Source organism: Mercenaria mercenaria, chromosome 5 (assembly GCF_021730395.1).
Source record: "Mercenaria mercenaria strain notata chromosome 5, MADL_Memer_1, whole genome shotgun sequence".
Classification (NCBI taxonomy): Eukaryota; Metazoa; Mollusca; class Bivalvia; order Venerida; family Veneridae; genus Mercenaria; species Mercenaria mercenaria.
The window spans coordinates 13560070-13675388 of NC_069365.1; the positions used below are offsets into that span (position 1 = coordinate 13560070).

General features: G+C 33.6%; 3 protein-coding genes across 3 annotated transcripts; 2 read left to right on the forward strand and 1 right to left on the reverse strand.

Annotated features, from left to right (window-relative positions):
* Positions 1-504: 504 nt before the first annotated feature.
* On the reverse strand, positions 505-107130 carry LOC123556484 (WD repeat-containing protein 49-like). Its single transcript, XM_053542709.1, has 22 exons — positions 107126-107130; positions 21932-22050; positions 21278-21347; positions 20266-20560; positions 19744-19849; positions 19186-19337; positions 17484-17516; positions 14692-14794; positions 13187-13293; positions 12696-12775; positions 12106-12132; positions 11698-11721; positions 10970-11065; positions 10592-10639; positions 9075-9241; positions 8335-8497; positions 7863-8014; positions 7045-7189; positions 6092-6220; positions 5199-5380; positions 3114-3229; positions 505-2769 (listed from the first exon to the last, which is right to left on the reverse strand). The coding sequence occupies exons 2-22, from the start codon at positions 22034-22036 to the stop codon at positions 2616-2618; spliced, it is 2454 nt and encodes an 817-aa protein (XP_053398684.1). The 5' UTR covers positions 22037-22050; positions 107126-107130; the 3' UTR covers positions 505-2615.
* Positions 41473-50082, forward strand: LOC123556486 (uncharacterized). Its single transcript, XM_053542710.1, has 4 exons — positions 41473-42788; positions 45433-45609; positions 45952-46371; positions 47199-50082. The coding sequence occupies exons 1-4, from the start codon at positions 42731-42733 to the stop codon at positions 48731-48733; spliced, it is 2190 nt and encodes a 729-aa protein (XP_053398685.1). The 5' UTR covers positions 41473-42730; the 3' UTR covers positions 48734-50082.
* Positions 58548-68059, forward strand: LOC128556878 (uncharacterized). The gene is made up of 2 exons (XM_053542720.1): positions 58548-58707; positions 67462-68059. The coding sequence occupies exons 1-2, from the start codon at positions 58661-58663 to the stop codon at positions 68042-68044; spliced, it is 630 nt and encodes a 209-aa protein (XP_053398695.1). The 5' UTR covers positions 58548-58660; the 3' UTR covers positions 68045-68059.
* Positions 107131-115319: the final 8189 nt, after the last annotated feature.

Sequence of the window (115319 nt, forward strand, 5' to 3'; positions counted from 1 at the left end):
GCTAAATGCGGACAGAGACAGAAGGACGACAAAGTCAAAAACAAAATAATTCCCATGCAACAGGTAGACAAATAGCATAGGTTTGATGAAGTCGTGTATAGAAGACCATAAAGAAAACAGCTGTGAATCTACTAAATCCTAACCAGCAAACTGACTGATAGCTTCACAATAATATCTGAAAGAGAGCAAAACTTGGGTCTTAGACAAAAGCAGCAAAGCAAGCGAAAACAAGAACTTCTAGAAAGCTTCTCAGTGTCCCTGAAACGTTGTTCAAGAGACAACACAACTTTGCCCACTAATTGTTGATTGTTGTGATGACAGTTATCAAAACAAGATGAACTGCTTTTCTTGGTATACCTGCCATTTATACATTTACCATTAATCTGTTAATCCTTAAACCTGAAAAAATGGCAATTATTCCCAAACAAAACACATCCATCAAAATGTTCCATACTTTTGCATTAAGTGCAACAAATACTCAAAATAGTGAAACAACAACAGTAAGACAGTCAGTGAATTTTTATTTCAACATGATTGTTTCAGCATCGGACAATACTGAAGGTCAAACAATGATCATAGACATAAACAGTGACTCTTTACCACACATAATCTGTAGTCTAAACTTCTTTGAACATAGTAATTATAATCACAGGGGGAAATACTACTCGGAATTGCAAAGTATCTCTATCTGCAAACCCGAGTAGCGGTATATACATTATAATTTAAATTGAATGTATAGATAACTTAAATAAGCTGTGTAAACACATTTGCATTAGTGAAAAGCTAGGTTGCAAATACATATTCATATTTGTAGACAACTCTGAACAAACTTTCATAGAAAAAAAATCATACAAAAGTATAACTTGTCAAAAATAGAAGATGCTATAGTCACATTCTCAGTCAATCATTCATATTATCATAATTAATGAATCAAGAAACTATATAATAGTGCTTAAACAAAAAGTGCAGAACATTCATTGAATATTTGCCCTAAAAACATACAGCACATTAAAGAAGAAAACGCGATTGTTAAACAAGCACATGTGCCAATTTCATTAAGATCTACATGTTCACTCTTTCAGTCTAACATATTTACCATATATCATTTAAATCAACAAAATGGCTTGCAATACTGTCTTTAAGGTACTGCATGATTAAATATTCCAGTTGTTAAAGAACTATATTATATAATATGTAAATTATCACAGTCAATGCTTGTTAAAACATGGAATGGTAAAAATGGACGGTTTTGTTATATAAAAATAGGCCTGTATTCAAAATCATTTAAATATGAAGAAAATTTGAAACATATGAAAAGATCACTGTTGTAGTTTTTCAATGAGATATAGAATCATACAGTTTCTTATTTACACATATAATCGGATATGTATATGTTTTGAATACAGGCACCTTAACAATGATATAAAGACACTTGACTGCTGGCAGTGAAGAAAAAGGAGGTAATAAATTAGAAACAGGATGTGAGTCAATCTAAATGACAAATAGAAGAAATGATGGTTTTAAATAAACACAGTGGAATTAATGAATTATACAACAAGAAGACTGAAAAATATTCAGAAACATTAGGAATGTTTTCATAAAAAAGTTAATCTATTTCAGCAGTGTGAAAAAATGCACCTCTCTAAGGTGTATCAAGTGTCAAAGAGTAGAAAATGATGAAACAAAACCAACCACACAGTGAAAAATAAACCCTAATTCATTATGAAAATTACTATAGCCATCAGTTCAGTGAACATAATTCAAATTAGAAATTCAACAAATATAATAAATTTTATCCAAACAGTGACTTACCCTAAAGAAATATTGAATACAGTAAAACATAATTTTTTTTGCAATGGGTTTATTTTGGTTACATTTGATAAATGATAAGTATACATCTCTGAAAACTAGCACTAACTTTAATAATAGCCAACTTTTGGCTTTGCAAAAAAGATAGATTCTGCAGTATCGACTATTTTAACCTTTACCCAGCTAAATTTCTAAACTGGACTGGTCCATAATTCAAATTGGGCAGTACCACCTCTTTTTCTAAGGTGTGTTCACTGAAAATTTACTGACTGAACAGCGACAGTGCAGACCATGATCAGAATGCACTGGTCGCAAAGAAAAAATCACTTGCTGCCAGCAGGCTAAAGGTTAAGGAACTGTAAAAACTGCAAAACACAGCATGCAATCAACTAGAACGTAATTGAATTTATACATGTAGAATCAGAGTACATCACAAATACTACGTCTTTTCAACTTTTCTGGACGTTTACCCTTAATCAATTGATAATCTTCAGAAAAATAAAGTTACCCAAAACTTTTACACTATATGTATAGTAAACAAAAATACTGTCTGAATGAAATGCAAGTATTGGTGACATTTAACAACTCATTCCTGTGTTTAAATAGAAACTGAAAATCAACATCAGCAGTGTCCTCAACATATCTAGTCTAATAACAGACAGCCATAATGTAAAAATAATCTCATGTTAAACTGTAACAAAATAAATGTATAGTCCTTTGACATCAGAATAATGCATATTGTGACTTGCGAGCTCCAAAATTGTAAAAATGCAGATTCTAAAAATAGATTTAGTCCATAATCTATATCAGTCATAGAAACCAAATGGATCATCTTTGTTCAGTTTCAGGGTTGGTGTTTTTGGCCTGGGAGTTTCGTCAAGATCCTCACATCGCAGCATTTGGTACTCACTGGGGCCTCCACGATCCACACGTACAGGGCGTAACTTCTCATGTCTCTGCCTATAATAAAAAATGTAAATAATATGTACAAGTTGAAAAAAATGTTCCTTACAAATATGTATATTCTGTTCTACAACTTTCCGCAATAGTCAATATACTTACAGTTTTTTTGGACTTGTTCTTGGGCAATGGTTTTAGTGTGAAAATGTTATATCATTACTCTTAACTGTTAATTCTACAGAACCTGAGTTACACCAGCAGATTGAGCTAAAAGCAAACGTAAACATATTCAATTCAGTTATTAATGAAATATGCAACCACAGAAAAGAGCAAACCATACGTTTGATTTCAATGAATGAATTCAACTGGCACCTTTTAATAAATGTTTGAAATAAAAATGTTACCTTTTTCCTGTACCCTTTTTGAATGTTTTTTCTCTGATGAGTGAAGCAATTTCCTCATCATTTATATGGTACTGTTGTTTGTTATATATTACAGGTGGGGTCGGTGTTCTTGCTCCCTGCAACAAACAAATTCCATTTATTATATAAAGTTGTATATTGTGAAACTAATTATGCAATATATGTTATATGCATTTATACTTTTGGTGTAACAAAAAACACTATGTTACATTTTACTTCTTTACTTTTTTGTTGTTTGGGAAAGGGGGTTTCCATTTTTACATGTACTTCAGTTTTGTAGCATTTTTTGTGCCATTTGTACCAATATTTCAGTTTTGCAGAGATTTTCTATCTGTATTGCAGTTCGCAGATTTTTCTACCTGTAATGCGGTTCGCAGATTTTTCTACCTATATTTCAGTTTTGCAGATTTTTCTACCTGTATTTCAATTTTGCAGATTTTCTATCTGTATTGCAGTTTTTTCTACCTATATTTCAGTTTTGCAGATTTTTCTAGCTGTATTGCAGAGTTTTTTCCTAGCTGTACTGCAGTTTTGCAGATTTTTTTCTAGCTTTATTGCAGTTTGCAGATTTTTTTACCTGTATTGCAGTTTGCAGATATTTCTACCTGTATTGCAGTTTTGCAGATTTTTTTCTAGCTGTATTGCAGTTTGCAGATTTTTCTACCTGTATTGCAGTTTTGCTGATTTTTCTACCTGCATTTCAGTTTTGCAGTTTTATTCTAGCTGTATTGCAGTTTGCAGATTTTTCTAGCTGTATTGCAGTTTGCAGATTTTTCTACCTGTTTTGCAGTTTTGCAGAGTTTTATTCTAGCTGTATTGCAGGTTGAAGATTTTTCTACCTGCATTTCAGTTTTGCAGAGTTTTATTCTAGCTGTATTGCAGTTTGCAGATTTTTCTACCTGTTTTGCAGTTTTGCAGAGTTTTATTCTAGCTGTATTGCAGTTTGCAGATGTTTCTACCTGTATTGCAGTTTGCAGATATTTCTACCTGTATTGCAGTTCTGCAGATTTTTCTACCTGCGTTTCAGTTCTGCAGTGTTTTTTCTAGCTGTATTGCAGATTTTTTCTACCTTTATTGCAGCTTGCATATGTTTCTACCTGTATTGCAGATTTTTCTACCTATATTTCAGTTTTGCAGATTTTTCTATCTGTATTGCAGTTTGCAGATTTTTCTACCTTTATTGCAGTTTGCAGTTGTTTCTACCTGTATTGCAGATTTTTCAACCTATATTTTAGTTTTGCAGATTTTTCTATCTGCATTGCAGTTTGCAGTTTTTTTTTCAATCTTTATTGCAGTTTTGCAGATTTTTCTACCTGTATTTCAGTTTTGCAGATTTTTTAACCTGTATTGCAGCTTTGCAGATTTTTTAACCTGTATTGCAGTTTTTCAGATTTTTTAACCTGTATTGCAGTTTTTCAGATTTTTTAACCTGTATTGCAGTTTTGCAGATTTTTTAACCTGTATTGCAGTTTTTCAGATTTTTCTACCTGTATTACATGTTGCAGAGTTCTTCTACCTGTATTGCAGCTTTGCAAAAGCAGCAACTTATGTTGCTCCATCTACATAAAACAGCAACAGAGAATGACACAATATTCCACCCTGATGTCTCAAAGATAGTCCCCATTTCCCCTTACAAGTTAACTACATAGAGGATATTACATGAGTGTCTTTTTATATTGAATTTATCAAACAAGTTGAATAAAATAATAAATGCCAGGCTCTGCCAAGCATTTTATCAATTTTATTCAACTTGAATAACAAATTCAAAGTGTCATATTCTTTTTATCACGTCTGAAACATTAAAAATATCTTCTTTTTTTACCTATAATAGACCAAGTAAAGTTATGCCTCTCCTATACTACAAACAATGTCAATGTCAAAGCTTAACTACACTAGTATAGCGTAATACCAAATTTATGTATTGGCTTTATTTCACCCCCATGACATCATGCATGTGATAAATAGAATTTGTTATGTCTCGAAGCAAAATAAGAAAATGAATTTTGAATGAACATGAATCTCTATCAAAACTGTATCTTTAGTAATAATTGCTTTATTTTTAGGCACCTTTTCTGTTTCTGCTTTTTTAGCTGAGTCCTCATGTATAATCTGATGCATGTTTTGTTTCTCTGCCACAACTGGATGATCTGGTAAACTCATGGGGTCAATCAGTACATCATAGGGAACCATTGGATGTTGCCATAGTGACTGGTTGTAAATGTCCCAGGCATCTGGCTGACCAAATGTACCTAGATAAATAGAACATATTTACTTTACACATGTATAAGTATGTAGGGATAATGCATGTTTTTCATGTTATAATATCTGCAGAATCTCAAGAGATTGGTTGGTGCCTGAGCCTAGCAAACATGCCTTAATGCTATTGTGAAACATGTAAAAACATAAAAAAATGTAATTATTGTCTATCAACATCTATAAATGGGAATGTATAATAATATTTATAAATATGCTGTGTTTCACTGTTTGATACCATTATGTATATATTTTATCATATTTTTTTTTATTTAATGTACAACGCCAGTGAATATATTATGTGTAAAATTAGGCATTTAATCAAATAAAGCAGTTTCAGTTTCAGTCAGGGTTTGATCATGCTGACTTCATTTCCTTCCAACAGTGTATGAGCACAAAAATCTCTGTTAACACAAGTTTACTCTCCTGTTAAACAGCCCTGAAAACAGCAGTTTTATCCTAGAGTAACAAATCAAATCTAAAACTTCAACAGACTGTGTTCAAGACATGCCTGTAATGAACCTATTACATTTTTATTACAGTGCAAATATGTTTCCTTTCACAGAAAAGTTCAAACACAGCTGACATACAAAATTCACATGATTCTTTCCACCCTAAAGGCTGAGTTTTCCGCAGGTTAAAACATTCAAGTGGCTATAATTGTTCACATGTCACAATGTATTAAATAGCATAATGGAGTCACTCACCAACATAATGTCCTTCCATATTCCACATTCTGACAGTACAATCAACTGAGGCACTTATCAACAACTTGTGTTCCTCCACCAAGGCAACTGATGTTACACTCTTCACATGGCCTCTCCATGTCACTAACACTGAAAACATAACATTCATAAATATAGTGGATATTTGTTTGTTTCAGTGCAAGATTGAATTACCTTTTATCAAGTGAACATCAGATGCAGTATTTTATCAAATGGCTGGCTAGTCCAATTGGGAAAATTTTTAAAGTCTGGTGCCAACAAGTGAGATACTTTTATCTTGTATGTGAAACAAAAGCATTTTCTTTTTATGTTTCTTTTATATGACTATGCCAATTTCACCAACAGTTGGCAAACTCACAAAGTCATGCTTATCACAATACTAATATTGCAAAAAAAGTAAACTAATTCTTTGATATATTTAGAATTCTTTAACATTTTAATTCAGTTGGTGCCATCTTTATGTTTTTGTAGGCATTTGCAAACTTCAATATCTTTACTGACGAATATCTTTTAACTAATTTCCAATTACTTATAACTTCTAAATTTTTGCTTTCAAGCTTTAATAGTTCTGTAAAAGTGAAAAATTATAAAATGATAATACCACTGTTTGAAACAGTGAAAGTTTCAAATATAATTCACCATTATATTGGAATAAACCTCTGAAAAACATTTAATAACAAGCACTATCTCATCAGAAGGAACAATTTGAAGATATTCTAAAAAAGCCTATTTTAGATGGATATATTACAATGTAGTAGGCATGAGACAATATGTATGCATCCTAGCATAATTTGTGCAACCTTTTTACAGATGGTGTAAGCGAGGTGGTTGATGCTAGCTATTTCCACTGTGCTGATGCAAGTCCTTGTCTTGACATAAACTTAAATATTTTATCTTCTAACTATAATTGTTTCTACAGTGAACTATAACCATACCTTCAGGGCTTTCGTGTTCACAGTGTTTTAAGCAGTACCCATCAATATTCCACAGATAGATAAATCCACAGCTGTCCCCAGAGATCAGTACAGTGTTTGCCTTGTTCACCTCCAACACACTCACCATTGCACCTTTAGAATTTGACTGCAAAACAAAATTGATTAAATGTAAATATCTTATTTATTACCAAGCCCAAGAAATATTTCATTCCCTTGAAGTAAGTTTACATCACATTAAATGACTGGTTATTAATCACACAGCATTTACAGGTAGTTTGATCATAGTCCAGTGTGTTACTCCACACAACTAAATATACAAGTTTAAACTATCTAATTAATGTATCTTAAAATAACAACATACGCCCTCATGATGATCTGCTAGAAGTTGTACAAGTATATTACTTTTAGTCTCACTTTTTCTCAACCTCTTAAAAGAATAAGAGTTTGTCTACTGACCATAAGATACCATCTTGTACAGTAGGAGTTTAAGCGCCATTGGCCCAAGTGTTCTACAGTTATTGATAGCATCAAGAGTACCTTGACCTTTGACCTAATAACTCTAATATCAAAAGCTGTCACCCACTGATCACAGGCAATCATCCTATTATCCCGTCTTAAACTATTACTGTATTACCACACAATAGGACCAACTATATTAAAAGACAACAATTTACTACAAACCCCTGGATACTGAGCCATGAGTTTTCCCCCTTGAAAGACATTCCAGGAGTGTATATGTGCACGCGGACCACTGGAAATTAAAGTAGCAGCATCTTTCTTGTAAGCACTATATTAAATGACAACAATTTACTACAAACCCCTGGATACTGAGCCATGAGTTTTCCCCCTTGAAAGACATTCCAGAAGTGTATATGTGCACGCGGACCACTGGAAATTAAAGTAGCGGCATCTTTCTTGTAAGCACGACTCTGTAAGAACACAAGCTTGTTGATGCTTAAATCTCCATCCACTGAAAATGTAATAATTATTTGAAAATATAGTAATTATTTCAGTGTACAAAAAGCATATAATAATAATTGGTTTTTTTGTTTATTTATTCAAAGACTGCTTGTACTTTGCTTGAATTTGTTAAGGATTAAAAAATATTCAAACAGAGCCTGTTTTTCACATTAATGCAGCTTCATAAAAATTATGACAATTTCTCATATGGCAGAGGTACATGAGCGTCAAACTTAAAACACTATTATATCATTCCGCTTGGTTCTCATACTCTTAACCTTGACAAAAATTTTAATGAATAAAAACTGCAACACAGTCAAATGGACTTACATGATTGATCCTCATACTCTTCAGGTTTGGGAGATTTTAAATGGGCAAAGATATGTCCTGAGACCATATTCCAGACAATAACCTGTCCATCATAGCTAGCTGTGGCAAGCAGATTTGGTGGACATTGTGCAACTGACAAAATATCTTCCTTATGTCCTCGGTTCTGAAATTTCAAGACAGAAGTTATTGTCAGTATCTGTATGTTCTGTTTTACTGGCAACAGTTTGATAGCTTTGGATTTTATTACAAGAAAATTGAAGCTGGCCAGCAAACAGCAAATCTCAATGCATCCACAGGCAGTTTTCTTAAATTTTTCTACATTAGAAGTCACTTTTTTTCTGACCTTTTTAATCAGTCATGCAGACATATGAGGAACTGCAATGAAATGTTTTTCCCTACAATTCATTTCTCCATAATTGTCAATACAATGAAACACTGGATGTTCAAACATTGGTGGCTCAAGCACGAGTGCTGACTCCGGAAATTCAAGTGGTCTGTGACCATTTTTCTAATATTTTTTATATGTTTGGATTCCCTGGATAATCTGAGCATTTTGTTCCTCCCCTTGTGACTTAGAACCATTGGTGTCTTAATATATTTTCTTTATTCCTCCACTGAGTTTATAACACTAGCAAATTACATTATGACTAAGTCTGTGAATGAATAGACCTCTTCTACAAGATCTGGTGATTTTTATCAAGTTGCGGTTCTAACTAATAAAAAAAAAACAAGTTTCTTACAATATCATCATGCCAGTTTGGTAGCGGGTGTTGTATATGGTGTATATTGCTGTCCGCTAGGTCATCACTGTAGATGTTGATACGGCGATCCCAGCCTACGCCCACAATGTATCGGTTACGGTTCATCTCAACATACGCCAGATCACAAATCTCTTCATTTTCCTCCTCTGTAAACAACATAAAGTAAACTGTCAAGTCACAACAACTTCAAGAAATCAATACCATCCTGTATAGGTTATTTCTTTGAACCTGTCAGCCTGGAGCAATTATCCTGGTACAAAAAGCAAACTCGTAATTTCCGTCTAGTTTGAAAAGTTTGTTAGAAGTCGGAATTTTCCAGAAGTTCTATATGTTTAGCAAACAATATAATGAACCAATGTTAGGCAAACCAGCTCACTGCTGAATGTAAAATGAAGCTAACCCATAGAAAATATTCAAGATATTACCGGTATGCCCCTTTGGTGTTTATGCTCAACATGTCTGAGAAGCGTTATATTTCCTTGATCACAAAATTTTCTTTTATATGAAAATATTAAATGCTCATTACTAAGCACTTTTGGCTAAAATATCAAAAATATAGCTATTTTTGAGAAATATAATATGGATGCTTGCATGTATTTCAAAAATGTTAGCTTCATATCCTATGTTTTGAAAAAATAGGTACTGCCTCAGTAAGAAGCACTTACCCAGTTTTTGCTCTGACATGACACATATTAAAAAATCTACATATATTATACAGTCAGTGACTCTTATTGACAACTACTGTCAATGATTGGCCTGCTTAGGTAAAGTATTGTCATCCCCCATTTTAACATCATGATGATTACAAGATGATTTCAAACTGTCTACATTTGATTATACCTATATCACAGCTTTGCTCTCAATTCAACAACAATGGCTGCATAACCAACACCAGTGTACACAGATACACACTTTTTCAACTATTAACATCTTATACAATCACAATATACAAAACTTTCCCCAACTTTAGAACATATTTGTGACACACAGCCCAACATCTTGTACAATGTGCAAGCAAGCCTGATGTATGTGTATCTACCCTATGTACCAGGAAATAAACGACTCAGCTTTAAGACAGAAAGATGTGTTTTACATTAACCCTTAGCCTGCTGGCGGCAGATGATTCTGCCTTTGCGACCAGTGCAGACCAAGATCAGCCTGCACATCCGTGCAGTCTGATCATGGTCTGCACTGTTCGCTATTCAGTCAGTAAATTTTCAGTGAAAACCCCTTTGAGTAATAAGTGGTACTGTCCAAATTGAAAGATGGACCAGTCCATTATAGAAATATAGCAGGGTAAGGGTTAAAGAAGGCAAGCTATAACAGGAACAGTACTGGTGCAATTATTTCATTTGAGGCATAAATGGCTTTTACAGATTTTATAAAAAAGATTGGGAAAAATTTAAATTGCCAATAAGCCTGTATTTGGAACATGGCAGACATATCTTGATTTTGCAATACTACTCACAACTGTTACACAAGGTGCCTTTGTTTACCTACAACTGGCTGCATTTCTCTTTTTGGTATTTTTACTTCATTTTCTACTAAAATACAAATTACTTTCATACAGACGCTGCTCTCAATATGGTTTGCACAATCATTTAACTATTTTCAATTTGCTAACTCAGAATGTTAAATTATCAGCATATTTTTACTCTTTGATAAATTAAAACAATTTGGTTTAACAATTACATGTACATGATCACAACACAGAGTTTTAAATGTTAAATAAATCAAAGATTTCCTTTTAACAATCCATTCCTTTTTTAAATAAAAATAAAAATTTAAGTAACTTTTACCATCATGTTAATTAAAATGATATAATATTTTGAGTGGTGAATTTATTATTTTATTTGTAGAGTGCACTAGTATACCTTCTGGAACACTGGTTAGGAAGAAATTAGCGAATGATTTACTTCGCCCTTGAGTTCGTATTCTACGTATTGCCCTGATTTCCTCAACTGTTTTTTCTATTGTATTTAAAGAAATATAGTTTAAACTTCTGTATTTCAATTTATCTTTCTACAATGTTAACCATGTTAAATTCTGTCAAATAAAAATATATGAGCCGCGCCATGAGAAAACCAACATAGTGGCTTTGCGACCAGCATGGATCCAGACCAGCCTGCGCATCCGCGCAGTCTGGTCAGGCTCCATGCTGTTGGCTTTTAAAGCCTACTGGAATAGAAGAAACTGTTAGCGAACAGCATGGATCCTGACTAGACTGCGCGGATGCGCAGGCTGGTCTGGATCCTTGCTGGTCGCAAAGCCACTATGTTGGTTTTCTCATGGCACAGCTCAATTATAAATTTAGTAGTTATAACACTGATCAATTAGTAAAGATATTTAAGAATTAACATGCACTTTCCATTCAAAATTGACATGCACTGATAATATTTCTATTATAAAAAGACAGATCTAGACTGGTTAATTACAAATCAAAACCAACAATAAATATATTTACAGTGAAGAACAATAGTATAATATCTCTAACTATCTGGTTATATTTGTAGAGCTTGAATGCGGCAAACAATCACATGCTGTTGTGATTTAAACATGATCATGTTATTTTCATGTTATTATCAATTTATCACCATGTTACCTTCTTCAGTGTCCTTCTCTTTCTCTAAAAATAACACAGACAAAATCCTTAATATGAGAAATTTTAAGAAATTACAATCATTATCATTTAAGTTTCTGTTAGCTGCATAGAACTTATATTTAATTTCATCTCTCTTGATAAAGCGCAATTCCTTTTCAGATGAAAACCTTTAACTGACATTATACTTAAATACACAGATTTTCTTTTAGCCAGAACAAAACTTATATAAATCTTTAAAACTGAATGTGAAATAATAAAGTAGCTATCAATGACAAAAAAACCATTTACTGAGTTTATACTATCTAATACACTGCCTCACAACTGCTTAGAAATGAAACTATCAAGTATCTTTATGAAAAAAACACACAGACAAAAATATATTCACTGTAGCCAGTGGTGCAAATTTACCTTCATTGTTGTTTTTATCCTTAACAGCTGAATATAAGAAATCAGAAGATCATTCAACAGCTTTCTCTGCCATTAGGATACAACATAAAAAATTTACCAGTGCAAGAGTCACATGGTTTACAACAGTCACGGCAGTGTCAGTGAACTTCGTATAATTTCAGCAAAAGCCTTCCTTTTTTTTTAATTAAAAGCTATCACCTTCTTGTGCTTGACTCGTGAACTAAATCTGATATTTTATGCAATTATAATAATTCTATGTAATTCTTCACCCTTGCCTAAAAATTAATCACTCAAGATTCATATATTCAAATCAAGACTGTTTTCTCTGATGTTACAATTAGAAATACAATGTATTACTTATAACAAGCCCATTATATCAATGAACAGTATGATTTTGCAAGCTTTATCAAACTCTAACAATTTTAGAGTTGATCCTTTGTTTTTCTATCAGGAGACTTATGTTTTTTTCCAGCAATAACAGATGAATCAAGATATTACTGGCAATGATGCACAAGCTTACAGAAAACAATTCCCAGCAGCCGAGTGCCTGAAAGTCCTTTAAGTTAAATTCCACACCTATATAGACATACCTTTCTGTAGCACCTTGAGACAATGACCATTGTTATAATTCCATATTCTGATCAGACCATCTCTTCCACCAGTAATCAATCTACAACAAAAACACATCATTAACAACTTCACACTTCAACATAGCTTTCTTCATTTTATATACATTGTATTTCATATTTTCAATATACAGTTTTAAGGTATGCCATAAGTTTACTTTAGAATTTCAGAAATTATAACTTTATTAACTTCCTAGTTTAAAGCTACCTATTTCACAGACTTCAAAGCTAATTATGTAACTACTTGCTGTTTTTCTGACCAGTACTTTAGCATTGGCAAATACCCTGCTCTAACTCTGAAATGTTTTCATTTAGACACCCACACTGAAGATATGCACTTCAAGCAATAAGCAATAGCAACAAGTTACATATCTCTTGTATATCTAAATGATCTAGGTGCTCTGTTCATGTGTACAATCTGTGCTGATTTATGTCAAATAAAGCCAAAGTTTTACCTCCTCCCACATTTATCAAAGGTCATGCATGTGATGGCAGAGTCCCCGTGTGCTTCTCCATACTCAAATATAGGTGTGCCAGTCTCAAAGTCCCAGATCTTAATTACCTATAAAATATCAACTAGAAACTATATTGCATGTAAATACAGAAATAATCATATCACATATAAATTTATCACAATTCTGCGAAAGCAATGTAATATTTAACTTACTGGTTAGGATCAGTTTTGGACAGATGCACTTCAGTATGATAAGAGCACATGTACTCTTACAATTCATACAAACCTAAAAGCTGATTGTAAAACACATATGCCCCAAATGATGGCCTGTCAACATATAACAAATGTGTAATTTTGACAGCTGAAATCCCAAGCAGAAACTGTTTTCAGTCTCACAGTCACTGTGACATTGACCTTTGACCTACTAATAGTGGCTGTCTACAATCATCCTATGAAGTTTGACCATTATACAGACTCAAGCCTTATCCAGTTATTGAGCAGGCACTGTTTCAGCTTGAGGTTAATTTGAGCTGGACCTTTTGTTTAATGACTTCCAAAATCCTAGGGGTCATCTACCGACCAAAGGCAATCATCATAAATATTGCAGAGCCAAGCCTTCTTCAGTTATTGAGTGAAAGCTATTTATAGTATGAACGTCACTGTGACATTGACCTTTCACCTACAGACCCCTAACAGGCAAACATACCAACCAATAGAATGACAGACAAAACAATATATTCCTCTTATTTGAGGTAGGGTTTCAGAAGTCACAAATTCTTGGATAAAATGCAAAATGATCTTCAATCCAATGTATGTCAGAAACACATTTTTCTTGACTGACTTGTTTAGGTCAGAGAATATTGTTTCTATGTCATATCTGTATTCCAAACACAGGTCAATTGAGAAAATATTAAAAACTTCTTTAATTAAAACCGTTATCCTATATAAATATTTTAATACCAATCTTTGAATCATTAGAAATTCGTGTTAGGGGTGATAACAGTCACCTAAAAAAATAAAAATATTTTGGGCCAGTGTAAGGGGTCTGATAGAGGTAAAGACATAGCAAAGGACTTCCAGTCAGAGAATTTGTTTGTTTTGGTTTTAACACCGTTTTTCAACAATTTTTCAGTTATGTAATGGTGGGCAGTAAACCTAACCAGTGTTCCTGGATTCTATACCAATACAAACATGTTCTCTCCAAGTAACTGCCAACTTCCCCACATGAATCAGAGGTGGAAGACGAATGATTTCAGACACAATGTCTTTTATCAAATCGTCATGGCCCCGCGATCCAAAGATCTGTGCTCTCCCTATTGAGCTAAGCCGGTGCATCAAAAGAAATTGCAGAAATATTATTATTTCCATACTAATTATCAGAGCTCAACCCTAAGTTTCAAAATGAATTTGAATTTATCTCAATAAAAGCTTTTCGATTTCTTTCAGAATTTTATCACAGTTGTTATATGGAAGACATCAAACAGTGGAAAGTTACAACAGACTTACAGAACTTTCTGAGCAAGTGATGACCTGTTTAAAGCTGGGGTTGTACATACACCCTGTCACTGGTTCTTTATGACTGATCACAACATCTGCATTGAGGCCAGGTCTGCAAACATCATCACAACATATCACAACAATAGACACAATTCTTACAACATAATCATACTTCAAACCATTACAAACCATACCTGTACATTTTTAATTAGACATATCATATAACAAAGGGTAACTTACAAACATTTTCTGGGCATACAGAGGCAAAGTTGTTGCAACAATACTTCAAACAATTACAAACTATCAGTGTACACATTTTATACAGAAATATCATACAATACAATGTAACTTATAAACATTTACTGGACATACCTAGACAATATTTTTGCAATATAGAACATAACTTCAAAACATTTTATACAAACCATCAGTGTTCTTTTTTCTGTTGTAAACTGATTTATCACACAATAACTTTATACAAACATTTACTGGGCATATTTTGACAAAATTGTTGCAATATCTATGCACTTACCAAGCCTGTCAGTTTCTAATTAGCAGAAATAAACCAAACCAATAATTTTTCACAGAATACCATAAATTAAAACATCATTATAAAAATATATTTTATAGTAACTGTTCATTATACTGTCTTGAAGCATGAATAACAAGTGCTTGCAGAAAAAAATGTCAAATACAACATTTACAACATTTTCTTTACCTTTTTTCTTGATTCATTTATATTATTCAATAAGCATGTTTAAGTCTTTTACATTATAACAAAAATTATAAAAAGCTCTTTATAACAACAGAACAGTTGTATTTTCTGACTAATTCCTTAGCAGATAAGCATACTCTTTTTAAAAGTTTTGTTCCCATGCATCACACATAAAACGCTTGATACAAATGTATATAGTTTATAATGCAATGCAAAGTGCATAAGCCGTGTGCACAATGAGAAATGTCAAGTGTCTTTAAGCTTGAAATTAATCAGAATTATGCAAAGAAATATTTCACTGTTTAAAAACACGCAATACAAGAAAATATGTAACACAAAATCTTTATAAAACTGAAGTAACTGTAAAATTCTTCAGGCATAAAATCTTTTCTTCTGATGCCAATGGTGCATAATGCAAAGTTCCTGAGAAATTAACTTACATGACTGTAAAACATTCACCAAAATTCTTTTTAAAAAGGGGCATAATTTTAACAAAATTATAGTTGAGCAAGGTCATTAAAATTTTGTTAGGTGAGGTGACTTCAATGACATGATGCCAAAGATATGTGTTTAGTTTGAAAGCAATTGGTTTGGTAGTTGTTTAGAAACCCAGTAAAAAAGCTTGTCCTATGAAGTTGCCTCATGATGCCAAAGATGAAATGAGGTTTGAAAACATTTGGTCTAGTAGTTGTTATTTAGACACCTGATTTAACATGCCAACTTTTGTAACATTGAAATAGAAAATTTCAAACAATCAAGCTAAAAAAACAGAATAAAATGAAACCAAGAAAATGAGACAATAAAGGTATTAGTTTTTAAATAATTAAATATGTAAGACCACCCTTAAAATTCTTACAGTTTGCCAAAATCGGATCATTTCTGTTTTAACAAGATTTCTATCCATATTGTCCAAATCACAAATACAAGTTTACCTCCAGATTCTTAGTGTTCACACTGAAATTGTAACTGTCCTAGCTCTTATAGCATATGTGAAAGTTACTGACAATTTCCCACAAGAATGAGAGCGAGAAAAAAAGACTCTGAACATACTGCCTTTCGTCAAATTGTTATGTAAAAGTGTCAAGACTTGGGCCCTCTATTTTGTTTTTAAGTCTTAAATTTTGCCTTATGAAATAGCTGCTGGACTTTCTAACAGTCCAATACATTTGATTTTCTAAATTTCTTTTTTTACAGAGCTTTTTACATAAAAACTTAACATCCAGGAGTGGGCACTTATTTATTGTACAATATTTCTAGTTTTTGATTACAATGTACATTATCACAGAAAAATACTAAGTGGGTAATCTGGAAGACATAAAGTTATAAGAGTGGTCTGATCCTTGTTTCTCCTTACAAAAATTTTACTTTATCTGCAATTAATCCTAAACCATTTTCAATATCCATCCCCTCCCCCACAAAAAAAAAGAGAAAAAAAGAATAGACTGTCAAAAACATATCATACAGAATACATTGTTACAAAGGTTAGTGTGGAGACCATGGCAGTCTAAAACATAGCATCTCATTGGTTACCTTGATCCCATTCTAAAACTGACCAATGTAGACTGGTCAACCAATTTAGTTATATAGCACTGAGAATCATAAGAGCTTACAAAAAAGATATAGAGAATGTTCCATAGGCACATGGGGTCACAATATAAACTAAAATCAATATAGCTAAACATCCTAAAACATTTGTTACAATGTGACCCCTGTGAACCTATGAATGGGATGCAGATTAAATTATCTTGGCTCATAATCACCTACATTCTAAGTTAAAACTTTAGATTAAAAGTCAGGAATACAAAAATCTCTACTTTGCTACCATATTCTAGGATTAAAAACATTCTTTTAAACAAAGCAGAAAAAAAAACAATATTTTTTTTCATGTATTGGTGCCTTCTATACATCATAACACAGCAAGTAAATTTAGCATTCTGAGTTCTTGGTCTAAACATCTAATTTAGAATGTATACATGAATATGAGCCTCTAAGAAGAAAGCTAAAAGAAGAAAGATGACAGGTATAGTCTGTGTCAGAAACTCATTTCTACCTGTGCATTGACAATAGTTTATATTGAAAATTTTACCTTCCGCCTACATGCACTATGTCTTTTTCAACTCTATACCCAATACAAAGCAATTTTAGAGAAAGCTTAAATCACTAAACATACACCAAGACTAAAGGAAATATAAGCAGACTTATATCATACTAATTTTAGTTCATACTAAATGTAGCAAGACTTAGTTTATTCTGGGTTTTATTCTGCATGTAGTATAATCAAACCGAAATCTTACTATATGTAGTGTGATCAGATTAAATCATTCTAGGGTTTTTATATTGAATGTAGTGTAATGAGAGTTCATTCTGGTTTTTTTCTTCTCAATACTAAATGTAATTTAATACGTCTTAGTTCATACTAAATGTACTGTACTCAAGACAGTTAGTTAGTACTTTTTATACTGAATGCAGTGTTATCAAACTTAATTGTAATTTATTAAGACATAGTTTATACAAAATGCAGTGTAATCAGACTAAGTTCAAACTAAATGTAGTGTAATCAGACTTTTATTATATTTATTTGTTACTGAATGTAGTTACAGTATTTCTATACTAGAATAAAGTAGTCTTTCATATCTGCCAAGTACATATCTTGATACTGATAACTGATCATTACATAGTAACCTGTGCGTTAAATGTACTAACAATTTCTCCACATTGATTGCAGGCAGATAGATGATTCTGCTTGCAGTATCTTCAGTCAAATCACCTAAAAACTATTTTGCCTTGACAACAGATTAAAAGAATCAATGACTGGAACTTGTGAATCTCATAACTACAAAATGGTCTGTTAAAACTTAATATTAACATATGCGTCTTCTATTAGCAACTTTAACAACACATTCCAAGATTTTCAAGATTTTATTTACATTCTGCACAAGTCCCACAATAATGGGAAACATCAGCATAGCACACAATATAACGTCATGATAAAACATCACGTGTAACAATGGAAAACAGCTACTTAATTTAATTTTATTTAAGCCTACTGGTTGATAGAATTATTACAAATATATTATGAATGTTATATTATAACTGTTCATCCTCCATCATTAAACATTACTATTTGTTGTATAATTATTTTATTATTCATAATTATCATATGTTTGAAAGATCATGTTAATGTAACATTGTATTATCATAATATGTTGTTTATTATGCATGATAATGTACCATGTACAAGTCTTAAATAAAAAAAAAATCTGTTAAAAAAAAAAATCTGTTAAACTTAACAATAATTAAACTGGTTAGTCTGTCACTTATGTCTAGGGCTAACTGTTAAATCCAATTAAATATGTGCAATATTAATCAATGGAAGAATTTTTTTATGAAAATGATAAAGGTAAAAATCTGGTTTCTGCTGAAATATTAAACAAAACTTACTCTGTAAGAGTTCTACAAAATAATGCCAAGATTATTTGAAATTTTTCTGTTGAAGAGTATTTCATGGACTGATTCTGACAAAAGTATGTTTGTAAAAGCATAGAAACTACTATTTAACATGATCATAATGATGGTACTGTTCTACAACATTTCTCTAGCAAGCACACATGACTACCTACAATAACTGTAATACATGGTTAAATATCGTAAGACGAATCTATATTTGAATAGCAGAGACCATGTGTATCCCTAGTTCTTAAACAAGATTGTTTATGTTTACTACTTATATATTAAAGCGATATAGGGGTTACTTCAATTATACAACTCAGAGACAAAACAGAACTTACTTGAGGCGCAAGTTGAGGCCAGCCATCTGGTCTGTTGCCACAGCAACAGTTTTTGAAATATTTGAATAATGAACAGCTTGTAGGTCCCCTCTGATCTTGTGACTTTTGGGTCTGATAGTTAGAAGACAAGTATGATCTTGAATATCCCACACCTACAACATGGATAATATATATGGTGTAAAAAACAAGATAACATGTAATTGTTCATTTCTGCATGCATAAAAGTTTGTTTTTCACAAAAATACAGTGAGATAAGGAATTTGTAGAAAAATCAACAGGAAGTTAAATATGTGGAATGGCACAAACAAGAAACCCACAAATGAAAGATTGTAAATTTTGCAATACATGCACCACATACTTTACAGTTAAATAACAATTTTTATCCTGAGATATTGTAGTACAATACAACTTCATGGTACAAATACAGTACAAATCTATTTCATATTTTCCTTTCAATGATTATCTGATTTTCCTATTTCAATATACAATCCAGAAATTATCAGAACACCTATTAAATGAAAACTTTTAACTGAATCAAGAAACTTGACTAGACTGTACCTTAATACATTTATCTGTAGAAATACTGAAGATTCGGTTTTCTTCTTCTGCGACGAACAAGAAAAATATAGGGGCACTATGTCCTCGCAACATTGCAGTGGGTTTCCTAAGATAAAGAAAATACAAACTACACTAAAACCCATACAAAACAACTTTTAACAAATTTAATAAAAATATCTTTCAGGAATTTTACGTGTATCCAATAGTCTGGTTACTGACTAGATTATTATTTTTTTTTTTTGAAAAAAAAAAAAAAATAAATTCTTTAATATATTCTGGCTTCATCATTCTTGGCTCTGATTATCCATGTATGTATGTTTTGAATAGAAAAGGGACATATGTATACAAAATTTGAATAGCCTCAGGAGTTATCTCCTGTGAACAAAACATAGGGTCTAAACACAGACATGTATCCAAAGGCAAAAGGCAAGAAAGATCTTAAACTTTCGCCTTCCTTTTAATCTGAATAGAAGCAACATTTCATTCAGACGAGTTCAAACACAAAAAATAACAATATCTTACCCTGAAACATATGGGTTCCACAGCCGTACAATTCTATCCATTCCCCCTGTCACTATAATGTTTTTATCTTTTGAGAAATCAAAGCACTTAACACCTTTATAAACTTTGAACACTGACTGGTCAGTCTCTAGCCTGTTTTTCATTTGTCCGTATGTGTATTTGTTTGTCTGTTTCTTTTCCTGATTGGACGATATAATATTTGTATCACGGTTATCTTTCTGTTCCTTATTTTCCTTCCCCGCATCTTTTAATTCTTTCAACTGTTGTTCCACATGTGTACTTCCTGTTGTGCAACCTGCAAAAAATAATATATTCATCAACATTTTTTTTTATGTTTATAGAAATATGAGCATACAAGACTCATACAAAATGCTAGTCAAAACTTCAGCATCATTCAATTAACAGAAATATTAATTTTTGGCAAAAATGCCAATATACAATCTTATCACATGACTCCTTGTATAAACTGCAAGCAAATAGTTTGTGATCTACTGGTCTATACTCAATGCATGTTTACTGAGCTAACAAGTCAAAAATTTAGAAATAAATTTTTGACGCTAAGTAATAAAGCACTTACTGAATGGCTTGTCAGTCAATAGTCAAAATTTGACTACTGACCGGCAAGCCTTTCAGTAAGTGAACACTAAGAAATCAATGATATCTGAACGGGACTACATTTTGTGGATTTGCTTGGTTATGTTAGTCTAGAAAATCAATTCCCAACAAAAAAAAAGATTGCACTAATTTTCCCTTTAAACTTTTAAAATCTTAAATATTTAAGCCATTTTGACCAAAACCACACATTATGCAAACATTTTCGAAAACTTCTCTGCATTTAAACAGCATGTCCTCTGTCAAATCATAGCAGAACAAATAACAACCAGAGAATGAACCCAGCTATATGTCCTAAAAATGTCTTGTTATCAGAAGCTACCAGAAAAAGACACTTTCAGCCTGATACATGGTAACCGTTGTCAACATCTAAAAACAAATGCTTAAAGGAAGTACTTACCTATAACAAGTGCAGTGTTGGCATGATTTGAACATGAAATCACCTGTTCTATTTCATGATAATACTTCAACTGGAAATAAAATTATATTGTCTATAATAATATAGTACATGTATCTATTTCTAATTTAAGACCTTAACCCTTATCATGCTGGACAAGACTGCTTCTTGTGACCAGTGTAAATCTTGAGTAGATCTGCACTGTTTGCCATTCAGTTATTATCTTTTTGGTAAGAACCACTTTTAACAGTCAATGGTACTGTCAAAACGGAAAGATGAACAACTTTAGAAATTTAGCAGGGTAAAGGTTAAATAATCTCTAACAAAACTATACTTCATAATACCTAAAATTATATCCTGTAAAGGCAGAGTTCATTTGGAAAAAATGTCATTGACAAAGCTTTAATATCATATTAACAGAACCCATATTCACTTTTTTTAGTCTAGTCAATTTGGATTTAAATGATCAAGGAGTATTTATTTTATACCCCAGTCACACATATGGTGCGGATAGCTACATTTAGCCACAGATAGAAACGTAGTAATCCGTATCGATCCGTACCTGAACCATACCTTAAAGCAGTAATCCGTATCAGTATGTACCAATCTATATCAATCCGTATCCGAGATACTTTATATAAATCCATTAAAAGATACCTGTTGTACCCAGTCCCCATGGACAGCCCAGCGTATAAAGTTAACATTAGGTCCTACAGCATCATTCAGTGATATACTTGCTATAAATCCATCATTTTTAGGCATCTTTTTCCAAGTTCTACAAAAAAGGAAATATGTTCTGCATTAAATGACTGTGCTATACAATGTATTTTCTTATTTTCAAATCCTGAACAACTAAGAATTGTAATAGATAAAAAGTTTCATAAAGAAATAATATCAATGAAAACTATATTATAACATTTTAAATCTATAAATTTTGGTATCAAACTACTTTGGAGGTGTCTTAAATGGCAACTTGTTTTAAAAGCTTTTAAAAAGCTGTAATTTCTGTTATATACAATTCTGCATACTACGAATACAGACATAGACTCCATTTGATCTGCTCAAGAATATTGAGTAATATTAAGTGAGCCTCATTCTCCTCCAGTCTACCCAGTAGTTATATATACTGGTAAGCAAAACATTCCCAGTAGAAAACTAAACCATAGGAAAAGACCCAATAAAACTAGGTCCTTCCACAGCCCAATAAGGTGACATAGCATCCAAGCCCCATCACTATAAAAAGGCATTTCCACAGCACCTCCATGAACTGGTGGAGCTTTTACACCCACCTATTCGTATGCACCCATGAGCATCTACTTCCTGATCTGTAAAGTATTTTGTATTTAACCTTTACCCTGCTAAATTTCTAAAATGGACTGGTCCATCTTTCATTTCGGGCAATACCATTTATCATATGAAGGAGTTTTAACTGAAAATTTACTGACTGAATAGCGAACAGTGCAGACCATGACGGACGTGCAGGCTGATCTTGGTCTGCACTGGTCGCAAAGGCAGAATCACTTGCCGCCAGCAGGCTAAGGGTTATATATAAAGCTGGTATCTTTGTAACCACTGTTGCATTTTTACACACTTGTTCACTCTGATGATTTGACCTGCAGTGCTTGGGTTTCATAACTCTGCTCTGCATCATTACAAAGATAATGCCCCAGTTTTTACTTTTAGTATTTTCGTTAAGTTTTTGGATATAAGCTGGTAATTCTTAATAACCACTTGTGGGATCACACATCTTTTCACTGCAATGAAGTGACATGCAATGATCAAGTTCCATAGCTCTGTTCATCTTCTCACAAAGTTATGCCCCTTTTTAGCTTGATTATTCAAATAATAGTTTGAACTATTTTATCTCAACCATTTTGTTGGTCTCTGCACTCTGATTTGGTTAAGTTTTGTAACTATGTTAGCTGGAATGTCAGGAAGCACTTTGTGGAAGGACTCACTGGGTCGTTCACTGTGATGATCTCACATGCAGTACATGGTTCCATAACTCTGTTTTGCATTTTTACAAAGTCATAGCTTAGCAATTTTTTGTTTTGTATGTAGGCTGGTAATTCTCATTATCCACTAATAGGAGTGGATTGAAACTTCACGCATCTGTTCATTATGATGATATCTGTATTGAAATGCACAGGTCCTATAACTCTTTTTTTTGTTGCTTTTTCACAAAGTTATGCCCCTTTTTCAACAATATTTTTGATTTAATCTGTTGTCTCACCAAGCATCATAAGAGGAGATAGTTCTTTGACTCAAAACTGTTGCCCATTTTGTATGTCTATGTAGAGATAGTACCTAAGTTTTTCAAATCATAGGTCTGAAGTTAAAAAGCTTTGAAATGAAGACAAATGTCCATATATTTCTCAAAAACAGAAATATAGACAATATTTTAACCAGAAGTGTGGAGTTATGAGCATTTAATATTTTCATGTTAACGAAAATTTTGTGATCAAGGAAATGTAACTCTTCTTTAACATGGAGAGCATAAACATCAAAGGGACATAATATAGTCAATATTTTCTAATTGGGAGCATTTGATTTACATTCAACTTTGATCTGGATTGCTAAATACTGATCCATGATACTGTGTGCTAAAAATTTAGAACATCTGGAACAGTCTATTAACAGCAAAACTATGCTTTAGCAGAATCTAAATATTGAAGCTCTAACTTGGACTCGAACCCAGGACCTCTCACACCTAAGGCAGACACTCTACCACTTCCCTATAACAGCAGTAGCTAATAGCTATGCAGTTTAATTGCTGAATTACATTGCGTGAACTGAAACAATAATCGGTGAACTCCGGATTATCGGCGTATTCGCTTTGTTACCTAACGGCAATTTTTGTGTAAAGAAAAAATATAATCTAATGCTGACAACGTCATAATCGGTCAAATCTGCCCAAATTTCTCTGACGTGTTGTTCAGAGTATGAACTTACTAACTGGTAGTACCAGTGAAATATTTCTTACACTGAATCTTTTAAATTTGCCCTTTTTGCAGCTGTCGAACGGCAAAGACGGTGAGTTTTGTCCAAATATAAGTAATTATTTTACCAGTTTTGAGAGGATTTCAATTGATGGGAAATTACAGTTACAAACTAAATACCTTTCTGCAACACATGGATTCATTAGCATTCACTGTCAATCAGTATTATGACTAAGATCGACTGTCATTCATTCATTTCAAAGTTTCATAGACAGAGTCCGTTGTTTACATTTTTGTCGTAACCGGTGCACTTGTAAAAATCACTTTAGTTTGAAAAATCAAAGTATGCGAAGAGCTATGGTACGGTCTCTAGTCTATGTTTGCATTATTGTAACTCTCAATTTGAGTGACATGGCTTTTGAATAGTCAAGCATTGCAGTTGTTGTCCTCCAACAGCTCTTTGTTATATAACCATTTCAAGGTTTGATCTTGTCCTAATTTACTATCCACCCAACTCACTCTAAATTCAGTTGCTTTTGTACTTATATTCAGGAAGTCTGAAAAGCTAGGTGAAGTTCTGCTTGCAACTAGCTATAAATAAAAGAAATTGCAAATTATTCTGGCTTTCATGTTGTTACTTTTTATGCTCTCAAAAGAGTTCATTTGCATGATGTATATTTTGATCATGTTTTCAGAAAAGATTATATACTGATTTAGTAACTGTGTATGGGAGTTTTTCACAATGAATGATGTTATAACATTCTCTGAACAAACACCCAAGACTCTACTTTTTTATCCAAGACTTTTGGTATATGAGTCTTTGAGAAAATGGAGGGGTGTCAATTTACCATACACACGTATATAGGGGGGTTAACTGAAAATGTTTTAAGCATGTATTTGAATAACTAATGATATGCCTCTGTAAATCTAGATGTCTTTGAAAAGTTACTTGTTCCATTTTGTATGTTCAGTTATATATTTATCTAAATGTTTTTTGTCATAGCAATAAAATTATTGAGCTTTCATGGGGATTGCAGCAATACCAAGTTTGTATTCCCTCGAAAATAGTTTTTGAGCTCTTATTTTATTGTTTCTCTAAAACAGATTTGAGAAGGCAACTAGCTGTCACTGTGGGCCTCTGCGTACTTTGGATTTATAAACTTTTGATAGAAAAATACAATACTGACTTACAGTTTGACAACTGATTTATATATATTTAGAAAATGTCATATTGGAGATAAAAGCTCTTAATACAAACCTTTCCATAATATCTTAGTTTTTCTTCTCTGTCTATCAAAATATAAAATGTTCTTTATTAATTCTAGTTCAGCTGACATGCACACTTGATCCACACTAATCCTTTAAGGCTTGTGAAGTTGTTCCTTATTCAGTATTGTTTAGAGAAAATTCTTTTTAATTTTAGCAACTATGCACTTGCGGATTAAATTGTACCGTCTAACACTTTTAAATTTGATTTCAATTTAGACCTTATATTAGTCCAAAAGGAGTTAAATTGGAATTCAGATATGTGAATTAATATGAAAGTTTTATTTATTTGTGTTAATTGGTAGAAACAGTGGCAGTATGAAATGAAATAAGAGCAATTTGTTAGATATGAATGATATTATTTGTCACAAATCATTATTTTCTCGTATTTCTTGTGTTATATTTAAGAGATAGCATCCCGCTAATCAATTCATTTTGCAGGTAATTTAAAGGAAATGTCTTCTGGCAAATCAATAGCTTTCACTGGAGTTTTCTATTTTGAGAATGACAATTTATTATCGTTTTGACACTTGTATTTGTTACTGTTTTCTAACTTTTCTAAATAATGTGTGATGTATAGAAATGATACACATTCAAATCAAAGGTTTTTAAGATGTTTGAATTGTAATGAAATTAGTATTAAAATTAAAAGACATTTATCTTATATTGACAACAAAAATGTATTTCAATATATGGTGTGTATAGTGGATGGAGTGTACCTTATAAACATTGTATACAGAAGAAAATATATAATTGATCTGTTTCGATATGGAGTTTAAGGACCTGCTGATGTGGAGATGATATCCATTATTTTAAGCATTGATTGACTTTGGGACAAAAAAGTTTGTCAAAGTATATGTTATACTTGAAAATTTGAAAAATTGAGGACTTAATGTTATCAGATTGACTGATGTTGGTTTGACAGATACTAGTGTTCCTTAAAGTGCTTATAAATAATGTTTTTAAAAACACCCCATTACGGGTCCCCGAGAAGGGATGTGACACGGAGGATATGCTGGGAAGATGATAGTACTGTTAATGTAACAGACGTCCCACTTGTAAGAGAAGTATGTACATTTTCTTCCATGTCAAAAGGATTTTCAAATTACCGTAAAATAAAAATGAAAAACATATAATGACAGAGCAATATTCACTACATTTGCCTACTGGCTAAATAAGCTAAAAAATTCACAAAAGTTCTGCTCTTACTAGTATGAAATATATCACAAGTTGACCATTTTTATACGCCTTAAGGGACGTATTATGTTTTAACCCCAGTGTCCGTCTGTCAGTCCGTCTGTCCGTCTGTTAGCAATATTGTGTCCGCTCTGTTACTCTTGAACCCCGTGAAGGATTTTGAAGAAACGACACAAATGTTCACCACACCGAGACGACATGCAGGGCGCATTTTTTGGATGGCTTGCTTCAAGGTCAAGGTCACACTTAGGAGTCAAGGGTCATATGACTTTGTTTCATGTCCGCTCTGTATCTTTTGAACTGCTTGAAGAATTTTAAAGAAACTTGGCACAAATGTTCAGAATACCGAGAGGACGTGCAGAGTGCATGTTTCATATGGCTGGCTTCAAGGTCAAGGTCATACTTAGGGGTCTAAGGTCATACCTTTGGGCATATATTGCTCTGCATTGCGGTGCAAGCCTTTTTAAAATATTCGTACTCATACCTTATTTCCTATTTTAACCTTGTGAAAAATATCTGTTTTACAGTAAGTCACATATTAAAAGGTGTTTGGGAATGATTTTGATAATACTTACATCTTAAATATGTTCACAGTGTGGGATTAGTTTTTTTTGTTCTTATCCCCTCCATGTTGGTGATTTCTTAAGGGGAAAACAATTTCAAACTAATGATAATCAATTTTGTAATGGTATGCATACTTGATTTTATACTGCATGGCTACCTTTAGAATTAGCAGACGGCAATTTGAATATCTTTGTGACATGTAATCACTATGCAAGAACTTATCTTTTATGCTATGAGTTATATTAAAATGATAAATGTAACAATACTATCAAAGGGTCGGTGAGGGATAAATTTGAAATATTGAAAATCAAATCAAAACTTCGAACAACTAAAGGATTTGCATCAGACGGACATTAAATCTGAGGAGAAGTATTGCTTGTCAGTTTTGAATTATTTGTAAATCTGAAGGATCTGTATACTGTAGAGATTGTTTTTTAAAAACACATCTAAAATGGTGAGTGAATCAAACTTACAAAATATAAATTATGGGATTTCATTTATTTTACAATCTGTGTATAAAATATTTAAACAAGAGTGATATTAAACATGGTCGGAATATTCTATGATATTTTCAACTTTTCATATATTTCTGTTAGAGATTTATATAAGGCACAAGATGTTTTAAGGACGTACATATATGAGCCGCGCCATGAGAAAACCAACATAGTGGCTTTGCGACCAGCATGGATCCAGACCAGCCTGCGCATCCGCGCAGTCTGGTCAGGATCCATACTGTTCGCTTTCAACGTCTATTGCAATTAGAGAAACTGTTAGTGAACAGCATGGATCCTGACCGGACTGCGCAGATGCGCAGGCTGGTCTGGATCCATGCTGGTCGCAAAGCCATTATGTTGGTTTTCTCATGGCGTGGCTCATATATTATTGCAATTACAAATGTACGTAGATTTAGATCCGTAATAAGAAATATGTTATTTTATTACCTTTTATAAAATGTAATTTAGTATATTTTAATAATGTGAACCAAAAGGCATTTTTGAAAGTGAATGTAATCTCTGAATTTATTTAATATACTGTGCAGCCAAGATAGACAAAAGGGAGGTAATTATAATAAACACAAATTTCATAAATGTAATTCAATTGTTCTTATAATTTGTTCATAATTTTTTGTACCATTCCTTAGTATATTTGTCATACATGTAGTGAATTTCCCTTTTTGGGAATGTGTGTGAAGAATGGTGTAGTTTAGTTTAAAGGTGGTTAAATAGATTATGGTCAACAAATGGATTTTTTTAAAACTTTACCAACTGATCATTTACGCTTTTTTTGTGTTCATCGAGTTCTTAAAACACTCCTGATTTTTACTGGAAGTATTTTTAAACTTTGATTTTCCTATCCTGGTTGCCAACCAAGATAGCATTATTTTAGCATAAGTGTAAATTTAATAAACACATTTTGCCAAAGGAATGTTTTGAATTTAAGCACTACTGTATTAAAGTTGTCAAAGATTTGTATTGACAAGAACATATTTTCATTAGAAATTTATGCAAGTTTATAAAATTATTATTACCTCCCTTTATCTATCTTGGTTGCACAACCAAGGTAGATTTAAGATAAATTAATTCCGAAGCTACAAGTTGTTTCAAAACTTGCCTTTTGTATCAGGTAGTTGAAATGTTCCAATATATATAAAATGCAAATGTAAAACTAGAAATTATATTGAACTTAAAAGAAATAATTCACTTTTTTAAACACTTTTGTATTAAAGGGAGATAATTACAAAATTTCATAAAAAGTAATAAATTATACATTTCCAATAGGGATTTAACTCTATGTAATGGGTCTTTTTGTTCCTTAAATAAATTTCTAACAGAATATATGAAAACTATAAAAATGTCAGAAAATGTTGCTCAAATGTGATTGACCACCTTTAAACAAATATTACCGGTACTCAGTTTATTATATTGGAACTTATGTTCAAACGATACATAAAAATGAATTCCGCTGCAAGTCTTGGGCAGTTGACAGGTGACATTGTATCATTGAAATCTTTACATTGTTTTTGCATTAATTGAAGTATGTTTTCTTGATGTCATTGTGGTGGTAAAAGCTATTTTTTAATGATACTCCCATGAGCTTCCAAGTGGATTTCCTTCAGATTTAAACTTTATTTCTGTCTATATCACTACATTTATTTCTATGATATAAAATGCAGTGTGTGTTTGTTTGTCTAGGCGTAAAAAAAAATGTTTGTTCCCGGTATCCCGACCTACCCTAAATTTTTGGCCCGACCCTGAATGTTTTTATGGCAGAGAATTTCTTTTTCAACTTTTTAACAAAAAGTTGCAAAACTGCACTTTTTATGCTTTAAACATGGCCAGTGATGTTAGAAATCAACTTATTGATGCTCTAAAGGCATAACCCCCTTATTTGTATTCATTTTTTGACACAAAAATTACCGTAGATACCCATGTATAATGCGCTGTTTTTTTACCCCTGGGACCACCCCCGAATCGTGGGTGCGCATAATACACAGGTATAGACAATTTTCCAACTTCGAAACAAGTTTGTTACCGATGTTCGCCATTTTGGTAAAGGGAAACTACTCCCCGCGCTTACTGTCACCGCTAAAGTCTAAGATTGCCGTTACGTTCCGTAAAAGATCGAATGGTTTACTTTTCTTTCAAACAAAATTAATTTCATATAAATTTAAAAGTATTTTGATGAAGGAAATGTTAATAAATCACAAAAATTATGATACTAATTAAAGATCGAGAATTATCGTCAACCGAGATCAAACTGTGAACAACATAATTGAAACGAGGTGACGCGCTAATTGCCGATAATTACTGGCTATTTGATCGTGACAAAAAGACTATCACACCTTTTGTTATCGGTTTGAATTGAGAAGCTCATGTCATTTTGAAAGATACCATTCTGAAATATTGAATCAGCTGCTATTTATTTATTCAAAATAGTTAATTAAAAAAGGTAAAACAACAAATACAACAATATTTTACTGGTTTTATTTTCGAGAAAACAAAAATCGATAGTACCGCGAGACCAAGCGGCTCTCCGCCGTGGAGATAAAATTTATTACCGGTGTCGATGTAAACTCTACTTTCGTTTTCCATCCATCTCAAAATTGACCAAAAATGTTTTTTTTTCCCAGGATTTTGGGTTAAAATCGGGGGTGCGCATTATACACGGGTGCGCATTATACATGGGTATCTACGGTATTTCAGAAAAGTCTCCCTTAATAAAAAAAAAATTCCAAAAAAAAATTCTTCCAATCTACCTACCCTAATTTTTTTGAGCATGTTACCAGAAACAAAGAATTTTTTTTTAGGCCCTATCCATCACACTTATAACCTTAGCCAGGATGATATCTTTTAAACCATGGAAGAAAATTTAAAAGAAACTTAGGCAGTGAGAGGGAGTGCAGGGAGCAGGAAGCAATTAAAGCTTTATCTAGAAAAAGTTCCAAATTATCTTTGTTTTTTGTAATTTTAATCAGCGTAACTTTGCAACTGCTATTAATGAATTATCTCCCTTTTTTACATACTCTTTTATCTGGATACTTGATTCCCTGGATATTCCCCTCTTTTTTTTTGTGCGCAGAAATTTTAATTTACAACTATCGAATAAATGCATTGAGTCGATGTGCAGAACTTCCGCTTTTCATCAATTACTGTTTAATCTAGACCTTTTCATCATAGGGCGGAGGTTGGGGAAATAAATCATGTCTCTGATGTAAGCAGCTCAGAACCTACCTGTTTTTCTTGTTATATTAATGTCAGCATGAACATCACATAAAAATGCAATAATTGTCTAATATTTTTATCAATATTAATAAGCACTGTAACAATATGAAAATTACAATATTCCTGAATATATGGTACAGCTCAATTAATTTAACTTCCGTTCCAGGCACCAAACCATTTTTAACAAATCAGCATGTGGTAATGTCAGCAATAATTGGCTTAATAATTTTCAGGCCAAGCTTTATAAAAAAATTTTTCTGATCATTAGTGTGGAGGTTTTAATATATGATATTACTGGGTATGCTTTATATTCTTTTCAATATTCTAAAAAATATTGAGATCTGATAATAGTAGAATCTTATTAAATCAAGTATATTTATATGACCAAATTGTCTTTCTTTTCTGGAATCGTACTAATAAAGAACGTCTACTTGAATCAATTAAAGTATTAACAATTCTAAATATTTCAGCTAACGTTAGAGTAAAAGTACTAAATTCTTGCACCAGTCTACTTCCATAGTAAAACAGAAGAAAAAAATGAGTTTAAGAAACAACATCGGTAAAAAGAGGTACAAAGCATAAATTAGTAATTGTTTTGGCCTATGTATTATTCCTAGAGTATATATTGATTTCCAGTGTTTATTACAAGACATTACCATATGCATATACAACAACTCAAAATAAAAGATGTAAAGGCAGCAAGCTTTCAAATGAAACTAAAATTCATTTTCTTTTACCTCTAGTGTGCTTTTTTGCATTTTCTTACCGAATGATTAAGTTGTGTTAGGTATTAATCTGTGTATTTATTTTCAGCTGTGTATTTAAAGTGTTATAAGTGACGATTACGTATTTTAGTTATCTTAATTAACTCTTTCAAGTTTTTTTAAGTGAAATCCTACCCGACAATTTACAAAGGTAATAGCTTCTTGGTCGTCGCATTGACTCCATTTAACAGCCATAAAATACAGAAAGTATGTCAAAAAAGAATTGACAAAATAAGGGAGAACCGACAAACGCAGTATTAAAAGAAATTATTTTCTTTTGATTCTTTCAGGCTGTTATAAAACTTACCATGTACAATTAACAAATAATTAATATTTCTTTTTAGAACAATAATTTGTGCAACCTTCTTCCGTTGATATGGTTAATATAAGCGATGTATTTTATTCAAAGAATACGTTTTTATACTATAAATTTGGTAAAATATAAAAATAAGATTCGTGTATCATGTAACAAAATTTCTGTAGACAATAGTGTGAAGTTTGTTTACTCTAAATTTGAGACTGATAAATTAACCTTTAGCCTGCTGGCGGCAAGCGGCTCTGCCTTTGCGACCAGTGCAGACAAAGATCAGCCTGCACGTTGAATGTCTGCAGTGGATACATGTACATGGACAAAAGTGTGAAATGTTACATGATGTGACGTGAAAAATTGTTTCTTGCTGACAGTGACGGTAAACAGTGAAGTCAATTGTTCTGTTTACATTAACAAATTTTATACAAAATGAATATGTAATAATATAGTATTCATTCAAACTCTTGTTTCATATTTATAATATGATATACAATTGAAAATATAAAAAAAAATGTAGCTAAAGTGTTTCAAACAAACTTGAAAAACGGCGTTAAACCCAAAACAAACAAACAAAACAAACAAACTTGAATGAAACACTCGAACTACCAGAAACGAACAATAGAGCTGATGCTCTGAACAATCGATTTCTTTATTTGATAGGTAGTATAACGTCTTTGTAACAGTATTAAAATATTATTTTCTCTTTCAGTAATTCCGTATGAGCTGACAGTCCCAACAGAATACATAGCATTTTCCGGCGATCTCGATGTTCTCTATAGGATTCCAGACGGTGTTTCTCTCTCAGATGCCTTTATTCGCGTGGCCTTAATAACAGACGACGGCGAGGAAGAAATCACAACTCTTGGAATCGATCCTAAATATCAAAGCGGAAGTAAAAAAGTTACGTGTGGAGTAATTGAAGTGGCAGGAAAATATGAATTTCAAATGTATATGTATTATGGTGGTTCCCTTTTAAAACGGGCGATTGTTATTGTACGATGGCCAGATATTGTGCTTCAGTTACCAAAGACCCATTTTGCTCAAAGTGATTCCGTCCAACTGAAACTAGACTCCCCAGCTGTGTGCAATCCAAGACTAAAAAGATATGGTTTTGAAATGCAGCTTGAATATGCAGACAACACCTCAGCGATCTCAATAGCAGGAAATCATGAAATCTTATATTCACAACCATTTTCAAATTTATCTGCTACAAATTTATTTGTTGAGTTTCCATGCTCGTTGTTCGACTTACCAGGAATTTACCGTGCCTCTCTCATATCATCATTCAGTGCAATATCTGTAGTGTCTAGAAGTAATTCAATGTTGACTACAAAAAATCCGTCTTACAAAATAAATATTTGGTCGGATACTATATTTCCGTGCAATGATAATAATTTGATGATAAACTATCAGTTGCCTCCGTGTCCTGGCACCAAAGAGAGTAATAAAATTCGGATATACATGCTTCGCCGGAAGTCTTCTGGGTCATTAGCCGCGCCTTTAGAACAAGTGTATGTGGAAGAGCGTCCAGCAGATCCGGACATCACATTCATCAAACCGTCGTGTGATATCTTCGAGACGGTGGCCGCTGGGTATTGCTTCCAGATTGTGACTATTGCTAGACGTGGCGTCATTATCAACCAGACAGAGCTTTGCTTATCGGCACATCCAGATTCAGGTAAGGAAAAGTATTGACTAATTAAAAAGAAAAGTAGTTCGGTAAAGGGTTGTATAGTTAAAAGGGAGCGTTGAATTGTGAAAACAGGGGATCGAATCTACTTTTAGTCACGTCTTTGTTGTTTAAACGATTTCTTGCAAAACTGGGCTTGGTTTACATTGATAATCAATGTATTAAATAACATCGATACACGTACTATGCCCCAACGATAACTTGATATTTACAAACATGACTATAAATAGATTAAAATGGAACATAGGGAATTCATCATTTTTCTAACATGTTAAAACCTAATATTTCTAGTTTCGTTACCAAGTACAATTTAGCTCAGGGGTAAAGCATACTATCCATCACAAACAGACATTTTGCCGTGTGGGTTCGAAACTCGGCATCGATATTTGATTTTTATTTCTTTTTTGCATGAAAAAATATAGATTCCTTCATGTGTTCTGTGACATCACGACAAAGAAATATCTAAAGCCGATATTGCAGATAAGAAAGGTTTAGCATTATATCAAAGATGATATTAATAAATTATATGCACTTAAGCGAATAATGAACATAATATTATGTTATATAAAGACATATGTGCAATGCAATTACAAACCATCAAAGAAAGAAATGAAAATATGGGAAAAAATCTGAAAAATTTCCTCATGAGGATTCGAACTGACAAGACGATTTGCTTTTATTCGATGGTTATCTGCATTTTACCCAACTGAGCTATGTTGCCGTTTACACAGTGTATAGTTAAAATGAAACAAATACTAATATTTACTTGTCAAGTAATGTGCAAGCATTATGAATTGTTATTTTATCAGTTATCATAAAATGGACTCGTCCTCGCGTTTTGGCGGGAATCACGTTATCATTGGGGATTAGTACGCTATGTTGTATACATTATCATGCGAGTGGTTACTAATAAACTTTGATAATGTGGCAGGTGAGTCCAATATGTCCAGGGGTGTTCAAAGATAATCCTTCATAAATCTACTGTGCAGCAAATATTGGATTTACCTGTATTGGAAAATAAACAGTGTCGACTGTATTGAGGTCAACTGCCACATTCTCAAAGTTTATTAGTACAACATTATTATAAATCAAAACAAGGGCCTTGTATAACAAACATTGGTTAAATAATAACACAAATATAGTAAATAAGAGAAGGATCGCTCGCTGAATGATCTTAAAACATAGGCTTGTCGCTAAGATCTTGATTTATTCTCCTATATTTGTGGAATAAAGAGTTGTGTTTACTTGGATGGGCATAGTCTACTTGTATTACACTTTAGATTTTTTGCTTATTGGTAAGTAAATTACGTAGTGATTACGTGAACGACTACAGTCTTAACAGACATTGACAGACTCAATAATAACATGAACACCGGTCCATATCATTTTGTCTGATAGTATGAATAAATCTTTTATTGAAGTGTTCATAAACTTTTCAAGAAAGGACTGCTAAAAATATAGTCAAAGCAAATAAACGATGATATACCCACATCATCTTGCCACTTATGCCGCCGGCGATGACGTCTTATAGCATGAATATGATATGCCTTGTTTTGAATTTGTTAATAATTGTACAACAATGGACAATGCCGCACTATATGAACGTACAACAAACTTGATATATTATATGGAACTTTGGCTTGAATTAATTCAAGAGATTGGTTATAAGCACCGCATACGTTCTATTGTACAATTTCAAAAGCATTCAGATTTAAAGACAGTTCTAATCAAAGAAGTATGTCTAAAATATACCACAATTTAAATCAGATCATGGCGTATCTTAAACGCCAGTGTGGTTAGTAAAACATTTCAAGAAACTCCAGTCCAGTACTGTAAAAATACATGTATGTATTTTATTATTGTGTATAGCACTGAAAATCTATAGTTTGTACGGATACCAGGGAGTAATCAATCTAATTTAATCTGATGGAATGTTCTTATATTCCCTATTGATCTGTCCGCGAAGCACGCGCGCGTTCTGTCGTTACCTGTCGTCTGATTCTGTGAGACTGTCTCTAACAGACGACATCATAAAGCAGAGCGTTTACCTGACATTGATGAGCTTCCTGTAGGTTAATTGATGAAATTTGATCCAACACGTTATCTGGTGGCGGCAGTATGCAGGCGATAGTGCTAGTCCTTTGTCAATGAAGGTTGAAGCTCAAAATAAAGCAAAGTCTACTGTCAGCACAGAAGTATACCTTTGTAAACATTGTGTTTTATTCTTATATTCCCTGACATTTTACAGAACTATGACTTACATATTTATGTTTGAATGTTTCAACTGGAACAGTAAAATCAATTTTCTGAACAAAACTACGACAGTAAACATAACGCTGCGATGAACCTTAATCCGACATGACGTTTTAGGTGAAGCTTGTCTCAGAATTTATCAACACATCTGTCTTGTTCTGAGATTTCAGTATTTGCCTCATTTAGTTCTGGAATTAGACTTATCGATGCTCTTTGCAAGAACCTTGGTCGTTACTCCTCTACTGATAAAACTGTTTCCATATACTAGTAGTTTTATAAATGACATTAACTTTTTATACATTTTCTTTGAAAAAAAGAAGCTCTAAATAAGCGACAGAATTCACGGTCAAAGTTAAGCTGTTTTAAGTTGTATGCAGAAACAGACAATATCAAAAGATTTTGTTTGATATTCTGGAAGAAGTCATCTTACACAGGATTTCAGTCTGTATTAAAACAGACTTTTCTAACTAGAAACGGAACCATTGATGTATACAGTAGAATTTATTCTCTCAAAAAGTAGCGGCAATTTTACATCGGATAACAAGATAAAAGTACAACATTGCTTAATGTCTTTGGCACTGAAAGTCTTTGCACATGAAAAATTAGAAATACTGACTGTAATATACGCCTGGATAAAACAGTTAATACCAATGAATGCAACAAGCGGTCTGTAAGAATTGCAATAATGTTTCTGCTTGTTTCAATCAGACCATCCAATATAGCTTCTGATACAACAGATAGACAATGGAAATAAATAAATGATGAAGAAAAAAAGCATGTGATGGCTCGCGTTATTGATTCGCACATGTCAGCTCAATGAAGGTTGTTTAATAAATGAAGCGGTAGTGAAAGAAGTAATTGAATGTTTGGCTTAATGTAGAATCAGCATGAATTTGTGATGAATAGTTCCGAAGTACTATATCATAAATCTCTCTAATATAATGGTTGGCAGATTCCATCTAAATGGCTTCAGAATCTGCGTTAAACAAAGAAATGAGTGCACACTTTTAATTAATAATGAAACCGCCAATTATTTGACGTATTTTCAGTTCAATTACATTTAAAGCATTTCAGTTTTGTAAAGTTTATTTGCTTGCAAAATATACGTTGTAACTGCACGTAGCTTTGAAGCATGAAGTATTGCTATACAAAAACTTCTTGCAACAATGCAAGATTTAGATATGTGTAGGTCTAGTAAGTCCGCATAAATGATTTTATATGTTTGAATCATTTCGTCTCAAGTAGTAACTACTTTATTGGGTTTTAGATTGGATAATGAAAAAAAGTAAACATTCAGTCGCAGTTTCCTTGCTACACTTGTTCGAAGTTCTTCTCTATCTCGACCACGGCTAGCGTGTCTCCGTTATACACTTGTTCGAAGTTCTTCTCTATCTCGACCACTTCTCTATCTCGACCACGGCTAGCGTGTCTCCGTTATACACTTGTTCGAAGTTCTTCTCTATCTCGACCACGGCTAGCGTGTCTCCGTTATAGATGCGTTGTAGGTTCGTCATCTAGCATCACATACACACTTTAACTGTGTTCACTTTTCAACCTCTTTTAGTCCTTCTAATACAGTTTTCAAGATGAAGTGATTTTATTTTAACTTAAATTCTCAGGTAATACCATTTAGCAGATGGCAGAGGTAATGACACTTGTCAAAACAAATACACAAAACGTTGCGGCTGTGATTGTCGGGAATTCTGATTGTGAGATATCTTGTCCAGTAATGATTGACTATGGAGCAAAACAAATGACACATGCGGAGATAAGAGGACCCTGATGAAACACAGATAATTTGTTAGAATGTCAATGTTGACATTGGATAATATTCACCCCCAGGGTTCATAGGGTCCTGGGTTACAGCAAATGACGATGTTGACCACTAGGTACATTACACTGATCGTATATCGATCTGGTCCGAAATATTATTTCCGTCTCTAATTTGACTAATTTCTGAAATATTGCAAAAAGGCATGTGATAAGTTTGTACATCTCTTTCCCCTCAATTTAGAGATTTTTAAGAAGGTTGTGTCGGTTCAAACTTTATTTGCGGCTTAAATTACAGGGTACACGGTCACCCAGACTTTAGTGTACTATACTAATAAATCCAGTCTGATGTTATGGTCAATAAAAAGTATAAAATGAACTTTGACTGTAAGCCGCCGCTTTGTATTTTAATGTCAAAATGATCAATTAGTGTCAGAAGTTATACAGGACCTCCCTGTGACACAAGTAGACTGAGAATAAATTGATGTACTCTCATATAGTCAAACATTTTGTTCTCGACTGTATTTATAATCTCGGTGGTCATTCAGAGCGGTCAGTGGTTATTAATGGTCATTTACCTGACCAATGACCTTTGACTCCCGTATAATTAATTTGTTCAAGGGATTTTAAAATCTGTCACGGCCTGCACATTATGGCTTCCCTGTCTCTATCGGAGAATGGATCTAGAGTGGAAAGCGTGTGAATAGCCAAACGAAACCTTAGTAACGCATTAAATTGATGAGTCGTATAAAAGTGGATTGATCAGTTTGGTTTTTCTAGCCCTGCTTGGTTCCTTTTGTCAGCACTTCAAAACTATTAAACTTCGTTACCTTAACTGGTAATGAAAGCCAGGCTTAACATGTTTAAATGTCTGGATTCGATTAACTTTTCGATTAAGTATTAAACAAAAGAGAAAATTGCAGTTGGGAAGGATTCTATCTACACTTTCCGGTTGAAAATCATTCTTGCTCGTGTACCTGTACCCATTCGCCTTAAATTTAATACGATAGATTTTTATTGTGGTAGATTTTATTTCAATTATCTTGACTATCATCTGTATTGACACAGGATTCAATAATAAACCCGTCCAGTTTTATTACGCGCCGCTCGCGAGAGTGTGATTTATAAAGTGTCGGTTTACAGCCTTGAGTGACCATTACAGACCAAATCAGGTGGCTTTTGACCACGTATATACATAAAGTCACGGTTATCAACTGATCAGTTTGATGTATATAAGTTTTAGTACCAAATTAAACCAATTTGGTGGAAAATTTCAGCTGTGCACCGCGATCCCAGCAAAACAGCACGTTTGTTTACATTTCACTTAGTGCGCGCCAAATTATGTTAGTTCGTTTGAAAAATGACATTTAGTTTTGTTTTATGTTGACAGTACGTGTTCCTCTTATGACCGTGGAATGCCTAGCTGAAATACAATGAATATGAATTATCAATTGATGTATTTTGTGTAAAATATTTTAAGCAGTCAGTTGTTTTATTGAAAATAAACGTGTTTATTTTTGCACAGCTGAAGCAAATAAAAACATGACTAATACCTTAAAAACATTCCAAAGCGATTGTCGACGTATATTAAGTTAAATACAGGATAAATTATGTAGCTTATATCAACCTTTTTCATTTTCAAGCCACTCGAATCGTTACCTGCTTCATCATTTGAGGGTATATATACCAAAATGAATATCATTCTTTGTGCAACATCAATTTTCTTGCTATAAAATGTCTACCCTTACAGCGCGTTGCTCACTGATAAATGGTTGCATTCACACTGAATTTGTTAAACTCCTATTATTTATTGTCAGAAAGTTATATACAATGAACAGTGAAATTGTCCGTAGAAGTTTAAATCTTAACCAACGAAGCAGCTCATAGATTTTGAAAACGATACATTATCTACAGCATTTGATCGAAAATAAAGAATTTGATTTATGTGAGAAAAATGCCAAGTTGCCCTTTTTAAAGACACACATTTTTTCTCCGTTATACCGTGTTCACACTAGCAGATCGGTTTTATTTTTATCAGGCACTAATTGGCTATAATTGGTATTTGACATTTAAAACCCATCAAAATATAATCTAGTTTGCGTCCACACTAGGCAAAGAAATGTGGTTTAAATATATACATGCAATGTTGGAAGTTAACAAATATTTTGCAATAAGCATAAAAAGGTAACAAAGAAGGAGGCTAACAGAAACAAGAAGGAGTCATCGATGTTTAAACTTCTCTGTTCATCTAAGAATTTCTGTTCATTCCATCTATAGTCCATTTTGAGCATCAGCATGACTCCATATAGCAATTTAATGTTTGTGTTTCATCAACACTCCAATTACATTTGCCAGCCATAGCATCAATTGTTTGATACAAAAGAGAAACACATGGTATTCTTCTGCCAAAAGGTAAGATCTGTTGGTTTGGGATTGTAAAACCAGTTCTAACTCACATTTGCGTTCACACTTGTAAAATAATGTAGTATTACTTTTTAATATGGTATTAAAACCACCTCCCGAGGTAGTTTTAATGCTACATTACAGAAACCACTTGACCTTTACATAATTCACGGTTTAAACCACATATAGTGTGGACGCAAACGAGTTTAAAAAATAAACCCATGTTAATATAGGATTAAAAACGTAGTCTGAACACGGTATTAGTGTACTTCTCCCTAAATGATTAATGACTGATTAAACAAAAATGGTCAGTACACGGACAATGGATTAAAATTTGACAGTTTGCTTGTTAAACAACATTAAAATCTAAATCAAATTGCCATTCAGACATTCTTGTAATTTGAAATACGGGCACTTGGGTTTCGCCAAGGAGGCGAAAATGTTTCATTGTCCATTTGTTTACATTAGACGAAATGAATACAACCCAATTTTAATTTTAAACAAGAAAATATCCAGAATAACTTATTGAACGCTGTTGGTCATTTGTCTGTGTCTTCAAGAGCATTTGTGTCAATGTAATGAGTGTGTCTGTCTAAAATAACAAGATCGGAGATGGAGAAAAATGGATTTGTAAGCCGGTTGATCCTCTCCGTGTCGTTTCTAGTCCCAAGGTAGTCATACATATAGATTGAAAACATAAAACCACCGCGGAGCATCTGTTTGTGAGAATGGAAGTGGCGTGATGTGAGACACAATTTATAACATAAAATCAGACAGCATGCACGCTGCGGCAGAGGCATGCATTGATGTGCATCTTTGCATTTCAATGCACAAAAATCATCCGGATTTAAACATTAATGATTCACCTGGTGTCAAATGTAAAACCAATTTTAAAATATCAGAGTAAGACTAGTTTATTGAGCTTTTTTTCTAATTGTGAATTTTACGGAGATTAATTAGATATCATGTCTATAGCCAGTGATACGAAGTCATTCCATGTATAAATATCGATAAAAACTAGTAGACGTTAGTAAAATAAAAAAAAAAAATCATACCTTTGATAGAACCGAGACACAAATGAAATTCAAGTGAATAGATTTTAATCAAACTTGATCATTTATACGGATTGTCCTGTCGTAAATTATATAATTTACCTTTTCGTTTTCTTGCAATATGTTTTCAGGCCGGTAAAATATCTATTAAGTCATGCCCCAGTTGTTTTCAAAACACGATGCACATGGACAGGAAGAGATTTGACTGATAAAAAAATGGGAAAAATTTGAGTGTCAAGTCAATTATAGCCAGACCTGTATTCACATTTTTGCACTTTCTCACATTGTAAAGTAAATACCGACAACAGTAAAAAAGGCTTGTATTTCAACGAGAAGAACTAGCATATGAATGTTTAATGTAGGCGCATATTTTCCCAGTATAATTATGTAATAATAAGTGTCTGTGGTGGGGTAATATTTATTGGCGATAATCGAAGAACAAACACACAATACAGATAATAAGGACACTTTACATATTTGATTTATTTACAAATTGATAGATACCCACGGTCTCAAGTCGTAATTTTGTCAATTAAATGACTCACCATTTGATTTTTGTCAAAATATTATAACATAACCCCGGTATACTAGTGTTATATTCATAAAATGTCATAATCTTTCAAACAAAAATATCCCCTGCGTGGAATAAAACGGCATTAAATGTACATTTAGAACGGTTGAATATTGTGTGAAGTGTCTATACTGTTTTGCACAATTATGTATTTGGATCTGCAATGTTATGTGCATGTTACATTGTACTTTAATGGACAGAATAATACTCTTTGCTAGATTTCTCACGAGTATAATTCATTTGACGGATATTCACAAATCCTACGTTTGTAATATACTTAAATATCTGTATCGCGTAAATTACAGCTGATATATCTGTCGGCATTTCTTCACATGATGCAACTAATTCGGATAATGCATTCGTTTTTATTGTGCGATACTTTAGGGAAACAGTATTTGTGATTTGTTACGATTAGAGGGAATAATTATGTATACTCTTTATAATACTTTGACATGACTGTATGACGAGTGTATGATCAAAGGGAGATAATCCGATTAAATGTAGTGTAAAGATGCGAACAAGTGATCGCAATAGGTCATTTGTTGAATATGATAAGATTGTTCTTAAATATTACAGATTTTTGAAATACGTAACAGCATAAAAATATAGATACCCTATGGTAATAGATATAATCTTACTAATGAAAAACATAAACTGAAATGAAAATTGTAAGCAAAATGATAATTATTTCTGACAATTTGAAAATAGCTGTAGGGTGTTCTTTAACAGTTAGTGGTAAAAACGAACACTCGTCCAAACGTTCAATCATTTTTACAGCTGAAGGGCCCGGCTTGACTTTTACATAAGTTGCAATGTTAATATTTTTATTTGGGAGACAGTTGTCTTAAGTATGATTTAGCTACTGATAGGAGTATTTGTGACGATATTTCGCGCATTTGGATCCATTAACTTTAAAACTTTAGATATGTAAATATGTGGAAATATTCAGATTAAAATGTATTTATTTATATTTATTCTGCTGCCTTTTCTTGTGGATTGTAAACAATTTTCCGGTAAGTTAAATGAATATATTGTAGCATGATGTTTTCAGTTCTATGCGAGTATATGTAGTGATATCATTGTATATTTTATTATTTTTGTTAATATATTAGTTTGCTTTGCCTTAATTTGAATGTTCTGTACATCTAGGTGATAATATATCATATATGTGAATAATTCTAAACACAAGAGGCCAAAACGCCCATGACAAATTTCTTTGTACAGGAATAAAATGAGAAACCAAAACACAAATGAAATATTTTTAAAAAATGTTTGCTCAGTAGCCAACAGTTACAAATGCTGCACCGGTGACTGTGCAGTTTGTTTAGCAGAAGATCAACCAAAATAATGGTCTATTGGTTAAGTTGTCGGTCACTCTTAACTCCGAATCTCATTGGGGCTCACACTGCGTACTGTCTCATACATGACACCAGCAAGAAATGGACTGCAGAGTGATTCAGATAAGCTTCAAGCTTTAACATTCATTCATTCATTCATTCATTCATTTTATTGGCAAATCGGTAAAATACATTACCTTTGGCCATTTACAAAATTATTTGACAAATATGGCCAAAACAATTAACAAAAACGTGAATACAACATAAGTTACAATACATATAAATTCAATTCTTAAGGATAATATCACAACTAAAAAAAAGAAAAATCAATTCAAGAAGCAGTTACATGGTCAAGAGACTGTCGTCTTATTTTAAAAGCCTCCTTAACATAGTGAGCACTCTTAAGCATAAGTTTTTTGTTACTTGTTGACAATATATTTGCAAACTTTTGCAAAGTGGGCCATGGGTTATATCCTAAATATTTATTTCTTATATCTACATATCTTGGACAACAGAGAAGCAAATGATATTCTGATTCAACAGCGTTACATGTACATAATTTGCATTTGCGATCATTTCGTTCCATAATTAAAAAATCGCCAGATTCTATTTCTAAGTAATGAGAACCTAATCTTAACCATGTGAGTTCTTTCCTCAACGAGCTATTGGATACAACATCTAAATATTTTTCATAACAGAATTGTGTTTTGAATTTTCTGAAATAATCAAGCTTGGACATATTCTGAATACAAGTATTCCAGTTTTGAATATATTGATCTCGTAGACGCTGCTTAAACAAAGGCAAATAGTTAACTTTCTTACTAAATAATCCTTGCAAACAATTATATGCTTTCAAGGCTTGATCGGACAACGACTTAACTGCATTTTCATACTTCCAGTATAAGTAAAGTTAACACCTAGATAACAAAAGTGATCCACCACTTCAGTTGGTTCGCCGTTTACGGACGATTGAAGGTCGTGTCTCTGTTTACGTTTCTCAAATATACATATTTTGGTTTTATTAACATTAATATTCAATCCCCACTTTAAAGAATAACTATACACTGAATCTAGCTGGGCTTGTAAAGTACGTGGATCAGTTGTGAATAACGCTATATCATCTGCAAAAAGTAACATATACATAGATAACTGGGTGAGATCATTCTCTGTTAAAGCATTGAAGTTGATGGTGTCACATATATCATTAACGAAAAGGATAAATAAAATCGGCGAAAGTGGTTCCCCTTGTTTTAAGCCGAGGGTTACATCGAAAAAAATCAGATAAAGCTAATGCCTGATTTCGATAGCTTTAACCACAATGCATCCATAACAATAGTATCAAACGCTTTTTTCATAATCAATAAAGGCACAGTATAAATTAATTTACAATTAAGAACATTTTGAATAATTGAGTGGAGTAAAAATACACAATCAGTTGTGGATCTATTATCTCTAAAACCAAATTGTGATTCGTTTGAAATATTCTGTTCTTCACACCATCTATTTAACCTATTTCTAAGAGCTAGTGAAAATATTTTAGCAAGTATACTGACAAGGGTGATCCTACTATTAACCATAATCGAACTAACTGATTAAAAGCAAATAGAATCAGTTCTATTTATCTTGTAATTGCGTATGACGTGATGTACTGTGGTGACATGATAAATCATGATTATTAAGCAATATGTGCTATAATTTACTGCAGCAACTTCATGGCTTACTGCCTCATATGCACCAAATTATATCCCTGTTCACCGTCGTCAATCAGGATTTAATCATGAGATGACATGTATTTATCCCTGTAGAATTAAAGAGCACGGAACTCTGTCACTGCATGTGATCTCTATAATTATTACAGTATTTTAAGTCATCGCACTGGATCCGATTTGATATGAAAAATGAATATCTGTTACCTTTAACATAGTTCTTATAATTCATAAAACAAGCAGTTTTAGTCTTTTTGCTCAGTTGATTGGTATTTTTCATGACTTAAAGAAAGAGACAAATCACCTACAATTACGTTTAGACAATACTGCAAGTACATTGAGAAACTATTATTTATAAAACGGTCTCTTTAGCAGAACTGAAAACCTAGCCGATTACATTTTTTAAACTTTCCAGAGTCGACTGAATCCTGAAAAAAATCTTTCATATTAACCATTTTACAAAATATAATGTACGACTAGCGGTTTCTAAAACATATACTTAAATGCTGAATAGTTTTTGAAAAAAATAATAAATTCGGATAGAGATGAAGCTATCCAGACTGACACAATTATTGTCATTTCAGTTTGAAAAACATTTTTTCATATAATTTCAGTCTTGCCTATAGACGGTGGTTGGAGTGCCTGGAGTCAGTGGTCCGAGTGTTCTGCAACTTGTGGACCGGGGGAGCAGAGTAGGTATCGGATGTGCGACTCTCCGACACCCAACTTTGGTGGCGCTTTCTGTCATGGAGACAGTATACAACGGAAGGATTGTGACCAGTTCTGCCCGGGTAAGTCTGGGAATGCTTTCATGACAGTAGAAATGTTGGTGTTAAGGGCTTGTTTTTGGTGAAACATTTTCTTTCTTGGTGAGAGAACCATATATATTTCACTCTAATATTTCAATAATTCACTGAGAAACATGTAATAAACCGATGTATTACCTTGGTTATTGTTTTCACTACGATTATAGACAGTACAGTATCGTATAGGAGATTGTAGTTGGAACTCTCCATTATATCAGTTTGTTCAGATTTATTTCCCCTTCTTTCACACTTTGTTATTTCAGCCTGCATATTAGAACTGCATACATTGTAGACATATATTTCAACTTTTAAACAACTCATTTTCAGATTCAATACCAATGACCCCTCTCCATACACCAAAGGTCGACAGCGCATGCGCCTGTGGATGCCATATGACGAGGGAACAGGGTGAAATTATTGCCAGTGGTCGTTGCACTGGAACATCGAAATGGCTTATCTCACTACAGAAGAATTACGTCATAAATCTTAGCTTCAGTTATCTCAGTTTCTACCAGGATAAACAATGGGTCAAAGTTCGAAACGGTGGTACCCCTGATTCGGACCTTATCGCATTCACTGACGGGCGTACTAATATTTACCATGTGACGTCAACAACAAATCAAATGCTTATTGAGTTCTACACGGAGCCTGATAGCAGCGGAGGAAACACAAATCTTGCCATTTACCCGCTCAAACCAGAGAAACAAATACATGTTCATGGCTTTATTGCAAAGTTTACATCCAATAGTAAGTTGTCGTAACCTTCATGATTTTTGTCATTTAAGGCTATATAACAATAAAAAAAAGTTCTTTGTTTCATATAAAATTCAGCTACTTCAGAACAATTTTGATACAGTTTCTAGATGTTCACTCCATCGTAGACCTATTTTCCACAGGATATTCATACATTTGCTTCAAGAAAACGAAATGAAAAAGGGGTGTTGAATAGTATGCAGTGAAATGCAAGTCAACTGAAGTCGGGTATCCTCATATTGCTGCATTTCAGAAAGCGGTCCGCAGAATAAACACCCGACTTTCGTTTTCAAGTAAACAACTGGAAAACATGCGAATATTAGCATGAAAAGTGTCTTATTTTATGTAAAATCCATTCAACGAGTAAAATAATGCACATTTGGCCCCTGGTTTACGCGCAGATGCGCGAAAAAATGGAAAACTTAGGATCTATTTATTAAGGACTTCTTTCGATACCACGGAAGCACATTTTTGACCGAATTACTGCTATATAACCTTAAAGTTTTCCGCCAGAGTTACGTTACTTGGTAATAAATACAATTGTAGTCGATTTTTAATCTACTAAATAGCTGTAATTTGTGCTATTACAATAAGTATTCATTTCTGCAATTTCTATTTAAGATGCGCTGGTTTTCTATTCAGAAGTGTAGTGTCGTACTGCTTAGAATCCGCGATTTCTATTGTATTGTTTTTGTGTCACGACGGCCAAACTGCAGCTTTACGTTACAGATTCTGCCAATGTAGTTGGAATCTTTCTTTACAGTCTTCTAGTACATGTATTCGATATAAATCATTAAAACTAAATTTGATTTATATTTCAGTCACTGACATAAATGCGATGCCCGTGTCTGCTGAACCTGTTCGGAATTCTCGGGAACCTTCCATTTGGGAGAGTACAGTCACCATAGTCGGAATTGCGTTATGTGGCCTTGTTGTCATCGCAGCACTGTCATTCGTCATCTACCATCGAATGTGCCATTACCGTCAACACAAATACGCTATGGCGGCTCACGAGGAGAGTCCAAAGCGCATGTGCAAGAGTACGAGCATGAGCAGTCCGAGTCACGAAAGTCATCATGGGATTGAAATTGAACACGACATGGAAATGCCTTTAACTGGAATACATAACGGTGCAGATAAAAAACGAGCAAAGACTCCGGGTTCCACACGATCTAAGGGATCGCTTACAAGTACGTGTTCAAATAAAGGAAAGAAATTACGAACTAAAGCCGATGTAGAGCACGGCGGCAGTTGCCGTGCTAGTCCGCTCACGCCAAATAGAGATTATTGTCAAGTTCCGCAAGATGGTAGTCCCCGCAGAAAACACAGAGTTCACGAACTGACTCAAGAAAGTGAAAATAATATGAGTTTATTTAGAACTAGTCCTTTAACGAAACCCAAGGTGCCAAGGTCACCAAAAGTTCATCCGTCTCCTAAACTAAAGAAACAAAAATCAGTGACTTCACCAACAAATGAAGATTGTGATACCTTACGGACTAAACATGATATGCTGTCTAAACGTTTTGGCAGCTTGGAACGGGAAAATCAGAGAGTGGTGATGGGGTCAGATCATACCCCGACAAACAGTGTGAAATCCCCACCGTCGGATAGTAGTAGAACCGAATGTGAGACGCCGACGAATATTGACAATGGCGTTATTTATCGAAATCACGCACGGTTTAAAAACAGTTTACAAAGTGATAAGAATAACCATCGAGACCATCCGAATGATATTACATTAACTGAACTAACAAAATCAGAAAGAGACAATGATCGAAAACCGGCGTCGGGAACGTCCGACGACTCAGCGTCGGCTGAAAAAGAAACTGGGTCAAATATGACAACGTCTTTTATTGAGAATGGTACAAAACCCCGGAGACCTACCTCTCTTACTGAAAGTTACAGTAAAATGAGTATCGCCTCGGCTGTCAGCAGAGGTAGCATAGAGGGCGCCAGAAATGGTATAGAAAGCTCAAAAGACAAACTATCTGTAACATCGAGTGATGATAGGCAAAATGCGCTGCCTAAACCAGATGGGCAAAGTCCGAAATCTCAAAGACTTGAAACAGTAAAAGTTGAGCCCAAAAACTCCTCGCCAACTAAAACATCCAAAGCTTCCACACCACGTAGTGTTCGTAGTGTAAAAAGTGATACAACAGACAATAGTAATAACACAAAGTCACCGGCTAGAAGTATTAATACGCCTTCTGACGTTATTGAACTGGAATATGATGATTTTATAGACATGGATGATACATATTCATATTTTGATCCCATTGTAACAGAACAATTAACATTTCACGGTGTGGAGAGGGTGGCCGTTAAAACACCCAAAACACCAAAACAAGAAAACTAAGAGAATTCGTTCCGTCACTCCGTATGTACGACGGACAAAATAAATTCAGGTATAGGGCGTGTACTACTGTTGTTAAAGATGATTACATTCAGGGTGCAATACAATTTTGCCATAATAACACCTTCTCATCATTCATTTGATCATACAAATTCCATTATTTTTCTATGCTTGACACCAGAGAAAGAATATATTATGTCAAGAAATGGAAGGATAGTCATCTGTAAGACCATTTGGCGTCAAGGGGCTCCCAATGAATACTCAAAATGTTTATTAGACATTTTTTTTTCAAAAGGTATTATATAATCTTGGAGAACATTTAATGGGGGACGCTGTAGAAGTATTTGATTTGACCATAAATAATACTGATCTCATATCATATTGTGCAACACTAATGTATTGTGACCAATTTCATATGAGGAGTTAATTATGAAAGGTTGTACCAATTTTGCAAAAGGCAGCTCTGTCATTTTATCATAGATCTGAAGGTTTATATTTTTGTGGTGTTATATAACGTTATATACAATAGTGCCATGAATATTCATTGCCATAAAGTCATGTCATCATTACGTCGCTAGATGTCGCTTCAGCACAATTTTTATCATATTGAAAACATTGAAAATTGCGTCAGCAAAGAAGAAATGATGATAAATTAAAAACTGATTTGAAATTTCGGATGGGCAAGCCGTATATATTTGTGTTCTATCAGGCCGAACCGTATAGTAGTATTTTGTTCCGTCATCCATTACATTTACCATGACAACTATTCATTTATATAGCAGACATGTTCAAAGGTTGTACTTACAAACTCATATTGTGCACAGTATTATTGACGACATCACTTTGATGTTTGTGTTATGTCTTAGATCAGACTAGGCATTTTTAATTCCATTTGTTTCATTCCAAAGTAGCTTGTTTAATGTGCATGTAGTCCTCTAAGCTCAAAATATTAGATCGGTTGATATAAAGTGGTTTTAAGTATCTATTACGAAATTTGACTGCGACCCAATGAGAAACCGCACAGTAATAAAATTGATGGAATATAAGCGGGTCTTCAGTTGCCAGACTCGCCTTGAGACATGATCGGCGGAGCTACACGCACTCGCACCCATAATTGAATTGTGGCTATTCCATTCTTCTGTTAGAAAAGACCATTATATCTTTACTTTGTTTAGCGTTTGCATCTGTTTATGTACATGTACAGTGTAATCATTATTTCATGTCGTTTTAGCTTTAACGTGTTATTTATTATTTTCGATAATTGTTTTTATATGATGTTGTTGTATATTTTGTTATTGTATGAGATTTCCGTTCTTTTGGAGACACAAACTAATAAAAACTCCGAAAACTTATATTCTGTGTTTCCTTTGTTTGGTTTGTATAATTTGTAAATATTATATTTTACGAATGCTTTATTGGAGAGGAACAACTTGTGATCCGCAAGGGAATTTGTAACATTTCAGTATTAAATTAAAAAATATGCTTTAGTGCTTTGGCATTGCAGTCAGACCTCGCATTTCATATTATTTCTAGCTAATTATTCCACCTTCTAGTATTCATTTGTGATATTTCCATTAGTCAATAGATATCAGTTAGTAAACGCCCGATTTAAAGAAAATAGCAGCCACCTAGCGAAAATATCAAATCGTATGAAGGTTCAGTGAGCCTACCGTTGTTGTACCGTTGTTGCTCTGCGAAATTGGATTATTTTGCAAGAACTAGTGATTCTAGAGATTGAATTTTTGGCTCAGTTGTTAATAAACTGGTGACCAACATACTGCAGAATTTATTTTGTGGAATTATCGTTAGATTAGTAAATAACTTTGACGTAAAACAATTGCAAATTGACAAATATTGGATTTACGCTTCTATAATTTCATCAGTTTTGGTGAAAACAACATCTCACTCGAAATTATGGCTAATCCATGTACAGGTAGACAGTATAGTAGAGACCAATTACTGGATTATAGAGTTTTGCCTAGGAGGTATATAATACCAAATAAAGAAACATTAGCTATGCTGAAAAAGTGTAATCTTTTGAAATACAGAGGTAAACGAGCTGGTCGCCCGGGGATAAAGTCTAAAGCTGATGCTCACTTGATAAATTTGACCCAAATTAAAATAGATCATACATTTATATTAAATGCACACAGAAAGAAACAATTGAAACGTTCTAATTTGACCCAAATTAAACTAAATCATTCATTCTATTAAATGCCCGCAGAAAGAAACAATTGAAACTTTCAACTGTAAACATAAGGTCTGTGCGTGGGAAGTCTGCTGACCTTTTCCAGCACAAATTGGAGGGGGTATAGGCCTCTGTGTGATCACGAAACTTGGCTACAGCCGGAGGTGATGATGTGAACAGGGGAGGGGGGGGTTGTCACGGATGGCTACTGCTTTGATGATGTCCCCCAGACCCGACCGTAAAAAGGTGGAGGACTTTCCCTATTATACAGAAACCATCTCAAAGTGTCAACGTGCCCAGCAAAAAAGCTTTCAGTCCTTTGAATGTGCTGAATGGAAAGTATGTAGTCAATCATTCATCCTCTACATCTTTGGAATATATAGACTGCCGTATTCGGAGAGACACCCAGTGACTCAGGCTATGTTTATGACAGAAATTTACTGAGTTTCTTGAACAAATAACGACCAGATCCGAGACTGTGCTGTTAGGGGGGACTTTAACATCCCATGGATAATAAGACAGACTGCAAAACCAACAATTCCAGCAGGTTTTGAGATCTTTTGGACTGATTCAACATGTCAATGCTCCAACTCTTCTGGTGGTCACATTCTTGACCTGATGATCACAAAGCTTGAAGACAAACGTGTAAATGTCTCAGAACCTTTTTCAGACTATACATATCTGACCACTGCTTTTTTAGTTGTAACATTGAACAGTGTCGTCCTCCCTGATCAGGAAAGAATCTAATCTCGCAATTGGAAATCTGTATCCAGTGACAAATTACAAGCAGAATTCGGACAATTGAACACATTGTAGTGAACTCGTCCAATGTCAATGGGTCTTGTGTCTGAGTTCACTAGAAATCACGTCAGACAGTGTTCAGAAACATCCCCTCAAAGGAAAGAACATTCTCTGTAGACCGACAGTTCTTGGTACTCAGGATACCCAAAACAGCTGAAACAAAAAAACGCTCAATAGAGAAAATCTTTTTGAATGACAAATCTGACCTGTCAAAGAAAGTATATAGTGGTGTAAGAAACATATATAGTGCTGAACTTTCTAGGGCCAAGGATGAGTACTACCAGAACAAGATTGAAGAAGCAGAAGGAAACATCAAAAAGCTATATGCTGTTACATCAGATTTACTGGGAAGGTCGAAGGACAATCCGCTCCCATTACACACAAGTGCAGTATCTTTGGCAAATGACTTCCTACGATACTTTGCCGATAAAATAATCAAGTTGAGAAATGATCTTGACAATATACCAAATGAAACACCCAGCAATGGTAATTCTGTCTTCTCGAATCCACCTGTGACTGTGAATACATTAACTGCGTTCAAACCACTTTCCAAAAACGATATTTTGAAACTTGTATATGCATCAAAATTTACAATTTGTGAACTTGATGTGATACCAACTAAGAAATTAAAGGAGCATTTTTCACAACTTGCCCCCGTTGTGACAGAAATTGTAAATCGATCACTGCTATCTGTTGTGTTCCATGAGGAATGGAAAAGTTCTGTGATAAACCTTTGTTGAAGAAAGGTCTCCCACTTGAACTGTAAAACTATCGCCCGGTGTCAAATTTAACATTCCTCTCCAAAATTCTTGAAAAAGCTGCACTAAACCAAATCAATAAGCATATTAAAGCTAATAATCTCCTCCCAGCTTACCAGAGTGCCTATAGAAAATATCATGGAATTTGAAAAAGCAATGGCCAAAAGTATAATGACTGTTTAGAAACAATAGATAAAAATCAAGTAACAAAACGTGGTCATGATCGATTTGAGTGCAGCGTTCGAAACCATCGATATCCCCAATACTGATTCAAATCCTTCAAAATGAATTGGTATAAAATACACTCCCTTGAAATTGGTAGAACCTTATCTCACGAACAGAACAAGAAAATTTTGTCGAACAGTCAAACATCTGCAACGGAGCCACTGGGGGTTGGTGGCCCGCGGTTTGCCGGACCGTGATCTTTACCCTGTATATAAACGGCTCTCAACCGAGTGGTCAGAAATATCCAGCCGTGGCTATGGATACGCGGATGATCACAAGATGCGTAAAAATTTAAGCGGGAAATTCTCAAAATGAGACAACTGTTATTCAACAACTCGACAGTTGTCTCAATGAATCATAAAATGGATGACAACCTTTAAACTGAAAATGAATCAGTCTACAACGAATAATTATGTATGGAACCAGACAACAGTTAGCGAAATTGGAACATCACAAGTGAAACGTTGGTGGGGGTAACGTAAAAATGCGTCGATCATGCGGAGATCCTGGGTAACTATGACCAATACACCCATCTTTTACCATCACATTCAGAAAAAGTGTCAGATAGCTCATGTGGGAGTTACGAAACATTAGGGCTATACGGAAACATCTCACACAAAAGTCAACTGAATCATTAGTGCACGGATTGGTTCATTCTCACATTGACTTCTGCAACAGTTTATTTACCGAAATTCCAGCCTACCAAATTAACAAACTACAGCGAGTCCAAAAATATGCCGCTAGAGTAGTCATGAATGCTTCCTACGTACAGCCAAGTGCTGAACTTCTGAAAAAATTACACAGGCTTCCAATTAAGGCTAGAGTCATGTTCAAAGTCCTAGTAATAGTCTTCCGTGTCATCAATGGTACAGCTTCAGTATATCTGAGGGAAATGTTTGTACCTACTCGACAAAGGTACAGACCACGCTCACAAAATGACACTAACTTTAACATCCCTAGACGGCGAACAAAATTAGCAGACAGATCTATGGCCGTCGTTGGTCCCAAATGGTGGAACGATCTATCTAGCTATCTAAAAGACATTCAGTCTGAAGCCAGCTTTAGATCAAAACTGAAAACACATTTGTTTAGTCAGTTTCATGAACAATGAGTGTGCTCTTGTTAAAATACAAAATATCAGTAGTGGTATAAAATAGTATTTATACATGTCTAAATCTCTAAATCTAAGTTCTAGAATCATGTTCATATTTTGAATGTATATATTCTAAATGTGTGTTATATAATTGTAAAGCGCAATAGAATATTTTAATTTTTGCGCTATATAAATGCCATGCATTTGTATTTGTATAAATGATATGCTAGTATAGCCTGCATCCGGGCACCCAAAACCGGGTAACGAGTAATACTCCGATACAGAAGGATGAACCGCTTCTTTCCAAATGCATTCAATCATTTGATCACGCAGGACCCTTATGCAACATTCAAATGAAATTCTAAGAATATGTAAACCTTGCTATTACATAGACTGAATACGGAATATACGCTGTCAATAAAATCTATCTCGTATACAAATTTCCAATTTCCGGGTTATCGTATCTGGTCACCAACAAATATTTTGAATGTATTTGGTAATAAGGAAACTAAAATTGCATATACAGGTATATATATGTTTCCCACCTGTTGTCATTGTCACGTCCGCGATGGACATATTTCTACGTTAACAAATTCAGGGTATCATAAGCTAGTATACTGAGGTGCTGCTAAGTGCCATGATGTTACAATCTACAAGATTCATAATCAGTAGTAACCATACATGTAATGCAAACAATTCTCTCCCTTTATTTTAGGAGAAATCTCAATGAAATATTTGAAAAGCTCCTTCGGAAGCATAGAGGGCAACTAAGCAATATTATAGCAGGAACCACTTCACTTATGTCAAACTCCCTAACAGTAGTAAAATCACATTAAAATATCATACGCTTGGCACATTTGTGCAAATTACATCTTCCTAATGTGCTTCATATGGCCGGTTTGCCTTGTCACCCACTCGGATGCGGTTTTACTGAGTCTGTGCATGAGAGCTAATGAAATGTGCAACATCTCTCATTGTCCTTGCATCGGCTAAAGCGGAATTCTGTCTTGGTAAAAATGAATGTACTCCATGATCCTGAAAAGGCCCTGAAAATAAAACAACACTTAGTACAAGTACCGGGAGACTTTTTACAGTCGCCACGTGACACTCAAAGACTGCATAAACTCTGTCAAAACATCCTTTAGAAGCATAGAACGCAACCAAGCAACATAATAGCAAACTCGGTTTGAATTTGTTCATGAGAGGTAATGAAATGTGCAACATCCCTCACGCCCATAACAAACTCGACTTGTTCAAGACAGATAGTAAAGAAATTAACACACCTTTGTCCGTCCTCATCTAGAATATTGCTCTACTGTTGTTGCAACAAATCTAAATTCATTGACTAGGAAAATTGAAACGATAAGCATGTCGGCGATACGGTATGTCTGTAACAAGAAGCAGCGTTTCCAGAATGATAAATTCTCTATTAAAATTGGCATCATCACAACACCTCCCTTATTGCGGTTTACAAAATCAAATGAGCCGTGCCATGAGAAAACCAACATAGTGGGTGTGCGACCAGCATGGATCCAGACCAGCCTGCGCATCCGCGCAGTCTGGTCAGGCTCCATGCTGTTCGCTTTTATAATCTATTGGAATTGGAGAAACTGTTAGCGAACAGCATGGAGCCTGACCAGACTGCGCGGATGCGCAGGCTGGTCTGGATCCATGCTGGTCGCACACCCACTATGTTGGTTTTCTCATGGCGCGGCTCAAATGCAATTTCGGCTATGTAGACCACCATCACAGCATATAACTGATATTTAGGTATTTAAAAACAAGTATGAAATAAACTATGATAAAAGGCAAGGAAAAACATCTTATCCTAAACAAACTAAAGCCTTAGCTGTAAATGTATGCGTAGTATAGAAATATTAACTGAACATTATGAAAAACAAGAAATTAGTAAATTATCCCACAGATATATGTCTATTACAAATCCATATACATATATACCTTATATGTACATTATGTCAAACGGGATTAATTGAAGACGAAACTCATTTTTTAATTGTTTGTCCTGTGTATAACAATACAAGATTAGTGATATTTAATGACATTATCTCGAATGATGTATATATCAACATGACAGACAGTGAAAAACTAGTTTTCCTTATGAAAAATTATCAAATAAGGTTATAAAGTTTCTAATTAGAGCTTATATTTAAAAAAGAGCTTACTTTATGATAAGTAAATATAAGATACTTTGCAATTATTTATACACAATATATGTAATATGCTTTTATCCATTTTTATCAGTGTTCAATTTATATATGGAGATGTACATTCGATCTCATTCATCTTTCGCTCTTGGTATTGTTCACAACTTATGTTAAATGTAGTAATAAGGTGACTTATAGATCCGATGGGCCGGGTGTCTTTTGATGTATTTGTATTATGTATTCGGAATGTATGTATACACAAGTCACTATAATAACCAACTTACTTACTTACTTACTTACTTACTATACTAGTAACTATACCTTATGCTATTATTGTTTTACCGTCTCATTACTGGACAAGGGAATTCACTCAATAACTTTTTTTATAATAATTTGTATGATTTATTTCCCTTTAACTAATACAGGATTACTATTTCTTTTATATGCTCCATTATTTGAAATACATGCAGTTATTGTTGTCTCTCTTTCGTCAGCATTGGCACACATAACAAACGTTTTGCATGTAAGCGGGTTCCTCTCTAGACCTATTGCTTTCAAACTTCACACAAGTATTAGGCATCAATGGACAAGTTATAAACTCTACTTCTTATTTTGCAAAAATTGTGTCCCTTTTTAATTTAGTATCAACCACGGAACAAACTTTCAGAGGTGCAGGTGTGCACACATGGTCCTCAAAAATTGGAAACCGAAATAATTTAAAATGCAGGGATGTGTGTAGGATATACATGTTTTACGATTTATGCATTTAAATTGTACTTGCAATATTCTTCTTTTCAATGGTGCTTGTTCTTATTTCAGAAGAGTACCATACTTTAAAACTCTCATTTGCATTTTTATTTTAACTAAACATATCTTCTAACGTAAATACAGATGGGTAACTCTCCGAGTAACCAAAACGCAATGGACGTGACTTGGCCATATCCGAAATGTCTGTTCAGTAATAATGCATGCTACTCCTGTCTACAACTCTCAACAACTTGCATTCTTCATAATAAATGATGACCGCTCATACCATGCAGATACTTTGCACATGACTAAACAATATAATCTTCTTCATATGTTAGTATGTTGTAGGGTAAAATATCTTCTTTTGTTTATACCAAAATGCGAAAGTCTTTTTTTTTAAGTAATGGGAGTATATTATGCGAACAATGACTGGAAGCATCTCTGAGTATTCTCAAAAACAATAGAAGATAACATATTTTTGCAAAAAGTCTTTTTTTTTATTTACTGCTGTACAGTTTGTTGTACAGACGGTTAAAGCTCTAATAAAAGGGTTTACACTTCAAGGAAGAGTTGCTACGATTGTTTTAAATAAAGACCTGTAAGCAAGTAAATCGGAAAGAAATTGGAGGAATGGAATTTTCTGAAAGTTGCAGAACTTTGCCAAACTGAAATAATGATATATAAAAGTACGTCTTGTATCCTCTTACATAAGTAAGCAAGTAGGCCAGTACGTCAGTAAGTAAGTATGTAAGTAAGTACTTTATCATAGTAACATGACTGTGTTATAAAGCATACATTAGTGTATTTATTACATACTCATTTACAAACTCCGTTTATATCAAAAAGAACCTGAAACGTCAATATTTTTCCATATTGACATTCAAATTTCATATCGGGTGTGTGAGGTCATTTGCCGTCGCGTTTAGATGTTCTTTTACGACGATATTTTCAATTTCACTCAGTTTTGATAACAAATTTGAATCATTTTTTTATAATCATTTTAAGTGTAGATGCGTATGTAATAAAAAAAAAAGATTATTATAGATTTGCATCGAGAAATATGCACTCGTTCCTTCTCGGAAAAATATTGCGCTCCTAAAGTCGCGCAAATTACATATAGTTTTCTATTGTAAGCCTAATATGTAAATATCGCACAAATTATATTAAAAGTCATTCGGCTATACTAGCGCTAAAAATGGAATATCCGTTGTTCTTCCTTCAACATTTAATACAGATGGATCTACACTTGGTGCGATCCTTAGCAACGGAAGTAAAATTTCGCGCATGCACACTCTACTTAGGGCAAAAAGACATGACCGCACAATATAAACTTCACATTTCAATCTATTCGATCAATACGAGTATGTATTATAATAAATTACCACTGCAGGACAAAGGAAAATATGTCAATACATGTATTTGCACATCCACAACTGCCTTGCTCAAAATGAGATACTTCAATTAAGGTTTAGCAGTATATCACAAAACAACAGAAATTTTTAGTAAACGAACAGCATCTTGACAAAAAAACTTATCTGACCAATATATGTTTTACTGTTCTGTCCCACAGAGTTGGATACCTAAACTATTCTAAAGGAGTTGTCCCCCTTTAAAAAAGAATGCCATTTGTAAAGAAATAAATGTAAACAATTGTTAAAAACGATGTTTTACCTAGTAGTTATGTTAAGTTTAAACACTGGTACGTTGTTGCAAATGCATCAAAACGAAGACATGTAACAGCTTCTTAAAAATGGTTGTCTAACGTTACATTAGTGATATAACGTTACGTTAGTGACAACACTACTGACGTCACTACAGTACAGACGCGTTGTATGGTGAAACCATAGCAGCAACGTTGCAGTATTAAAAGAACGTTACTCTGAGTCCCCTTTTAACATGATATAAACACAATAAAAAGGTGGAATAAAAGGGTTGTGAGCACAGGGAGGGAGAATGTCTGCTAACAAAATGTCAATGCGCAAGGCTGGTGCTGCCAAAATGTAAGTATATATGTGTACTTTAAATATTGAGCTTTTATGTTTAGTTTCAACGAATTTTGTTTACATTATAATAATAATAAAAAATTAATAATACTAATAATAATAACTTTATTTAAAGACGTTAATAACTAAAGACAAACTAATATAACAGTTCTAAAACATATTACAAAGTTTCAGTGTGGCCTTCTGTAAAATAAAAATACAACAGTTCAACACAAAAATAGATAAAAATTGATTTTCTGTTGTAATGAAAAAAAGATAGAATTTACATAACAGACATTTAAACACAACATTCACTGTTGCCACCGACTAAGTGAATCCACACAACGGATATTCTGTGGAATGATATTCAATACTTTAGCACTAGTATGGCCAAATGACCTTTTCGTATAATTTGTACGATATTTAAGTACATGTATTACAATATCATTATGTACAACTGACCTAAGGCCATGATAATTTGGGCATAATAATACTGAAGAAGAAGATGATGACGATGATAATGATCAGATATGTAGGATGGTACAAGATTTTTTGTAGCTTTATATATCATTACTCCATGGTATTTGCATCGTTCAGAAAATTTCATACATCCGAGTTCTTTTAATAGCATTTCAGATTTACTTGTCTGCAGATCTTTATTTAAAAGAATTCTAGCAGCTATTCCTTCAAGTGCTACTGCCTGTATACTAAACTGTACATCAGTAACCTAAAACAGATAATATATTTTTTTCATAATTATCCTCTGTTGAAAATAAACAATCCTCTTCAATAGTGCAATTTTTGAGTTAATTTTTAAACAGATTCTATCTATTTGTATATCCCACGAAAGTGTATTGTCGATATGAATTAGTAATACTTTTTGAACATTTACATTTTCTGTGAAAGATCAATCAATAGTTAAGTTAAACCTTTATCATGCTAAATTTCAAAAATGGTTTGGACCATCATTCAATTTGTGCAATACCATTTATTATTTGAAGGGTGTTCACTGAAAATTTACTGACTGAATAGTGAACAGTGCAGACAATTATCAGCTTGCACAAACGTGCAGGCTGATCTTGGTCTGCACTTGTCGCAAAGACAGACTCACTTGCCACCAGCCGGCGATATATGACCACTTTGTGTCGATTCGCCGTAAAACCCAACTTACTCACTCACTCACTCACTCACTCACACTCACTTGCCACCAGCAGGCTAAAGTTCAGATTGTTACAATTGCGTTGCTTGTGGTGCACACATTTTGTTTTTGGTGGATGTAACAGCATGTTATTTGAAAAACACAATTTTTCGATTTTATTTAAGTTTTCTTGGAGTTTAATTGCAGCAGTTTGATATCATAATGAAATTCGTATTTTGTCGAGTCGTCAACATACAGATCAATATTTCCTTCACTTGTAGATGATGCTATGTTATTGATATAAAGTAAGAATAACAGGGGACAGAGAATTGACCCTTGCGGAACGCCTAAAGTAACTGCCATTTGTTCGGATCTGAAGTTACCAACTTTGATCAACTGTTCCCTGTTAGATAAATACGACTGAAATAATTTAATTGTACTATCTGTAAACTTATACAATCTAAGTTTATGTAGTAAAATAGAGTGATCAACAAGATCAAATGCTTTCATTAAGTAAAGAAATACAGCACCTACATATTTTCCAGAATCTTCGTCTTTTAACAAGGCATCTTCGACTTCGACTTCGATGACATATTCTCCATTGCCTCTGTGGACATTTACATGAGAATGTTAAAAACTGAGTGAGGAACGCGTCTTCAACGGGCGTGTTGTTAAAATGGCTTATGCCAAACTATAAAATTATATACATTGTACAGTTTATTCTTCACCTAAGCAGAGAATCCGGGGAGCGAGTGGATGGAAGACTTGAAGGCGCCCAGGCTCGGCGCAGATGCAACAGCGGTGGGTAAGGCATTCTAAACTGGTATGGTGCGTGGGAAAAGGGAGTGTTGGTATACATTCACTCGGCAGTGAGGCTGCGAGAACTTGCGGTCATAACTTTGTCTAGTGGTTCGAACAATCGCTTTAGTTGGTAAATATGAAGCAGGTACTGCAATAAGTCCATGGACTACACGATAGAGAAGGACGGCATCAAAGCGCTGGTGGCGTTGTTGTAAGGATGACCAATGAAGGTTTGTGATGATTGAAGGGACGCTATCTGATTTTAGAGGAATAAATGGTTTGTTGGCAACAAATCTCGCTGCGTTACGTTGTACTTGTTCAGTCTGTTTTATTTCGGTTTGTTGTTGAGGATTCCATGTAGGAGAAGAATATTCCAATTTCGGTCGTACGGGGGTATGATAAACTTTTTCTTTAACGACTGATGGACAAGTTTTCAGGTTCCTCTTGATTAATCCAAGCGTTTTGGACGCTTTGTCTGTTATCTGATCTATGTGTGTAGTATACTTGAGATTATCACTCAATTCTATCCCCAGATATTGATGATGTTTTATGTTTTAAAGTTTTTCATTATTCATTGTGTAATTAAATATTTTCTTATTAAGAGAATTAGAAAAGTTCATGACAGCACATTTTTCACATTCAACTCCATCTGCCATGAGTAGCTCCACTGTAGCAAACGGTTCAGATCGTCTTGCAGTAAATGATGATCTTCATGTGTTATGACTGGACGATTCCGCGAAATGTCGGATTTCTGAGGATATGCCATCTGCTATGTCACTGATGTATAGAAGAAATAAACAGGGTCCCAGGACAGTCCCCTGGGGTACCCAGGCCGTGACTTGTGATGAAGAAGATGTCGCACCCTCGACCGTTACTTTCTGGCTTCGAGCTGTTAGGAAGGAATCAGTCCATCGTCTGGTGTTGTTTCGGATGCCGTAGAAGTTTAATTTTGAGGAAAAACGTTGGTGGGAGACCTTATCGAAAGCCTTGGAAAAATCCGAGATAACATATCAGCTTGATGTCTGGCATTAGTATGTTTGGAGATATCATCTGTGGTCAACAATAATTGCGACTCACATGAACGCTTTTGACGGAATCCGTGTTGATTTTCATGTAATATATTTTGCGAGTCTAGGTGACTCATAACGTTTGAAACGACGATGTGTTCAAGCATTCTGGATGCGACTGCAGTCAAAGAAACTGGATGGTAATTAGCTGGTTTAGAATGATATATTTTCTTAAAAATAGAAACAACATTAGCAGTTCTTCGGTCTGTAGGAACAACACCAGTGGTCTAAGGAAAGTTGAAATATATATTGTAGAATAGTTGCAACAACTTCATGGTTTCTTTTGAGAATGATCATTGGTATTTTGTCGAGACCTGTAGCTTTCTTCTCATTCAGACGGTTAATACTACTTATAACTCCTTTCAGTGTGGCTTTGATTGCATCCGTAGACGTAAATGGAGATACTAGTATACATTTGTCTGGAATGTTTAATGTATTTTTTTAGTAAAGACGGAGGTGAACTGGTCATTCAACATGTCAGCTTTCGCCTGGGCAGTGTCAGCTATAATACCGTTCAAGGTACTTATACCGGCAGAGTCCTGTTTCCTACTCTCTCTTCTTATATTTCCAAAAACGTTTGGAGTTTTTATCATTCTCAGGATCGAGCATGTCGTTCAAGTATGTATGGTAAGATTTACGTAGTTTATATTTTATTTCTTTTTTTTATGTTGTGATATGATTCGTTCAGAGTTGTTGAAACTAATGTACGTCTAGTAAATAATTTATTTCTTTTCTTTATGAGTTTTCTTATTTCTGTTGACATCCACGGTAGATCTGCTTTTTTACGAAGTGACTTTGTTGTGATATGTTTGGATATGGTAGAATGTACAGTTGCCTTGAAATCCTCCCATACGGATTCAAAATCGGAATGTCGGTTCGAGGATAACAGCTAGTTTATCACGAAAACAGCACAATTCCGCAATGATATGTTCCTATTTCGCCTTCTTATAGCTGAACACTGTGCGACGTTCGCGTTTACGTGAGACGGATGGCAAAGAAGTGCTTACAAATAACATATCGTGATCACTCATACCTATCGGAGGACACGTGTATTGTTTTAGGATGGTATTCGGATGCAAAGTAAAAAGTCGACTGTAAAGAAAAAACAACATCTAACGTTATTTTCACTAAATAAATGTAAAGCCTTAGTCGCCTCTATTTAAGTGACTGATATTGGGCTACCGTCGTCAAAATGTGTGCTCTCTTCTGGATTCAAACGCCCGGCAACCCGGACTTGTTTCGGAAGAACTGTCAAGAGGACTTACACATCCATTTCCAATACTGGTCTAGAGTTTGAGATTATCCCTTGAAACCATGCGTTGAGTTTTATGAGTCTGCCTGACTTCCACATTGTAACCTTCAAGGTTTGGTACGTTAAGGCAGACAATCCTTGCCGACTTTCTTCTTCCTTCAGTCAGTTGTTTTTGGTGAATAACATGTCCAGCCATATAGATACCATCTCCGCTTTGGCAACCATTCGCTGTGTTTTTATCTTTTAAATTGTTTTTTTTTTCTTCGTCTCTCTTAAAATTTTATCATGTTCTTATTTTTGTTCAAAAGTATCAAGACCTAATCAAAACACACGACATAGCATATTATTGATTATGAATTATCAAGTAATGCGATCACAGTCCAACATGTCATACGAGATAATAAAAAAATGTGCAACCAGACTAGGACTGGAGCTCCAGATTCGAATACCGTGTCGAGATCTGAGCTATTGGAGCGGCCAAGGGAATGTAATATAACCCTATAAAATATATGGCGAAAACGAGGGCATTGTCTACCCTTTAACACTAAGGTGAATGTGCCATTTTATAAAAAAAATGTATGCAGAGTTCATTCTGTTGTGTCAAGATTTGACAATTCGGTACATGATAAAATTATGTGAAAAAATTACTCCATTGAAATACGAGTACTGATAAAAAGCTCGGCTTCACTGTGTAGACTCATGGATGCACGAACCACGTCAGTACGCTGCATTATAATTCTAATAAACATGCGCTGTCATAAATAGATCACGGACATGTTCATTGACAACTTCATTACATGATTTTATCACATGTTTTACGTCGTGGGAGTGAAATAACATAAATTTGATAATACACTATTGTAATAAAGCTTTGACGTCGACGTCGTTTATCTATATCACGGGTGGTAAACGCGCAATCCAATTCCCACTGGGAATACGCTAAAAATGGGTTGCGCGACTTCCGGTGCCTGTGTTGCGTATCAATATATACAAAATCGAGGTAGGTGGGTTTTTGTTTTTCGGCGACGCCGTCTAAATTCGTTTTCGTTACCTATGCAACGTGACTTCAGTTTGCAAATCAAACTACTTGATAACGCATTATAGATAATTTATCAAAATGGAAGATTTATGCAACACTCTGCCTGATTGGACGAGAGTGTCAATTTCTTTCACTCTGTTGATTGTGCTACGCTGAGTGAAATGTAGACAAAGCGTTTATCCTAAACGACGCTGTTCACAGTTTTAAAGCTAACTTTGGCTCAGTATATTTAGCAAGAATATTGATATATCTCAAAATGATAAGTAAGTTTAATAAATATGATAAAAATCTGTTCAAATACCATCATATATCAAATTAAAGAAAGAGCCGAATACGGTCTGCGTATCACATGAATAAGGGTGTGATAAGAGTCTTTTATGAAGAGAAGTGCTTTTTAAAAGATTTTCCTTGTTACAGTTGTCGTCTGTATATGAAAAGGTTTCTTGCTTTTGTGACTTATTCAGATTGCATATTAAAATGAGTACTTGTTTGCTTTGATATATTTGTTATAAATTATTTAACTGATTTATTATATATGAATATTTTTCTTTAGTATGGTAGGCAAATATTGAACTCAGTTGAAATCTGTTTTATTATATATATGCTATATAATGACTGAATCTCATTACACTGAAACGAAGGTACGCTGCATACAGTTTATCTATGTGATATGACTACGGTCAAACTTTGCTTATGAAACAAAAATATTGAAATAAATACAATGTTTTGCTTGACCTTCACATTTTTATTGGTGTGACGTCATTGTCCAAAGATTCATGAATATCGAAAATGCATATGTTAAAGCGGGATCAGTTGGCTTATTTTAGAAATAAATAAAAATAATAAATAAAAAAATCCTTTGATTTTTTTCTCATGTATTCTAATCAAACTTGATTTGTAGCATCTTTATTAGGCCCGCAGGTAACTTTGTTCAGCTGGGACATTTAACCCCTTTTAGGGGCTGCTAGAGCTTAAACTAGAAATGCCTTTATACAGCGTCTCATGAACAGCTTGGTGGATCTTTGTCATACTTGGTCTGGAGCATCATTATAAGGTTCTCTTCCAAATTTATTTATATAGGAACTTGGGCCCTATTAGGGACCACTATAGCTAAAAGTAGATATGCCTTTCTTCGCATTAACCACTAAAATGTAATGGATTTTTATCAAACTCGATGTGTAACAATATCGTAAGGTCTCCTGCTATTTTGTTACAAATGGGGATAGGGACCAATTTAGCTAAAAATATAAACACGTTTAATGACCTCTTCTCATGAACCGCTTCATGAATCTTCATCAATCTACTGCTGTTTTGCAATTTGAAAAATGTTAGATTACAATTCGCCGACCATCATTTTTAAAGATATTTCTTGTTGTAAATAATTACACATTTACGAATGCTTTCGAACAAAAGCAAAATGCTATTCGACACAAAAATGAATAAGGATCATATGTGTGAAATACCAACTTATTAATTTAAGAATCAGCTCTGTTATCTCGAAAACTCTGATGGCTCGAGCTGTCAAAAAAGCATGGAATCATGAAAAATGCAAATTTTCTAACTCTTGTGCCTTCTTTCTGGAAATGTGACGCTTCGAATGATCAAACACGTGTAAAACAGTCATGAATATTACATACACTTGAATGAAATGTTGCTTTTGGGGGAAATATTGGCAAAAAATAATCGGGAATGGGGTTGCGCCCCGGGAATGGAGTTGCGCGTATACATTATACACATTATGATGTATATGAGCAACTCCATTCCCGGTGCGCAACCCCATTCCCGATTATTATTTTGTCAATTATGTCCCCGTAAGCAGGATTTGAAACAAATAATTTTGATATTCGTTACTTTATAACAGTTGAGTTATCATAAAAAGCATCAGATGTCCTCAGATTAGGCATATGAGGTCAGAAACTGCTATTTTTGTTGATTTCCTACTTTTTTCACGTTTCCTGTCGCCAGAGTTTTTGTGATAATAGAGCCGAATCATAAATTACAAACCAGATATTTTACACATATGATGTATTATCATATCTGTGTCGAATAGCATTTTGCTTTTTCCGAGAAAATTTATTCTTGTCTCATACTAAGCAAAATCATAACTTCACATACCTCAATTTCGTCTTTTTTTACGCGCAACACCAGCACCGGACGTTGCGCAACCCATTTTAAGCGTATTCCCGGCGGGAATTGGATTGCGCGTTTACCACCCGTGTATATAGGAGACGTTGGTCGAATTTACTTGGTCTATAAATAGAGGATATTACACGAGTGTTTTTTCATATTGAATTTATTAAACGAGTTGAATAAAATAATAAAATGCGAGGCTCTGCCGAGCATTTTATCAATTTTATTCAACTCGTTTAATAAATTCAATGTGGAAAGTCAGAAATGTAAAATTCATTTTATCACATGTTAGCTTTTCCTGTCGAAACATCAAAAGTTATACTTTCTTTTACTATATAAACAAGTCAATTTGACCAACGTCTCCTTAATACTATAAACGACGTCAACGTCAAAGCTTTATTACACTAGTTATTATCATTTTTATTTAATGGCTTTATTACACCCCCGCGACGTCAAACATGTGATAATAGGTAAAGAAAGAAGAAGTTTTGATATTTCAACAGGAAAAGCTTAGGTCTACATGTGATAAGAAGAATATCACATTTGTGCCCTTTCACGTTGAATTTATTAAACTTGATAATTACTAAAAGCACTTTTTCAAAGTAGTGAAATATTGTGTTGATAGCATATCAAAATTTCAATATAATAAGACCATGTCATCTTATGAATAATACATCTATTTCACGACTTCAATCCACCTTTGAATAAAAACACTATTTCGTCCAGCCTTGAAATCCTAAAAATGAAATGTCTAGCGAAAACTACTAATATGAGGAAAAATGAAATGGTCAGATTTTTTTTTAGAAATTTTAGCAAAAGTGATGATGTTGTGACCAAAACTTAATATTTGTACAGAAAACAACTCGTCTAATGTACTTATTCAAGTGAGATGACAAAAAAGCCTTCGGGCTTAATAATTAGGTTAGTTTCCTTTGTCGAAAAACTTCATCCTGGGCTTGACCATCACAACTCTTGTGAAGTGGCGGTGTGGTATTTTAAATCTTAAATGTTTTCTAGCTTAACAATAACTTAATATTTCATACAGAATAAAATTAAACTATTTTGGTTGACTGTGAGAACTCTAATTTGCAAACCTGATAACGGTATTGTCATGTAACTTTGAAAGTACATAATATCAAACTTTCCAAATATCTTTTGACTTGGAAAAGTCTATTTAAAAAGTCCGAAGCGCTTTTAGTTTTATTCTGGGTTTAGAACAAGGTTTATCAAAGCACTTAAACAGTAACAATTCTGATAGACAACATGTTTAAATATTTATTTTACGTGTTTGAAGGGGAGTTAAATTAAGTTTGTCACCTTGTCGCATATTAAACGATTTTTACAGGTCCCAAAACGAGGCTGTCAAGAAACTACAGGGAGGACGACGTAAACAAATACAATTTTTTCGCTTGACATTTCAAGAATTGAAGGAGAAATACATCAGTGCTGCTGAATCTGTATTGCTAGACGCCCTCGTTAACGACGACATGCCGCCCGGACGTATTCCGTCGGCGTCAAAAGGCAAGAGCCGCGTGATTAGACCGAGTTCGGCTGCTGCCAATATCCAGACTCATCCGTCGTTTTCAACCGGTCTCTACGACAATGTCACGCTTCGACCAGCCACGGCAGCTGCCGCCGGACGAAGACAAGAACCTGCTCCGCTAGTACAGAGGCCAGCTACTCAGGCAGTCGGTGCTAGACGCCAGTGGAGAACCAGCAAGGAAGATACGGTTTTGGAGCCAAAAGAAATCAACAAACAGCCTCGCAGGCTTACAATCGGGGCTGTGGATGGGATTGCAAGGGATACAACCAAAATACATAGGCCAGGGATTAGCCAAGGCAGTCAAGCAACGTTGTTAAAGAGCAAGGTAGTTTCTTTATTATATTCATTGTTTAATTGGCGATTTGTTTACATTGGATTTGATTGACAGCAGTCCGCGTGCATTGGTTGCCACATAGCAGTCTGTAGCCACGTTTTCGTATCAAAATTAGATGAGATTTTGGGTGAAATTCTGCACATTTAAAATCGTTTCAATGCTAGGCGCCCATAGTTGGTTTCTAGAAGAAAAGGAAATTTAAATGTATCATTTATTATTAATTTTCAATGTATTTTAAATGTCACATGTATATTCAAAATGGCGGAACTTGTTGTAGCAACTGTCATTAATCTACTTCCGGTTACGAATTTTAAATTGAAAATTAATTGACTGAAATCTGAAAGACAACACAATGATTAAAAAAAATAAAAAAAATTGTCTTATTGTTATTCTATGTTTCTGTTAGTAATTTCCCAGATATATATTTTTTTTTTGGAAAAAAAGAACTGAAAAAGGCAATTAATCTGCATTTCTATTTACCATCTTAATTTTGAAAGTAGTGGCTTTTTTCATTAATTGGAGAAGTAACAGGGCCCGTTAGGAGGGGAAATTGCTTTATAACAATAAGATATTGACAAAATCACATGGTGATTCATAAATATGTCACATATTCCAGATAAAAAAATACTTGTCATTGTTTCCTGCTTTGAATGGCGTGGTTTAAATAGACTCCATATACTGTACTTGGTTCAAAAATGTATTGTATAGAAAAATTCTTTTGACTAGGCTTTTTGTCGGAAGCTGGATAAAGAAATATTTGGAGAGGGGAATTTTGACCCCGAATTGGACAAAAAAACATTTTGCATTGATGCATTATTATATGTGAGCATATATATTTGTCAATAATTTAATCAAGAGGTGTGCTATAAATTATGTTTGAATTTTCCATTGATGATGCCTAAGGTTCTCAAGTTGAAGGAGACTTTTGTTTGCATGTGACTTGAGAATCATGTAGGTTTACATTTAAATAGCTATATATAGATTTCATAGCTATAAAACTTATAGCTCAGAGATGTTTATATTCTGTTTTTGGATCACAGACCTGAAATGAATCCCATATTGAAACCTTTCCAGGAATTTAGCCAGCAGTTTCCAGAAATCTGTCACGCTATAATTTCACCAATTCCAGTGCTGAATTGGACTAAACATTTATCTTGAAAATTTTTTAGCCCATTTTTATTTTGATCCAACAAAATAAACCATGTATTAAATTGAAGACAAGTTCTACAAAGAAATTTCAGGTACGGCTGTCAGCAATATTTTGCCGTCATTACTTTTGTCACATGTTCGATATACTCTTCAACGTGAAAAAGAAACTGATGGTCTAGAATTGTTACTTTTTGGTAGATTTTTCAGGAAATTAAATTTTTATGCCCCTGAAAGTGGGCATATTAAAATTGCACTGTCTGTGTGTGTGTGCATCCTTATTCTTGTCTCGGCTTTAACTCTGCCATCCATAAATCTTAAGGGATTTTGAAATAACTTGGCATAAATGTTCCCCTTAGTGAAAAAGAAGGCAGTAAAACTGCAGTTTTTCAGCATTACTGGTATATTTCAGAGCATTCAAAATGCAGTTTTTAGCAGTTATTTTACTCAAATGCCTGCATCAACATATTTAATAGAAAAGCAGTGAAAATGTAGTGAAAAAAAATGCTGTTCATAAAAGATGCTAAAAATACTGCTCTTAGAAAATTACTGCATTTAACTGCCCGTAAAACTGCTTTTTGTGAAAACATTTACAAAAACTTCAAAATAACTACAGAAAACTGGCCACCACCAGTTTTTCAATCCTCCAGTTATAATTTGCAGTTTCTAAAAAAACTGCTTTTTACTAGTCATTTCATGCTGGAAACAGTTTTAACAAATGGCAAAGAAGGCTGTTTCACTGCAGAAAGACTGCAAAATTGAGAAGTTTTTTTTCCCTAAGGGATATCACCATAATGAGATGATGTGTCTTGGGCAAGACCCAGACCCCTAGCTCCAAGGTCAAGGTCACACTTAGAAGTTGAATGTTAACAGGGACTCTTCCGTGTCCGGTTTATAACTCTGCCATTGATGAAGGGATTTTGAAATTACTTGGCATAAATGTTCCCCATTATAATGAGACAATGTGTCGTTTGCAAGATTCAGACCCCTAGCTCACACTTGGAGGTTAAAGGTTATCATGGTCTGTTTCTTGTCCAGTCCATAACTCTGCCATTGATGAAGGGATTTTAGAATTACTTGGCATAAATGTTCCCCATTATAATGAGACAATGTGTCGTTTGCAAGATTCAGACCCCTAGCTCACACTTGGAGGTTAAAGGTTATCATGGTCTGTTTCTTGTCCAGTCCATAACTCTGCCATCGATGAAGGGATTTTAGAATTACTTGGCATAAATGTTCCCTATAATGAGATGATGCATCATGCGTAAGATCCAGACACGTAGCTCCAAGGTCAAGGTCACACTTAGAAGTCAAAGGTTAACATGGTCTATTTCTTGTCTGGTACATAACCCTGCCATTTATCAAGGGATATGAAAATAATTTGACACAAATGTTAACCATATTGAGAAAGTGGGTCATGCTTATGACCTGGTCTCTCAGGTCAAGGTCACAAAATGATTCATACCTTAACTTTTCTTGCATATTTTGTGCAGACAACTGTAGCATTCTTGGGCATGCTTCAGGGGCATTTGTCACTAATAGTGGCAGCTCTTGTTAACTGTAAACATGTTTTTTTTAGCTCACCTGTCACAAAGTGACAAGGTGAGCTTTTGTGATCGCGCGGTGTCCGTCGTCCGTCCATCCGTGCGTCCGTCCGTCCGTAAACTTTTGCTTGTGACCACTCTAGAGGTCACATTTTTCATGGGATCTTTATGAAAATTGGTCAGAATGTTCATCTTGATGATATCTAGATCAAGCTCGAAACTGGGTCACGTGCCATCAAAAACTAGGTCAGTAGGTCTAAAAATAGAAAAACCTTGTGACCTCTCTAGAGGCCATATATTTCACAAGATCTTCATGAAAATTGCTCAGAATGTTCACCTTGATGATATCTAGGTCAAGTTTGAAACTGGGTCACATGCCAGAAAAAACTAGGTCAGTAGGTCTAAAAATAGAGAAACCTTGTGACCTCTCTAGATGCCATATATTTCACAAGATCTTCATGAAAATTGGTCAGAACATTCACCTTGGTGATATCTAGGTCAAGTTCGAAACTGGATCACGTGCCATCAAAAACTAGGTCAGTAGGTCTAAAAATAGAAAAACCTTGTGACCTCTCTAGAGGCCATATTTTTCATGGCATCTTCATGAAAATTGATCAGAACATTCACCATGATGATATCTAGATCAAGTTCGAAACTGGGTCACGTGCCGTCAAAAACTAGGTCAGTAGGTCAAATAATAGAAAAACCTTGTGACCTCTCTAAAGGCCATATTTTTCATGGGATCTGTATGAAAATTGGTCTGAATGTTCATCTTGATGATATCTAGGTCAAGTTTGAAACTGGGTCACGTCCGGTCAAAAACTAGGTCAGTAGGTCTAAAAATAGAAAAAGTTTGTGACCTCTCTAGAGGCCATATATTTCATGAGATCTTCATGAAAATTGGTCAGAATGTTCACCTTGATGATATCTAGGTCAACTTTGAAAGTGGGTCACGTGCCGTCAAAAACTAGGTCAGTAGGTCAAATAATAGAAAAACCTTGTGACCTCTCTAGAGGCCATATTTTTCATGGGATCTGTATGAAAGTTGGTCTGAATGTTCGTCTTGATGATATCTAGGTCAAGTTCGTAAGTGGGTTACGTGCCGTCAAAAACTAGGTCAGTAGGTAAGATAATGGAAAAACTTTGTGACCTCTCTAAAGGCCATATTTTTCATGGGATCTGTATGAAAATTGGTCTGAATGTTCATCTTGATGATATCTAGGTCAAGTTCGAAACAGGGTCATGTGCGGTCAAAAACTAGGTCAGTAGGTCTAAAAATAGAAAAACCTTGTGACCCCTCTAGAGGCCATACTTGTGAATGGATCTCCATAAAAATTGGTCAGAATGTTCACCTTGATGATATCTAGATCAAATTTGAAACTGAGTCACGTGCCTTAAAAAACTAGGTCAGTAGGTCAAATAATGAAAAAACCTTGTGACCTCTCTAGAGGCCATACTTTTCATGGGATCTGTATGAAAGTTGGTCTGAATGTTCATCTTGATGATATCTAGGTCAAGTTTGAAACTGGGTCAACTGCGGTCAAAAACTAGGTCAGTAGGTCTAAAATTATTAAAATCTTTTGACCTCTCTAGAGGCCATATTTTTCAATGGATCTTCATGAAAATTGATCTGAATGTTCACCTTGATGATATCTAGGTCAGTTTCGAAACTGGGTCATGTGCGGTCAAAAACTAGGCCAGTAGGTATAAAGATAGAAAAACATTGTGACCTCTCTAGAGGCCATGTTTTTCATGAGATCTTCATGAAAATAGTGAGAATGTTCACCTTGATGATATCTAGATAAAGGTCAAAACAGGGTCACGTACCTTCAAAAACTAGGTCAATAGGTCAAATAATAGAAAAACCTTGTGACCTCTCTAGAGACCATATTTTTCAATGGATCTTCATGAAAATTGGTCAGAATTTTTATCTTGATAATATCTAGGTCAAGTTCAAAACTGGGTCACATGAGCTGAAAAACTAGGTCACTATGTCAAATAATAGAAAAAACGACGTCATACTCAAAACTGGGTCATGTGGGAAGAGGTGAGCGATTCAGGACCATCACGGTCCTCTTGTTTAACTTTGTTGAACAGAATGGTATTTATAAAATCAAATGAATAAAATATTTATCTAGACATTCAAAATTGATAATGTGCAAAAACCTTCATGTTACATGATCAGTTCCTGAGGAGAGTCAAGTGCAGGTGTTGCAGTTTAATGCTGGTGTAGGTAATCAAGTGGGATTAATTTAAGCTATAATTTAACGGAAGCAACCACCTGAATATAAAAATAATGTCAGTTAAATTATAGTATACAGAGGCTAAAAGCCTGTCTTCCTCTTCTCCATTTTTGCACGTTGCTACGTACATGAAAACAAGTTGTGTATAACTATTAAAGTAACATAACTTTGAGAAATTAAATATCAGGTAAAAACAGAATAACTTACTGTGTCTGGTGTCTGTTTTAGACTAACTTCTTATTTAAGTTATAAATATGCAACATACCCTTGTATGAATACAACAATATGACAAATGTATGTATATGATAGTTTGTTTGCAATAACTGAATTAAAACGACTTGATATTGATTTTACAACAGTTAACTGTTGATGTTTATTTGGGATCACTAACAGTGATTTAATTAGCAGACTGTACTAGACAAGGATGCGATACCCTTTGATTTTATGCATATATTATTCATGAAAGGATGTAATTCGCAGCTCCTGGGGTTGCATGCATCTCATGGAGAAGATCTTATTCTCATCAATTTTTAATATGTTAGACCTGTATACCAATAAAATGTATCTTAGTTTTGCCCCTGCCAGGAGATACATTGATCTTGCACTTTCTTTGTTGAGTTTGACTTCTGTAAGTAGATAATGTTTAAGAATCTCATTGTCTAGTTTTTGTGTCTTTATCATAAAAGTTGCTTTCTTGTTCGTAGATAAATCTTTGCCTTGGATTTGGATGTTTGTTTCTTACTTTTTCTTTCTTATTACAATGAATCGTTTTAAACATCCAGCACAAAAGGCTACTGAGAAAAATGTTCCAGTGGGCAAATTTCCCGTGTCATTGGTCAAGAAAGGAAAATATAGATTAATAAATGAGGTGAAAATTTTAGAACAAGAACCAACACTGCAGCTGAGTGTCAGATTTCGGGAATTGTTAGCTCCCTTGTTATTCCCTGTTCGAAGAGGCAGTCAGGAATTTGACAGTGATGATGATGATGATGGATTTCCGGGACGGAAGGGATGGGTATAATTTTGTTGATCTGTTATTTTGCTTTCTTTCATTTACTATAGTCTTCTGTTCAAAGTTTATGCTAGACATGGTGGTTCAGGTGTAATAGTCACTTTGACTTTCCAAGTGTTCTCTGGACTTAACATTAAAATTGCATTGAAATTGCCAGATTTTCAGCAGATATTTTCATTAGGGAAAAATCTTGTTTTGTATTTGTTCCCTTTTATTGGATTGAAAACCCCATTTGTAGCTTAACCACAGGTAGAGCTACTACATTCATCAGTGTCTGCTTTGACTTTAATGTGCATTTACTGTGATAATATGATATGTTTCATAAAGTCATGTCCCTTTTTAGCATGACTTCTTGAATTTTTTCTAATAATAGAGCTTTAGTAATCCCCCTTTGTCACAAAAGGTTAAAGTTTTGCATATAAACAGCTTTCTCAGAAAAGACTTTCATATGTCACATATGCCTACATATGCCTTTGGCATCATGAGATAACCTCTCAGGACAAGATGCATAACTTTAGCTTTTATTTTGTCAAAATTGTCCCCCTTCTAAACTTAGATTTTCAGTTTAAAGTTTCGCATGTAAGCACCTGGTTTCTCAGAAACTTACTAGGGCAAATGCTTTCAAACTTCACACATGTCTTTGATATAATCAAATTACCTCTAAGTTACATATTAAGTCTAACTCTTTTTTTTCATTTTTCCCCCTTTTTAACTTAGATTTTCAGGTTAAAGTTTTGCATGTAAGCAGGGTGCTCAGAAACTACTAGGCCAACTGCTTTCAAACTTCACACAGGTCTCTAGCATCATGGAATGACCTTTCAGGACAAGTTACATAACTCCGGCTTTTATTTTATCAAAATTATACCCTTTTTAAACTTTGATTTTCAGGTTAAAGTTTTGCATGCAGACTTTTCTTCAGCATCATGAGATGACCTCAAGGGGCAAGTTACATAACTGTAGCTTTTATTTTATTAAAATTATGCCCCATTTTAACATAGAAATTTTGCTTAAACTATTGCATGTAAACATGTTTCTCAGGAATTAATTGACCAAATGTTTTCAGATTCTTTACATGTCTTTGGCCTCATGGGATGACATCATTTGGCAAGTTCCATAACTCTTGCATACATTTTAGCAAAATTATGCCTCTATTTCAACAAAAACTTTTGTACAAATAGTCAAATGGGCTGTCATTAGATTATCTAAGCTCTTGTTTGACTAATTAGCAGCAATATTTTCTTAGGTTTTGGTATGTAAGCTGGTATCTCAATCACATGTGCCCTTTGGAAATGATGGAAACTTCACACACTTGTCCACATACAGTGCTTATGTTATAACTTTGCCTTACTTTGTTACAAAGTAATGCCCCTGTGTTAGTTCGTTATTTCATACATTTAAGGTTCTTTAATGACATTGCTTTTGAATAATTCAAGCGTTGCTTTCCTCTGGCAGCTCTTGTTGTAATAGTGTTGATAAAGTATCATGCTCCATTTATAAGGATCAGGAGTTGTGCCACATACAGGTCGTTGTTGCTTTGTAGCTGATATGATATTTTGCAAGAAAAGAACAAAAATGGTGGATGATGGGATTTTTTTGTTGAAATGTAGACCATTATATTAAGTAATATGTTATAGAAATCACATGTTTTATAAGACTAAGAAGTCTTTCTCTTCTTAGATATACAGTTGGTTTATAACAAAGTTTACTTATTATATTTGCAAATTAAACTTCAGTTCTTCATTGAATAGATGTTTAAGTTGTTAAATATTTATCAGAGATCTATCAGAAGTGTTGATTTGTAACCCTTTGTCTAGATAGCTTTACGATTGATCTTCAATCATGAAGTTTATAAACTGACAAGGACTTTACGTAGTTAAAAAGTTAATAATATAACATGTTCCAAATTTCTTATACGCAACACAGATTAATTGATATAACATTATTTTCATTCTTACATTTAATATATGACTAAAGCATTGATAAAGTAACTAGTTATTTCACCTTGGATAACTCTTGCTGTTGATTTGGTGTAGGATTACTGGTTCGTGTTAAGACAGCTTTCTTTAAACTGTGGGTTAATTCGAGGATTTAAAATTTATGGAATAACATGACTTACTGACAAATAATTACATTGTTCCGCTAGCCTAATATAAGATAAACTCTTGAATATACTGTTCTTTACTTTCGGTACTTTGTTCTGGAATTTGGACTTTTGGACAAGGACATTTGTATATTTTGTTGCAATTGTTCATTCATAATGGAGAACATCTTTTATTTTGGACTGAAAATCTGATGAAGAAATGAAATTAAACAGTGTTGAGATAAATTCTGGATATTTGTTTGATATTTAATTACATGCTTAATTAAATAATAGATGACTGAAATTGTCATATCATCAAAATGAAAATGTTTTTTTGAAAGTAAGGAGTATTTTAATTAAAACGTTTTATAGCAGATAGTGCTTAAATTTGTTAGGATTATAAGTCAGTTTCCTGTTTTAACAAAAACACACTATGTAAACAAATACATTTGCCATCTGCCTATCTTGTCATAATGAAAACAAGCGCGTAACATTCCGACATAATAAATTAATATGTTTGTAAAGAAAAATACTTTGAGGCTTCGAAAAGCACCGTTTCTTTCAAACATATCAATGTATTTTGATATTTTAAAATGATAGCTTCCTACGACTTTAATCCCTTAGATTCGCTGCAAAATATAGAGTCAATACAACATTAGTTAAACCTATTTATCAACTGAAGCAGCGAGTGTAATCAGTCCCTTTCACTAAACACGAACAGAAAGTGTAGCAGTCACCCCATTACATTATGTTTAATGGAAAGTCTGAATTATAAAATAATTAAATATCATCTTTAAGTTTCTTGTATAATTTCCTTGCCGTTTTACAAAAACACATTTGGAAAAAATCTGAAATCTATAACACACTTTTTAATGTCAGGGAAAAAAACTGTTTTTTTTTTTTTTTTTTTTTTTGCTGTCAAGAGGTGAAGTTTAGAAATTGTTTGATGACATATGTAAAAATCAATCATTAGAAATTTGATTTATAGCCACGGCTTAAACATTAAAGAAGGAATATTCGAATACTACGCAGTGAACCTCAAAACGGCCCAATTCCTGACAAGAAGTAGCTCACTGGACGTCATAACACGATTTTCATTTATCGAACAGTGATACCTATATAAATAATTAAAACATATTCCACCGTTCTGCTGAATCAATAGAAAAAAGCTTAGAAATATTGTAGTTTCCTGTTTACAAATTGGTTTGCGATGGCGATAGTGTCTCCAAGGATTTCAAATTAATTATCTTTAGGAATTTGCTGAGTGGTAAAGAAAAGTATATATGGTATAGCAAACTGATACTTACCTTTCAAGCGAATTGATTCTTACCTTTCCACAAATAACTAAATTGATATAGTTCTTGTGTAAGCAACAATGCGTCACAGCCTCAAACGCGTCCACAAGAACTGGCTTTGTGACAAGCATTTGGACATTTTCATCTTCCACAAATGCATCTATACCGTGTAGTTATTACTTGCTTCATTTTACCCAAGTTTGTAATTTTGTATTCTTGTTTATAGTCATATAATCAAGATTTACCTATATATATATTTACATATATCTTCGACTCCTTTATACGTTCTAAAGAAGCAACAAGTGCAAAGCAACCTATAGATTATGTAAAATGTCAATGTGTTCTACCGAATTCCCAAACAGATGATCAGTGGACGTTATTGTTCTTTCTGCATGTGTTTTTTTATCTTCTCAGAACAATTATGCTCATCTTTCACAAATGTATCAGAACTTGAAATCTCTATCTCTAAAACGTCTATCGATAGAATGTCAATAACTATTTTAGGTAAAGTTAAACACTTTTTTAAAGTATTATTCTAAAACTATCAGATTGCAAATCGTGAAAATTATATCCATTATACGGAAAATTGTATTAAAGACAACCAAAATAACAAAAGATATCCTTAATAGAAATTGTCTGCTTTTTGAATACTATCAGAATGGGAATCTAAAATGGACCTTTGATCTGTTTTCAAGTACTGTTAATCTTATTCTCTGGAGATATTTCGTCACAACTGGTCCTCAAGTATAAAAGCAAGAAAACTGATAATGTTGTCAACAATATTGTCAAAGTCCCTGGCTGACCATTTAAAACGGACCTGATGTAAAGGCACCCCAGACTCAATCAAACCGAGCCTTCAACACTTTCGTTCTTCTCGGACTGGGCGACCTGTGATTCTCCACTTTTTATCTTAAAGAAACAATATTTGAACTACCAACAATTCGACATACACGCAAGACTAATCACCGCGAACAAGACCAATGTTTCGACAAGAGAAAGCGTTCGAGTGAATATCACTGTTAGAACACTAAATCAAGATCGTTGCCATACACGGCATGATTGACACCGTAAATCCCGACCACTATTTCAAACTAAAAAGAGTGCAAGAAAAGTTGTATCTAAAAACAAGATGATCATAAAGTCAAGATGATAGTGTAGAACAGGGAAATATTGCAAACCAGAAAATAACGTAAATACGTTTACAAATAGCAGAGAAAATATTATAATAACATGCTTGAAGACCTAAGTAAGTTTTGAGTCCATGTTCTGCATCAAAATGGTACGATTATATTGTTTGTAGTTGACTAATCAATTCATGTACACTGAAATTATGTCGTATTTGCGACCTTCATATGTCATTTTAAGGACAGCCGAATGTATCCTCTACGCATGAAACTGAACATAAAACTTTATAATTAACAAAAATCATTACATTATTCGATACTTAATTCCTTAGAGAGTTCAACAGACTGAAATGTAAATTGAGAACGTGGTAATTACATTAAAGGAAATCCAATAACAATTCTACGACGTCGGGTTGGAGGCATTGAAAATTTCAAACTTCGAGCTTGACAGTATTTCACACATTTTCATATACATGTAACATTATCCTGGAATCTAATTAATATCCTAAGATACACATTTCTGACGAAAGAAAGATAATAGAAGAACATCAGTATCCTAAATAGTGCAGGAAAGTAACTTCAGTATCCTCTGAAACGTAAACATTTCCTTTAAAAATCTTCAGCAGGCTAATATAAATATATAGCCGTCGTCATAAGCATACAGTAGTCTGTCAATGGGGATGAGATGACTATAAGTCACGGATGTTCTGGTTTTACAATAGGGTGCAGTTAATTTTTAGTTCATCATATACTGTTGAAATGACAGAAACGTACTTGTTCATTTGAAGTGGAGTATTGAAATTACCAAAAATATGTCTTGAATAGATCTCACTCATCACTCGATTATCTGCCTTAGTATACTTCTAGCTTTTATCTGACAAATTACTGATTTGCTGAATGACTACACCTGGGCTGAATTTGAACAAGAACGCCATATTTCACAATTTGGTATTCTAAACAATCAGTTGCGGACACGTTTTCTATTATTTACACCAACCAGTCAAAATTAAAAACTGTCCTTTTATCTGAATTCCAGCCATCAGTGCAATATTAATTTTATTTAAATATCTGACATTTTCCCATGTTCTTTCCGCTGCTTTAAATTCTTAATGGTCAATTTATTTGCTAGCTGGTAATTCTTTAATTTTAGTTGAATGCATGTTAAATGGAAATTATTGGAACTGGTTGTATTAGCACAGTAGCAGATGCTAACTGGTTTAACTAACCGATATATTACAATACAAAGGTGCAAACAGAAAGAAATGTGCACCAACTGGCCTGGAAACAACCAACTACTCTCCTGGGAAGTCAATATCACAGTTCGTTAAAAGAACTATAAACCAATATACAAAATTTACAAATACAAAAAATGTCTAGCACGATTCTTTTAAAAAACCCACCCAGTCCCTTTGATATGTTAAGAAAAACATTCATTTCAGATGCGTGACAATGAACAGTTCCCAGTATGGAATTAACAATGCCAGAATCTGGGAGATCCTGGAAAACCAAATTAACGAAATAATTATAAGGCAGCATGCCTTGTGCATCAATTCTAATGATCATGGAATGATAATCAATCCATGATCTTTATACGTGTACAACCGCACTGGGTTTTTATTGATCGGAAGTAATGTACTAGCACCTGAAAGAGTCAATGCAAAACGAAATAATGTTTCATGTATCAAGACCCGTGATGTTGCAGCACACACACAATGAAATGCAATGGAGGGGGTTGTGTTTATTGATGTGCTTGATATAACTTGGAAGAAAACTTACCACAAATTTCTCCTGTACAACAGTATGGCCTGATATCTCGTGCTTAAATACTCTTCTTTTGTAAAAAAAACCCACATGAACTAACTGTTCATTTTAACTGAGTTTCAAAGTATTATAAATCTTTAGGATTTTTTTTAAAACCTCTGCAATATATCTATCATTCCAAAGTTTTTTTTGTTCAAGTCATCTAAAATAACTGTTTACTTTTCAGTTGATTTGTTTTCTTTTCGAGCGTTATGGCTTCATCAAGTACTGTTTATACATTCTTTATTCATTTAAATTTAATTTTCTTTCATTTTCGTCAATTTAAGCTTTTCTTACTATTTGGTTGTGTCTCAAAGTCGTTTACTACAAGACATTATAATTATTCAATTTGTTTTCCTCAGCTATATGAGTTTTTGTTAAATCTTAGCAGTAACAGTTACCTATTTGTCAGCATTTCTGTATTTTCAGATATAGAATGGTCATCAGCCGTTTTCTCCTTTATTTGAGATCCATTCTTTCTTATTATGACATGTTTAGATGGTCAACAGCTTATCATCCTTTCAATAAATAAACCTGTCTGTCATATAATACCCACTGACTCAATCTCCGCCCCACTTTCGCTCAGTTTTAGGTGATTCTAAGTCAAAAAGCTTGGCAGACCGGTTAATAAGTTGTCCTATATGTGTTATTAACACAAACTATCTAAAATAGTTGTACCAATTTCCACGACGGCTAATAACATCTACGACGTAACTGCATTTTCGTATTTCACTGCAAAGTATTTGTAAGTGGGTGTCAAAAGTAATACGAGACAATAATCTGTTCTTTCTAACATGCTTATGCCGCCTCACGAGCATTCTGTCAACTGTGACATCTGGTTCTATCTAAAAATTTGTCAAATTATCTTTGCGAACGTTTCATATATTCTACTGGAAAACATAACTGACAGTATTTGAATAAGACTATTATGAAATGTAAAAGTATTATCCTTATTTATTACTTTATCTCTTCCATTTATAACTTTAACAATTAGATCGTAAATGTAAAGTGTCGAGGAGAAATATATCCGACCACTTCCAAAGTTTCAAGTTTATATGTTTAAATATTAAAACTAGTTGCAGGTTGTAAATGTTGAACTGAGATAGGGAAAAGGTACCTCATAATCAAACTACGATCAAAAAAGAATTTTGTAGACTGGTAGGGTAGTGGGAACAGACGACAGCAGAAATGATACCTACCCATTTCTTGAGCGTAAGTTCTAAAGAGGAAGGAACACGTCTATCTACAGAGTCTTTATATGAAAAAGTACCTCATAATCAAACTACGATCAAAATAGAATTTTGTAGACTGATAGGGTAGTGGGAGCAGACGACAGCAGAAATGATACCTACCCATTTCTTGAGCGTAAGTTCTAAAGAGGAAGGAACACGTCTATCTACAGAGTCTTTATATGAAATCTATTATAGCAATTTATTACGGTTCAGTGGTATTTTATCCCTTATTTGATTCTGTAACATTGGGAAATTGATTAAATGTAAAGTCTAATTACCAGTTACAATGTATAAAAAACTAAATGAAACCTTTGCAATGTAATAAAATGGAAATATTAGTTGATTCCAAGCGGATATTCCATTATTGGAAAAATCGGAAAGCCTGGAAAGCAGAATTAACGAAATAATTACAAGTGTGGTGTTCACATCAAAGATTATTCCTGGATAATGCACCTGCTTTTTTACGCGGGTAAACAAAATTAATTAACAAATCGAAAATGATCAAATATACATGCGCGTATTTGACAGTAACGATTCATTTTCATATATGACTGGCTACGTATAAAAGAACACGACATAAATATCCATTTGATTGATAGTAGTTTAATTATGATTGTATCATGTTTCAAAAAATGCTTGGAACTGTAATGATTGCGCATATTATTCCACATAGATTAAGATCTGCAGATATAATGTAACATATAACAGGTCCAGCCTGTAGCAACTTTTCAAAATGTTCATGTTTTCCCTGGTTGTAACACTGATACCAATAAGACACATTAAAGTGAATTATTGCGTTAATTTCTTGAAACAGTTTCCCGGTAAAATAGTTATTGCCTTTTCCTTACTCACTCAATGATTAATAAAATTACTTTACTCAGATAGAATGTGACTGGTTTAGTTCATTAATCGACTTGTCATTGCCGCTTGGTGACACAGCAAGACGAACAATACATATTGAGATAAAATTAACTTATTTTCTAAAACACTAAAACTTTTTAACAGTAGAAGCGGTATTAAGAAGACTAAGCCACTCAATGATTTATAAAGGTACTTCCTTTCGAGATGTGATCTTCTTAGTTAATAAATCTACTAAATTCACTCTTACATAGATGAGACGTATCTGTTAAATATAAACAGGCAGCAATAACTTAATGGTAATGGTATAACATAATGTACATAGAAATAATTTGTTCCAGACCAAAGTCAGATTGACTGGTGCTTAATTTTTTATATCAGGTGTACAGTACGAATTCTACAGTACGAATTGACAGACTGTTATCAAATGTTTAAATGCCGCTAATTTATAACAAGAATCTGGTCGAACTAGTTCGATATTAGAAATTCAAGTATCACACTCGTGATAAACGTAAGATATTAGCATCCATCAAAACAACTCAGTATTTTCTGTCCATTTTTATAAAGACAGCGGGCCAATACATATGCTCATTTGTAAGATGTAATATGCTCATTGTGTATTTCATATATTGTCAACAGAAGAAGCTTATTAAAGCGAAACTTGTTTTGACAAAACTGTGTTGGTTTATGAATTTACAATATCACATCTGTAAGACAGAAACTCTTATGTCTGATAACAGACATTACATAATGTTATGCGAGTAAATGAATTACTGTGAATAATTCACCGCGTTATAACAATATGTATGCCAAGGGATCTTGGAAAATACGCCTGATAGAATAATTATATCAAAGAGTGTCGTTTAATTAGATTAAGATTAAGGTCTTTAACTAAAATTTGTCTAAACAAGTGTAACTCAGTGTTAACCTATTCTTATCGTTTTAACTGAATCGTAGTTAAACTGAATAAGGTGCCAGTATTTCATAGTAGCAGTAGTAGTATTTAATTAGGAAAAGCGGGTATTAAGACAATACGTTTAACAATAATAGCTTTTCTCAAAATATGATAATACAAAATGAAAAGTTCCGAGCTTTAAAGCGTTCGAAGAGACAATGTTAACCTGGGTCCAAATAAAAGATTAATGTAAGCGCAAAGTTTGAAGTAGTCTTTAACTACTACTAACAACCAATATTAATGCGTCTTCTATAATAATTTAAATTCACTTTTGAATACAGTGTCAAACAACTGTTGCATCTATAAGGGAGTGCGGGAATGGGCACAAACAGCCATTTGCTTTGATTGGCACACGCAAGTGGAAACATTTACAAATGAACAGTTATAGAGTAGATATATACACGGAACAATAAATAAATCCTGTTCTGTGTATTGCTAGTCAATCAAAACACAACCTTTAGACAACAGAATGAATCTGGGTCTTCTTAAATGGATACAATTACGAACCCTACCGTTTCATTAATTATTAAACTAAACCGGCTTGACTGCGTCTGCCAGAGACGATCAATACAAGAATAGTTCAAGCAAGTCTGGTTACAAAAACGAATCTATGTCATCTCAATTGATGTTACTGCCTATAACGCCATTTCACTAATTATTAAATTTCAGTTGAATTCCGTATGCTTGGCAAAACTCCATGCAATCCTAGTACATATAGTACTTAATCAACTGACTGTTTAACTGTCAATACAAAATATTTTGTTTTACAATAAACTCAGAGCTTATTGATTCTTAAATCTGTCTTTATCTGTTACTATCAATTACAAAATCTAAATAAACACATGTCATGTTATAAAATGTGAGTAAAAATCGGTCCATACAGTCTGCTGTTGTGATAGTTAAAAATATCTGTAAGAAGATCCATTGCAAGAAATAACACACATATGACAATATCAAATTATTTGATAAAGTACAGAATAGAACCAAACATTCTTTTTTTATTTTAGACTTGTACATCGTCCGCATATACACATGTATAGTAAATAACACTTTTCCTTTACCTTTCTGAATCGCTTATTTAAATACATGTGCAACCAGCTGATTTCAAAATTACCAGAAATTAATGACATTGATTTTAAATTAAATAATAGCTTGAAATGTAATGCCAGTTTTTATTGTGTAATTTTACAGGTTTCGTATGACTCCATATTAGATGACAGAAATAGATGAATGGTTATTTTTCAGTTCAACAAGTAAAATGTATTTAGATTTAGTAAACTGTATTTTCGAGTATTTCACATGTTGAACATTAACGTTTGTTTACTACTCTAAAATCATTGAAGTACATGTGAGTGTCACGTATCCGTATAAAGGGTGATTAAAATAACTTAACATGTCTACATTTAAATTATTTATGCGGAAAACGGAAGACGCCGTATGCCTAGGTGTACCCCTAGCATTTAGCCATCATTTTAAGGTTTAGAGGACAGTAATAGCGCAAGATATTCACTGTTATTTTTTATGATCATGTGTAAGATTAATGTGGAAGGGACTTCGGTTTTAGTCTTATATGAAATAAGAGACTATAGGCTGCAAATTCTACTGTAGCAAAATTGCTGAGTTCTTAACCTGACTTCAAAACAGGAAGCCATTGTATCATGTCTGAAGTCATGCAGTGGTATCTGGTTAAAACGTCCTTCAAAAGTTCAAAACATCAGTGCGTTCAATACGATATATGATCAAATATGAACCTATTAACATACAATTACATAAGTGCAAAACCATAAATATTAAGGGTATTCCATACAGTTGTTACTGCGCACTAGGTTACTCAGCAGCCAGTCCGTTACTTTCTGAGTTTCCTTTTGAATACGAGTATAAAGTTGACTGACATTCAGACGGTAACAGACTCTTCGCGTTAGCCAGTAGTGTCCTGTATAACGACAAGCAGTCACCATGTAATGTAAACAAACACATTAAGCATCTGTCTATCTTGTCAGTATGTAAACAAACGCATAACAATCATAAGACAGATGTCTGTGAAGTAAAACATCTTGAGGCTTTAAGGTACATCTGTGTCATATTTTCACAACAATGTTGCATCATGACGAATCAAATGCCTTCACTCATTTGTAAGTTTGGCCTGGTCTATAATACTATAATTATGTCTGTACTTCTATTAATTTGTTGCCTACGATCATTGATATTCATCATTTCCCTAGAGGCAACAGTAATTCGAACATACACGTAATTAATATTCTGTCAATATATTTCAGCTGCTAAAATAGCTTTTTTGCATGAATATGAAATGCACCGTTTCTTTTGATCATAACAATCTAGTTTAAATGCAAGCTTCCTACGTTTTTAATCCCTTAGATCTTCTGCATTCGACATTCACTGTCAACGATAAAAAAGCTAAATCCATTTAGTAATTTAAGTAGCGCATGTAATCAATTACCGAACTTTACCCATTTCATTGACTTATAACGGTGAGGGCAACAGTGAGTCGGTACTTTTCGAAATGAAATTTTGGAATGCGAATTTGAAAGAACTGATTATTTTCTTTCCCATTCCAACATTTTTTCCAACAGTTTTATGAGGAAAAACAGTGTGACCGATAAAAAGTTCAATGATTAACTTATAACAATAAATCGAAATGTCTCCTTGTTTGCCACATAAAAGACCTAAATATTCAATACCGCCTCAGTTCAGCTCATGTCAATATGAATGACAATAACATATACAATTTTGAACAACAAGTAGTCTCGTTCTATGATGCGCTCTGGTCGAGTTTCAAATTAATTTAGATAACCATTGTCGGCAGTGTTTCATCGACGCATTCACATGCTATATACACAGCCGCGGAACAATTGCGTGAAAGTGGCTAAAAACGGGAAATATTCTGTAATAATTTGTTCTTTTGACCTTTATTAATTAAAAATTGGGTTTTAGCTAAGATTATCATAAAATCAAATCACATATTGTTCTGTATTATCACTGGTGAATGTAAACAACAGACAACACCGATAGGATTATTTACACAGATGTCCAGAGTAAAAGAACATATAAACTCAAGCACTGCATGCTTGTTGTGTTGGACATAAACACATCGCAAACTAAAACATACAATTATGTATCTTCTAAAGACGGCTGGAAATTGCGTCTGGTAATACGGTATAAAATGTGTTTTGAGGCTTTGGTAAAATGTCCACATTTTTGGATAAGACTGTTAAAATGTAACTGTTTGCAGATGCATCCAATCATCAAGAATGAATGTTTTGAGTCTTATCTACCAAGCGAAGTTTGTAATCCAATTCTAGCGGAATATTGTATTGAATTAAACATGAAAATATATTATTTACAGAAAGTGATTACATTACTCGATAGTTAACTCTCAATGGGGATTCAGTTGGCATTAATGTAAATTGAGAAAGTGGTAATTACATTTAAAGTAAAACCGAGAATTATTCTACATACAATCTCCTGTAGAGGATAATGAAAAGGCATTGCCAATTTCAAAGTTCTGGAATATAAGCATTTTACACATTGTTTTATTCAATCTTGAATGTACATGTAAAACACATTGTGTGTTATCGGTAGTAAATAGACAGTAAATGTAAATTTTCTTGTAATAAACTTGAATAAATTGTCCTTAAGTAAATATAAAATGAGCGTTTTCGTAACAACGACATGCATTCAGTATTAATCTGACAAATACTTTTAATGGTGCGTCACGGGTTTCAACATAAAGAACATGAGTTGGACAGAGGCAAATAAGGAAGAGGGATTATATAACGCTTTTTCAGTTATTTATATAAATATTACTATATATGTTCTACAGAAAATTCTAATGAATTACGTCGATTCTCATATATCTGTGCCTGATAACAGTTATATGAAATATTTATGAGTATTTGTTTGCTAGGAACATGTTGTTCAAAGACAGACACAATTAAGTGTTTAAAGCCTTACGGTAAGAGTTTTCGAATCAACATACTAATGTTTTCAAAAGAATTAAGCCTGAAAGCTGAAACAGACGTAACAAATGAAAATAAAAAAGACTGAGCGACTATCGCCGTCAGTTCATATTTCGCGCTCTAAATCTTTCAGAATACGATATTACGATAGTGGTGATGATATAGCGTAACCTTGATTTACTTATTAATTTGACTTAAAACCCAAAGTATCTTACACTTTATTGTAAGTCAGTAAATGTAGGCATTCTTATACTATGAAATGTCGACTATTGTCGTCTGGGAAACCCTGATATGCTTAATGGTTACTTGATTATCATCATAGTAATTCCATAGCGTTACTAAAATATTGAAATGGAAGGACGACGTTTAATACCATAATGTATTCTGACAAAATAGACTTCAAGAATTTACTACAGACTTTAGAATGCGTCAGTCAGAAGACCTGATTCTCCATAAGATACAATAGAATTAATTGATTCCCGCACCTGATGTATTTTGCATGAACGTCAGTTCTATGAAGGAAATCGATTCAACCAACCTCCATGGTGCAGAAGATGTAATGACGGCAGAAGTTTTGCACGTGCTTCGAAACAAGTTATAGTTACACGTGCTCCGAAACAAGTTAAAATAACAATGAACATGAGTTATAAAGTAATTTTGGTATTCTCTGAAATGTATCAGTTTTTTTTCCTAAAAAAAAAAAGATACTCATGAAATTATCATTATGCAAATGCAGCCATTTGTTATAATCAGTCATTAGAGGAAAAAGTGGTTGCAATTTCACACCAGTTTCATATACATCATCCGGTGTTAGAAATAGATGCGTGTATGTTCACACTTAAAGTACAAAATTCATCTCGGTTTTTCCTCCATTGACTTCAACCAAGTCTTTTTCAGCTTCCACTCGATTATCTGTAATATTATCACCTTACCTTCCATCAGACAAATCACAGCATCGTTAAACGACTTTATCGGATATGAACAAGAACGCCCTATTTCAAAGTTTGAAATAGTTAAGACACGTTTTAAATCTTCACATCTTTCTTCTATTAAAAAGAATCACAACATCAATGTAGTCTATAAATTTCCGAAGCTTACGGTTCTTGCTTTTTCACTTCTTGACAGTCCATCTATTTACTGCTTCGCACTTCTTTAGGTTTTAGTAATTACACTAATGTGTTGTTAGACTCATCCCATGTTAAGTTATTACCAGCTTTCAAACTATTATTTTAAAACTACTACAGAAGCTCGTATATGTTAAATGGCTAGGATATAGTCAAGTGTCCTAGAAAGTCAGTGGCGTTGTCCTATCATAGAATTTAACACAAACACACAACATAAAACTACACACCTACCAGTAAGACTTTAAACAAGAGATCACAGAGTGATCTTGGCGCCCACCATTGAGCCATTTTTGATTGTTCAAAATTTCAAGACTAGTTCAAGGTCAAATTTCATTTCAGTACACATTACTGTGCATGTGTTCCATGCATGTGGTCCAAATTTGAAAGCTGTAGCTTGTGAAATGTGAAAGTAGGTCACAAGATCAATTTCAAGGTCAAAGTTCATTTCGGTATACAAAACTATGCATGTGGTCCAAATTTGAAGCCTGTAGCTTGAGAAATGTGAAAGTAGGTCACTAGGTCAATCTCAAGATCAAAATTCATTTCGGTACACAAAACTCTGCATGCGGTCCAAATTTGAAGGCTGTAACTTAAGAAATGTGAAAGTAGGTCACTAGGTCAAAATCAAGGTCAAATTTCATTTCGGAACACAAAATTATGCATGTGGTCCAAATTTGAAGCCTGTACCTTCAAAAATGTGAAAGTAGGTCACTAGGTCAATGTCAAGGTCAAAGTTTTTTTCGGTACACAAAACTATGCATGTGGTCCAAATTTGAAGGTTGAAGCATGAGAAATTTAACAGTAGGTCACTAGGTCAATGTCAAGGTCAAAGTTTTTTTTCGGTACACAAAACTATGCATGTGGTCCAAATTTGACGGCTGTAGCTTGAGAAATGTGAAAGTAGGTCACTAGGTCAAAATCAAGGTCAAATTTCATTTCGGAACACAAAACTAGGCATGTGGTCCAAAGAAGCCTGTGCCTTCAAAAATGTGAAAGTAGGTCACTAGGTCAATGTCAAGGTCAAAGTTTTTCCGGTGCACAAAACTATGCATGTGGTCCAAATTTGAAGGCTGTAGCTACAGAAATGTGAAAGTAGGTCACTAGGTCAAAATCAAGGTCAACTCATGTCAATGTTCATCTTGCCACTCAAAACTATACATGTGGTCCAAATTTGAACGTTGTAGGTTATTGACAAGAAGATTTTAAAAGCTTTTCCCTATATGAACCATGTGACCCCCGGGGGCGGGGCCATATTTGATCCTAGGGGGATAATTTGAACAAACTTGGTAGAGAACCACTAGATGATGCTACATAACAAATATCAAAGCCCTAGCTTTGTGGTTTGGACAAGAAGATATTCAAATTTTTTCATATATAAGTCTATATAAACCATGTAGTACCCCCAGGCGGGGCCATATTTGACCCTAGGGGATAATTTGAACACTCTTATGAAGAAGACCACTAGATGATGTCACATGCAAATATCAAAGCCCTAGGCCCTGTGGTTTTGGACAAGAGGTTTTTCCAAGCTTTTCCCTATATAAGTCTATATAAAACATGTGACCCCGGGGCGGGGCCATATTTGACCCCAGGGATATAATTTGAATTACCTTGGTAGAGGACCACTAGATGATGCTTCATACCAAATATCAAAGCCCTAGGCTCTGTGGTTTTGGACAAGAAGATTTTCAAAAAATTTCCCTATATAAATCTTTGTAAATTATAAAAATAAACAAAGAGTCATAACTCACTTAATAATTGTTGAACCAGTCTGATTTTCAGGGGGACACAACTGGAGTACCAATACATCATTCTGACAAAGTTTGGTCAAAATCCCCCCCCCCCCTTCCAGTAGTTTCTAAGGAGATGCGATATCGAGAAATTGTTAACGGACGGACGGACCACGGACGCAGAGTGATTTGAATAGCCCACCATCTGATGATGGTGGGCTAACAAAACACCCAGCACATGTAAAGGCAATCTTTCAAAATCTTTCAATCTGTAAAATAGTACATTTATTTCAGTCACATTAAAACGAATTTTCCTCATATATGTTTAGGGCAAAGACTGTCTTGCTCAAATGTGTTCCCTCGTTAAATAAAATGCTTAACATCATCGTCGTCATCATCATCATTTTTATCATATTGGCTGACAAATGCTTATAAAATCTCTGAGTTCCTTGAAAATGGCATCAATAAAATAATTACCATGCAACATGTCGTGTGCATGAACTCTTATGATCACGATATGTTCCTGATTAACAATCCATGATTTTATACACGTACCTTCGCCTGAGGTTCCATCAATCAGCGGTACTAGTATCTGAATAAAAGAATTTATAACTGTCGCTGAAAAATCAAAATATGCTTTCATGTGCCAACAAGAATGTTGCAACTTTCACTACAAAATGAAATAAAAGCAAAGGGTAGAGGAACAAACATGGCAAAATATCACCGGTTACATCTTCATACATAAATATGGTCAGACGAAATAAAAAAGATAAACTGCTTTCTTTTCACATTATTGGTTTTATATATCATTTTGAGCGTCACACTCACTAACTCATAGCCTCCTCAAGTACCATTTGCACAATATTTCAATGATTGGTAGTAAAGTTTTGGCATTTTAAATCTCTACACTATATCTTTCATTCCAATTTTAGGTTTTTCAAGATATCTAAAATGAGCTATTTACTTTTCACTTGAATTGTTTTATTTTCTTTCTTGTTTGACCGTCTTGGCAAATACCATTTGCATATTGTTTTCTTTTGATCTTTACTTTCTTTCAGTCGTTCTCGTGTCTTCGTGAATTTATGCCTGCTCCTTTACCTTCTTTCATTGCTAACTTTTCCATTAGATGTTTTGTGATACAGTTATTTACTTCTTTGACATTAAACTATTCAAGATGCATTTTCCGGATACATTAGCTTCTGCATAAAACTTAGCAGCACTGTCGGTTTTCTATTTTCAAGTATTTCTGCATCTGTCTTCTGTTTACTCAGAGATCTATTTCCTCTCCGTTTAGTTTAAATTGTGGTTTATGTATATACCCTTTTGTTATCTTTGTCTGCCCTTTTGTTCTTTTCAAGTTATGCTAAGTTCAAATATTTGTAGGTTTAACATGTCCTATTGTCTTATCCCCTCTATAAAATAATAACAAAATCATGGTCCTTTGTCACTTGTATACTAGTTTAACCACCCACATCCTGCAGTTGTGCTTCAGACTTGTGTAAGTTAAATGCAATCAGTGGTCCACTTAATGAATTGTCTTATTCTGATGTACATATTAGATGTTCTCATCACAGACCGCCTAAACCGTCTGAGCTATATCTATGGTGACTGACGACAACGTCGTTGTGACAAGATTTTCATTTGTAACTACAAAGTGTTTATGATTGGGTGTCAAAAGTAATATTAGATAATAATATGCTCTTTCTTACGCACTGTCGCCGCACGAACATACTGTGACAACAATGACACCTAGTTCTTTTTTAGGAATTTGTCAGACTGTCTGTGTTATATTTTCCTTTATTCTATAAAAAAAACACGTGTCAGTGCATTTAATAGGAATATTAATAACTGTAGTATCCTCACTTTAACAATTAGATTGAAAATGTACATTATACAGAAGAACAAATCTTTCAAATTTTGAAATTTAAAAACAGTTTGTCTGAAATGTGTAAATAACTGAAACCGCGAGTATTAATATACGATATAAAGCAAGATTCCTCAGGACTAGTATATTATATAAAATTAGACGACCGAGGACAAATATATGGCATAAAACTAGACGCAAGTACAAAAATATATTATATAAAACTGGACACTTGAGTACTATTGTACGATAAAAAAAACTTGACGTCTGTGGACTATTATATGGTATAAAACTAGATGCCTGTTGACTATTATATGGTATAAAACTAGACGTCTGTGGACTTTTATATGGTATAAAACTAGACGTCTGTGGACTATTATATAGTATAAAACTAGATGCCTGTGGATTATTATATGGTATAAAACTAGACGTCTGTGGACTTTTATATGGTATAAAACTAGACGTCTGTGGACTATTATATGGTATAAAACTAGACGCCTGTGGACTATTATATGGTATAAAACTAGACGTCTGTGGATTATTATATGGTATAAAACTAGACGTCTGTGGACTATGATATGATATAAAACTAGACGTCTGCTGTAAAACGTTTCATTTAAAAAGCTGAAAATGGGAAATGTTGAATTAGGATAGTAAAACTCAACATATATTTAAAAAAAGTGCACTTTTGAGAACTATGACAGTGGGAGTAGCGGAGAAAAGGCAATACAATTCGATTACCTTTATTTAAGAAAGCAGCTTCAGGGTAATACGAGAAAAATGGAACTTTCGTTTCGTCTGTTTCAATATTGTCTTCAGAGTCTTTACATGCAATTCATTAAAGCAATTTAGTAATGTTCGATGTTATTGTATGCTATACTTGATTCGAAAGAATGAGTTGTAAAGTCTAACATAGGCAATGTACCAGTATAACAATGAATAATAAAATTAAAAGAAATCCTTACAATGTAATAAAATAGAGATATTCATTATTTCCCAAAAGGATATTCCATTATTGGAAAGAAATATGAAAGCCCAGAAAGCAGAAATAACGAAATAATTACTAGTTTCACGTTCACAAGAATGGTTATTATTCCTGCCATTGCACCTGCTTACATGCATGCATGCACCTGAAAGTAACGATTTATTTTCACCTATGACTGACCAAGTATAAAAGATTAGAGCGCATAAATATCAATTTGATTTAATTATTTCTAATTTGATTATAAGTGTATTATCTTTCAAGAGACAGTTTAATATTTCAAACAGGTATAATGCCTGTGACAACGTTCTGCAAACTATCTGTTAACAAACTGTATTATACCACATGGATTAAGATCTGGAGGTTAATGTAAAATGTAGTGGATACAATTGTCGTTGCGCTTTCCTTGAAATTCCATCGTTTCTTCTAGTTGTGACGTAGCTACTCATAAGGCACACTCATGAGGCACATTAAAATAAGTTATTAATTAATTTAATTTATAAAAGACTGAAACAGTGTCACAGTAAAACAGACTTGATATTGCCTGTTCAAATGACTTCATCACTCAATGGTTGATAAAGTTGTGATCTGCGATTAGCTTCGTTCATTTATCGACCAGTCATTGCTTCAGTGACATAGCAAGATGAACAAGGCACATTAAGATGAAATATTCACTTAATTTAACTAGAGCTATCACTAAAGGTGAATATACCCCCGCATGCACTGACACAGTATTTGACGCACACAAGATTGCATAATTATGTGGACTGTATGTATATAGACTGTATGTATACAGTATAGTAACAAAAAACAAAGTCCCATAACTATGCAGAATATTTCTCTAAAAGAACGTAACATGCAACATGCACAACTAGGGTTGGTACTGATCACTTGTGTGAAGTTTCATTAGATTGTGTGCAAGGGTTCGGAAGATTAGGCGCGCACAAGATTGCATATGCAGACTGTATGTACATAGTATGTTAACAAGAAACAAAGTCCCATAACTCTGCAATTTTTGTTGTTGAAAGAACCTAACATGCCCCATGCACAACTACTGTTGTTACTGATCACTTGTGTGAAGTTTGATTAAATTGTGTCAAGGGGATGAGGAGAGATGGTGCGCACATGATTGTGTCTATGTATATAGTATAGCAACAAAAAAACAAAGTCCCGTTACTCTGCAAATTGGTTTTCTGAAAGAACCTAACATGTCCCATGCACAACTACTGTTGTTACTGATCACTTGTGTGAAATTTCATTAAATTGTGTCAAGGGGGTAAGGAGAGATGGTGCGCACAAGATTCTGTCTACGGACAGACAGACAGACAACCTGAAACCAGTATACACCCCTTACAACTTTGTTGTCGGGGGGTACAATAAAAACTGAAATATTTTAATGCTAAAAGTTGCATGACTTACACTATGATTAATGAAGGTACTATACATCACTAATCGCAACTTGATCGAAAGGTCTAAATATTACACAAAACTACTAGTACTTTGTTCTGGACAAATGTATTCCGACCAAATTGACATGGGCTTATAAAACCGAAAAAACTTAAATTTCGTATCATATGCACTAAATAGTCAAACGCAATATGTATTGACACAGTACTATCTGACCGACTTTTACTAAATGTGATTGACTAATTTTTTAACGTCGCTATTCAAATATTGGGAAAAAAAAGATTTTATCGAACTATTTCCTTATGGTCTTGTGTCTTTAATGTCACTATATGTCCCGCCATAAGTTCTATCTGTAGAAATTGCTGAACTTGGGATATTTCGGATAGAAAATTGTTACCACAGTATTCCAAATTTAGCACTGAGTGACACGCGTTTGATAATATGAAGTTGAAACAGTAATGGAAAAGACCACGTTTACTGACCTTACTATATATTCTACACCGCCTCAGCTCAGCTGGCAAAAAACAATAACGAACACTTAAAATTATGGTATTCTATGATGCATTACTACCGAGTTTCCAATAAAGTGCGATACCGATATTTCATAATCACTGTCGGCAATATGACATTTGCAAAACTGATGTGGTGTTCTGACAGTATCACATGTTATAATATTGATATATTAAATGCTTCAAGTCAAAAACATTACGAAGAAAAGAAAAGAAGATATTTTTTTAATAATTTCCTACTTTGGCTGCCTTGTGTTGTTGTATTAACACACATTTCATTGATGACACCATTGTGGTTTAAAGTTGTCAAAATATTCGAGGTTTTGTAGAAAGCTGAACATTAGAAGCTAACTAAGTGGAAACATACTGTGTTCTGTTTGAAATGAGCACGAACAAAAATGAGCACAAAGAGACTGTATTATCAGATGTTTGTGAATATTTTTATTGCTGTAACATTTTATTACAGTGTGAACAAGATTATATCTTTATGTAAATCATACAAACGACAATAACATAATTATACGTGTATACAAGATTACTATAATGCTTAATTTTGTCACGTGTTAAAATAATTATAAAACATTATACACAACGTAGCAAGATTAATGCCAATTCAGTATTGAGTAGAGAAATACTTCAAAGATTTTCAGACCTATGTAAAGGGAGTATGCGAGAATCGGTAAAGGATCCTGAAAAGAAATAATTGAAAACTACAAAACAGCACAACACATTAAAGAAATAATCGACTAGACGCTTATACACCATCGCTGTTTTTCCTACATAACTAATTAGAATAAAACTTCAAGTTCAACGCTACTGAATCAGCAAAAAAAATGGTGTAAAACATTACATTACTACACAAATTAGTTTTCTGCAGCGAAACCATCTCCAAGGATTTTCAAAAATGTGCTGAGTATATGGACAAAGATATCAGATAGCAAATTAATCGTTTAGGTAGAAAACGTGTTATAATGTCAAGAGTCAAGAAAGTGTTTCCGAGAAAGATCTGATTTGAGTGTTTTTTGTCTTCCAAAGAAACATTTTTTGCATTGCAACCTGTTAGATTATTATGTAAAATGTCGAACCATTGTGCAAAGTTTTCAAACGAATTCCTGTGCACAGATAACACGGATATGTTGACGTTATTGTCTGTTTCACGCGTTTTATCCCCTCTTTACAATTACGACCACTTTCACAAATGTATCAGGACTTTAAATCTATTTCTCTCAAACGTCTGTCAATAATATGTCAGCAGTTATTTCGGGTAATGTTAATTACTTTTAAAGCATTATTCTAAATACTATCATATTGCAAGTCATGAAAACTATATCGATTATTCCGAAGACTGTATTGAAAAGACAACCAAAATAGTAAAAGATATCCTAATTGAAAACGTCTGCATTTTGAATACTATCAATGTGGGAATCAAAAACGGATCTTTGATCTTTTTCAAATATCGTTCATCAAACTTTCTCTGAAGATACTTTGTTACAGAATGTTTTCAAGTTTGAAGTCAAACAAACTGATAATAGGGTTACACGTGCTGTTTAAATCAAGCTGATCTCGTGCAAACTAGGCATTTAGATTCATAATATATATAACCTATATTTTCTGTTTTTAAAGTAAATTATCTTGATTGTTTTCTTTTAATTTTGCGGTTACCGATCAATGCTACGAAACTATATTAAAGTACTTGTACTTTCTCATTTTTATTTTATGTAGGGTATAAAAATTTGACCTTATTTTACGATGATTTCGTATAAGGTCTTCCTAAGCTAACTGTTGTTTAATGTAAATCGTCTGTAGGATAGCTAGTCTTATTTTTTTATTTTCGACAAGGCTTGGCATCCCTATTATAGTACAAACTATAATGTTCTATGTATTTTATGTATTTATATAACTAACGTGGTGTTTTTTGTTGTTGTTTTTTCCTAAGCTAACTGTTGTTTAATGTAAATCGTCTGTAGGATAGCTAGTCTTATATTTTTATTTTCGACAAGGCTTGGCATCCCTATTATAGTACAAACTATAATGTTCTATGTATTTTATGTATTTATATAACTAACGTGGTGTTTTTGTTTTTGTTTTGTTTTTGTCCAAATTGGTTTCAAATGTGTCACATAATAACGATTTAAACTGATTGAGAAACTACTTTTTTGTAATTGGTTTACCAGTCTCGTTATTATACTGCTTTCTGGTAAACATTAAACGCAAAGGTGAAAGGTAGACATCCTAAGATCGATGGAAAGTCAATATTTTCAAAATGCATTCTTCTATGACATTATTTGGTAACTTTTTGCTTCTTTTTACCAGCCTTCTCCGGGTACATACTTACCTCATCTAATGGGGTGTCATTTAAAACGCAGTGTCGGTTTTGCTAGTTCTTATATTATGTTATACGTACGTGTCATTGTATATTTCTTTTGTACACTGTCCGCTGTTGTATTTGTGCCTATATATGTCATTATGGGCTTTTTAGCCTACTTGATTGTAATAGAAATGTCTGTCTGTCTGTCATAATAGATATAGCTAAAGCTGACCGTATTGAAAATTTAAAGCAACAGAAAAACACCGATTATTCGAAAGGTATAGAATTCGATATGACAATTTACGACAGTACTTAGAAAATAGACATAATTTTGAGACAGAAGCTGATGGTGCAAAACCCGACCAACATAACCAGTACACGAGAAAGCTGTATCTAACGTAAACAAGATGGTATGAAGATGCAAAGCAGATATCTAAATTTCGCTGGTCATCTGGGACAATTCACACATTTAGAAAATTGAAAATAACATAATTATTATATCTTTACACAAGGCTAGTAATAACAATCGGGCAAAATAATTAAAGTGTACAGAGTTGCTAAAATATTCATGTTTTGTATGTGGTCAGAATAGTATATGCTTTGTAGCCTCCTTAACTGTAAACTGTTGTTATGTCCTGATAAACCAAGAAAACACTACTGTTTGAAACTATCAAAAATCTTTCAATAGAGAGTATCTGCACTCAGGTATATCTATTTCTGCGGAAATTTTCATCATAAAATTAAACATAAAATTACATTATAAACAAACCATCGTTACGTTTCTTTATAGTTAATTCACTGAAATGTAAATTAAGAGAACTTTAATTACATTAAAAGAAACTCCACGGAAGTTCTACATACCACTTGTCGCTGATAAAGGAAAGACAATTTATACTGTTTAAACATTTTTCATGAAACTACACAAATATCGACAGTAAATAACTTGTATTAGACTTCTAGATGTTGACCTTAAAACAATGCAAAATGCGACATTTCGTTACTACAATATGTATTGATGATATAAATACTTTAAAGTGACATCAGATTTTGAAGTCAACAGTAAATTTACAAGGTCTACAGATAAGAATAAAAACTTCGCTATTTATCAAAAACAAAACAAAATAAAGTTGAATAACTAACTATACCCGCTCTGAATTCGTTGAACAATAATATAAAACTAGAGTGAAAACGATTTAGACAGAAAGATAATGATTTTTGTTGATTTACTGATTTACTTAACCTACGTGTGGAACATCACAAAATGTTTTTAAGTTCATAAAAGTAGGAATTACGATGCCATGAACTTCTGAAAACTATCCACTTTGATATCTGAACAGGACTTGAAATTACCTCAATGTCGTAAATAAATATTTCCAAGGAAACGAAAACAGATTCCTTTTAAATGCATAATGTTTTCTGACAGATTTGAAGAATTTACTACGACTAGAGGAAGGCTTCTGTGATGAGTCAAGAGCATTAGATACAATGCAAACCAGGTTCTCAATACAACTTCTTGCAGGTGACATATTTTACGAGAACGGAAGTCTATCTACTTTACTATAGTTTGGTGCACGACCAAAGTTTTATTTATTAATAATAAGAAACAAAAGAAAATGTATGCGTTATCTGCAGAAATACACAATATCAAAAATAATTAAGAAACTGTAAACTTAATTTTGGTAGCATCCGAAACAGTCAAAAACTTCTTGATAAAAAGATTTCAGCTAATGCCATGTTATTATATAACCGTAGCCGTCATTTAAGGCGAACAAGATCATCGAAGACAAGATGGTTGTAATTTCATGTACAGGTCTTTCTTAATCTCTAGTTACTGGTAGCGTGTATGTTCATTTTATGGAGTCTCTCCATTGTAACCATATCGTATGTATACTTCTTATAGTTCCCTACCATTGGTCTATCCAGGTTCAATCAACACTCGATTATCTGCAATATCATAGTCTTGGCTTTCATCTGACAAATCACTGATTTGTTGAATTACTTTTTCATGGCTCTTGTGAACTTTCTCCAAATATAACTCTGCATAAGAACGCCATATTTCACAGTTTAGTAATACTTGCAATAAAGTGTTTGGACACGTTTTAAACCTTTACATCTTCAGTTCATTATAAAACCGTCAAGATTACAGACAATCGCTTTATCTAAGTACAAAGAGGCATTTTACAAAAAGTGCATCCGACTTCTCATGGCTGAGGAACTTTTGTTCTCTTTTCGATACGTTAGACAGTCAATACCAAAGATGAAATAAATGATAAAGTTATGTTAAAGGGTATTTAGTGGTCCCCGGATTATCGTTTCACAATGATGAGCTGTTATATAAGCACACTAACAAATACTAAAAGTTGCTTATTCTGCTGGATTCAGATGCGTGTATAATTAGATATTCTCATATGAGCCTGTCATATAAAAACCAAAACAAAGTGACTATTGCACCAGCATGTATAACCAACCCACTATCCGCGCAGTCTGGTCAGGATCCATGCTGTTCGCTTACAGTTTCTCCAATTCCAATAGGCTTTAAAAGCGAACAGCATGGAGCCTGACCAGACTGCGCGGATGCGCAGGCTGGTCTCGATCCATGCTGGTCGCACACACACTATGTTGGTTTTCTCATGGCACGGCTCATATTAATAAAGTCTAAGAATTCATTTAAACAAAGTAAACTATTACACGTCTTCAGCATGTTTTAACAAAACGCCTATTACATGATTTTGAAACACGTTCTCTTTATAATTATGTAAATTTTGTTTCTGTGATTAACATGGAAACGGAAAATTAAAAGTTCTATTTTCTACCGAGTTCTATCGATTGACTACTAGCATCTGGATAACAGATGTATTCTTAATGCAAATGAGCAAACAGCAGTCGTGATTTTGCAATGCAATAAATAAAATATTCTAGCTATTAGTGATTAGATCTGTAAATAGTATCCCAACTGTTAAAAGTAAATATGTCTGTTGTTTAAACATAATCTAATTACATCTTCGGGCATGGTACAAGTATTACAGATGTGAAAAGCTTTATGAATATGTAAATTTGTTTTAGTGATCTAACAGAGAGAATTAGTCTTTCTAGACTATGATATACTAGCATGATTACAATGTTTTTAATGAAATGAGAAACTACAGTCGTATTTTGCCATGATAAATTTTACATATAGTACTGTGTAACCAATTTAAAATAAATATGCTTTTGTTTACTTAATTGAATTTTGTGCAAAATAAGGGTGGAAAAAGCTTTATTGATCATGATGCTAGTCTGTCTACCGAGTATTAAATGCAGTCTGTAGAAGGCACGAACAAACACGATTTTTTTATCTTATGTGTGACAATATTATCCAGAAAGCTTTTGTATTACAGCTGACAGATCTATTGTCTTCAAATAAAACATTGGTCCACTTCTCAGAATAGCTCTACTGAAAAAAAATCATGTTATGTTTTTGTACCTTTCTTTAAATATCTGTAATATCATAGTTTTAACTTTCATCTGACAATGCATTGATTTATTGATATTAATCTATCGTTGATTTATCTAGCGTTTATCTCTATTTTCATCCTATTTTAGCAAAAGGGCAAAGCACAATATTTCAATGACTGGTAAAGTTTTTGGTCCCTTTTAATCTCTGTAATATTTCTATCACTCAAATGTCGTCGGAAATGAACTGTTTACTTTTCACTTGATTTGTTTCCTTTAGCTGTCTAACCGAGTGTCTTACTCATAGCTTCGTCAAGTACCATTTGCACATTCTTGTTTGTGCTAACGCCTTTGGTTTCTTTTTTTCCCCGTTTCGTTAAAAAAACTGCGCCTGTATTTCATGTACTGCTACCTGATCTTCTAATTACCATAAACTCTCTTCTAGGTTTGTCCCTTTAACATGAAAACTACTAGTACAAAAGTTTGCTCAGATGTTTTAGATTCTTTTTTGACCTGGAAGCAATGGTGATTTTCCAGCATTGAAATATCATGTTACAGTCTCTCGATTCGGTATTTCTGATGTATTTTTATGGGTGGCACATTTTACGTTCTTTACACAAGTTGTCTAAAACTTTTCCTGGCTGCCTCTATGGTGGCTATGACATCAACCGAATTTTCATATTTAGCTATAAATTAGTGGGTGTAGAAAAAGAATTAAGATAAAATCGGTTATTTTAACACAAGTATGTGTCTGTAAAAGCGTACAGTCAATGGTGGTACCTAGTGTTGTTTAGAATTTGTCAAACTGACTGTGCGGGCTACTGCACTTCTTATATATTCTATTACACAATACATTGTGCATTGAAAAGAACGATTATGTAATACATCATCCGTATCACTTTTACAATAAGACTGCGGAGGAGAAATGAATCGGGAAGCAGAATTAGCGAAATAATTGCAAATGTAGTGTTCACATGAACGGTTATTATTCTTGAAAAATTCACCTGCTTTTCATTTTTGCCTGGGTAAACAAAACTGATTAATGAATAGAAAATGATCAAATATACATGAATGCCCTTGACAGTAACGATTTATTATCATGTATGAATGGCTTCGTATAAAAGACTAGAGCTCATTTGGTAAATATCAGTTTAATTATGATCGCATCAACTTTCAAGAATTGTTCGGAAAATAAATACTAATGTTTCAAACAGGTATTAGGCATGATACAAGATTTTGAAAACTATTTGTTAACGAACTGTAATGATTGCAAGAATTATTCCGCATGGATTAAGATCAGGACATTTAAGCAATATGTAGTGGATCCAATCACCTTTGCACTTTCCTTGAATTTCCATATTTTCCTGTGGTTGTGTTGAAGATACTAAGGCACATTTAAACAAGTTACTGAGGTATGATTTCTACATCAAACTCATCTGAACATTGCTATATATGCTAGTCATGGGTTTCAGGCCCTTTTAAAGCAAAACGTTTTATATAGACATCAGAAGAACCAATAACTCTCTCATGTGTATGTCAGAAATTCTTTCATTTGGTAGCATACCATACATTAATGTGTGCATATAAATGAATTATTGTGAATTATTAACTGTTTTATCACAACTGAACACTTTCATGTATCCAAGGGGATCTAGGAAAATAACCTTGGCTGCCTAATTATATCAAAGATGGTTATTCAATGCAATTTTGCTGTAAATAAAAATAATAAGGTACTTCTTCGTAATAAAATTCACTATTGCTAATGAATTGTTATCTTTCAACTGCACTGAACATACAGCCAACATTTTATATTACTTTTTAATTAAGAAATGCAAATCAGGTGCCCGCTCGTGCCTACAGTAATGCACGGATGGACACCTGGAGTCTTCTTCCACCATCAAAAGCTGGAAAGTCAACAAATGATCTGAAATAGTGTCGATGCAATGTTACACCCACAACAACAACAACAAATAAATAAAATAGTGTGTTTCACAGAAGTATCCTTTTCAAAATGGAAAGAAACACCATGCGTTTAATTGTTTCAAGGACTTAAGCTTGAAACAATAATTTTGTAATATTATATGTATGTTACACTCGTTTTTTCTGTTATACGTAAATATTCTTTGTACGTCTGTGATAATGTAATGGACTGCCAGCATTAGAAAACCGCGTTCCTTAGTATCATACAAAGTCTTTATGAAATATTTGCTCTTTACACTTTACAAGTTCTATTGCACTTCTTACATTCCGTTGTCCACTCCAAATTTACCCTGCGGTATGTTATTAATTCAAATATGTACGTAGAGTATCACGAATGCAACAGACTATCATTCTATGAAACCTAAAGAAAACCAGACACTTTTGTCAAAACTAAAATACTTTCATTTTGTTCAAGAAAGCTTTGGACCATGTTTTAAGTTAACACAGTCTGAACATATAAAAGCTGTTCAAGTTTGAATCAATTCATTAAGCTGACGTGATAATTCATAATAATGAATCTGCCGTTCTTGGATGTAAAATAAATCTATGGGACGATCAGCTTGAAGCAATGGAAGCAAACAAGCCGAATAATAGCAGGAAGGTTACGAGAATGCAACACATACTAGCACCGGCTTAGACGGGATTTTGTCATTATACAATATCTAATGATCTCAATGATTCCAAAGGACCAGAAATAATATAATTGAGTCCTAGTAATTGGTCATACTTTACAGCCGCCACATGGTACAAGACTGCTCTTGTGAACGTTAAACAAATCTTTTAGAAAATTTAGAAGCACAGAACACAAAGCAGCTGATCTTCTCAATTTCAAAAAAATTCTTTGAACAGCTTCTTACTGTACATAACATATTGCACCTAGCATTTTCTCTTTATAAAGCAGCTTCTGGCCGGTTAATTCACAGCATGGAACATACTGTGCATGATGTTTGATTTTGCAATAAACAGAGAAAACATACTTAAAAGTTCAGTGTAATGCTGCAATTGTCTTTAGAAGGAATATGCGTATGTAAATGGGTTTGTCGTTTTTAGATGCAATGCAAGGGTTTGATTCACCGAGGCAACATAAAAATTGTCAATATGTAAAGTTCTGTAAATGCCTTTGTCAACATACTGGCTAAAGTGACTCAATGAGTTATTAAAAGCTTGGACAACCCTCCAACTTTTTATCAAAAATCATTTCAATTTGTTGCAGGTGTTTTCATTATAGTTTAAATTTCAATTTCCTTCAATCGCGCGGAGACGAATGAGTTCAGATTTTTATACGGATAGTACATAGTGGTTCTTACCTGAAATTCTAAATATCAATTCACAATATAACCATGAAAAAGAAAGAAAAAATATAATTAACAGTCATACATATATGACATAGTATTCTATTTTGTTTCACTCTTGAATGCCGTGTTGCATTGTTGTAACTGTAGACTGCATGGCTCGACAATGTAGGGACACATGCAACTGCAAATGCATATTGCCATTTGCTTTGAAGTATTTATCGATTAATGCAGGTGGTAAAATATTCCGAATAATAAAAGAATCTGTAATAATGAATATCTCATATTTCATGTATTGCTTGTCTTTAGTATTTGGAAGCAAGCTAAACATTAAAGAGATTCGTCAACAGAATGAATGTAGGTTTCATGCCATAAATACTACCTGTCTCGCCATTACATTAATTATTTAATTTCAATCCTGGAATTGCTACTGAATGCCCAGTACTGAAGTTGCTGAGCATTGCATTTCTCAGATTGCAAAATTGATATCACAGATTCGTGCCTTCATAGGACAGATACTGTTTAATCAACTTGTCGTTTTTGTCAATACATTACCTCTGCTGTTTTATATCAAAGCGAGCTTAAATATTTGATGTTATGAAAGATGATTACAAGTAACAGCGTTGTTATTATAATTGTGTGGGTAATTTGGATTTTGATTTTAAATATTTTCATACTACAAATGAGACAGTTTTTCGACTTCATTTTGTTCAGCGATCATGTCAAAGTGATGGGTTTTATATTAGCTGTAGAGTGTTCCCTCACGTTTAAGGTCCATAAAGTATTAAAGTGTTTAAAAACAACCATAAATTAACGTAATTAATTGTCATGGGCGCTCGTAGGTCTCTTCCCCATGTTATACTCACAGGAAAACATGAGATGTAACTGAAATAGACATGTAACTGTCCAACAGAACCCCTTGACACGACTTTTGGTGTAGTACACAAATAGCAAACATGATGAATACAATAAATTAGAGTTATGCGGACGATCAAAACAAATCAACATGCAATCGTTTGAATAATGCATTTGATTTCATTCACTTTGTTATATCGACAACTAAGACCATATGTGTACGTTTTCATGATGATGATAATAACAATAATAATGATAATAATAATAATAATAATAATTTTATGATGATGATGATGATGATGATGATGATGATGATAACAATAATGAAAAGAAAGTAATAATGATAGTAATGATATCAATGATAATAACTTTTCTATATTATGTTCATATTTTAAAATGTTGTGCCATCAGTAGATTACAAAAAAAACAACAACAAAAAGCACAAAGATTAAATGGTATGTATTTTTGGTTGGAATGATATACCATGTATCAAGCCCATATTAGGAGAGACTAAGTCAGTCAACGGTCCATTCTACCTTAGTTAGTGCACTATAATGGCATTTTCCGAATACATTATTAAAGCACTTACTTTGCTTCTATCTTTTTTTACTAACTGTAATTTTCTCCTGCAACTAGATTTAGTAAACTATATGTTTGTGGTGAATTGGTGTTATTTATGAAAAGAAATACTTGCTTTATAATAATCTTAAAATTTATTTACACGTTTTGTTATCTACTCCAAACTCATTGAAGTGCGTGTGAGTTTCGCGCAAATAGAAACTTATGGCTGACTTTTGCATTTCAATCTTATATCTACGGACAGGACATAGACGTCGTCCGCCTTAAAACAACATTATACCACATCCTTTGGATATTATTAGTGTGTGTATTCATACACAGAATTTTATAGGATAGCGGAAGATACTGAAGAACTACCAATTCGGAGACAGGTTCTAAATAAAAAGGCTTACAACTTCCTACTCAAGTTTGTACTATTGTTTAAATAATTGCAATTATGTCAATAAATATTGTTTAAATCAACCACCAATTCAAACTTCTCTCCTTAAAGGTAATTTTGAGATCAGGTTGGCTTTTTTTCTAATTTCTTACAAACTCGACTTAGGAACAGACAGTAACTATACTATATATTACGTGGTACCTTAAAACGTCCTTCAAGAAATTGATAGAAGACAGTTCATTAAATATCACGACTGTTTGAAAGCAAAAAAATGCATGCAAATAAATAGTGTTACAACACATAATTTTCAAATTTATAACTGTTATTATTCAGTATTTATAAACACTCAACAGTACCCTGTTTTACAAGGACACTCAATCAACATGCAGTGTAAACAAACGCATTTGCCATCTATACCTGTCTTCTTATAATGTAAACAAACGCATAACAATCATAAGACAGATGTCTGTAAAGAACAGTAGTATGAAGCTTTAAGTCAAAGCAGTGTCAGATTTACGTAACAATACTACACGTCGATACATTAATGTCTTTCACACGTTATGAATAATTTTAATATGAATATACTTAATAATACAATGTAAATATAAATCGCAAGGAAGTTAAATTACTACGGTTTTTCATTTTTGCCCCCTTCACGGCTTAATTCGTCTGTCGCCCTGGTCGTCTATATAAACAAGCTACCGTCTGATTGAGACCCAATAGCCAAGGAAGTATTGATACGAAACCAATGATAGAAATACAGAAGTAAAAATGCGGTAATTTACGGTGTTCTATATATATAAGGGTCATCGTTATTTCGCCCTTCCGTCCTGTATATCCGTATAGTATAGCTCCGAATTCGTGCATTTATTTAGTATTCTGTCAATGGTTCTAAAAATTGGGATATACCGTTTCTTTCATTCACATCAAAGTACGTTGCCAGATTTAAATGCATGCTTTCTGCATTATTAACCCCTTAGATTTCCTGCATTTGGCAACTATATAGAATATACAATCAACAATAACATAACCTAAACATATTTATCAATTGAAGCAGTGCATGTCACCAATTACAAAAGTCTACCCATGGAAAACTTACAACTGGAAGAGTAAAGGTTACTCGGTGTGAAGAAAATCTGAATCACCCTCTTGCCCATTACAATATGTCCTTGCTGCCTTAAAAAATGTGGCTGACAAACATAACATACCAAACGAAATGCTACACAAACAGCAATAAAGTGAAATATTTCCTTAAAAAGGACAAGAAAAATGCTGCAGATCAAACGATATAGAACATCCAGTTTAATAACAGGCAGTAATTTACAATGGACAATGTATGGTATGACACAGTCTTACCGAGTTTCCAATAAAGTGAGATAACGATATTTCATAATCACTGTCGGTAATATTCATTTACAAAATTGATGAGACATTCCGACAGTATCACATGTTATAATATTGATATATGAAATGCTTCCAGGGCAACACATTACAGGGAATTAGCGAAGAAGAAAGAATGTTTCTATAATAATTTGCTATTTTGACACTCTAGTGTTGTCATATTAACACACATTTCATTGATGACACCGCCGTGGTTAAAGTTGTCAAAATATTGGAGGTTTTATAGAAAGCTAGCCATTGAGAGCTAATTAAGTGGAAACATACTGTGTTCTCATTGAAATGAGCACGTTTACATTCTATTAACTGGTGTTTATGAATCTTTTTATTGCTGTAAAATTAGTAAATAACATTTTATGACAGTGTAAACATGATTATGATCGATATATTAATCATACAAACGGTAGTAAAATATACGTGCAGGGTATCTTGAATTTTTGTTAAATCAAATATTATTGTAACTTAAATGATTGATTTTGGCACATGTTAAAATGATTGTAAAAAGTTACACAAAACGTCATAACCCCAATGACAACCCAGGACTAGAATAGGTTCAGACCTATGCGAATCGGTCTGTAAATTATGTTGAAACCTCGTTTAGAGAAAGGGGCTATTATTATGCCAGATAATATAATACTGCCCTGTTTCAGTAAAAATGTGCATCTCTTTTTCATATAAACTATTGTCATTGTCATTAGCGAGGTTTTACCTACATAAATAATTCAAATTACTTTCGTCGTTGAATGCTTCTGAATCGATAGAAAACTCCTGTAAAAACAGTTTTCTGTAAACAAATTAGTTTTTTTTTGTAGCGGCACTGTCTCCTAGGATTCCAAATTAATTGCCTTCAAGACTTTGCTGTGTGGTACAGACAATGATATCAGGTAGCACATTAATTCTTTGAACAGGCAACTGAATCTGTCGGTAGAAAAATGTGTTATTATATCAGAAAGTTTAATAAAATGTTTTCAGTGAAATGTGTCTATACAGGGTTATGTCAAGAATGGACTTTCTGAGATGAGTTTCTTTCTTCCTAGAGAAATAGCATAAGGAATGCAACCTTATTTGTTTGTTTTATAAAATATCACACCATTGTGCAACGCCTTCAAACGAATTCCTGCACGCAGATACTGTTGACAATATGGACTGTTTCGCGAGTTTTTACAATTATGCTCATCTTTCACAAATGTATCAGTACTTAAAATCTCTATCTCTAAAACGTTTGTCGATAAAATGTCAGCAATTATTTCGGGTAATGTTAATTACTTTTTAAAGCATTATTCTAAAAACTATCAAATTGCAAATCGTGAAAATTACATCGATTATTTGGAAGATTGTATTGAAAAGACAACCAAAATAGTAAAAGATATCCTAATTGAAAACGTCTGGATTTTGAATACTATCAATATGTGAATCTAAAACGGAACTTTGATCTTTTCAAATATCACTCGTCACACTTTCTAACAGGTTTTCGAGTTTGATACCAAGAGAACTGACAGTGTTGACATAAATGTTGTCCAAGTCACGCTGACCATACAGATGCTGACCTGACATTTGGACGTCGATATATATAACTTGATGAACTAATTTCCAAGTGGGTATCAGAAAAAGACATGAAAGAAGCTATGTACAGTTTATATGATCAATTGAACCAATGTCGTTATTTCGACATAAAATGTATATATGTACAAGACACGGTGACCGATATTTCTTTCAACTTGAAGGGAATACTAGAAGACTAAAGAGATGACATTAGCATAGAACAGAATCGAGACATGCTGATCGGTGGGACATGAACAAATTGCAAAAAAAATGCATTTCATATTATAACAGTTGAAATACTGTCTGAAGTTGCGACGGACAAAATGACTACATGAAAATGCATTTTTCGGGATGTTGGTAAAATGTCCACGTTTTGAATATAAGAATGTCAGTTAACATTGTTTTCAGGGAATCAACAATCAAAGTCCACTGAGGATAATATATTAGTATTGTTTTTTTGAACAAGCTGAATGAATAAGATTTTTTTATTCAATGAGTAAAACACAAAAATGTTCTTTTAATACCAATTTAGCTTCCTGCTGAAACATTGAAAGTCCCTATTTCTGTGACCATTGTCTTCTATAATACCAAAATTGTGTTAATGGATTTTCACTCACATGACGCCAAGCCTGCGAGTATGTCTTGCTGAACTGGGCCGTTACAACCATCAACACTGTCTGCTTTAATAGCTGTAGAATGAGTTTGACAATACAACAGAAGTATCTGATTCTAGATCGTAATTAAATAAATATGACAAAAATTCGCACAGTGAAAGTTAACTCCCCATGGGGATTCAACAGACTAAAATATAAACTGAGAGAATGGTTATAAGAAACAGTTCTGGTTGTCTCTGAGGAAGAATATGCATGGACAATTTTATTTGAAATCATATTACACATTTTTTCATAAAATAATATTAACATGAAACTTCATGTAAAACACGTTTTATGTTACCGGTAGTAAATAGATTGCGGAAATAAATTTTGTTGTAATAAACTTGAAGAAATTGTTTGTCAATTTAAAACATGCAATTTCCTAACAACGACATGCTTGCTGTATTAAACTTACAAAAATTGGGCTGTTTCAACACAATTAATTCAAAGCCATATGCACGACTTCGAGATAAAGTGACAATGTTGCAATTATATCAATATTTCGATAGGTTTTCTACTAAATCAACTATGGAAGAAAGTAATGAATAATACTTTCATTTCTTTTTCGGCAACCGATTCCTGGTTTTATGTAAAAACTTCTTTCATAGACTGTTCCTATATAATATGAACTGTGGTATATAGTTTTTACTGTATAATGAATGAGACAGAAATAAACAGTAAACCGTGTTCCTCATTATAGTAACACGAACTGCCACTGTCACCTCACTGATTTACTGATCTTAAAAACTCTACAAAGTTCATTATTGGGATTACAATGAGAACAATGACATTTTGGAATAGTTTTAACCATTCTGCTTTACAGAAACACCGTAGGTTGTTTCCATTATAATTTTTTCAATTTGCAGAATTTGAGAAAACTAACTCGGTGTTTAAACACTTACATTTTAGTGATTTGAAAAGGGGAAAGGGTTAACAGCAGGAAAGACGGGTTAATGCAGTAACTCAGATTCATTTTCAGTTAATGTATTAGGGTCACGGATAAGATGAAAAACAGATATACATTTAACGTTAAAATTGAATAATTAATATCCTCCTCGAGTTTTATATATCACGCTCTGAATCGTTCAACAATAAAAATAACCCTTACCACAGTGAATATGATAGGAAGATAGTGAAAATTATATGCAAGTTTCATTGATTTACTGATTTATATGACTTACAGGTAGATCATCAAATTCACGCGGTGCTGTAAGTTAATAAATACAGACATTATTACACTATGAATTTCTAAATATTATACATCAAATGAAAGAACTCAATAAGCGTAAAAGAAGGCAACTTGTATTAGATTAGTATCATTATAGTACCTCCAGTATCGTAGATAGATTTAAAGAATTTACCACGACTAGAGATTCAAGAACATGAGGTACAATGGCAGCTAATTAGCTGCTGGTATATCGCATACGTATCAAAGAATCTTTATTGCTTCTTGCACCTATGTATTTTACATGAAGAGAAATCGATCTAGCATGAAAGGTTATGATGCACACGTAATTGCTACGGATTTTTCTCTTTTTTTTTTCTTAACGTTTGATCAATATCTTCTTTGTTTTAAAAGTGAATATAATGTTAATAGGGAATTATTGGTAAATGCCTTTTCGCACTGTTGTGTTGTTATAATTAGAATATGCAGATGCTTTCCGGTGCCTTAATATATTGTTGCTGTAGATGAAGCCAGTAGATGTACATCGTAAACTGCCCTGAGCATACAGGCTTTTTTTTTACCTCGTTTCTGTATATTACAGTAGTCGTCAACTTTACTAGTCTGGCTACTGACTAGATGTTTTTTAATCGTTTCCCTTATATATTGCGACCTGACCTTTCTTGGCTCTGATTACCTATGTTGGACATAAATATAAAAATTTAAATAGCCGAATAAGCCTCAGGAATTATTTCATGTAAACAAAACAATGGGTCTGAACACAAACTAATCTAGGCTTACATAGTCTGTTGAGATCAAGTAATCTGTAATAAAGTTTGTTTCTTTCTTCGTAATATCTCTCTATGCTCATCTCTGTGGTGATATTGCATTTTTTTTTCAGAAAGTGCTATTTAAGAGGATTTAATGAACTCTTACGACTGTCTATGACAGTCTAAGACTAATCTTTTACATAAATAAGCTTCTTTTTTTTTCAAATAATACAACGGTCCACTTATCAGCGTAGCCAAGTTTCAAAGTGTCAAAAAAGCATACTGCTTTTATCGATATTTCTTTAAATATCTCCAAAGCTAATACTTTTAACTTTCGTGACAAATTAAAGATTTATTAAAGTTAATCTGTCTTTGCTTTTGTCCGGCCTTTATCTCTAGTTGCTTCCTATTTTGGCGACAGGGCCAGGCCTAATATTTCAATGACTGGTAAATTTAGGCATATTTCAATCTCTGCGATATATCTATCATTTCAAAGTCATCTATAACAAACTGTTTACTTTTCACTTGATTTGTTTCCTTTTCATTTCTTCTAGACGTGTCTTACCTCGTCAAGTATAATTTGCACATCATTTTCATGCAAACATTAGTTTCTTTTATTTTTGCCTTTTCGTAAATTTATTCTTCTTCTACTTCTTGCAATATCACCATCACCTTTTTTTGGTTGTTTTTTATTTGCTTGCCTTAAATGTGTTAACAGTTATAGTTTCTGTTTAAACAAAATAAAATTGTGCTTATCAGGGCTTTTTCCGAGTATTTCTTCATCTGTAAACGACGTGCCCTCTTCTTATTGTGCATAGTTATGTTTTTTATTTTAAAAGAAATTAATGTTCTAGTTAGAGAAACTACAAAAAATTGCAAGTGGGTGTCAAAAGAAATATTAGATAATAATCTGTTCTTTTTAACGCACTTATGTTGCCACAAGAGCATACTGTCAACAATGACACCTAGTTCTATTAAAGACTTTGTCAAACTGTCTGTACTACATTTTCATATATTCTATTGAAAAACATAATTGACAATGCATTGAATAGGACTATTATAGCGTGTATTATCCGTATTTATGACTTTATCTCTTCATTTTATAACTTTAACAATTACATTGTAAATGTAAATTGCCGATGAGATCCGATCACTTTCCAAGCCTAAGTACAATCGTCTCAAATGTTTAAACACACGATTACACGTATACTAATATTTGAATAAATGCTGACTGCTCGTTGTTAAAATATTGTGTTTAAAGAAGAACTGAGATTGGGGAAATCTTTGATACATAACAGATAATAGTTTAGGATTTAACAGAGAACAGTTTAGGCTAGAAGGAGTAGACTAGTAGTGTTGAAAAACCTAGGTACTGTTCTCGTTAGTAACAAAATAGACTGGCTCCCGTCCCTATGTTTGTTCTACATATATATGTTTATTCATTAAGAGGGAAGTAACTCCAGCAGGTTGTTTCTACTTTGATTTTTTTTATTGCCCCTGGCTCCAAACATAGGTATGGTTCAGCCATCAGATAAAATGTGCTATTTTAGAGGCTAAAGATTTTCTTATTTTGCTTGCAGTATTTATATAAAAAAAAAATAACCATGCAGCCAGGGGACCAGGCTAGTAACAAAACGGAGAGTTTTTTGTCTACCTCTCCACACAATGAAGGTATTTTTCAGAGTCTTCCCGCCAAATCTGTTAAAGCAATTTATTACTGTTCATGGCCGTTTTATGCCTCATTTGATTCCGCTACATTGGAAAATAACTAATTGTAAAGTCTAATCACAAGGACAATATACCGGTATTACACGTGTACAAAACTAGAAGAAACCTGGTAGAGATATTCATTGTATCCGAACAATATTTAATTACTGAAAAAAAAATCGGAAAATCGGAAACGCATATTTAACGAAAGACTCATCTTTATATATTGGCTGGCCAAATTAATAGCCATTTAAATGTAAATCGTATATAATCTTTCAAGAAATGCTCGGAAAATAGATACTCATATTTCAAACAGGTATTATGCATGAAACAACGTTTTGAAAACTAGTTTTTAACAAACTGTAATGATTGTAGGAATTATTCCGCGTGGATTAAGATCCAGAGATTAATGTAACTTTATATCTTTGCACTGTCCTAATATTATCATATTTTTCTCTGGTTGAGACTCAAAGACATGCACGGCAAAATGAGATAAAACAGTATCTTAATTTCTAAAAACTGAAACATTTGCACAGTATAAGTAATTATTGCTTTTCCACGTGACTTATTCAGTAAGTAACAATCCTCTAGATACGTGATCTGTGATTAGTTTAGTTCATTTATAAGCTAGTCATTGTCTATGGTGATTAGAGGTGTCAGTTAAATCCGGCTCTACAGTTGTAGCAAAATAAGATTTGGTTGAATTTCTTTTGTTGAAATCAATTGGAAGGTCTTTGAAAGTTTCCCCAAAAGCAAAATTTGCTCGTTGTTTTTGAAAATAAACTGATAAATCTACCTAATATAGTCATCATATTGAATAGTCCCGCCTGGCACGTACTGAAGCAATGCGGCGAGTCTGACCAAACACTAATTTTTGAATATTACATAGCACGTGTATTTCTAGTCCGAAGACTGCAAGAAATGTTTACGTGTGAATGATCCATCTGAACAATGCTTGGATTCTTGGTTCTTTTGGAAGCCGTCCATTTTCTTAGCAGATATTTCTCATCTGTAAGTCAAGAAACTCCCAACCTGATAATAGAACTTACATTAAATTGTGCAAGTAAATGAATTATTGTAAATTATTCACGATTTTGTCACAATATAACCAACTTTCATGTATCTCCAGGGGATCTAGGAAAATACCCATGATTGGGTAATAATATCAAAGATGGTTATTTAATGCGATTTTGTTGTAGATAAATGGATTAAGACTCTAAAACTTAAAATTAGTCTAAATATTTTAGAAATAAAACCAACAATAGCTTATCTATCTATCATTTCTTATCTGCTAAACCTTAAGTAGTAAGCATTCAATACACATTGGTTGTCAAAATTAGGGAACTCCAAGATGAAGTATTAACATGTGTTGCTACATCATTACAGAAGTATATTAAAGAAACTTTAATTAGATTTGATGGTAAAACTAGTGTAAGGCCAGGTAAATCTTGGCGATGACTCTTTCATGGGATAATTTTTATAACCAGCTAGTTCTTTCTTTCCATTTTTTTTCTATTTCACAGGCAACACGTCGAAGAAACTGTCGCAGAAAAATCAAACTCCTATTTCAGACAATGACATTCTTGAATCAATCTGCCAGCATGTTTCACTGCAATTATCGACATCTGTTGAAAGGATTAGATCATAAATAACAAGAAACAATACCAGATGAAAGACTGCTCTCCAGAATTATTGTTAATTTATTGAATTTCATATTTGTTTGGTGTTTTATGGCGTGCCCTCGTATAACCTCTGTTTCTGCGATATTGTCATTGAGAAAATAAAGATACAATACTAAACAAATATATTTTAAGGTACTTTCCTGCTGGTTAAATGGAGATAATTGATGGGTCAGTCAATCGTTAATTTGTTTAACTAATCTAGAAAGTATGGGATGATGGAAATAATTGGTCTTACAATGTTCAACAATTATTTTCAGTAAACAAGAGGAATTTGTATTATAGCAAATATTTAGTAAAATTTTAAAACGAATACGTTTTTCTTTTTCTGGCGATAAATAAAAAAGCGACATGTTAAAATGTGCGTGTGATCCTTGTTTTCTTTCTATTCTTTTCTTGTTAATTGCGTCAAGTTATTAAAACTTATCTAGACCCGAAATAACATAAAATCATACACTCAATTTGTCAAACTGAAATGTCTTTCTAACATAATAGAACAATTTTTCAATATGACAAGATAACATTAAAGACATATCATATAACAAACAAGTATGAAATATGAAAGATTTTAATCGAAAACATACCTGTTGAACTAAGGCTTATTATCGCAGACAACACTGAGAGAAAAGTCCTGGTCTTTCTGGAAGTCGGCATTCTCTTCATTTAAGCATTATCCAGCATATGAATAGTAATGTTAAATCTAATTCC

Bases quoted from the DNA above. Each gene is read 5' to 3' on its own strand.
- LOC128556878 (XM_053542720.1), top strand. From the start codon at position 58,661: ATGTCTGCTAACAAAATGTCAATGCGCAAGGCTGGTGCTGCCAAAAT. The intron at 58,708-67,461 runs GTAAGTATATAT...CGATTTTTACAG, and splicing joins AAGGCTGGTGCTGCCAAAAT to GTCCCAAAACGAGGCTGTCA.
- LOC123556484 (XM_053542709.1), bottom strand. From the start codon at position 22,036: ATGCCTAAAAATGATGGATTTATAGCAAGTATATCACTGAATGATGCT. The intron at 12,776-13,186 runs GTAAAACTTTGG...TTTTTGTTGTAG, and splicing joins TTTGATAAATGTGGGAGGAG to ATTGATTACTGGTGGAAGAG. The intron at 8,498-9,074 runs GTAAGAAACTTG...TTGAAATTTCAG, and splicing joins CAAACTGGCATGATGATATT to AACCGAGGACATAAGGAAGA.
- LOC123556486 (XM_053542710.1), top strand. From the start codon at position 42,731: ATGTATTTATTTATATTTATTCTGCTGCCTTTTCTTGTGGATTGTAAA. The intron at 42,789-45,432 runs GTAAGTTAAATG...ATATAATTTCAG, and splicing joins GGATTGTAAACAATTTTCCG to TCTTGCCTATAGACGGTGGT. The intron at 46,372-47,198 runs GTAAGTTGTCGT...TTTATATTTCAG, and splicing joins TGCAAAGTTTACATCCAATA to TCACTGACATAAATGCGATG.